The sequence below is a fragment of the Xyrauchen texanus genome, chromosome 38 (assembly GCF_025860055.1).
Source record: "Xyrauchen texanus isolate HMW12.3.18 chromosome 38, RBS_HiC_50CHRs, whole genome shotgun sequence".
NCBI lineage: Eukaryota > Metazoa > Chordata > Actinopteri > Cypriniformes > Catostomidae > Xyrauchen > Xyrauchen texanus.
The window spans coordinates 3257139-3401317 of NC_068313.1; the positions used below are offsets into that span (position 1 = coordinate 3257139).

The following is a 144179-nucleotide window of genomic DNA, read 5'->3' on the forward strand; positions in this document are numbered from 1 at the left end:
TGAACGCAGCATAAGGCCTGCAGAACAACTTCCGCCTGTGTTGGCCGCACCTATTCCGCCGCCGGCCAAGCTGCATCTGCTCTGCACTCTATGGCCATCCTACAGATCCTCCAAGCGGACCTTCTGCGGGAGTGGGATGAGGAAAGCAGGCATCCAGAGGCGGTTGCAGACATACGGAGTGCTACGGACCTCGCCCTCCGCGCTACCAAAGCTGCAGCCCAACCTATAGAGAAGTGCATGGCCGCGCTGACTGTGACCGAGAGACATCTGTGGCTAACGCTAGCCGACATGGGAGAAGCAGAGCGCTCTACGTTCCTCAACGCACCGCTCTCTCCATCCGGTCTCTTCGGCTCCGCGGTGAGTGGTATCATTGACCGGTTTTCAGAGGTCCAAAAAGCCACACAAGCCATGAATCTCTTTCTGCCTCGTCGCGCTAGCTCCTCTGCAGGCCGCACACGTGAGCCTAATGCACGAGCCTCTTCACAGCGCCCAGCTCAACAAAGCCAGACTTCTCAGCGTCGACAGGGCGGCCGCCCTCGATCGCGCTCAGACAGCCGCCGCAGACCGCCGCCCCCCCGCGAGGACTCGGACTAGAATTGCGCTGAAATCTGAACACCCGAAGTCCTCCTAGCTTTGTTGACAAAACGACGGAGTCCCACTGCGGCCGGACCACCGTCAAAGCTTCGCCCCCTGTCAGTCCCCTTCCTTCAGGCTACTACAGCGGTAGATTCAGCAGCCAACAAGCCGGTGTTAATGCCCGCTTGCCTGCGCTCAAACGCCGTTTTCACGGCGACCCAAATAAATCTGGTAAAGAGCAAGCATGCCATATGTGTAGAAAATGTGCCCACAACCCAGTGTTCACCTCTACACACAAGCATTACACATCCCGTGTCCATACCAGAGAGCAAACATGTCTTATGTGTAGAAAATGTGCCCACAATCCAGTGTTCACCCCTACACACAAGCATTACACATCCCATGGCCCTATCACGGCACACTCACATAAAGCGGTTACGAACCGCTCGAGTGTTAGGGTTAATAAACGCACCCACGAATACGTGCACGCGCCCATTCTCTGCCCGCTCTGTCACACGGCAGGCAAACACTTCTCTGTATGTAAGTCCCGTGCCCGTGACTATGCTTGCGCATCACTTAACAGACGTGACTCTTTCCCCATTCACCTCAATCGGGAAGTCACTCACAGAACAGCCTGTCCATGCTGTCTGCGAGCAGTCCAGCATAAGCACAGTAAGCGGCTCACACATTCTGTTCAGCTCGCTGTGTGCGGCAATCAGAGCGATTTGGCCATTCACCCTCTAACATTACGCTTCAAAGCGTGGGAAGATATTCCAGGGATATCCGAATGGGTGCTAAGCACAATAAAACAGGGCTGTTTGCTACAGTTCGATCGCCGTCCTCCTCGCTTCAGAGCTCGGCTCGAAACTACTGTGAACACGGAAGCAGCGTGCATGCTTCGTTCAGAAATAGCAAACCTTCTGTGCAAAAGGGCCATAGAGAGAGTGCCACCTTTTCTGAGCGAGTCGGGGTTTTACAGCCGTTATTTTCTTGTCCCCAAGAAAGACGGCGGCCTCAGACCAATATTAGATCTCAGGGTTTTGAACAAAGCGCTTGCAAAAAGACCGTTCAAAATGCTGACAACCAGCAAACTCCTCGCGCATGTGCGCCAGGGGGACTGGTTTATTTCTCTCGATCTGAAAGATGCATACTTTCAGATTCAGATAAATCCCCGTCACAGGCCATTCTTGAGATTCGCCTTCGACGGCCAGGTTTATCAATACACCGCCCTTCCGCTCGGCCTGTCCTTAGCACCCGTGACTTTCACGAGCGCATGGACGTGGCGCCGCACTCCCTGCGGAGTCAGGGTTTGCGAATTCTGAACTATTTGGACGATTGGCTGATTTTGGCACAATCACATACGGAGCTTCTGTCTCACAGGACAGTTCTCCTCAGTCATCTGAACAGTTTGGGCCTTGCAGTCAATTGGACCAAGAGCTCACTACAGCCCAGTCAGGCAATGACGTTCTATTTCCTTCCTTGGAATAGAACTAGACTCAGTGGCAATGACGGCTCGCTTATCTACACAGCGCGCTGGCCGTGTGCAGCGACTAGCCACGTCATTTCAGATGAACAGCCTCACACCTCTGAAGAAATTTCAGAGAGTGCTAGGCTACATGGCCTCAGCCGCAGCAGTACTTCAACTGGGTTTACTGCGCGATCGCTCGCTTCAGCATTGGCTAAACACCGCGCGTCTCGCCGGGCTTGGGCCACAGGCCGCCAGCCAATCAGAGTGACTCAGACCTGTATTTCAGCTCTGCAGCCCTGGACAGTGGCCGAGTGGTATCAGCGGGGAGTGATGATGGGAGCTGTATCTCGCCGAAAAGTCATCTCGACAGAGGCGTCCAACACGGGTTGGGGCGCGGTCTCGCGAGGGCTCTCCGGTTTTGGCCTATGGTCAGTTCAGGAAAAGCTCCTTCACATAAATTGTCTGGAAATGATAGCGGTCGAAGTACGCCGCGGCGCTTCCTCCCGATCATTCAGGGTCACCACGTCCTGGTCCGCTCGGACAGCAGATCTGTGGTATCCTATCTAAACCGTCAGGGCGGTGTCAGATCCAGGAACCTCTTCCATCTGACGAAACGCATACTGAGTTGGTCCCAGCCAACTCAGAAGAGAACTCTCACTGCCCAATATTTTTCTCGAAAAGCGAGGACGCGCTGGCCCAGGACTGGCCCAACCGCCCGCTTTACGCCTTCCCTCCCGTCTCGCTATTGCCACAGGTAATGCAGAGGATCAGGGAAACGCGCCACTCGGTGCTCCTCATAGCCCTGCTCTGGGAGAATCAAACATGGTTCCCGGAGCTTACGCAGCTGTCACTGACAGCGCCGTGGCCCATCCCAGTGAGAGCAGATCTCCTCTCGCAAGCTCGTGGAACGATCTGGCATCCCCACCCAGAGCGCTGGGCGCTACACGCTGGGTGATCAACGACTACCCGTCGCTTTGCCAGAAGGAGTAATAAACACCATCATACACGCTAGAGCCCCCTCCACGAGAAGACTCTATGCGTCAAAATGGTCTGTGTTTTCAAAATGGTGCACCGACAGAGACCTGGACCCACGGATATGTGGGGTGTCGCCGCTGCTCGTGTTTTTACAAGAGCTGCTGGATAAGGGCAGATCCCCATCCACGCTCAAAGTGTACGTGGCGGCCGTCGCGGCGTTCGCTGAACCCCTGCACGGCCAGTCACAGGGTAAAAACGAGCTGGTCATCCGCTTCCTCAGGGGAGCTAGAAGGATGCACCCTCCGCACCCCCCATCGGTTCCTATCTGGGACCTTTCTATAGTTCTCGAAGCTATGAAAGCCCCCCCTTTCGAACCGCTTCAATCCGTGGATGTGAAACACCTCTCACTTAAAACCGTTTTTCTAACTGCCCTATCATCAGTTAAACGGGTGGGAGACCTTCACGCGCTATCTGTCAGCGCTGCGTGTCTTGAGTTTGGACCAAGTGACTCCAAGGTCATTTCAAAGCCTAGACATGGCTACGTCCCCAAGGTGGTCGGTACTCCTTTCAGAGCACAGATCATTTCCTTGTCGGCGCTACCAGCATCTGATAGCAAACGCGACGCCAATCTCCTTTGCCCAGTCAGAGCACTGAGATTGTATACTGCGCGCTCCGCATCTTTCAGAAGCTCCGAGCAGCTTTTCGTTTCGCTCGAGGGCGCACCAAAGGTCTCGCCGCCTCGAAACAGACACTATCCAGATGGATAGGGGACGCTATTGCTGCCGCGTACGCGTCAAAAGACCTACCATGCCCGCTAGGCATTAAGGCTCACTCCACTAGAGGCATGGCCTCCTCGTGGGCATGGTCCAGCGGGATTTCCATTCACGACATATGTGTGGCAGCGGGCTGGGCTTCCCCCTCCACCTTTGTCATATTTTACAATCTGGAAGTACCCGCTCTGCAGGCTAAACTGCTAGCGGTTTAATATGCTACAGCTCCCCTGGTGAGCTGCATTAATGGGACACAGTCCACACAGACCGGCACTGCCGCTCTGTCTATGTGCTTATGTACTACACACACACTGGCCCGCACTCTTGCCGGCCAAATATTAATTCCCCACTCACAAGGGCTCCCCCGGGTCCCCCTTAATTCCCTGGGGCTCATGCAGTGGCTGCTTGGCGCGCATGGCGTTGACAAAGGGTTCTCTAGATGAGGGAACGAGTATTGCGTAACCGGCCGTGCTCGCGCCACGAGCGATTTTTCGCTTCATTCAATGAAAACCAGGGTTCCAGCCTACGAACTACGCTTATATGCACCCTAGTCACGCCCTTTTTGGCGGGCTTTGATGCAGTGAGCGCGGACGCTCTCTCATTGGATGCGAGTTCAGCCCAAGCTCGCTCTATAGGCTGCAGCAGTTGCCGCAGAGCAACCAATGAGCTCGCTAGCTAGCCCACTCAAGGTCTGCAGCTGCCGCACTGCGTTGACAATGGATACAAAATTAAGGATAATTTTTTGGCTTCAATATCTCAGAAAAGATGAATCTTTCCCGTAGCGTAAGCTAGCTTACGCAATACTCGTTCCCTCATCTAGAGAGAACCGAGGTTACGTTAGTAACCGATTCGTTTTATTTTATTTTGATTTGATTTTTATATGTAAAATGATGTGCCTTGACAATAATGTTAGATAGAGTGATTCGAAGGAGTTCAAACAGCTCTCTTCATCAATGATTAAAGATTTTATATATTTAGAGGGCAATCTATATTTAAAGGTTTATACTGAAGACAACAGATTAAGTTGAAAATTCATCTGAAAGAATAAATGTAGGTTCAAAAACTATCTAGAGACTATTATTGAATTAAGGTGATGTTTTTAAATTAAGCTTTCTAGAAGCCTGAGAGGCTCTGATCTGATGTTAGGCCCCACCATGATACATAGTTTTGTGTAACATTTGCTAAAGTAGCAGAAATAAAACCTGAATGGAAATTAATTATCTATAAATGAGTTCAATTTTAGCATATTTTACTTTTACTTTGGACAATTTTAATAGATTGATGAATTTTTAATAATGCTTTTTTGGATTTAACCATGTTTTGAATTGTCTCCATATTTAAGCATTTGTAGATGTTCCATTGGCTGTGTCGGTTCTCTGGTGATACTCCCTGAAAAAGATAATATCTGTTTACTGATGCCAAATTATTAAGGATTGAGGACTGAGCAGTATCAAGACCAGGGGCAAGAGGTGACGACCCAATGACGGGTAAGACTTGACAATGGCGTCACCGCCCAAGAAGGTTTGAAAGGGTTTTAAGGAAGTGGATAAATGCTGCATTTTAATAACCGCTTTACTAAAATAACTTATCACAGTGTTAAATACCAAGCATTCTGTCACTGTGTTGTCAGGGGATCATACCCTGTGTAGAGGATTATTTATAGATTGTTTTGGTGGTAAAGTTTTGAGAACCGTTGCAGACAAAGGAGTGCTTGACATTTTATAGAAGTATTAAACAAACATGGGGAATGTTTGTATGATAATGAATTTAGACTGGAAGTTGATTTATTACTTTTACTTATGCTTTAATTGAACTCATGTACATTGTAAAAGTAATGAAGAATGGAAAAGATACATGGTGGTGACTAAAGATTAAGATTGCTTATCTTGTTTGTTTGTAACAATATAAATGGAATTAATTAAGAAATAGGGTGCAGGGTTGGCTACAATTGGTATAATAATTGAAACAACAATTCTCGAGAGGGGAATAATATTATATTGTGTGTTACCATTGATTAAATAATTATGTAAAAAACCAGATGAAGTACTGATCAATGTAAATGGCCCAATGCAACAGAAAGACCAAACTGGGAGGAAATTGATTCCTCCAATGATATGTTATATATTTGATCATTCTTTTATTGATTTAATACTCTGAATTACTCTGATATAGTCTGAAACTATGAAAAACAGCTTAGCTTGCAGGGAAAGTTAATTCATATATTAATCAAATGAATGTAGAAAGTAATGCTTGTTAGTTAATATAAAACATGTAAACATATGAGGTGATTACAGTGTTCTTTATGAATATAAAATGAAATAGTCATGCTGTTGCCATCATTGAAGCAAGTTAGGACAGGATGACCCGCTGAAGGAGAGAAGGTGGAATACAATTGCGGCCTACAATACCAATGAATAAGAAAGACATATTAATATGGATGTTATTACTGACATACTTGGGACAAGTGTTGCCCCCAATACAGGGCCTACCAGAAAAACGTCCCAAGAAGGACCAGGATCACCAGATGATCAATTATAAAAAAAAGCACACTGCAGAGTGGGTTCCCTACAATCAGCCTTGGGGATCTTGGATGGCCTTTCCAATGAAACTGACCTAAAACTAAATACTCCAGAAAGTGAATTCAGAAAGTACAGAGCACTTGACGGACTATATTGAAGAAACTATGAATATGGACTTCCCAACGATGAATACAAGGCAAGATTCAGACTAAGAAGAGCTGCAAGCACAAAACCAAGAACCTGAGGAAGAAGAAGATCAGCAGGAACCGGCTACAGAATCTGAGGAAAGAGAAGAGGAAGTAGAAGAAGGACAAAAGCAAGTAGGGGAAGAGCACGCTGTGGCAGAAAGAGGGATTGAAGTAAGTGCCGCAGTAGAGCAGGAAAGCATAGAAAGTGAGATGGAAGTACATGTCACAGAAGAACAGGACCAAGAAGGTGAAGAAGGAGAAAGACAAGAAGAAAGTGATCATCCTGCTGAAACAGATTCAGAAGCAACTGAAGGAAATGAAACAGGCCAACAAGCGCAGTCGTTCGAGGAAGAGTTGTGGCACATGAAGAAAGAATGGAAGCTCAAGGAGGTATTAGTGTTGATGATGCTGTTACTAACATATTTGGGACAGGTATTGCCTCCTATACAGGGCCTACCGGACAGGCGATCCAGGAAGGCCCAGACTCCCCAGGCGAGGGACCATCACAACGACCATGGTATGATGAATTTCCTACAATTGACATCTCAGACCTACAGTACTATTTCCCCGAATGAGCAGAGACTAGATAACATAGCACGAGAAACTCCGAGAGTTTTCTTACAACTTAGAGAGATTCATGATGATTTTCCACGACAATGCTCAAAATGTCATAAAAATAGGTACAGTGCATTGACACAAGCAGCACTGTATGTCCAATAACATTTGATTTTATTGACTTAAACACTTATATTATTCAGGGGTATTATCTAGGCAGGAAAAATTTTTACACCTCTGCCTGGATTCTACCTCCTTTGTTATTCTGCATGGGTGATCAAAAAGGAATAAAAATATGTATGTTGCATTGACACAAGAAGCACTCTATGTCTCATAACTAATTTGATTCTATTGACTTAAACACTTATATTATTCAGGGGGTATTATCTAGGCAGGGCCATTTTTACACCTCTACATGGATTCTGCCTCCCTCATTCTGCATGGATGCCCAAAAAGTTATAAAAAGAGGTATGTTGCATTGTCATAAGGAGCATTCTATGTCTCATAACTAATTTGATTTGTTTGACATAGTATTATTGTTCTGGGGTACAAACAGGAAAAAAATATATTTATAAACTTTTTTGAATATGTATACAGCTTTTTGGAACAATAAAATATATACAGTTCAATTCAATTTCCACCTTATCTGGATTCTAACTCTCTGTTCAGGTAGGGCAATTACTCTGATCTCATCATAATCAGTGCCATCACCCACCACCTCAACATCATCAGTGCCATCATCCAACACTACATCATCATCAGTGCCATCACCCACCACCACATCATCATCAGTGCCATCAACCACCACCACAGCATTATCAGTGCCATCAACCACCACCACAGCATTATCAGTGCCATCAACCACCACCACAGCATAATCAGTGCCATCACCCACCACCACATCATCATCAGTGCCATCAACCACCACCACAGCATTATCAGTGCCATCAACCACCACCACATCATAATCAGTGCCATCACCCACCACCTCAACATCATCAGTGCCATCATCCAACACCACATCATCATCAGTGCCATCACCCACCACCACATCATCATCAGTGCCATCAACCACCACCACAGCATAATCAGTGCCATCACCTCAACATCATCAGTGCCATCATCCAACACCACATCATCATCAGTGCCATCACCCACCACCACATCATCATCAGTGCCATCAACCACCACCACAGCATTATCAGTGCCATCACCCACCACCTCTGACATGGCTGCAATATCTTTCACCACAGCTGCATCTGTGTGTATCCTCTACCACCTCTGCAGCATCTGCAACACCTGTAACTTCAGTTGCAACCATGCCATCACCCACCATCTCTGCAAAAGAACGATCACCTATAACCTGAACAAAATCTGTGGCTTCTCCCGTCAGCTTAACAGCAGATGTGGTATCAACCACCACAGCAAAAGCAGTACAGCACAACCTCTACAGCAGTACCTCAGCAACAGGATTAACAGTTGTAAACCAATGGCTGGTGTTTTTATGGACATTTTCAACCTGTCCCTCTCCCTGTCTGTAGTCCCCACATGCTTTAAAACATCAACCATTGTGCCTGTACCTAAGCAAGCCAAAATCACTTGCTTAAATGACTGGCGTCCTGTTGCTCTGACCCCCATCATTAGCAAATGCTTTGAGAGGTTAATCAGAGATTACATCTGCTCTGTTCTGCCCACCTCTTTGGAACCATTGCAGTTTGCCTACCGCAACAACCACTCCTCTGATGATGCCATTGTATCTACAATACACACTGCTCTCTCCCATCTGGAAAAAAGGGACACATATTGTGGCGTGCTGTTTGTAGACTACAGCTCAGCATTCAACACCATAGTCCCCTCCAAGCTTGATGAGAAACTCCGGAATCTGGGCTTAAACAGCTCGCTGTGCAGCTGGATCCTGAACTTCCTGTCAGGTGGGTAGAATGGGCAGCAACATCTCCTCATCACTGACCCTCAACACTGGAGCCCCGCAGGGCTGTGTTCTCAGCCCACTCCTGTATTTCCTATACACACATGACTGTGTGGCAACACATGGCTCCAATGCCATCATTAAGTTTGCTGACGATATGACGGTGGTAGGTCTGATCACTGACAATGATGAAAGAGCCTACAGAGAGGAGGTGCACACTCTGACACGCTGGTGTCAGGAGCACAACCTCTCCCTCAACGTCAGTAAAACCAAGGAGCTTGTAGTGGACTTCAGGAAGAAAGATGGAGAACACAGCCCCATCACCGTTAATGGAGCACCGGTAGAGAGAGTCAGCAGTTTCAAGTTCCTCGGTGTCCACATTACTGAGGAACTCACATGGTCCGTGAAGAAGGCTCACCAGCGCCTCTTCTTCCTGAGACGGCTGAGGAAGTTTGGAATGAACCAACACATTCTCACACGGTTCTACACCAGCACTGTAGAGAGCATCCTGACTGGCTGCATCACCGCCTGGTACGGCAATAGCACCGCCCACATACGCAAAGTCCTGCAAAGGGTGGTATGAACTGCCAGAAATATCTTCGAAGGTGAGCTTCCCTCCCTCCAGGACATATATACCAGGCGGTGTGTGAAAAAAGCTCGGAGGATCATCAGAGACTCTGGACACCCGAGTCATGGTCTGTTCTTTGATTTGATTTGAAGTGATTTGATGTAGGTTAGAAATCTTATTTGGCCACATATGTGAACTGATAGTGCTTTGAAAAGTTTACTTATAACATCCATCATTACATATATCCAAGTGGCTTGGTCAGGAAATGTGTTGCTGTCCAGAAGTGGACCATACAAAACCTTCTTTGCAGACATTAATAAAACTGCTCCAAATAATGAGCTTGAAAGTGAGGTAAATGTTTAAAAAAATGTCAGTGGTTTAAATCATAGACAAGGATCATGTATCAAATGTTGACTTTAACTGTAAATCCCTCATTGTCTTGCTTAAGGTCATAAATGCATACATGTCTCTTCTTGCAAAGAGATTCAATGCACATTCAAAAGAACAAGCAGTCCAATCTGACTCATTCCAAATGGCAAACATCTGTAATGGAAAAAGATCCAAACTAAAGGTTGGTTTATTCAGGTTCATTTATGTTACAATTTTGAAATGTAGTACAGAAATGTTATAATACTCTTTCTGAATTTCAGGTTGATCCCACAATGTACAAATATCTCATTGGCATTGTGAATGACCATCACCACTGGACAGTTGTGGTAAAACAACACATTTGACTTTACATGTAAATAAGACACTTGCACGATTTCGTAGTACAATACAGATATTTAATTATTAATACGACTGTGTAACCTTTTATAGTGATTTTTCTAAAACCTTGTGATGTACATTGGATTTACTTCATGAATAGAAATTGTTGAGTGGTGGTGTAGTGGTCTAAGCACATAACTGGTAATCTGGTAATCAGAAGGATGATGGTTCAAGCCCCACAGCCATCACCATTGTGTCCTTGAGCAAGGCACTTAACTCCAGGTTGCTCTGGGGGGGATTGTCCCTGTAATAAGGGCTCTGTAAGTCGCTTTGGATAAAAGCATCTGCCAAATGCATAAAATTAAAAAATGTTGATTTAACGTAATATAAATCGTAAAGTATCCTTATCTCCTGCATTTTTTATTTTCTACACTTAAAAACTTAAAAAATTATTCTGCCATCCCAAAGGAGGGCTTTGTTCCTTGATCCCATGGGAGAAATTTCTACAAATCTGAAAAGGTGTCAGGATGAAACAAGGTACCAGAAGTCGTTCAACTACAAAATGTGCTTTTTAATGTTCTAATATTTAGTAAAATCACTGCAAAAGTAAAATCAGTTGTTTCTGTGTCAAAATAATGATGAATTTATTTGTTAAAGGCTTTTGCGACACAAGGGATGCAATGTGTCAAGGTGGTCTCGCAGAACGCTGCCTCACCCAAAGCAAAAAGACGGCACATCATGTGGCGTCTTTGCTTTGGAAGTAAGTGATGTAAAATAGCTTTTTTATCCTATCCTCCTAAACTGACAATGTCCTCAATTACAATCTTGGAAAACACAATGAAGACAAATTATGGCATAAATGGTCAGTTGATGTGTAACATATGTTTGATTTCTCTATATTATAAAATTGCTTGATTGCTGCTTTTATTACTTTGCTCTTTTTCAGTTTGCAGAATGTGTACTCAGAGAGGAGCCAGTTGTTTCTCTTAATACGGCAGAGGGAGTGGAAGAATTGAGGAAAGCAATAGCTGTCACTCTTCTACAAACAGCGGTATGTTTAATGTCATTTATTTGCATAATATGTGATATAACGCTTTGATTTTCCAGTCTGCATATGTTTTTTTAGAAAGTATAACATGCTAATTTTAATTTTAAAAGGAAGCAAAATTAATTTGAAAATGCATTGTGTACATTGATTGAATTAGATCAATTGTGTTACCGTTCTCACAGCTGTGCCATGCCTGTGGAGAAGAAAGTGGAGATTAAAACTGGGTAAGTAGTTACAAACTGTTCAGTGTTTATCATTAGGGCTCAATCACTGAAGGTGTGGTGGGCCCTTATTTTTGCTGGATTATAATTTATCATTAACAGTATTATTGTGATTATTTAGGGTTTATTATTATTATTATTATTCTTTTCACAGTTTTGTGTTCTTTTAAAGCATTTAGCATACTTACAAAATTTTTATATCTTCAATGATATTATCAAATCGACAAGTGAAATAATAATATTCTTTTTTGGACTGCTCAAGGGTTTTTCAACAAATGTTCAGCACTTGCCACATATACCAAAGTTGTTAACCATAATATCAGTTACAGTCCTTATTATCGCTGAAAGTTAATAAGTTCTTGTTTAGTTTTAGATTGCCTGTGACTCCTGCAACCGTTGGTATGCGTCCAGGGGAAATCAAATGTGTATTTTCTGTGTGCTGCCTGTTAAAATTGTGCTGACATGAAGAACACATACAAAGAGGCTTGTGTGAATGACTTGATGGTGGTTTCTTGTTCATTTCATACCCTTGTTTTGTTTCTGTAAAATAAACATATCTATTTATTTATTAAGTTACATTGTACATTGTTCAAACACTGGATGCTATTTGTAAATTAGGATATTTGTACATATTTTGTTTCTTCTTATGTTTATTTAATTGGAATGCTTGGGCAGAAAAACATACCTATTTTTATGACTTTTTGAGCATCCATGCAGAAAAATTAGGTAGAATCCATGTAGAGGTGTAAAAATGGTTCTGCCTAGATAATACCCCCTGAATAATATAAGAGTTTAAGTCAGTAGAACCAAAAGTGTTATGGGACATAGAGTGCTTCTTGTGACAATGCAACAATCCTATATTATGACTTTTTGGCCAACCATGCAGAATGAGGGAGGTAGAATCCAGGCAGAGATGTAAAAAATGGTTCTGCCTAGATAAAACCCCCTGAATAATAAGTGTTTGAGTCAATAAAATCCCATTTGTTATGGGACATAGAGTGCTTCTTGTGTCAATGCACTGTACCTATTTTTATGACTTTTTGATCACCCATGCAAAATAATATGGGAGGTAGAATCTAGGTAGAGGTGTAAAAATTGCCCTGCCTAGATAATACCCCCTGAATAATATAAGTGTTTAAGTCAATAAAATCAAATGTTATGGGACATACAGTGCTGCTTGTGTCAATGCACTGTACCTTATGTTATGACATTTTGAGCATACATGCAGAATAATGAGGGAGGTAGAATCCAGTCAGAGGTGTAAAAATGGTTCTGCCTAGATAATACCCCCCTGAATAATATAGGTATTTAAGTCAATAGAACCAAAAGTGTTATGAGACATAGAGTGCTTCTTGTGACAATGCAACAATCCTATTTTTATGACTTTTTGGCCAACCATGTAGAATGAGGGAGGTAGAATCCATGCAGAGATGTAAAAAATGGTCCTGCCTAGATAATACCCCCCTGAATAATATAGGTATTTAAGTCAATAGCATCCGTGCAGAAAAGTGTTATGAGACATACAGTGCTTCTTGTGTCAACGCACTGTACCTATGTTTATGATGTTTTGAGTATACATGCAGAATAATGAGGGAGGTAGAATCCAGGCAGAGGTGTACAAATGGTCCTGCCTAGATAATACCCCCCTGAATAATATAGGCATCTGAGTCAATAGAATCAAAAGTGTTATGAGACATAGAGTGCTTCTTGTGTCAATGCACTGTACCTATTTTTATGACCTTTTGATCACCCATGCAGAATAATATGGGAGGTAGAATCTAGGTAGAGGTGTAAAAATTGTCCTGCCTAGATAATACCCCCCTGAATAATATAAGTGTTTAAGTCAGTAGAACCAAAAGTGTTATGAGACATAGAGTATTTCTTGTGACAATGCAACAATCCTATTTTTATGACTTTTTGACCAACCATGCAGAATGAGGGAGGTAGAATCCAGGCAGAGATGTAAAAAATGGTCCTGCCTAGATAATACCCCCTGAATAATAAGTGTTTCAGTCAATAAAATCAAATGTGTTATGGGACATACAGTGCTGCTTGTGTCAATAGACCATACCTATTTTTATGACTTTTGAGCATCCATGCAGAATAATGGGGAGGCAGGATCCAGGCGGGGCTTAATATTTATTTATTCTATGTCTTGCCTGCTCAAATAAAGAAATGCCATTATTATGTGGGTTGGCATGGGATGTGTGTGTGCACTTACTGTATGCTAATACATTTTCAAAACAACCAAGAAGAAAAACTGTTTAAGTAAATAGAATATGTTATGGGACAGTGTTGCTTGTGTCAGTACACAGTATATATTTGATATGCATGTGTGTTTGTTGTTTTTGTTTTAATACCGGTAACATTATTAATTATCAAGCAAATTAAATAACTTGGGTTGAGTGTGTCAGATTGACAAAAAAAAATATTTTGTAAAGCATGTGACACCTTAGTGTAAAATCTACTGGTAGGCTAGTGATTGGAGTGATGGTGTACTGGTAATCTGGTAATTAGAAGGACGCTGGTTCGAGCCCCACAGCCACCACCATTGTGTCCTTGAGCAAGGCACTTAACTCCAGGTTGCTCCAGGGGGATTGTCCCTGTAATAAGGGCTCTGTAAGTTGCTTTGGATAAAAGCGTCTGCCAAATGCATAAATGTGATTTAATGTTCAAATAGCAGACAAAAGAGACTTGACTCGACTTGTTACACAAGCTGTGTAGAAACACAGATAACCGTTTCCATAAGGACCTTGGGCAATGACATTTGAAATACTATGAATTACATTTCAGAGTCTGTGCTGCCATTTACTGGAAAATGTATAACATATCATCCTAACTGAAATTTCGGATGGCTTGAGAGAAGACGAAATTCCCCAATTTTTCTGCCATCTAGTGGAAGCACGGCGGTACTGTGCGCGTGCACGCTAGGGGGGGTAGGCTTCAGCTGGGCAGTCGGAATTGCTGGTGTTGTGCCGAAATTGGAATCCCTTCCAGAATCTGAGTGCCCCTCGCGTGCACGCGCATTACGTCAGTTGACGAGACAGCGGTGCAGCGAGTTTAAAACTCCTCCGTCTAAAAAGCGTTTATAATCAATATTTTTCACACAATTAACCAAAAGGCAACGTAGTAATTTATTATTTAAATGCATGAAAGTGTGAATTAAAAAACATTATGTAAATTAATTTTGATATAGTAACAACGAAAGCTGAAACTAAGCAGAGGCTTCGACAGTGCAAGCATTACACCATATGTTGCTAGCTTTGCAGTTGTGAATAATATGTTTGTGTAATGTGCGTTGATGTATGTTTTTTATGTCAAATGTGCACATTATGTAAAAAAGTGTAATATTTATATGATGTGTAAGAGGACTGCACAAGGGAACAAGCATTCAAGGAATTTCACTCCTTTCACAGATAAAACAACATAGAATTGAACTGCATTGACATGCTATTCATGTAGGATATGGTGTTATTGTAGTCATTTTATATGTAATATTGACTATATGAACTCATATCAGTGGACCTAAATATTAACATCATACAAATTTATATTAATTAATCTGTATCATTATGGTTTACACCATAATAAACATACTAAAGTACATTAATTAAATGTGTGTACAACAAGACCGTAAATAAGAGAATAAGTAATATATTGTTAAATAGTAAGGCACACAGAAAAATCTGACAATTGAAGTGAATATATGAGGGTGAGTTAAATAAGTGAGCCATTATGTTTGTGGATAGCATACTCACAATTTCACCAAAGGGGGAAGGTAGATCCCAAAATTGCATAAAGATTTAAAGATTTTACTTTGCAATATACTTAAACGTTTATTCCCACAGTGCAAGTATTAATTTGCTCATGTACTGCAACAAGCTAATTTCTGCTTATTTTTTGAATAAAGATGAATCTTATCTGTAATAATATCCTTTGGCTATTGCATATCAATTGTAATATCCGTTATCCATAACAACATGGGTTTACCTGTGGGGATTATCATTTTGGCAATACTATAATAACTCCTGCAAAAATTGGAGTGCCCTCCCAGTCTCAGGATTAAAAATACTCAGAAACATCACATTTACACTGGGGACATATCTCCCTATGGAGGCTTTGTCCTCAAAACATTTGACTGTAGCTTTAATAAAATGGGTTTACCTGGGGGGGAATGTCATTTTGTCAATCTTATTATTACACCTGCCGAAATTGGAGTGCCCTCTTAATCTCAGGATTACAATGTCACAAAGACATCACATTTTTACTGGTAACATATCTCCATATGGAGGCTTTGTCCTCAATACCATTTGACTGTAGTTTTAATTAAATAGGTTTACCAGGAGGGGTTATCATTTTGGCAATGCTATTATTACACCTGCCAAAATTGGAGTGCCCTACCAATCTCAGGATTAAAAATTCACAGAAACATCACATTTACACTGGGGACATATCTTCCTATGGAGGCTGTGTCCTCAAAACCATTTGACTGTAGCTTTAATAAAATGGGTTTAACAGGGGGGATTATCATTTTGGTAATCTTATCATTACACCTGCCGAAATTGGAGTGCCCTCCCAATCTCAGCATTAAAAGTTCACAGAGACATCACATTTACATCGGGGACATATCTTCCTATGGAGGCTGTGTCCTCAAAACCATTTGACTGTAATTTAAATATAATAGGTTTAACAGGGGGGATTATCATTTTGGCAATGCTATCATAAAACCTGCCAAAATTGGAGTGCCCCCTCAATCTCAGAATTAAAAGTTCACAGAGACATCACATTTACACTGTGGACATATCTTCCTATGAAGGCTGTGTCCTCAAAACCATTTGACTGTAGCTTTAATAAAATAGGTTTACCAGGGGGATTATCATTTTGTCAATGCTATTATTACACCTGCCAAAATTGGAATGCCCCCTCAATCTCAGGATTAAAAGTTCACAGAGACATCACATTTACACTGGGGACATATCTTCCTATGGAGGCTGTGTCCTCAAAACCATTTGACTGTAGCTTTAATAAAATGGGTTTAACAGGGGGGATTATCATTTTGGTAATCTTATCATTACACCTGCCGAAATTGGAGTGCCCTCCTAATCTAAGGATTACAATGTCACAGAGACATCACATTTTTACTGGTAACATATCTCCCTATGGAGGCTTTGTCCTCAAAACCATTTGACTGTAGGTTTAATAAAATGGCTTTACCAGGGGGGATTGTCATTTTGGTAATGTTATTATTACACCTGCCAAAATTGGAGTGCCCTCCCAATCTCAGGATTAAAAGTTCACAGAGACATCACATTTACACTGGGGACATATCTTCCTATGGGGGCTGTGTCCTCAAAACCATTTGACTGTAAGTTTAATAAAAAAGTTTTAACAGGGGGGATTATCATTTTGTCAATGCTATTATTACACCTGCAAAAATTGGAGTGCCCTACTAATCTCAGGATTAAAAGGTCACAGAGACATCACATTTACACCTGGGACATATCTTCCTATGGAGGCTGTGTCCTCAAAACCATTTGACTGTAGCATTAATAAAATGGGTTTAGCAGGGGGTGATTATCATTTTGGCAATGTTATTATTACACCTGCCAAAATTGGAGTGCCCTCCCAATCTCAGGATTAAAATGTCACAGAGACATCACATTTACACTGGGGACATATCTTCCTATGGAGGCTGTGTCCACAAAACCATTTGACTGTAATTTAAGTATTATAGGTTTAACAGGGGGGATTGTCATTTTAGTAATGTTATTATTACACCTGCCAAAATAGGAGTGCCTTCCCAATCTCAGGATTAAAAGGTCACAGAGAAATCACATTTAGGTTGGGGACATGTCTTCCTATGGAGGTTGTGTCCTTGTAAAGGTTGACAATGATAAGGAGGACACCAAAGGTGAGTTGCTCCTCTCAGGTAAGAATTTTTAATGGACATACCTCAATGCTCACAGCTTCCCAATAATAATTTTCCAGCTTCACAAAACAAAGTCTTCAGCTTCATAATATGAACTCTATAGCTTCACATTAATAATTGTTCAGGCCCCAGACTCTCTCTCTCGACTGCTGGTGGCGTGGGTGGTTTAATCTGCTCTCCCCGTGCCCCCTCCCCCTCCCCCAGCTTCTAGAGAGGAAGTCGGTGGCAGCCATCTGCACCCACGGTTTGTGGACCACCTTGAATTTAAAGGGCTGTGGTGAAGCCATTGGAGTGGGGCGTGAAGGTCCACCCCAGCAGGTAGTACCGGAGGGTGAGGACCGCCCACTTGATGGCCAGACACTCCTTCTCCACGGTGCTGTATTTCGATTTCCTCAATTGCACACTTCTTGGGGTTTGCTGTGAGCCCCACCCGCGGCAGCAATCTCAGGACAGCCCTCAGATGCTCCATTTGCCGCTGCCAATCATTGCTATAAATGACAATATCATATAAATTGGCCGCGGCGTAAGCTGTATGTGGTCTGAGGATTCAGTCTATGAGACACTGAAACGTAGCAAAACAAACCATACAGATGTGTCACAAATTGGTGCAATAGAAATGGCATGAAGAAGGCTGTTTTTTTTTGCGGTAAATTGGTGTCATGGGGATCTGCCAATAACCCTTTGTCAAATCCAATGTTGAATAAAATCGAGCAGTACCTAACCGATCGAGCAACTCATCAACACAGGGCATCGGGTAGGCATCAAATTTAGACACCGCGTTGACTTTTCCATAATCCACACAGAACCGTACAGACCCGTCGCTGTAACTAGAAACTAGAACAACAGGACTGGACCAATCACTGTGGGATTCCTATATTACCCCATATCAAGCATCGCATCCAATTCTTCCCGAATCATTTTCTTTTTGTGTTCGGGTAAGCGATAGGGACGGCTATGTACCACCACTCCCGGCTCAGTCTCGATGTGGTGCTGGATGAGGTTTGCATGACCTGGTAGATGGAAGAACACGTCTGCAAACTCTTGTTGCAACTTGGCCACTCCTGCGAGCTGATACGGTGAGAGGTGGTCTCCACAAGTGACTGGGGTGATATGAGTAGGTTTTGTGTTTACCTCCGGGCCAAGCTCCGCCCTCTCCGGAACTACCATAGTCAACGTCACAGGGACCGCCTCCCTCCATAATTTCAGGAGGTTGAGGTGATATATTTGACGTGCGCCCCCTCTATCAGTTCGCTTTACCTCATAATCGAGTTCCCCCACTCGTTGTGTGTACTCAAAGGGTCCTTGCCACTTGGCGAGTAAGTTAGAGCTCGATGTGGGGAGTAATACGAGTACCTTATCTCCCGGTGAAAATTCACATTGTCAAGTTCCCCTGTTATACAGTCAGGAAGTCCAGGATCCAGTTGCAGAGGGAGGTGTCCAGGCCCAGCAGGTTCAGATTTCCAATCAGGTGCTAAGGAATGATTGTGTTGAATTCTGAGCTGAAGTCTATGAACAGCATTCGAACATATGAGTCCTTTTTATCTAGGTGGGTGAGGGCAAGATGGAGGGTGGTGGCGATGGTGTCGTCTGTTTAATGGTTGGGACAATATGCAAACTGCAGTGGGTCTAGTGAGGGGGGCAGCAGAGGTCTTAATATGCCTCATGACGAGCCTCTCGAAGCACTTCATGATGATGGGTGTGAGTGCGATGGGACGGTAGTCGTTCAGGCAGGACACTGAAGACTTCTTTGGCATGGGGATGATGGTGGTGGCCTTGAAGCATGTAGGAACGACGGCGCTGCTCAGAGAGATGTTGAAGATGTCGGTAAGAACATCTGCCAGCTGCTCTGCACATCTTCTGAGCACCCTGTCAGGAATGTTCTCTGGTCCAGCAGCCTTTCGTGGGTTGACTCTACGTATAGTTTTCCTCACATCAGCCGTATTAAGACAGAGCACCTGGTCATTGGGAGGAGGGGTGGTCTTCCTTGCCACCACGTCGTTCTGGTGCTTCAAACCTAGCGTAGAAGTCGTTCAGCGCATCTGGAAGGGAGGCAGGTGGGTTTAACAGCAGATATTCACGACACGCCGCACACCACCTGCGGACGTCACCGCCAATGCCCGGCCAATAGAAACGGCTATTAGACGGAGAAGTGTTTTCCGTTCCCCTAGGTGACCGGCCATAGGATTATAGTGAGCCGCCTGGAAAACCATTTCTCGGCGGCTCCGTGGGATCAATAATTGTGTCACGTCTTCCTTTGTTTGAGCGTCCTGCGTCACTCTATATAACCGATCTGTAATCATGGCATGTCTTTTGGGGATGTGTTAAGATCCAAGATCTTTGGTTAAAGGTTCAGAATTGTTTGTGATTTTAACGTTCAGTGGAAAGGAGGATGCAAGAACCGGCTTGACAACATAAATAATATTTTAATGATTAACTTAAACCAAAGACAAACACACACACATGACGGACATGTCCGTAAACGATCTCTCTCTCCCGCACCATCTTCCACAGTTGGCCTTTATCCCTCTCGGAGGCTTGATTAGCCTGATAATGGACCGAGTGTGTAGAATCACGACCCGGACCCACCATCCGCCCTGCCACAGTGATGTTTTGGGCACTCATATTTTACTTTACTTCTATTTTAGGTAATGGGGCACTTATACATTTGGGGGACTAATATATAAAAAATTGGGTCCTGACTAGCATGATGATTGGCAGACAAATCATTTTAAGGGCTTGGAAGTCAGATGGAGTGCCACCTGTTACGGATCTATCTGGCACTTCTAGCACTAATATTCTACCATCCCTACCCGGAGGGAAGACAAATGGAAGGCAGCCTTTGTGACACCTATGGGCCACTACGAGTACAGAGTGGTGCCTTATGGCCTGGTCAACGCTTTCTGGGTTTCGCCAACTTCTACCACCAGTTTATCAAGCACTACAGCTCCCTAAATGTTCCGCTAACCTCACTTCTCAAATCTAATGCTAAATCTCTGTCCTTTATCCCCGCGGCCTCCTACGCTTTTCAACACCTAATGTATGGCTTCACTACTGCACCATTTTTCATCCATCCTGATCCTAACAGACCTTTTGTTGTCGAGGCTCAATCTCTGTTCAAAGCCATCTACGAGTCTGGGTGTCTGTTACATCACAATTTCCGGAGTAGTGTGTGGAGATGGGGAGGGTGGCGGCTTTTGAGGAGATGACAGATAGAAAGCTGGGGTTGGGGGACTTGTTTTTCAGCATGTGGGGTAGGTATTTGGTGGTGTTTGGGGACTCTCGGTGAAGGGATGAGGAGAGAGAAGTTTAGTTTAATTATGTATGTTTAATGTATATTTTATTAGATTTTATTTGTATCTCTTTTTTTGGTGTATTATTTTATGTGACCACAGGGGTGCTCTTTGGGGTTGCGTGGGGTTGGTGTTTGGGGAGGGATATTAGTGAGGGTTAAAAGTTAGATGTTGATTCGGTGTGTATGTGTTGTGTTTTTCTCTGTTGTGTTATTTTCTTTGAATCAATAAAAATGTTTAATTGCAATAAAAAAACAAAAGAAATAAGATTATAAAGACCACTATGCAACATTAGTGCAGCCCTCAAAACCTGAACATCCCTCAGAACCAAAAAAACTGAAAAAAGACCTGTGCATAAACGCAGTGCACAGATTCCCCAAACAGTCAAGCGAATGTTCAGTGAGGTGGTCTACTTGGCTACAACGTGAGTACAACAAGATGACTTACTACATTGACTTTATGAAGGACATCGCTTGCTGTGGGCATGTGAATGTTTTATGGCCATCCTTAGAATCTATTCTCAATTTAGCCGGGAATATCAGTGCAAAAGCGACCTTCAATTGATGTAAAAGTTTCTTGCATTCCTTGCACATCTGATCCTTGCATGGCATCGCATGACTTCCTAGTCAGGACATTACTGATGTAAAAACAGCACCATCACTATTTGAAAAAATATTTTTTTATCAAACCTAGACAGGCCCTATTTACAGCGGCTATCAGTCCATCAGCTTATCCTTGAGTAATCATGATAAATTGCTAATTTGGTGCTAGAAAATCACTTTTTCAAACCATTATATCAAACACAGTTGAAAGATTTAAAAAAAACAAAATTACAAATTATTTACATTTCTTGTTGCACTTAAATCTGTTTTGTATACTATTCTGATGATAGTGAAACTTTGTAATATGGCACTTTTTGTTCCACTGTCTCCCTAAGATGATTCACTGATGTTCTTCCTCTTTTGTAAGTTGCTTTGGATAAAAGCGTCTGCCAAATGAATAAATGTAATGTAAATGTAAGCGTTAAATGAAGCTTAACATTGTCGTTGTGTTTGTTTTTGAGTTGCCACAGTATGCAATAGACTTGCATGTCTTAAGGTAAAAAATGGCAAAAAATAAACACCTTTCTCTAGAAACTCGTCAGTCAATCATTGTTTTGAGGAATAAAGACTATACAATGCTTGAAATTGTTGAAAAACTGAAGATTTCATACAAAGATGTACACTACAATCTTCAAAGACAAAGAACAACAAGGACAGAAAGAGATGTGGAAGACCAGATGTACAACTAAACAAGAGGATAAGTACATCAGAGTCTCTAGTTTGAGAAATAGACGCCTCACATGTCCTCCGCTGACGGCTTCATTGAATTCTACCCACTCAACACCAGTTTCATGAACATCCGTAAAGAGAAGACCCAGGGGTGCAGGCCTTATGGGAAGAATTGCAAAGAAAAAGACACTTTTAAAACAGAAAAACAAAAAGAAAAGGTTAGATTGGGCAAAGAAACAGATATTGGACAACAGATAATTGGAAATTGGATATTAACCCCATTGAGCTTTTGTGGGATCATTTAGACTGTAAGCTGCGTGAGAAGTGCCCGACAAGACAGACACATCTATAGCTAGTGCTACAGGAAGTGTGGGGTGCATGGCTGGACTGGTAATCTGGCATATCAGGCATTTTCCCGGTGGGCCAACGCACTTTGGGGCCGATCAGGGGCGGACTGGTCATCGGGAGAACCGAGCTGGCTGGTGGGTCGGCCGCGAAACGGGCTGTGATAAGCTAAAATGAGGTGTTGCCTTATGCAGAACGGACCGTGCCCCCCGCTCAACTTTTGAGGCCAGTTGCTATGTACAATCCTGGGCCGATTTCACTTCTCTGTCCAGCACTGGTGGGGTGAAATGTCACCTGAGTATCTGGACAAACTGACAGCTGGAATGTGAAGGATTTGCAAAGCTGTCATTGCTGCACTTGGGAGGATTTTTTTGATGAGAACTCTTTGAAGTAGTTCTTTTCAAATTGAAATAGTAATTTTTCATGTTATTAATGTCCTGACTATATATTGTGATCAGTTGAATTAAAGTACCAATTTCTTTCCATAAGAGCAAAATCTGTTTCAAATTCCAAACTTTTGGCAGCCAGTGTTTATTACATTTATCTCCAAAACAGCTCCACATGAGGCATTATAAGGCATAAAGATCCCAGTTTAAAAATAAATAATAATAACTAAAACATACCCAACACTACAACGCTGCCTACTCCTGGTTGCTATTGCTAGGATAATTTAGGATTTTGTCGTTGTTCAAAAATACAGTTTAATTACAAAACAAAATAAATAAAAAAATAAATAAGCTCTATACAGCAATTTATTTACATATGAAAATTTGTCATCTTGCATAATAAATGACATCACATGATTTAGCTACTTTGTTACATTTCAGCAAGTTCCCGCAAGAAATAGTTTGCAACACTGCATCAAAGTGTGTGTGTGCATGTTTCATGTTTTCACATTTAAAGGAATATTCCAGGTTCAAAACAAGTTAAGCTCAATCAACAGCATTTATGACGTAATGTTGATTACCACAAAAATAAATTGACTTGTCCCTCCCTCCTTTTCTTTAAAAAAGAAAAAATCTGGGTTACAGTGAGGCACTTGTAATGGAAGTCAATGAGGGCCAATCTGTAAACATTAAACTACTAATTTCTCCCATTAAACCCTCCAAACTATGTCCCCGTTGACACTGTAAGTGACTTGCTGTATTTAAATTTTTAAAGAAAATTAGGAAGTCCAAATGCTGTCGATCGAGCTTAACTTGTATTGAACCTGGAATATTTATCTTATAATGTTACTGCTTTCGTACACGTTAATATATTAACAGTTGTGCAATTGCATTGTCTTTTTGTATGACATTGGGTTTATTGAGTGTATTCTTTCATTATTTACAGCATCAATCAAAGTTTTGGAAACACTTGACTGATTTCTTTTTATCAAATTTTTATAGGCAAATATACATTTTAAATATATATTAAAATCCCACCCGCGACCCTGTACACAGGATAAGCGGTTGACGATGGATGGATGGATGGATTAAAATCCCAACACTGTTTAAAAAGCATCCCAGGATGCACATAATGAAGTTTAATTTAGCATTTTGGTTCACAACATAATTCCAATACATCCATTTGTGCAGTTCATAATTTCATAACTGTTCTTATGCAGTTAACCCCCTTCTCAAATGGGCTAAAGAAAACAAGAACAGTCAAAAGACATGGATGATGTTACAATATAATTTTATTAATTAAAAAGACATGCCAAGTAGTAGTAATGTGTAGGAAACAATAGTTGCATATAAAACCGGATGTCAAAAAAAGCATCTCCAAGTATATATATAATTGAATCATCCTAAAAAATTGTGAAATTCTCAGCAGCAATGCTGATCTTCAAGTTTCACTATGAATGAAAACTACACTTTAAATAAGGCACTAGACCAGCATTCGTCCCATTGTCAGTGTATCAGCCTTATTTACACAAGACCAGCACAGATTTAATAGTCAACTCCATAACTCGTACAGTAGTTACCAGAGAAAAGAATAGGTTAGGCATTTCTGAGCACCCCAAAGAAGAATAAAATGGGGCATCCAGTTTGAAATGGGGTTACATTCATATTCAGCCAACTTTCAAAAAGAAAAAGTGAAAATCTCGATACTCAAGGTAGAACTAGAAGCAAAATTGTGATCCACCTTCAAAGAGCAAATGCACATTTGCACGGTTTAAGAAATCGATATTAAGCATATTAAGAACAACTAGTCATATGTGCATAATAACGTGCGAGTCTCTCCACCTAAAGAAGGCAGCGATCTTTGCCAAAGCGGTTTTAGTTTTATAACAGCTAAAGTCACATCATCTAGAGAGTCATCAACCCATTCCAATGCACTTGGCAATGACTAAAAATGACCACGTTTGATTATAAAGTTCTATGCATAATACAGAAGGCTATAGTTAATATCCCTCTCTCTAATTAAACAGATTAACATACCATAATTAAGATGTTCCGAAGGAGATTCCACAGTCAATATTCTACAAAATGCCTTTGTTTTATATATACAGTATATTTAAATTTAGTTTTCATTTTTTCGCATATACCCTACCATAAGCCATTTGTGTTGAATTCAGCATGGTTTCTTTTCAGAATGAGGTGTTATGTGCCAATGTTTCCTTTCTTTGACAAACATGTCAGAGTGATAATAGCAAACACATTTAAACCAATCCCTAAAAAAATCCCCAAATCAGGAATGTTTGACTGCTGACAGGCCATTTAACTCCAGACGTCCAGCGAGTAGCGTCCCTTTGTCATCAGTTTCTTGATGTAATCTACAGCTTGAGTGCGGCTCATTCCACCCAGCTCCTCGGCGATCTCGTAGAAGGAGTTCTGCACGTCCCGTGCCATGTTTCGTGCATCTCTGAGGGAAGAAATCGTGTAACATTAGAACAGTTTTACAGACGGTTCTGTCAAAAAACAAACAAACAAAACTTATATCTGTTGGAGCGGTGTTGGAGAGTAACTAACAAACGTAGACTAACACTGACCCGCAGATGTAGATGTGTGCGTTGTCTGTGTGAACCAGCCTCCAAACGGTCTCCTTGTTGTTCTTTAGGAGATGCTGCACATAGACCTGGGTGTAAATAAACGACAAAACGAGTCATGCTGTGTATATAAAATGTACACGGTTTATAAAATGCATGCTAATGGATGCTGATTGATCAAAGTGTTCAAGCCATTCTAAAATACACAAAAAGTGAAACACCTCTTCATCTAGTGTCAGGAACTATATCTTCAAGTGAAAAGACATTTCATGTCTTATATTACCTGTATTTACATTCGTAATATACACACATCCTCTCCGACCTCTCTGCTTAATTAAGGGATTGTGCCTCAAACCCTGGCAACATATATACCTTGAGGTCTCTCCTTCAGGTGAAACCGGTTTTGTTTTGCAAGTATCATGTAAATACTCCATTATGCCACACGAGACGTTTTACCAGTGCCCAGTTTCTTTGGAGGGCTCTTAAAAAGTGAAGCAAACTTGGATTTCCTATCTGCTGCCATTGATGTCCCAGTCACTATTGAAGGGCTTTTGTGTTCTTGTTGTGCTATCGAACAATCACAGGTGTCAGGATTTTTCACACAGATAGATTTTGTACTTTAGAGTGTCGTGGGAATGCTGATGGATAGCTCTATACACACATTATATAATGGTGATAATAATACAGCTATAGAGGTATCTTAGCATGTGTGGTACCTTCTGTGCCTGGTCTCTGGAGAAAGCCACATTGAGTTCCGTCAGAACGCCAGTCTTTTCAAACTCTTCAAGTTCCTCCTGGTACAGGAAGTCCTCGTTATTGTGACGGCATCCAAAGTACAATACTGTATTTCCAACTTCCTTGCCTAAACACAAAACAGAGGAAATTGAAATATTAAAAAGGCACAAGGGAAAAATTAGCCTTACAAATAGTCTTTTAATTAGGGGGCCTTGGTAGCTCAGTGGTAAAGACGCTGACTATCGCCCCTGGAGTTCGCTAGTTTGAATCCCAAGGTGTGCTGAGTGACTCCAGTCAGGTCTCCTAAGCAACCAAATTGGCCCGGTTGCTAGGGAGGTTAGAGTCACATGGGGTAACCACCTCGTGGACACTATAATGTGGTTCGCTCTCGATGGAGCGTGTGGGCAGTTGAGCGTTGATGCAGCGGTGGGTGGCGTGAAGCTCCCACACGTTTTATGTCTCCATTGCAACGCACTCAACGAGCCACGTGATAGGATGCGTGAGTTGGCGGTCTCAGAGGCGGAGGCAGCTGGGATTCGTCCTCCGCCAGCCGGATTGAGTCGAGTCACTACACCACCACGAGGACTTAAAAGTGCATTGGGAATTGGTCATTCCAAATACGGAGAAAAATAATACTCATTTAAAAAAATAAAAAAAAGTATTTTAATTAAATCCATCATACATAGTTTATAAAACTCCAACTGTTTAAAGTTCAAACCCTTTTCTTGCTATAAAGTGGTCAAACTACCACCATCCCTCTTTTAAAAAAAACTACCGGGGCAGTCTGTGTTAAATCAGACAAATTCAAACAAGTGTTGTTGCACTTCTGTATGTGTGGTATGTGCTCTTATGGTATGTACAATATTTATTTAGATTTTAACATTCTTATGTTTTTAAACCACCTGAAATATTAATTTCCATACACATTTATTGTTGAGGAAGCAATGTTTAGGGTATGATATCTGTATGAAGAATTATGATTGGTGCCGTCAAATAAATGCAGAAGAAACAACGATTTGTGTTGAAATTGTCATTTGAGAAGAAAGAGTTCTGTTGGTGTTTATTTTGGGAAAATGATCATTTGACTCCTTATTTTTCAGCCTATAACAAGACTACTTGCCAATTAAACAAATAAATGGACATGAAACATTGATTTGAGTTGAAACTATTTGATTCGCTTTTTTATAGAGATCACACAGTGATCCGAGAAGCAGGAAAGATGACTTAGAACACCAAGATGAGGGGTCTGTTACGTGGATGTGCGGTTGTTACTCTTGTATATAAGACCGCTAGATGGCGCCATTGACCAATCAGAATCAAGTATTCGAGTGAGCCGTGTGGTAATAAATAAATATTATCTAGAAATATTTCACTAGTTCTCCAATTTAAGGGGACAATTATGATAATACTAGTACCCTAAGGAGACTAGGAAACGTTTGGACTTGAAGGGAACAAGTTTGTCGATATCTACTGGGGCTGTCAATCAATTAAACATTTTTATCAAATTAATTACGTGACATGCAGATTAATTAATCAAAAGAATCACAATTATTCTGATATTTAAATATGATTTGAGAAAGCCTACCAAATAAATATAATTCAATATATAATATAGACAATTTTATATATATATATTATAAATATAATTTGAATGATTAAAATGTATTACATTGTGGCAGACAAGTAAAGCATTGATTAGACAACACAAAGTGGCTTTAGAAGGCAATATATAGTTTATTTCCTAGTTATTGAACATGAGCCTAGCATAGGCCTGCAGTCCACGTCAATTGTTATTGCAAATTAATTTGTCAATCTGTTGGAGATAGATTTATTAAAAGGGCTTTTCTAAGGACGTGTCAATGTACACCTATGTCAGATGGATGCTTTTGGACTGTCTCACTTTGGTTGTGTCGCATCATAAACTCACAATTTTTAGGTCGCTGTGTCAAGTAAAATACAGTTTGAAACTTAGAAAAACACATCTAAAGATCCCTAAATTAGGAAATGCGCTCCGTCCATCTGTGAAAGCAAGAGCACTGTACATTTCCTATACAGCTGCAGTTTCACTTACTGGCCTCTGCTGAAAACATGTGGTACTTCAAGCTATAATTGCACAGATGGAAGGAATATTCTTTATTACGGTCCAGGGACATGATTAATTGCGTTCATTTTTGTAATGTGTTCTTTTTTATATAATTAATAGCACTGAATTACCCTAGTATCTACCAATTTCTATGAGGCCAACAATCATAATTCCTGAGATTTCATACCCTTGAGATGGCATCCCAGATAAGACTTGTTTTGGCCTGGAAGTAACTTCCTACTTCAGAGGTCTTCAAAAAACAAGAATATGTTTTTGAAAACATCAAATTAAGCTCAGCGAGTATTGACGCTGAATATCACCCCTGGAGTCATGTGTTCGAGTCCAGACAGGTCTCCGAAGCAACCAAATTGGCCCGGTTGCTAGGGAGGGTAGAGTCACATGGGGTAACCTCCTCGTGGTCGTGATTAGTGGTTCTCGCTCTCAATGGGGCATGTGGTAAGTTGTGTGTGGATCACGGAGAGTAGCATAAGCCATGCTGCGAGTCTCTGCAGTGTCATGCACAACGAGTCACGTGATAAATTGCATGGATTGACAGTCTCAGAAGCGGAGACAACTGAGACTTGTCCTCCGCCACCCAGATTGAGGTGAGTAACCACCACCATAAGGACCTACTAAGTAGTGGGAATTGGGCATTCAAATTGGGAGAAAAAGGGGATACAAATAAAATAAGCAAGCTATGAACATCTGATCTGACACAGATGGACCCTACTGTTTAACCACCCATATGGTTCTTATCCACCAACATCATAATCCCACTCTCTACTGAATAAAGTATAATAAATTACAAAGCATAATCCCAGACTGCTTCTCTAAATTTTGTAGAATGCCCCTTTCTGAATATTGACATTACCCACATGGTAACTCACGCACACCATTTGGAGTTCAAATGTCATTTACGTGTAATGCTGCAAATGACTGAACTGAGGAAGCACAAAACACCTGCACTTCATCACCTGCATTACTCCTACCTTGTTCTTTGAGCCATCCTCTCTCCTGAATGAAGCCCATGAAGGGTGCGATGCCGGTGCCAGGCCCAATCATAATCACTGGGTTGGTGGACTTGAAGGGCAGGCGGAACTGAGATTTGCGGATGTACATGGGCACTGTGGCCTTGTGTCCGTTATCGGTTGGTAATTTGTTCTTCAACCAGTTAGTGGCAACCCCTTTGTTGACACGTCCTGTCTTGGTCTCATACTCCACCACTACAGCACAGATATGGATGCTGTTGGGATGGACCTGCCACATGATAGCAACATACAATGAAAATTGTACATTCATTAAAATTCGATGGTAAAATGTGTCAAATCAAATAGTTTGTTAGCGCCACAGAGCCACACAATCTTCAGGAAGACAACCTATGACTGGTTTAGTTGAAGTTGAACATTAAACTAGAGTAGGAGACTGACCTTGGAAGAGGATGAGATGGAATAGTAGCGCGCCTGCAGTCGTGGAAGAAGCTCACACAGGTGATCGATAGGTGGGTGCAAAGAAGGCAAATCCTCAAGAATAGCCAAAATATTCCTGCATGAGTCCAGGACCCAGCTCTGATACAGCGCCTGAAAGATTATGAAGACAATGTCATAACAAATACTGTTAGCCATCTGACAATGACTTAAAAAAAATAGCCCATACCGGTGCATATTTGCCACAAACAAGACTTTTAATTGAAACAATACATTTAATTGGACCTATTCACACTGAGACAATCTGTCTGATAACAGACAAGGACAGAAAAGAATTTGGGCAGAATTAGCTGGTACAGAATGCCCGCTCCAGGTTGCCCTGCAAATAAACATTATCCCACACACAGATGGGTATGAGCTGTAAAATATTCGTTGTGGTTATGTTTATCCATCATTAGTTGCTTTTGCGTTATTTCTGCATTGAAAAGTACCTGTTCTCACAGTAAAGAAGCTCATGTGCTCTCTCCCTCTCATGCCTACACACACACACAGAGAGAGTGAAGCCATATTTATTTGTCAAAAAGTTGCTGGCGCCATCTTTCCTGTGTCTGTTCTGCCACTATCCAATGTCCAATTAAGACATTAAGCCAGACATCCACAAAATCACATTGGAGGAAATTATACCAAGGAAATCCACTTACGTCTCTCAATACTCACTTGAATAACAATATATTTGATGTTATATTATATATTTTCATTATGCCAATATTCCACTTAAATTACACCTTGATGGGCAAAATTCTTAATGTCTCAATTTACATTCTCTGGTGAATGATGCAGTTTTTTTTTTTTCTTTTTTAAATGACCAAACAGAACTTGAGGGTTAAAAGAGTAGCTTGCTTGTAGTTTCATTACTTTACATTGAGTAGCTTGTGGCTTGAGATGATATCATTTGAAAGTGTTACTATCATTACTACAAGTACTGCCCTCAAAGGCAAAATGCAGTAACTACACAACAGTTATGACATATCTAGTTATATCTATCAATAAACTGAATTAGAAAAAAAGATTTGTGGATGAGATTGATTCAATTTTGCTAAAAAAAATTAGAGAAATCTTGTCTGGTGAGTTGAAGGCTGTTTTGCTTTTAAGCAATTCAATTCTGTATTTTCAGCTGGGATATGTATTTGTTGCGTGAATGGCCTGAGTGTTTTTTCCTTACGCTCTTGGTGTGAATAGGCCTTTGGTGACAGTGATGCTTACTTTGCCCTCAGGTGAGGAGGAGGCCATCTTACGCATGTTCTCCTGTTCTTTGGGGTCGGAGGCGTATTGAGCCAGTTCATACAGCACATTTGTGCGTGGAGAGTTTGTGATGTCCAAATAGTGTGTCAGGGCGATGCGGTACGAGGTGGGGCAGGGGAACGGATGCTTCTTATTGGATTCCTCTGAAAGAAAATATACTCCCATATTTCAGTTACACAGCTGTAGTACTGTTGACAACTAGATAGTCTAAAATGAGTGATTCCAGCTAATCTAGGTTTAATGACGTACCGTCAAGGTTATTGAGGGAGATAACAGTATCAAGGTCCACTCCAAGGATCTCACCAATCCGGTTCACTATAGCCGTGTCATTGATGGGATACACAGCAACATGGTCTCCTGATTCATACCTACATGAACAAAATTACCATCAGATGGCTGTTAAAAAGTAAATAAACTAATTTTGTATTTAGAACAGAAAAAGGCTCCATTAAAACACAAAAGAACACAAGATCCAGTCAGTTATTCTAATATAAACAGGTTATTAGGTGAATGGACATCCTGTACTATCTTATCAATAAGCAATGCAATAAATTACACCATAAGTTTGCCTTTTGTCCATTTAAACATGGACAAACATTTGCTTACAGTGCACATCATTTATTAATCTCCCTCTATAAACACAGTCAATGAAGTCAGAATATGGCAGACTCAAAAGTGGTGGGAAAACCCAGAGATTTCTTGAATGAGAACCAAAATGAACGATCGGCGTTTCATCGAGTCCAGATGAATGTGCATTGATTTATTTTCTCTTGAATATGGAGCTGAGGCTGTGATTGACACCTTGTGTGAACACATGGTGAAAATATGCAGCACTGAATAATTAATGATCATATTCACAAACAGTATGAACATAGTGCGGTTCATAGAAGCACATATGGAAGCCCACAGATGTTGTATTATCATGTTTGTCTTTTTTGTTTTGTTTTTTGTGATCAGCAAAAGTTGTTTCAATAAAAGTTGTTTTCCCCCCCCAAGAAAACAAAATGATTCATGGTAACAAATACATTTTAATTTACCAATATTATGAAATTATTATTATAATATGAATGTATTTATTAATATTGACTTACCTATGTATATTATACACATCTTATTTTATACACACAGAAATATACAGTATATATGTATATATAGTTTCTGCAACAGATGGATTCAACAGAAGCAAATATCATTAACAACCTCAGAGCTCACGGTATGTCTGTATTAAAAGTTTTATTTGTTATTGTTAAAAATCAATTCGACTATGCGTTTTTTACTTCCGGAAATCAACTGTGGCACTCTATTGTCATTAAACAAATATGATCAGTAACAGTACAGTGAACGATCTGTATAAATGTAATCTGGTATTTTTGTTACCTTTTTTCTAAGCCATGATCTTGACATTAATGTATACATTGTTTACCCTATATTGTACCCATTTATACATTTTTCACAATACAAATGCCATTTGCAGTACTACATTTCTAAAAAGAAGTTAAGCTGTCATCCAGGGCACAAACCTCATGTTGTCTGAAAACCAGTGTGCAAGATCACACGTGTGTTACCTGATCTTAGATCCTGTGATGTCCAGCTCCAGGTGCATCAGGTGTCGGTCTCCACCCTTATTAAGTTTACGGTTCACAGTCACAGGTGCCAGGAAAGGGTTCTTTGCATCGAAAGGCCTGTTAGAACACACACTGAATGACTGCACAGATCAAGTGCGGATCCTGGAAGTCTTAAGCATTCTTATTCACAGGGCGATGACATCACAGTTTTTCTTTTCACTCATTTTTTGGTATTATTGTTGTGTCTTATGTTTCTTTTTACTCTTTTATATATTACACTACCAGTCAAATGTTTTTTTTTACTTATTCTTTATTACTGCTATATTCTATGTTTAACAATAATAGTAAATTCATCAAAACACAACCCAGACAGCACACGTACATCTCTGAGATGTCTGTTTAAGAGCGTTTCATCTGGAAAGCATCACATTCTAATTAACATCTGCTAAACATCTTAAAAAGATACATCTTCCAGACGTGTTTATACACACATCAAACAGAGATACAATACAATTTTGCAGTGAAGTTTAATTATGTTTTTTTTTTTTTTTTTTACAAATTCAAACTTTCATTTTAGCTTTGTGTAATTGGCCAAATGAATTACATTAATTCGAAGGCACAATTTATATTGGTCGAAAAAACGAATTTCAATAATTTAACCATAAAACTTTAGATCAAAATAATTTCCAGAATGAGAAACAAATTCTGTTCCGTGTCCAAAATGATGACTGCCAGATATGTCCATATCACTGACGGACTTAGCAGAAATTAGTACATTATTATGTTGGCGTATCCAATATACGGTCATAATAAAAACTTAGTTCATCCAAAAAGATCAACATTTCAAACATTTACTCGTCCTTGAGATTTTAAGTTATATCCACCAAACTTTGCACAGACATTCAGGGCTGCATTTTCCAAAAGCATTGTTAGCCAAGTAGATCGTAGAAACTTAGAAAATCGTAGAAAATAGTCTCTATGTTCAACTTAAGCTTGCAATGCTTTTGGGAAACGCAGCCCAGACTGTTCTGATTTGGTGCACTAAATCTATTCTAACTGCTGGGACTTACAGTTTTTGCACAGCAGATGATCAAAAATTGGGAAAATCCCATAGACTTGGGGGGCATTCACGGAATGCTGAAACAGGCCAACGGAATGCTGGTTAATTCAAACTCCAACTTGTAAATAAAGAAATCCAAATGTAAACAAACCCCAAAAAAGGCCTTTAATCTACTTTATATTGATTGATTGCTCTCTCTCTGACTATCTAGTTATCTAAAAAAATAAGGCCTTAAAATATTTGTCTCGTGAATTGTCCCCACCTAGATGCTACTTTGAAGAAATGTTTTAATAAATATAAAACTCCTTCACATAGCACTTAAACAGATAAGTCATTTGTCAAATGAAAGCTTTCATTCTCAGGAAGGTGACTGTAAAAGGTATGTACAGTATTTTGTTGCCATAATACCACAGTTTGAATTATTTTCAAAAACATCACAGGGAAATTTTATTTCGGTAATGCATAAAACGCAAACGTCTCTTTTTTTGAGCAGACCACTGATCTGTAAGCCCCAAATAGCCTCACACTTTATTTCAAATCTTACCTTGGGTTGTGATTAAAAATGAGTTAAAAAATGACTTTTACATGTTTGTTAGCTTGCTTGGCTGTATAATCCAATGTTGTGTCAAAGCCATTTAGAACAAAATATAAAGTCTGGTAGAAAAAGCACGAGAATCAAATCATCAGCAAAATAGTTTCCCATCTATAGAAGATGAAATGTTACACAACTTTGTAAATCTGGGATTCTCTGCTTTCCAATGACACAGATTGGGCGTCTAGACAACTCAAACCAAGATATTCAACAAAACAATGTGGAAGCTCTAAGCACTTAAAAGAAAAAAAGACTTGTCTATGGGTGAGGGATAAAATGCATTATAGAGCACCACCGAAATTTCAGATCAGTATAAAGTGATGGAAGGTGATAGAGGAAATTACTTTTTTCTAGTAACTGCTGCCATACAGTGGAATAAAACAGACTATTTGCTTGAACACAGAGGACATAGAACCGAAATGGCATGCTTTTAAACTTTAGAGGAAGAATGTGTTTTACTCACGGCTTCTGGGTCTCAAAGCTTTTGAGGCGTCCCAGTTCTCCAGTGTAGATCTTATTCATGTTCAGATCAGTGTGTACCTTCAACTCATATTGGCGGATGCTGAAAGACACAGAGAGAGTGTGTGAGAGTCTCTATGTGTGCTCCTAAACAATCTTATTCTTCAGTTTGTCTTTGGAACATTGAGTTCTAGTCTAAAAAATCTGTTAAGTGCTCTTAATAAGCTGAGAAGAGTTTCTCAATGAGCTCAGGTCACTGTGACCCTCTAACAAAGACTGAAAGAGGAACAGAATGTCCTGAAGAGATGGGAAATATCGTTGAAGATTCTGACCTGGATTCTTCACCAGTTGCTTCAACTCCAAAGTGTTCACAAACAGCCGGCCAGAACTGCTCTCTCCATGACACAAAGTCCTCCTCAAGACTGAGAGACACACAATAAAATCTATTATATTTAGTCTAATTAAGTATTTTCATTTACATCACAAATAAACATCACATTAGTGATTCTCAATTGGTTTTGCTTCAGGACTGAGAGTTTTCATTGGACATCAAATGGTGACCCGACACAGTACCAAAAATGTTTATTGCGCAAACGTGAACAGAAATGTCCTCGGCATCAAATGCATCACTATATTTAAATCAGACAGCGTTTTGGCTGCACCAACACAGACTTTGTTCATAGCTTGTTATTTGTTGTCTAACAAAAAATAACAAGGGGGGTTTAGGGTACGATATCTCAAGAATAATGGTTGCTGACCTCAAACAAAAACATACAAACCAAGATTCTCCTAGTGGGCCAAAATTGTCAAATGAGTACCTAAAAATTGGCTAAATATTGTATACATGACAAAAATGGTAATATCTCACACTTTGATCATCATAGAGACTTTCAAAACATATTTATAAGCATCCATGGTCTTTTAATGAGTATAATTAAGGTACAAAACCATCCACACCCCTAGATTTGTATTTTTTCCTCCTAATTCTTTTGGCCACTTATTAAGACTTGAAGAGTATTAGTTTGTCTATGCTTCTACTAGAGGCCAACCGATATATCTGTTTTACCGATTAATTGGTGCGATAGTTGCTTCTTGGAATTATCGCTTTGACAATAATCAATGATGATAGTGATTTTTATTCCTCCATGTTCCTCTGTGGCCAAAACCCTTCCTCTGGTGAATATATGATTAATAATGCAAAAAGTTATACACATGAACCAAGGGCATTATTGACTGTTTATTTATTTGACCTTTGTTTATTGTTGATTTTGCACTGATTCATGATACATATAAAAGTCATCTTTATTTAAAAATAATAATAATAATAAAAATACTGGAAAAAGGAAAATAAATGTGTATAATCAGGGCATTTATTACTTGTATTTGAATTTTTTTTGTCAGGTCACAATTAAACTGTCAAAGATAGTGTTTAAAAAATTCATAAATATGAATATCAAATGAAAGTAGGGCTCTGTAAGATATCAAACAATACATAAAGTCAACTTTAAATGACATTTTCCAAAAAATAAAAATAAATAAAATAAACTGTCTATCAAAGTTGTGTCCTCCGTCAGATTATTTTATAATCCTGAATAAATCAGACAATGTCATGGTCAGCTATAACACTGAGTACCCCTTTCTCATGAATCATGCAACAGTAAGACATGTGGTCTGGTAAGTTTGATCTTTTTTACAATGTTCAAGTCTCTGAGGTCTCAACATGTCAACTCGGTCATTCCGATTCTGATAGTTTCTGTTAGAATTGTGGGATACATTCTGGCATTTGAGTAAGATTATAGAGGCAGCTTTAACGGAGGAGAAGAAATAAATGTTTCCTGTGTAGAACACTTGGTTAAGATTGAAAAATATAACATTTTGTCAACTCTTTCAGAATTTTCAGAATAGTGTGAAAACAGAAAACAAATATAGAATGTAATTTATCATTTAACTCTTTTACTGAACACTATTATTATATAATTAAAGACTTGACACTCTTGTTAGATGGATTAAATGAAATTAGCATGCTTTCAGTGTGTCTGATGGAGTTGAGACAAATAACTGTTAGATATAAGTTATTAAATGAATAAATATAAAAACATTTTTTAATACATTGTAGATGATTGTAAGAGTGTATGTTATGTTTCCCTTGTGTGTTTGTGTTTTGACATTTCAAAATAAGTGTCCCTGGTGTATTTTGGTATCTTTGTGCGACCCCACATCTACATGTGTGGACATTGTATTTTGGCTTCGCTTTATGCAACACATAATTTTAATTCTAAATACTCTTCACAACTCTAGACTGTCATTTAAGGGTTAAACCTCTGGCGCACTGCGTCACGTGACACCATAGCGTGACATTCATGAAGCGCTTCTCCGGGCGCAGCAAAAGTGCCTCTGGAATGAAACCTCCAAGTTTTTTGTTTGAAACAATTGGTTGTAAAGGGTAGCATCTATAGTTTTGTTTGATATGCCGCTTTAAAAAATTCCTTAATTTTTTATTCGTCAACACGCTGATAAACATGAAGTCCACATATGTGGATTTTGGGACCTTATTCCCTCAAAAGTTGAAGAAATTTGTTAGTTATTTTTTATAAATTTCAGCATTAACATGATTTGCTTCATTTTAACTCTTTCCCCGCCAGCGTTTTTAAAAAAAGTTGCCAGCCACCGCCAGGGTTTTTGACGATTTTCGCTAAACTTTAATGGCCCGCAGAATATTTTCTTCCATGAATATATGAAGATGCTATATATCAAAATAAAGATCTGAGCCTCTGCTTTTAGGCAAAAAAAAAACGATTTTATTTTATCTTCATTTGTTCTTTTTTTATTGCCACTTGAACAGAGGTAGGTTTTGTCAAAAACAACATTTCGGACAAAAAGCTGAGAAAAAGGCATTTTTATCAAACAAGTGCTTTAGTATTAGTATGGTGCTCCACTTCACGTTTGAGACGATCGCAGTCTGTTTCTTTGATCAAAGAGTTGCGTACTCTTTCAAAACATGCGCGCGGGTCTTCCTTACCGTATACCACCTAAAACACGGATACCCGGAAAATTCCGTGTTTGGCGGGGAAGCGTTTTTTCATAAAACCCGGAAAATTCTGTGTTTGGCGGGGAAAGAGTTAATATACATTTTGTTATATTTTATTTTGTTATTACTGTACAATATGGTTCTATTTATTACCATTAGTAAATGCATTCCTATATTAACTGTGCACTTCCACATTGAGAATTCATGTATTCATGCAAAAGCTTAAAAATGCTTTCAGAGGCCTTATATAGTTATATATGAGACCAGTGCAGACAGATAGCACACTGGAGGTTAAGTCATTCACTAAATAGGGATCAAGGGAGCATCCTATAGTTCTCTATGCAGCTAAGTGCATTCACTCCTAAAATCCGACCAAATGTTCCACTCAACATGTTCTCACTGGCTTGTGAGATTTTGAGTGACAGATTTTTGACCTGGAAGTAGAGTTAACCTGGAAGGGGCTCTGGTTCAGATTTTGCAATGTGCGAGAATCTGTTAGCGGCTTCAGAATGAATTAGTGTTTAGTGATATATTTAAGTGCTTGTTTTTGTACTTTATCTGTATTTTTCCCCCACAACTATTTTGTCATGATCATTTTTGAGGAGCAACATGGACGAATGCCTCAATCGTCATTAGCAAGACACTCGAGGCAGCCAGTTTTAGGCTGCAGATGATGTTTGGATCACTCAACATGTTTGGCATACACAGAACAATGATAATCAGTACTAAGGTTCAGAATTTATAATGCTACATTTTATTTGAACATGGTTGGCAGTGTTTGGATAATGCTGGCCATTACTTTAAACAAGAATGATTTATTCAGCTTTACAGAAAATCAGCTGTAATGTCTGTAACGCCTCAAAAACATGAATAACCAACACTCCTGGAGACAAATTATTTGATTAAAAAAATAAATAAATAAATAAATATATATCTATCTCGGACTTAATTTGAACTTTTACAAAAAGATCTAGAAATGCTCTAGAAAACACATTGTTTTTGCTTGTTTATTAGGTGCTAGTTACAAATCAAAAAGGGAAAATGTACACCGCAGTCATGCTCAGGTCTCAGGTGGATAAAGTAAAAAGTTCTATGTTATGCTCCAAATCTTTTTTTTTTTTCTTCTTCTGTTTATTACTGGGATTTTGGCTGCAAAATAAACTGCATCAGGGATTTCATACATTTTGGACTCTTGTCACCTATGTTTGTGTCCATCACAGTAAGGAAAAACAAAAAGAATGTACCATTTAACTAATACATTTTAAAAACTAATCAGACAAATAATCCGTTAGCAGCCTTTTCAATCACCTTAGTTATCAGAATCTGCAAAATCCCCTATTGGCTGATTATTAGGCTATCCCCTAAAGGTCAGCCATTAGCATCTACTAATTTGAAAAAAGGCTAGCAATTATAATTCTTGAGATATCATACACTAAACATGGCTTGTTAGGCGTTTTACGGCCTGGAACTAAAATTAACACCTCAGGGGGCTGAAAAAATATGAAAATATTAGAATATACAGGACTTCAGATTCATGCCCATAACAACGCTGATCTGAAAGTCTGACCCTCAACTTGTTTTTACAGTTTGAGTGTTTGATTTGTAAACGTCTCTTTGAAAGCCAATAATTCAATGCACAACACACGAAGCCTGGGAGGTATTTTCTTGGGTAGTTTTGTTCATGGTTAAGAGGGTGGGGGCATGTCACGTTCTCAACAAGTCACATGATCAGATGCGCGGATTGCAACTTTAAAGTGCATTGGGAATTGGGCTTTCCTAATTGGGGAGAAAAGGAGAGTAAAAAAAATAAATGTGTGACTCACTTTGCATCATCGTCTCCCATTCCTAGATCAAAGATCCTCTGCGCTCCCAGCTCGGCCAGTCTCTTGTCCACATATTTTCCCATGGCATTGTAGTGCTCATATGTCTTATTGCCCAGAGCAAACACCTTTAAAATGAGTTTAGAAAATTACGGGATTACTTTTGTGCCAATTGTTTTGAATGTAATTTTTCAAGAAATAAATACAAATATAAACTGAGAATGAATAAAATCAATCTGAAAATGAAAAAGGCTAAATTTACAAATAAAACTGCATACTTTAATGAAATTCTCTTGCATTTGCTGATCAGGACTTATGAATACACTGCTCGCGTTTTCAGTCATGATTCCAAAGTTTCCTTATGACTCCGTCCACAGGACATTGCGTAGCAACGCATATGGGGTACTCTACAATAACGCCAATATTCTAATATTGGTTATGGTGTCTGAGCCTGGCCTGTTTTGGCACGTATCTGTCTGCTATAAAAACAGGTGCACAAACAACATTTCCTCAGAGTTTCATCCTTCAAGACAGTAATCATCTCTTGTCTAGAAGCCCTCTACCTTTGCCGTTGATATACACGAGTCAGCGGGTGGAATCATCGCGGGAAGACATTCCGCTCCCCTGCAGTGCTCCGGCGAACATCACACCGCCTCGCATCAAACACTGCTTCGATCCAGAGACATTCAAAGAGCTCCGCACTGCTACAAACTTAGCGCTGCATACCACGAAAGTCACTGTGCAGGCCATTGGCAAGTCCATGGGCAATCTGGCAGTTCTGGATCGACACATATGGCTGACCATCACAGAAATGAGTGACAAGGCAAAAGCCACTCTTTTGGATGCTCCAGTGTCTCAAGCCGGCCTCTTTGGTGGCTCTGTGTATAACTTTGCTGAGCAAATTTAAATTGCGACTCAAAGGCTACGAAACACTTTATGCCCAAACTGAGTATATCACAGCTGGTTCGCCCTTACTCTTTTTCGAGCCAACACCCCACTAAAAGCCCCATACCTACCCTGACAGGTACAAACCTTTGAAGTGGAAAGCAGAGCCCGTGGTTCCCTCTGGGTCTGCTCCAAAAAAGGATAAATTAGAGACACAAAACACTACTGGTTGTCGGGAAAAGAATACGGTTCACATTACTGTTAAAAATTTTATTTCTGTGTCTCGCACACAAATAAATGCAAATAGAATACAGCACTCATTGCAAATACATGAGAATTTTTTTTTTCTAATGGTTATACGGTCCAATTTGCATGCCGGCCACCCCGTTTCAGCGGCGTTCTGTCTTCCATGGTTTCACCAGAAGACGCGCTAGTGTTATGAGGCAAATTACACAATCTCATCATGAAAAACGCAATGAAGATTAGGCCAAATTGTCAAGCACAAAAAGGGGTTTACAGCCATTATTTTCTTGTTACAAGAAAGACGGCGGTCTTCAGAAATTTAAATCGGGCACTCAAAGCGAACATTACAATTTTTTACTGGATCTTATCGCATATGTACGCACAGACAATTGGTTTTTTGTCGACAGATCTGAAGGATGCGTACTTTCATATCCAAATTGTATGACATCACAGGATGTTTTTGAGATTTGCGTGAGGGAACAGCATATCAATTCAAAGTCCTGCCCTTTGGACTGTCTTTGGCTCCTTCACAAAGTGCATCGATGCTGTTCTCTCCCCTCTGAGACGGAGCGGTGTACGTATCTTGAACTACCTCGATGCAAATATGCGTTTCCCCCGGTATGCCTGATTCACTCCGTCACATGCAAAGTCCAAGAGGACAAGGAAATGGCTCTATTAGTTGCCCCAAAATGGCCCAACCAGCCACGAAATGGAGATGCTGTACAGGTCGCCATGGGAAATACTGCTGAGGGGGGATCTCCTCTCTCAAGCGCAAGGCACAATCTGGCATGCACAGCCCCAGCTGTGGAACCTGCATGTGTGGCCCCTGAACGGGGCACACTAGAAGTGCCAGAACTGACACTATCAGTTATGAACACCATTTTATGGTAAAATGGAAGGCATTCACTTATTGGGGTCTCTTACATAGGAAAGACCCAGTAAACTACCCCATATATACAATTCTAATATTTCTTCAAAAGTGATTAGACGCAGGACTCACCCAGTCAATGCTCAGTGTATGTGACAACTATTTCTGCGCATCACACCCATGAAGCCGGCGCCTCTATAGGCAAGCATGATTAATTCAAAGTTCCTAGATAGAGGGAAGCAAGACAATTAAACCCACCTCTGCTGGCTACAGTGCGACTTGGGACTTAACTGTAGTCCTGCAGGGCTCCCCTTCAAGCCAATGGATTTGTGCATGCTCTCAGTTAAGACAGCACTACTGCTGGCTCTGGCCTCAGTAAAATGGGTAGGTGACCTGCATGCACTATCAGTCAACAATTCATGTCTAAAGTTTGGCCCCAGTCTTTCAAGAGCCACTGTCAAACCCAGCAAAGGCTATGTGCCTAAGATCTGAACCACGCCCTTCAAAGCGCAGGAGGTTCAACTTCAGGCCTTATTCCCTCCTCAACTGAATTCGGATGAGGAACATCTTGGTTACATACGTAACCTCGGTTCCCTGAGATGAAGGGAACGAGACATTGTGAATGCTAGCTACATTACAACTCAGAATTCTTGAGGTACGAGTGAGGCACTCCTTGTTCTCAGTCAGAAATTCTGAGGAAATGGTGTTTGAGCCCTGCCGGTTTTGGCGCAAAACTGTCTATAAAAACAGGTGCACAAACGCCATTTCCTTAGAATAGCCAATATTAGAATATTGCCGTTATTTAGAGGTTTCAACTAGGTCGTATAAGAAGGTATTCCACATGCGTTGATACGCAATGTCTCGCTCCCTTCGTCTCAGGGAACCGAGGTTACGTACGTAACAGATGTTTTCATTTACGCTCTGAATTTTCTTTGCCAAACTCGTATGTGGGCGAGGCTAACAAAGAGGAGTTCTCATTGGCTTGTGAGATTTTGAGCGACAGCTCTTTGACCTGGAAATAGAGTTAACTTGGAAGGGGCTCTGGATCAGAGTTTGCATGTAAATGTGCAAGAATCTGTTAGCGGCTTCAGAATTAATTAGTGTTTAGTGATATATTTAGGCGCTTGTTTTTGTACTTTCTGTATTTTCTCCCACTACTATTTTGTTGTGATAAGTTTTGATGAGCAACACGGATGAATGCCTTAATCGTCATCAGTAGGACACCAGGAGGCAGCCAGTTTCAGTTTGCTTTTATTCATTCTCATTTATTTTTATTTGTTTCTTTAAAAGTCACGTTCAAACAATTGGCACAAAAGTAATCCCATAGAAAATTAAATCGCAAACAAATAAACATAAAATATGTGTATATATATTAGGGCTGTCTATTTAACGCGTTAATACAGTGCGATTAATTTGACAAGAAATAACGCGTTAAAATAATTAATGCAATTAATCACATGCCCCCGGATAATAATAGGGAAGATTCCTGAGAAATGCAAGCTTGCAGTACTACCTGTTTACGCCAGTGAAATTTCAGCTGTATGAGCAACGCGCAGTTTATACAGTGAAGAAAACACTTCATTAGGCAGAACAACACAAACATGCATTACATTCTTGCGTTCAAAACACTTGAAGGAGAGCAAATGCGATCTAAGGGATCTCAAGATGTGTTTAAAGATTGAGTATTAAACTATATTTAACTTGACACAGTGACCTAAACATTTTATGTTTATGACATAACACACCCAAGACGCTACACAAGCATGTCTGACGCAGGTGTAAATTGACGGGCTCTTAAACAAGCCCTCATAATAAATCTCTGATTGACAAATTCACTTGTGTAATGGATTGCTGTGAACTGTGTGTCAATGATTGACATATAATCAATAATATGGTAGTAAACAATACATTGTATTCTAAAGACGCTTTTTATATTGTCTTATCAATGATTAACTCTTCTGCTACAGGAATGTAATGCATTTTATTTATCTGAATATTTATTATTATTATTATTATTATTATTATTATTATTATATATATAAAAAAACATTATATTTAAAGATAATTATGTATAATTCTATATTGATATTAATATGTATAATCTTTATATATTGAATTATTGTTATATGAGGGGCTTTCTCAGCAAATATTTGTATATGCCAATTAATTAATTGAATGATCGCAATTTATTCTATTATACCAATATTTGCTGAGAAAGGCCCCTAAATAAAAATATGTAATGATGAAATAATTATGAACAATTATATTAAAATAATTATAAATATAATAATTCAGATAATTAAAATGCATTACATTATTTTGGTTGAAGAGTAAAGCATTGATAAATAAGACAATACAAAGAAATATTTTGTTTATTTTCACATCATTGAACACAAGTCTATCATTGGCCTGCAGTGCACAGCAAACCATTTAGCAAATGAATTCATCTATCTGTCTGAGGTAGACTAATTACAAGGGCATATCTAAGGATGCGTCACATGTATCAGAAGAAGGCTTTTGCATCTCACTTAGTGTTTCGTCATAAACACAGCATTTTTTGGATGCTGTGTTAAGTTAAATGTTGTTTGAAAGACGCTGTGTAAACAAAATGACACAGGTTATTTTTTTATATAATTAAAATCGCACTGGATTAACATGTTAAATCAACAGACCTAATTATTATTATATATTTTGCCCTTTTTACACATTTACCGTGACACAGATCTACTGATATACAGTAACATCTGTAAAAAAAAGTAACATCCAACTTAAAAAAGGGTTCAATTTAAATATTCTCCTGAACAAATGTAATTTATCAGTGCTCATGGATGATTAGCCCCATAATTATTATAAAAAATATACTCAAACTAGCATAAAACTTGAATGAAACAATGAACTAATCCAATCCAACTAATAATGCAATTCTACTCTGCTCGATATGACAAACACCAACAACCACCACCTAGTCAGTATTATTACTGGAGCTTGATAGATGTGGTCATTATTAACGGTCATTGTGTGGAAAAGTGTAACATGAAGACTCTCCACAGAAATAAACAATAGCACAACAGAACAACACTCAATTTGTGGTTAACTACTCTTTTCAATGTACTAATCCAACATTCACAAACCAAGAAGCAAGTGGTGCTAAACTTACAGGCACACACATATCTTTGCTTTGTGTTCCATAAACCACAGATCATGCTGAGTCACTGAACATTGCCTACACTCTGTGAAGTATGCATGAAGAGCTGTTTTCAGTGAGCATGTCTGAGACTTCAGTCCGTAGCAGCATGACATGATGTTAAAAAATTAGCAACATTTGGAACAACACGCAACATGAGGGTGAGTAAATTAAATGGCAGAATTTTCATTTAATTCATTTCAGTTTTCTTGAAAGGATGAAGGTGTTTTTCCTTCATATTCCACAGTGCCGAGGAACTTACTGTGTATTTAACCCCTTTGAGGTCAGCATCGCCCTCTTGTAACCAGTCATAGAAGTCCTGAGCATTATCAGTGGGGTCGCCCTCTCCATATGTGGCCATGCAGAAGATCGCTAAAGAGTTTTCAATCTCAGTCAAACGAGAGAGCTCGCTCTGAAAAACAAATGTAAACAAATGCTAAATCCCATATTTATGAGGTCTATTGAACTGCTTATCAGTGGAAAGGTCTGTTTTTAAGTGTTCTGTAATATACTACAAAAACACATTCATTTGCATCTCTATTTGAACTTTTGTTTTAATGATTTCCCTCGGGTGCGTGCACATTTTTAAACTGTTTAAAGTGAATGAACATTTAATGGAGGCAAACACTGAGGCATCATATGATTGGCTGTCTGTTGCTAAACAACTTGCTGTAACATTGTAGCACTGTATCATATTGTAAGAATAAAAAAAGTGTATTCTTTAGGCACCGAAATTCTGGGTGAAGACTGCAAAAAAGGTGCTCACTCCCTTTCAAAATTACAAATGTGAAATGTAGGGTAGGCATGTCGTGATCATGATTGGACCAAATAACAGCGATAATTTGAGATAATCACAAATAGTGCGCACTTTCCAATTTCCAAATCACATTTTAATGCCCAAATAAGAGAATTTCAACAAATATATAAACGCCATGAACTCTGCATTTGTGTGTCATTCAGTTGAACTCCGAGCGACACTAAGCCACACCACTGACGTCAACCAGATCAGCTTCTTTCCGGAAGATCACGTGAAATGCTTCTCAGGCACTCTGATGCACGCACATTCAGCAGAAGCTTGCGCTAAACTCCCGTGGAAATATAAATGAACAAATATAGACTTTGATTGTGATCGCAAAGCACTCCGGTTTCACTTTAACGATCGTGTAATGGCAAATGGTTTCAGACACTCAGTGTTAATGACACACAGTGACACAGAGGAGCTGTACTTCTGTGGGGTGATAAAATGATGAAACAAAATGTCAAAGGTTTTGCTTCATGAGAAATAAGGGCTTGGGGGTTTTATCAAAGAGCATTAAAATAACGAAATTTGACAGAAATTTGTACAGAAATATTTTACTATTGCATAATATTATTTTATATTACCATTATATAATATACATATAATACATATTTAAAATATCAAAAAAATTATATTATAAAATATGAAACAACAGTGTAAATTTAAAATTTACCAAAACTAAACTTTAAAAAAAGAGACATATTTTAAGTATTTAGAATATTTTGATATTTAAAAAATATTTTTTCATGTCATTCATAGGTTTTTAAAGCCTTAAAAGGAAGCCATATATCCCTATTTTAATAATTGATTTATATATTTGAAGTTAAATATGTAAACAATAACTTAAGGTGTGTGAAGGCAGCATACATAAAAATATGAAAATTAATCACGAAAGCCCTAAAACAGACAATTAATCATCATAATCACAATTATTTGTTTGACAATTAATCGTCAGCCAAATTTCATAAGCGTGACAGCCCTAACCCAGGCTTAAGTGCAGTATAAAAAGCCCTAAAGAGAAGTTTAATTTATTACCATATCATATTCCTCTGGGTCTGCTACCATCCCCTTCATGCCGTAGCGATGAGCATCTTTAGAGAGTCGATTGGCAAACTCCTCACCTGTGCCCGTTTGCGAGCCATAAAACACAATGATGTTCTTGCCCTGGCAGGTTACAAGAAAAAAAGGCATTACTTCCAGAAGATACAGCACCTGGGCACACTTCAAATGACTTTGCCAAATGATTCAGCAAATTAGTTTGGAGTTTAACAACAATGCTAACAATGTGAACATTTCTGTTACATCATTTGTACTTCACATTTGCACTTGTGTTTACGCTCTGACGACCAGACTGCAGGCTCTAGACAAAAACATGAAATATGAAAAGACTAAACAAACGGACCGTCCCCTAAGGGGAAGACTTGGTGGAAAGCTAATATGTGATATATCTCTAGACTAAGCCAAGTAAAATGCCTTATGAAACAGATTATACATTTCTGAAAAACAGCAAGTTTTGTAGCTAGCAAAAAGCTAGCATAACATTTTGTCTTTAGTGAGGCAAAAATAGTCCTCAATGTTTATCTTCACTTTACAAATGAACAGGAAGAAATGCATTATCGATGATGGCCTAACTGCTTTCCATCTGGAGACTATCAAGGACAGAGATCTGTCATAAACCTAATCACATTCAAACTAAGAGGTTGACTGATAGTGGATATTGCAAATACTGATAACTGAAGTGATGGGAAAGGTTGATAAGTGATTTATTGACCGATAGTTGAAAAATCAATTTATAGAATGTCAACAAATGTACCATGACGGACACAAGACTAAGAAACAAATGAATAAAATCTCAGATGCTGTTTATTGTTCATACAAAATTACAATTTGGTGCATAAAGCGGGACTTTTAAATATAAACAAGCCTGATATACACTGAGGACTCTTATTTTGACATTACAAATTATGAAAAGAACTATATGCATAGATTTTTGCGAATAACGATAGTTCCAGAAAGCTATCGGCACCGATTAATCAATAAAACTGATATATCGGTCTACCTCTAATTCAAACATGGCAGTTTGCAGCCATGCAATTATGTTATGCAAATGTTTTCTGTACATAAGTGTGGGTGACTATTTTAGTATGTCAGTGGAGTACAAGATGATATTTTGTGTGCCAGTTGTGACTGATCATTTTAACCTCTACTGGTAAAGAGTAAAAATACCTTACCGTTTTCTTCATTTTTTCAATAAAACTGGTTTCCCTAGTTGTTGGAGCCCTACAAAACACAGACAGGTCAGATATCAGAATGATTACATTATAAACCTTTGCTCATACTAATATGGACAAAATGTTTTCTTTATGCACAAACAATGGCAAGTTCTGGCCTGCAAACGTGGATCATTGGTCTGCTTTCAACGCAGAACTGGACCTTAAAGTCCTCAAATTGTTCTTGATCTTTTGAGATAAAATATCCATCTATTAAAGACCTTCTACAGAAACACCTTGTTCGGTACTTCTGCAACATAATGTCATAAGATAAATTAATGCATTAACACGTGACTGTCCATATTTACAAATAACATATTTATCTACAATTTTATTAGGTGTTCAGCACTTTGTCCCAACCTGTCATAATGTGATACAGGCTTTGCAAAGGGGCTGTTATTGATAGATGGGGCACGACACAATTTTGGTCCTGACAGCAAACTTGCAACCAAAAATAAATGCTGTAAATTATTTCACATGCAAAGAGGACACAAGACTTAAAAGAAAGAAATAGGCCATTCAATTCTAAGAGTCAGAAACAGTGTGGAAAATGGTCAGGAAACAGTAAATTACTACATGAATTAAGGCTAAATGATTTGGACAAATAAATCAAATTATTTATAAAAAAAAATGTTTATTGATTTGAACTGCGATATATAGTATATAACATGAGATGAGTGATTTATTTAGACCGAAAATCATGGGTAAGCGTGCTAACTGCCATTAGACATACAGCTCAAGGAATGGTGCACAATTTAGTGCCCTTAAAAGGAACCAGAATAAAAAAAAATAAGAATACAGTGAAACGTAAAATAAAAAGTTTTACGTCACATTCACACTGTATTTGTTTATCCACTTTGTGACAGGGCCTCACCTTAGAAATTATAAAGAAAATATATATTTTTTGCATGGTTCTCAGCAATACTCTATTCTGATTGGCCAATGACACCATCTAGTGTTCTGATATTGCTTTGAAATAACCGCACATCCATGTATCAGGCCGCTCGTCCGGGTTCTGTGCGCCGTCTCTCCTGCTTCTCGATCTCTACAAGTAGGCTCATAAAATAATTTCCTCTCAAATCAATATTCATGTCCATTTACTTATATGGCAAGTAGTCTAGTAATAAGCTAAGTAATGAGTCAGATGGTCATTTTTATAAAATAAACACCAACAGAACTCACCAACTCAGAACAGCAAACCAGAGGTGGATTTCAGATGTTCAGCGATATCTTTCCTCTCACATTACATCATTTCAACGTAAATCAATATTTAATGTCCATGTTTTTATTTGGGTAGTAGCAGTGTAATAAGTGGGATAATGTACAGTCAGCCGGTTGTTAAAGCTAAATAAACCCCTTCAGGGTGATACAAGAGTCCTCCGCTTCTCGTCGGGGTCATGATCCATTTCAGGGTTTATTGTGCAATAACAACCGGTAGACTGTACATTATCCCTTACATAATAATAATGATAATAATGATATTAGTAATCATCATCATCATCTCTGTTAGTATTATTATGGTAACACTTTACAATAAGGTTCATTTGTTAATATTAGTTACAGTAGTTAAAGAAATAGTTCACCCAAAAATGAAAATTCTCTCATCATTTACTCACCCTCATGCCATCCCAGATGTGTATGATTTTCTTCTGCAGAAAACGAAGATTTTTAGAAGAATATTTCAGCTCTTGGTCTATAAAATGCAAGTGAATGATGGCCAAAACTCAGAAGGTCCAAAAAGGACATCAAGGCATCATAAAAGTAATCCATATGACTCCAGTGGTTTAATCCATGTTTTCAGAAGTTATATGATAGGTGTGGGTGAAAAACAGATTTTTATATCAATATTAAAGTCCTTTTTTGCTATAAATCTCCACCTTTGACCATCCCCTATCAGTATGTAGCGATATGCATGAAGAATGTCAATCACCCCAAAAAACTAAAGAACAAGAATGTGGAAGTGATCGTGAATGTGGAGATATGGGTGTTTTTCCAATGCTAAGAAAGTGTTCTCGTTCTTATGAAAATCAGTCTTGCCTAACTACCTTAAAAGAGTGAAACTCGCAATATGTGAGGATGTAAGTTTTGAGATGATGCAATGTGTAGATTCAACAACCTCTGAACTATTTTCAATTTCAGGAGGTGGGTGATGATGTCAAACAAGTCCTCAAAAACATAATAATGCAAAAAGAACGGACATAGAGAAATGTGCTTAAATATTGATCTTTTTCTCACCCACACCTATCACATTGTTTCAGGAGACTTGGATTAAATCACTGGTCGTATGGATTACTTTTATGTTTCCTTTATGTAATTCTTTTTTGATTCAGTGAAATGTATGGCACCCATTCAATTGTATTGTATGGACCTACACAGCTGATTATATTAATATTCTTAAAAAAAAAAATCTTAATTTGTATTCTTCAGAAGAAAGAAAGTCAGTAAATGATGAGCATTTTTATTTCTGGGTGAACTATTACTTTCATTTCAACATATATTAATATATTTCTAAAATCAAAAGTTGTATATGTTAACATTAATTAATGCACTATGAACTAACATGAGTAATTGTATTTTTTAGGGCTGTCGATTTAACGCGTTAATTCAGTGCGATAAATTTGACTAAAAATAACACGTTAAAAAAATAACACAATTAAAATCGCAATGCCCGCAATGATATGGAAGATTCCTGAGAAATGCAAGCTTGTAGTACCACCTGTTTACTCCAGAGGGCAGTAAGTGAAATTTCAGCTGTGTGGCAACGCACAGTTTATACAGTGAAGAAAAACACCCTTTTTATTTTTTATATATATATATATATATATATTTAAAGATAACTATGTATCATTATTTCATCATTATATATTGAATTATATTTATACGAGGGGCTTTCTCAGCAAATATTTGTATATGCGATTAATTAATCGGGACACCATGTAATTAATTCGATTAAATTTTTTTATTGATTGACAGCCCTAGTATTTTTTATTAACATTTATTAACATTAACAAATGCTATAAAATCGATTGTTAAATTATTAGATCATGTTACTAAATGCATCGACTAATGTTAATAAAATTTGAACATTATTGTAGTGCTACCATTATTATTGAAAATATTATTCAATATTACCATATTTTAAAATATTTTCTTAACTTGACTGTACATGCTATTCACATTATATAAATATTACAGTATATCCTATAAATATATTTGTGATATGACCCCTTTAATTCTCATCAATGCTCTCAATTCGCTCTCCTTTCGAACCCTCCTTCGCTCTCTCTCTCTCTCAGTGGACTCTCAAAGTTCTTTACATGCCTCCATCTTTACATCAACTCCACTCCAACACACACGTTAAAAGTCCACAAATGTTCAATGAATGAGTGCAGTGAATGGAGGGAAAGCGTGAGAGACTTTTCACTGTATAAATGCTCCAGGAAGACTATTGCACAAGGATTTGAACAATGTGATTTAATGAGAGAAAGCTGCTGCTGAACTCGGTTTAAGGGAACATGAAAGGAAAATCCAATGACTTAAAGCTACCATCATCCATTCAGGCTTTCAAAAAGTATGTTTGGCCATCAAACTTGATATGCAAGTGCTAAATGTATATCTATTATTATATGAAGCAATGGTCTTATTTTATGGGTTATTCTCACGAAACCAGTCAAGAAAACGTCCCGGTGACATTTCACTCCAAAAGCAAAAGAAACAAATAAGAAATTATATTTTGCATAAAGGAAAAGAGGCATATTTTAAGGCCATTAAGACTTTTATTTACATTATTTTCATGACAGTTACACATTTCTCCAATTCTCACTACCGTCCAAATATTCACATTTGAATGCAAGGGACACTCACCTGTCCACCATGACTAGTCGGTCTTCTGGTAAGGAGAACACACAGCCCATGTTGACAAGATCCACTTTTAAGAAAAGCGAAACTATGACCACTACGTAGTCAAACGACAAACAGCTGACGCGAAACCAGCATTAATTACAGCATACATACATACTGGCTTCTTGCTCGCACAGACATTGAGACAACCATGTTGTGGCAAGCAGAATCAAAGGAGACACTGGCCATGAAATGTCACAAGACAGGAAAACAGAATAGAATGACCTGACGGAGAGCTTCACTGTGATGATTTAATAAGAAGCTGATTCCAGAGGAGAGAAGCAATCCTGATGGGAGTCAGAGTTTGTGCGGGACTTTGCCACCATCCCTCCTCCATCAAGATGAGTAGTAATGCTGCGTCTGCACATGGAGCCAGAATCTCTACAGGGTTCAGTGGTCATATACTGCATCAGAGATGGGCTGCGTTCTCAAACACATACTGCGTTCACACTTCAGAGGCACCAGCAACATCTCGTCACCACAAAGCAGAAAGGCAGGACTCTTTGATGAAGTCTCCCATAAATGAGCAGCACAGCCAGACATTGGAGTCACAAAACTCTAGTAAGAGCCATGGATTTCTTGTTCTTCTTCATCTCATCATCGCAGAGATCGAGACTCACACATATACCAGCACAATCCTGTAGCCTTAGCAACGGTTTTCAGAATGACAGCATTGCAGCGTTTGAAGAGAACTAATGGCTGGGGTCTGCCCCTCCCACCGGAGCACAAGATCACCATGACAACCTCATTGATCATAAAAGGACTCTCTTGTGACGGGCCAGGCACTTGGAGCAGCGAGACAAATTTGAAATGGTTTCCACAAAAATGGGGAGAGAAAAAAATAAGCGGAACATAATGGAGCGTTTGTGTTGTGCCTCAACTTTCCACCTTTGGCTGAGCTCAGAGAAAGGCTTGGCTGGCCTCTCCAAACACAACACTCCATTGACTTGGAAAAGATAAATGTACTTTCATACGTGATAAAAGCATCCACGTAACATTAAAGAGAAAGAGGTACTATGGCAATATTGTATGCAAAACAATTATGCCATTAGTGTACTTTGAGATTTAAATTTGAAATTGAGAAAGAAAAAAAAAAGAAATAATGGAAAATACTTGGCATTCTTAAAGCCCAACTCTTGAAGATCCCAAGAGTATTTTTTGAATCTTTACTGAAATGAAGAATGTTTCAAGTTTAAATACCTTAAAAAAAACACTTATTTGCTGAATTCCTGATGAAGAACTACACTACTTGTGAATCATGAGAATCATGACCAACAAAGTGCAGCAAAAGAGCTCTGCAGCTACCACCTACACCTATGATGATGCACCGTGAACAACGCAATCGATCTACACTCTCAAACTACTTGTATATTTGCAAATATCTGAATATTTTGAACTGAAATTAAAATATATAGTTTCTATACTTTTACTCAACAACTTTAAACTTTATATTTTTCCATTCGATTAGATCATGCTTATGGGATTGTAATTCATACACACAGGGAAGACGTTAAGTATAGGGATGGTCAGTTTCGAGTAATTCTGTAGTAGAGCACCCAGTTACTTGTAAATTAAAATGCACATTAAAAATAACACGTGTTACACGTAAGGGAATCTTAGATTTGTTTTATTCACAAACGTTACCAAGAACGGCTTCAAAATTGGATACGTTTAACAAACTATGCTTTACTTTTCGGAACAAATTAAATGAATAATATACATTAATAAGCATGAAGAAAACTGAATACAAACGGAGCAGAATTCAATAAGAATCAAAACATTACAAGTATTTCCTCACTTGCCTTTGTTTGAAAACACAGACACCATTACATCATCTTCTCTCACTTTACATCTCAACGACACACATCCATAGCACCCCCCTGTGGATTCAATTGTAACTGCAAGAATTGGTGAGAGATTCACAGGGAAAGTACAGTGTAAGTCAGCGCTGCTTATAGCAGGCAAATGTGGAAAGGAAAATGTGCAATGTTTTTAATTGTTTTTAATACTCGAGTAGCTGGTGCAGAATGAGTAATCTCTTACTCGATTACTCGTGCACATCCCTAGTTAAGTACATACAGTAATTTAGCTTTTGAAACATTTTCAAATGAAGTGTATTCCTTCAATAAATGTCTTATAATATTGCATATATATTTTTGGTTATATTTGTTGTTTACATGCATATTTTGTACTATACTTACAAAGATTTACAGTGATATATAAAACAAGTGCTTCATCGGTACTGCCTCTTTAAGACCTCTGGCATCAGCGCATATTAAAAAGAGAGGATGTTTCTTTAGTGCATCCAAGCTATGTGCATGGTTCTAGATTGGTTTCAGATCAAAATTGCAAAGGGACTTTCTGAAAATATGGGAGTGCTCTGTATAAAGAAAAGTCCTTGAATGTGATTGGACGAGAGACCTTCCATGAGTACTGATGTCTCAGAATATCAGCGCTCGGACACTTCACTGTTTGTACCACTTGTGTTCATAGCATTCTGTACTAAAGTGTAAGAGAGCAGTGCAGATGTGTAAAAGAGCTAGATGTGTATCTTTAAATTTTTTTCATGTGTCAATAAAAGTTTTAGCCAGGAGGTGGCAACAACACAATTTTGATGTGTTATGAGCCAGTTAAGTTTGAAGTGAATTGAATCAGTGGACGTCAGTCAGGAACAGTTTCTTTGAAATCATCGGCATTGTCTCTCACTCCACGATCGCTCGGATTACTACTACACTTCTACTGCTGGGAAATAAATATTGGATCACGGAGTGTCCACGTTGGGAAATGTAAAAATTCATCATGGCGGAGGATAGAATGCATTGTTTACCACAAAATTCTCAGGGGGGAACCCACTGCTCAGATGGCTATTTTTACACAGAGAAAATAGGATGTATTTGACCAAAATTTCATTATCTTCAGCAAGCCAACACTACAGCTGTGGGCAAGTTAAACAGCTTTAGCTTTACTGTTCATCACTGATTGGGAGTCACGACATATATAGGTTATCGCTCCCACACACACACACACACACACACACACACACACACACACACACACACACACACACACACACACACACACTCTCTCTCTCTCTCTCTCTCTCTCTCTCAAACACATCCTTGTTTCTCGAATGACTTTCGAAAACAGCCCAAGCCATCGGTTCTATTCCTGAAGTGGCGTTTTTGCAGTTACGTAGGCTTGTGCGCATCCTTTGAACTAGCAACGGCAGATCCTGATCAGTGGCTTAAGAAAGAAGTTCCACGCACAAATGTGTTTTTTTTGTGTCAGTCCTTTTGTTTTTCCTCTTTTTTTTTTTTTTTATTGACTTGTTCATTGAACAAAATGTATGTATAAATGCGATATCACACTCGCAATCATGCTGTATGGCCCTAAATCAGCACTGATGTGATTACCTGCGACCGTGCTGATGTACTGTAGGGCCATACGGCACTCTGCATCATGTTTAGTGCTAACAAAACACAAGACAAACTTAATATTTAATCCACAATAAATTACACTGCCTCATTTTAAGAACATTTTATTTTTAAAATGAACAATCAAATATAACAATGTTTTCTCCACAACCTCTGATTTAGAGCCAGTTTTGGTGTTTCACTAATAATTCATGTTTGGAATTGGCTTTGGGAAACTGATCCTAGACCAACAGTAATTGTTAGCTTAATCCCGGAGCAAAAATCTGAAACAACAGGCAATAGAAAGAGTGAAACAATTGTGCTAGAAATTCTCTCTGTGTACATTTGAGACATGAAAGCAGAATGCTGCGGCTGCAGAGAAGGACACACTAATTTGCGAGATCATACACTGGCGGTCAAAAGTTTGGAATAATGTACAGATTTTGCTCTTATGGAAAGAAATTTGTACTTTTATTCACCAAAGTGGCATTCAACTGATCACAATGTATAGTCAGGACATTAATAATGTGAAAAATTACTACTATAATTTGAAGAAAACGTCTTAAAATACTTCAATGAGTTCTCGTCAAAAAATCCTCCACGTGCAGCAATGACAGCTTTGCAGATCTTTGACATTCCAGCTGTCATTTTGTCCAGATACTCAGGTGACATTTCACCCCACACTTCCTGTAGCACTTGCTATAGATGTGACTGTCTTGTCGGGCACTTCTCAAGCACCTTACAGTTTAGCTGATCCCACAATGCTCAGCAGGGTTAAGATCCGTAACACTCTTTTCCAATTATCTGTTGTCCAATGTCTGTGTTTCTTTGCACACACTAACCTTTTCTTTTTGTTTTTCTATTTCAAAAGTGGATTTTTCTTTGCAATTCTCCCCATAAGGCCTCCTGAGTCTTCTCTTTACTGTTGCACATGAAACTGGTGTTTAGCGGGTAGAATTCAATGAAGCTGTCAGCTGAGGACATGTGAGGCGTCTCAAACTAGAGACTCTGATGTACTTATCCTCTTGTTTAGTTGTACATCTGGTCTTCCACATCTCTTTCTGTCCTTGTTAGAGCCAGTTGTCCTTTGTCTTTGAAGACTGTAGTGTACACATTTGTATGAAACCTTCAGTTTTTTGGCAATTTCAAGCATTGTATAGCCTTCATTCCTCAAATCAATGATTGACTGATGAGTTTCTAGAGAAAGCGGTTTATTTTTTGCCATTTTTGACCTTAAGACATGCCAGTCTATTGCATGCTGTGGTAACTCAAAAACAAACACAACGACACATTTAAGCTTCATTTAATGAACCAAATAGTTTTCAACTGTGTTTGATATAATGGAAAGTGATTTTCTAGTACCAAATTAGTAATTTAGCATGATAACTCAAGGATAAGGTGTTGGAGTGATGGCTGCTGGAAATGGTGCCGGTCTAGATTTGATCATAAATATTAAATCAAATAGTGATGGTGCTGTTTTTTTACATCAGTAATGTCCTGTCTATACTTTTTGATCAGTTGAATGCAACTTTGGTGAATTAAAGTGCAAATTTCCTTTCGAAACTGCAAAATATGCTCATTATTCCAAACTTTTGGCCACCAGTGTACATGCTTATTAGTTTTGATGTAGGGATTTTGTGTGCATATGTACACCGGGAAGGAAATCTGCTTTACAGATAATTAGGGTTACATATAATTGAGACTGGTCAAATGTTCCTTTGAGGGTGATATGCATGTTAAGTTAGTAAGTGTGATCGGTGGAGACACATTTGAAATGCAAGTGTAAATGCACTGCAGCTAAAGAATATCCAGATATTATCTGGATACGAAACGCATGTTAATGCCAAGTTCTCCTATGAGTGGTCTGTTTCCGCCTTGTACTGCCGTTTTTTGTATTTTTGCTTTTTTTTAAAGAGTGCAACATGCCATGTCTGGTCTTGTACAGCCACTAAACATTAAGTGTGAAATGTTTGCATTTGTGAGTTAAGCACTCAAGTTTTTTTATTGGTGAGACAAGTAGAAATTTAGACGCGTTTTGTCCTCTGAGAGCATTGAAAAATACAAAAATACTTGAAATACAATGCTTTGAATCAGATTAATTAAATTAGATATGTCTGCTCCATCCATTCCTTCATTCATTTTTCAAACACTACATGGGTAAAAGTGTGTGGACACTCTTCTAATAAACAAGTGGAAAATAATCCTGACTTGAGGAGCTGGATATTTCTTTATAAGAGTTATAAAATTAGTACTAAACTCATCCTTCAGCCACGAGGAAGTGCTAAAGATCCTTTTCTCACGTCTAAAGACTCAGCAGTGGCAATAATGTCTGGCATTGAGACCAATGACACAATTCAAGGCTAAAACATTCCATCAGCCAACAATAAACATTCCATGATTAACTCCAGTGTCAGCGGTATGACACAAACTGTTGCCAGCAGAGCTGCACTCTTTCAACAGGACGAACACAATGATGAGCCTCCAGCTATTACTTTTTCTTCTCCCACAATTGTTTTTTTAATAATCTACAATTGTGGAACAAAAAGGTAACAGGCAGGTGGGTGAATCTCATGAAGAATTGTCCCAATCCTAAGTCAGAAGAAAAAGTAGAAACTGTTTTTCCATAAAGAAAATGTTGCCTATTTTTGGAGCCATGAAGAGTTTTTGCATTGTGACAATTAAGCACACTTCTCAAATTCTCCTTACTATAATGCCGAAAAATATCTAATTCTCATTAACATTGCACAGTAATAAAAAAAAATCATCCTATCCAGAACATTTTTAATAAAAAATGTGTATCAATTGAATTCAGTGCTATCATGAACTACTCTAGATATTATGATACAACATTGATATTAAGATGTTAAGCAAACAGAGAGGGGAGTGTCTTTCCATATACTGTACATACAGTATATACTTCACACTCAACCTGAAAATTAAAATAGTAGCACTTAAATGTTAAAATTATATGTACTATGTTGTACAAGCCTATTATTCTTCAATGTTTATAGTTTGTTAAAGTTAAATATTTAATGATGATGCACTGTATGAATATATTATATATTTACACATTTTTACAAATATTGTTACATGTTTGTTGTTAATGAACAATTTGTACTATTTACAAGGATTTACATTGAGATTACATTGATATGTATAACAAATGCTAAAATGGTACTGTCTCTTTAAGAATAGCGTCAGTTCAGTGAGCGTCTCACAGAAGTGTTTTCAGTTGAGCGTATAATCTTCTTCTTCGAGTCCGTTGCAATCCCAGATGTCGTTCTGCCTATATCTGGCGCAGATCACAGCTGATGTAGTTGGTTCAGCCAGATCCTGGGCACTGCACTGAGGGGCGTTTTCACACTCCAGTAGATGGGACATTGTCTGTACTGCTCCGCAGCTACATGTGTCGTCTGTCTGGTGGTTCCATGTTTTCATAAGTGCTTTGCACCTGCCCTGTTCCACTCGTAATCTGTTGAGGGTCTTCCAGGTTAGCCATGGGAGGTCGTGCCCGCTGGCGAGACATTCAGTCAGGGTGATTCCTCTCTCCATCCAGTCCAGGGCTCGTGTGTTTAGCTGGTTCCATTCATCTTTCCAAATGTTGGCCCTTGCTATTTCTTTGGTTGTCTGGAGAGGTGGGACTGTCAGTAGGAAACTGGCTCTCGATTACAGACGGGGTGGGGGTGCTATGTGTCCGTGCAGGGGGTGTCTGGTGTCAAACTCCTGTGCTCTCCGCTCGTCTTGAGCGACGATGGATCGTCTGATGTGGGGGGGGGGGGGGGCAATGCCAGCTATGGCGTAGAGGCACGGGACTGGCGTTGTCTTTATACACCCCGTGATAATGCGGCAGGTGTCGTTGAGGGCTGTGTCAATCAGTTTGGTATGGTGGGAGCGGCTCCAGCTTGAGCACGCGTATTCGGCTGTGGAGAAGCACAGGGCTAGGGCAGTTGCCTGGATGGTTGGTGGATCGGCGCCCCATTTTGAGTTTACCAGTTTGCGCAGGATGTTATTTCGAGTGTTGATCTTGGCTTTGGTGTTCTGAAGGTGAGTTTTAAAAGAGAGTGTCCTGTCGAGTGTGACTCCCAGGTACACAGGGTGAGGGTGGTTGGAGAGTTTGTATCCATCCCATGAGATGCTTTTTCGCATCTCGATTTTTAAGATGGAAGCTGCATAGTTGGGTTTTTGATGGGTTGGGTTTCAGGTGGTTGTTATTGTAGTAAGTTGTCATCTCTTGTAGGGCACTTTCCAAGATAGGCTCAATCTTCTGGAAGTTCTCCTGTTGGGTAGTGATGCAGAGATCATCCGCATAGATAAACCGGCGGCATTGTGAGTGAAGTGGTTGGTCATTGGTGTATATGTTGAAGAGAAGGGGGGCCAGTACGCTGCCTTGTGGTAGGCCATTCTTTTGGGCTTTCCATTTGCTCTTCTTGTCATTTAGTTGTACAAAGAAGTGCCTGTTGTTAAGGAGGCTTTTGATGATTTGACATAGGTCGAGGTCACCAGTCATGTCAAAAAGTTTCCTAATCATGGTGCGGTGCTGGACGGTATCGTAGGCAGCAGTGAGGTCTATGAAAGCTGCTCCGGTGATGAGTTTGCACTCAAAACCGTCCTCAATGTGTTGGGTGAGGTTCAGTAGCTGTCCAGTACAGGAGCGGCCAGGACGGAAACCAGCTTGATCTTTAGTAAGCTTAGAGTCTATTAGTGGCATAAGGCGTTGGAGTAATAGCCTCTCGTAGAGCTTGTAGGTGATGCAGAAGAGGGAGATTGGTCTGTAGCTCTTTGGGGATGATGGATCCTTTCCAGGTTTGAGAATTGCGACAGTCTTGGCCTTTCTCCATACCGGAGGGATTATTTTCTCTGCCATGCATGAGTTCAGCATTTCTAGGAGCCAAGTCTTTGCTTTAGGTCCCAGGTGCTGTATCATTTCCGGCAGTACATCATCGATTCCTGCTGCTTTCCCAGGTTTCAGCATGCTCATTGCAGCTTCAAGTTCTTGTGGGTCGAAAGGCTTGGTGAGTGCTCTGGCTGGTTGTGGGTGGTCCGGTACCGCTGTCCGGCGGTATTCTCCTGTGGGTCTACGCCGGTTTTGGCTGCGACCGTTTGCCACCAGCTGTGCTGCAACTGCATTTGCTGTGACTGTTGTGAGCATAGACGGTGTGGTATGGTCTGCGCCAAGGCGGCGGATTGTGGCCCATGCCTTCCTGCTGTTGTAGGTCATATTGGTGTTTTCTACCAGCTCCTTCCAGGTTTTCCTTCGATCTTCCCCGACTTTGTTCAGCAGTATCTCTCCAAGTTCCATGGTGGTGGGGGAGAAGGGGTCCTCATGGTATGCCCCGTGGTAGGCTTTCAATAGGTCACTAGATGTTTCCGACAGCCCGGAGATGTACTCGGTCTGGCATCCTCTTGGTATATGTTGCCTGGCTGACCTTTTCAGCAAGTCTATAAACATGCTGTAGTTATTGGGGTGTGATGGAATGCAGGGGATGGAGTTTTCAATCTCCTGTTGGAATGGCAGCCAGTCTGCCTTACGCAGATTGAACCTTCTGCGGAAGGGGACGGTTGTTGCTTGGAGAACGGATCGGATGGTTATGGGGATTGGCCGGTGTTGCGTGTGGGGGATAGGTTCCAGGACCTCTTTCAAAACTCTCGGTGTTAGTTCACTGCTCACACACACGAGATCTGGGTTATATCCTCGTTTCCATCTGGCGCTGTGAAAAGATTTTGGCAGTTTCGCGTCGTGGATCAGAGTCAGGTGTTTCGACCTGAGCCAGGTTTCGACTTTGTCTCCGTCTTGATTGTTTGCTTCATAACCCCACCATGTGCTATGGGCATTGAAGTCTCAGATACTGATATGGTATTTCCTCTTGCATCTGTCTGGCAGTTCAGAGTGGAGGAACGGACTTTGGGGGGGTTTATACACTGATGTGATAGAGACGTTCGGGAGCGTATAATAACAAGAATGGAGTCACAGGGTTTCTTTACCACATCCGTGCTAACGTATGGGTGATTAGATGCCGTAAACCACATGTCTCGCACCCGCAATATTTATAATCTAACAGCCAGGACATGTGCAGTGGCTGGTACTTTCACACATTTACCCGCCATGGTCAACAAGAAACACATCCGATTATATTGTGAAGAACGGACGAAAGGAATGCCGGTGATACGCGTGTCTGATTGACTTTTTTCATCTGGGAGCCGTTTGTAAGAATAGTGTTGTCTATGAGAACGCTGCATAGGATCTCAGACTACCTCAGGACGCATATGCAAATAACATGCAATGACATTGGAACTACAGATGAATTGTCATGCGTGTCATAATTCAGTACAGCCACAGAAAAGGTTCTTGAACAAGTTTACCATTTGTATGGAGCAAAATTGTTATGATAATAGTAATAGCCTATGGTAATATATGTTATATTTTATATTCTAAAAAGGGCTGACAAACAATTAAAATATTTAATCGCAATTAATCGCAATATACACGATATATGCAAAATATATAAAATAAACACGAGTGGACAAAAATATGCGTCATCCAGATGTATTTTTCAGTCATCTACAAAAAATCCTACTTCAAGTTGAACAACAAAAACACAAAAAACTCAATTCAAATTAAGAACAAAATATAGCAGTTGTAAGTGTTTTATAACAGGATTTATTGGCTTCTTTTTATGGAGTTTTGATAAACATAATCTTTCCAGGAGCACAGTGGAATTTAATAGCTCTGGTCATGTGACTATTTGCACCACTCATGCAGAAATGTCTGCACTGTCATTTACAATTGACAACTCTGTGAAAAATACATCACCCCTTTAATCCCACTGGTTACAATTGTGACCGGGTGATGATTGTTCATGAGATGCATGACAGTGTAGATTACCTGAAGGGTTCAGCAATGTCTCCAACTTCTGCATTGGCTAGTGCAGTATCAAACAGAGACACTGTGACAGATCCTTGGAGACAGCAGCAGGGTTTCCATTAGCCGGTAATCAGTACCGCCACTCCCTATACGCATATTACTCAGCCTGCGTAAGGTACCAACTCCCTAGGGGGCACCAGACACTCCAACGGCTGCCTTTACTGGCACGTTATACATTATTTAAGGACCCGGTAGCAGTCGCAAAATACCCTACATCACAATTTTCATACCGCGCATCGCTATGCATAGCATATATGTCTGTCACGTGACAAAAGAACGAACAACTCGGGCCAGGTGACTCGAGAGGTAAACTAATCATTTCTGTTTCCTGTGTGAGCAATGCATAACGCATACGGCAGTCACGTGACAAAAAAATTAACGACTCCGACCAAAAGACTTGAAAAGGTCATTTCTACTGTTCTTCTAGTTTCCTGTACAGCGCTTATGCGGATTTCACATAAACAAACGGAGGTTGTGCAATGCGCATGAGTGGCCAACACAAAATGAACAAATCACTCGTTCTTCTGAGTCACATAAAAGATTTGTTCAAAATTAAATAATCGTTCATGAACAACCCATCACTACAGTGCAAGGCAGGTGTTCAAATGGCAGCTGTCTTAACCGCTGCAATCATGTTACAAAGTTCCAAGCTCTATCTGTGCTTTGAAGGCATGTTCTACTGCTGTGCAACTTAAAATGCTTGGCACAGGTATCAGCATAATGTCTCCCACCATCTGTTTCCCGACAGTCAATGCATGTGACATTAGCGCCGTTTGCGCGAATTGACTCGGTTCTCGTAAACTACGGGTTATTTGCGTTAAAAACATTTTTGGCCGTTAAACGAATTTTGTGTTAAGGCGTTCTTTGAATTGCAAATTCTAAAATTAGTTTGTAAGTTAAATTGATATCTTGTAATATTTATTCGTTGAATACAAACGGATATAATGCAGCATTATGAATGGGTTCCTTATAGTCACCTAGCTCAGACAACACTATGATTGGTAGTTTTAAATATCCCTACTTTTTACCAGCAGGTTATATATTACAGAGTGAAAACAACTCATTTCAGACACAACTGTTCATCAATAGACAGTTCTTTCTGAGAAAAAAATAGTTTTTCTTTTTAAGAAGTTTTTATACCAAAATGTCAAATCGCAATGTATATATATTGAATCGGCTGCAAAACATCCTTGTAATATCAAATTGGGAGGTATGTGGCAGTTCCCCACCCTAAAAGCGATTTTGCCTATGATGACAGAAACCTTTTACGATCCCAGAAATTTGTCTGAGATGGCAAAATTCTGTTGCTCATGCCACAGAACATGCAGCGAAAGGATCTCAGTGCTCAACTTCTTTGCCACCGTATAACTCAATCACTGGCGAGTGTAATTTGAACATTTACTAGCCAGTTGCTATTATATAATGTCCTCAACTACTCGTATGGACATATGGATAAATGCCTTGATAACATGTTATGTACTCACGTGGGCTCCAGTTTTTTAAACTCAGGGATGGGCTCGGCTTTCTTTCTGAATATAAACCAGTAGATGACCAGACCAATGATGAGTGAGAAGAGGAAGAGGTCCAGGTTACTGAAGAGTGGATCGTTCTCGTCCATGTGCTCCGTCTGAGTGGAGGGCTCGGGCTGGGTGTCGGCCATAGTTATGAGGAGCACTGTCCGACAGAGAGAACACTTCTGATTAGCACTTGATTCATATAGGAATACTAATACAGTTTTCTAAAAAAATATTCTAGTTGTCCATGCATCAAATTCTTTTTGGAGTACTGTGTAATTTCCCAATCCTTTAAGCACGCATGGGTAATTTGATATCAAGTATATAAAAGTGAAAAACAAAACATTTCTGAGGTAGTCACAAACACACGGTCTCTCATGTTTCAAGTGTTCTGACTTGCTCACATTACACTATAATCACTAGAGATCTATTCAGCCCAAACAGCACTCTCTGCTGACCAAGTCTTGTGACTCTGCATTTACTTAATTGTTCATATATGTTAAAACAATCCAAACATCCATATCTACACAATTTAATTAGAAGAGAATCCCACTGCAATACTTGATGAAACACTGACTGAGATACTTATAACAAGTAGTGAGTGGGGAAAATAGTGCCAGTTATCTGCTGCTTAAAGAACATCCAACTATAGCGCATTCAGAAAATATTCAGAAAATGTTTTTTTTCTTCACATTTTATGTTGCAGCCTTATGCTAAAATGCTTTCAATTATTAATTTTTTTCACATCAATCTATACTCTATACCACATAATGACAAAGCAAAAAACAGATTTTTGTTAACTTTGCAAATTTATTAAAAAGAAACAAAATGTAATATCACATTGATATAAGTATTCAGACCCTTAACTAAATACTTAGTTGAAACACCTTTGGCAGCGCTTACAGCAGGGGTGCCCAATACGTCGATCGCGATCTACCAGTTGATCGCAAAGGCAATGCTGGTAGATCGCACAAAATTTAAATGTATTTCGTTAAATTTTAATACAAATAAATGTTTTTCCATATTTTAGTTTCTGTCTGACTTGCACTTGACGAGTATATTTTGACCAGGTGAAATTTTTGTTTATTCAGTTGCCATGACAACTAGGTTTGCGCCTTCCATGGGCTTCTGAGAACAGAGCGCGAAATTGCGATGCTAGCAGTTTTTGAGGCTAGATACCAGCAGCTAATACCCGGATTATACAAAACTGTCTGATTCAATTCAGTGCAAGTCATCAGAATAAGGTAAATGCCCTGGATATTTTTTTTATATTGTGCTGTAGGTGTTTTGGGTTTAGAGTTAAACTTGAATGATATCAACATTGAACATTATTAATTAATTAAAAGATGAATTCCATGTAGCGATAAATGCAGTAGTCCCAACAAGCATTTTTTTTAAAAACAAAACAATTTTTTTAGTTGGTAGATCGTATTGAGTTGGTCATTTAAAAGTAGATCACGTAAAAAAGTGTGTGCACCTCTGGCTTACAGCATCAAGTCTTTTCGGGTATGATCGGGTACATCTGGATTAGGGGATTTGCTGCCATTCTTCTCTGCAGATCCTCTCAAGCTCTGTCAGGTTGCACATTTTCAGGTCTCTCCAGAGATGTTCGATTGGGTTCAAGTCTGGGCTCTGGCTGAGCCACTCAAGGACAATCACAGAGTTGTCCCAAAGCCACTCTTGCATTGTCTTTCCTTCAATCCTGACCAGTCCCAATCACTAAAAACACCCCCACAGCATGATGCTACCACCATCATGCTTCACTGTTGGGATGGTATTGCGCAGGTGATAACGGTGACTGGTTTTCTCCAGACATGACTCTTGGAATTGCAGCCAAATAGTTAACATTTATTTTCATCAGACCAGATAATCTTGTTTCACACAGTCTGAGAGTCCTTTAGGTGCTTTTTTTATGTCTTGCACCAAGAAGAGGCTTCCGTCTGGCCACTCTGCCATAAAGCCCAGATCAGTGGAGTGTTGCAGTGATGGTTGTCCTTCTGCAAGTTTCTCTCATCTCCACACATGATCTCTGGAGCTCAACCAGAGTGACCATCAGGTTCTTTGTCACCTCTCTTACCAAGGCCCTTCTCCCCCGATTGGCCAGACGGCCAGCTATAGGAAGAGTTCTGGTCGTTCCAAACTTCTTCCATTTAAGAATTATGGAGGCAACTATTCTCTTGGGAACCTTCAATGCTGCCAAAATGTTTTGTAGCCTTCCCCTGATCTGTGCCTCGACACAATCCTGTCTCTGAGCTCTGCAGGCAGTTGCTTTGACCTCATGGCTTGGTTTTTACTGTGATATACATTTTCAGCTGTGTGATCTTATATAGACAGGTGTGTGTCTTTCCAAATCATGTCCAATCAATTGAATTTGCCACAGGTGGACTCAAATCAAAGTGTAGAAACATTTCAAAGATGATCCAGAGAAATGGGATGCACCTGAGCAAATTTCAAGTGTCATAACAAAGGGTCTAAAAATATATTTTTAATACATTTGCAGTTATCAAAAATCTGTTTTTGCTTTGTCATTATGGGGTATGGAGTGTAGATTGATGTGAGGAAAAAACAATATTTAAAGCATTTTAGTATAGGCTGCAACATAACAAAATGTGGAAAAATTAAATAAAATAAGGGATCTGAAAACCTTATGAATGCACTGTATACATGTGATGAAAAGGATTTCGTTTAAACAAGTCAGCCAACCCAAACAAAACCTAAGAACAACTCAATTAGTAAAAAAAATATTTAGCGGTCTCTAAATGAACACGTTATTAAAATATGATAGATAATGTGCTTGTTACTTGTTAGGTTGATATTAACTTCAAAAATATATATTTTAAACAATGAAAGTTTGAGAAAAGTTCTTACCTGCTCACTTGAACACTGACAAGCGATTCACGAGATGCGGAAACCTGACGTCACGGCCTCGTCATACACGTTCGACTAGTCCATTCTGGTGAGGGGGGGTCGTGAAATATTTGTGAATTTCTGTGTCTTTTCATGGGTGAATGAAGTCATATGTATATTTAGCTGTTTGTAATACTCTTGTATATGTATATAACGTGTCTTTATTCTGATTTTGTGATAACACAATGTAAAATAAACTTTTATACAAATATAAATGTACCTGGTCATGCAGTGGACGAATCTACATATGGTTTTGTAATGATTTTGCACATGCAACGTGAAATAATCAATCTCAAAGTGCAACGGGTTAAGGGTGATGGTTATGCAATCATGAGGATAGGACAACATGTATTTTCGTCCCTGAATCTGCAGTAACCTTTCTTCTGTTAAACGACAAGTCTAGGTTACAAAAATATAACAAGGCGAAACAGTACCAGTTCATCAAACTCATCACAAACCGATGGGGCAGGTTATTAAAACTATTTTAAATTCAAATTAACACATTTGGAAAACAGGAACAAAAATTCTGGCTGACATATGTAGACAGGCTTAATAACTATAGGAAATACTCGGAACAGAAAAAAATGAATACAAACAATTATTATGTTAGAAATCAGTTATGCAGGGGCGGATTATGACTAGCAAGGGCACCGGGGCCAAATCTTCTTTTAGGGCAAACATGCAGTTAATAATAAACGTTTTTGTTCGACAGCCCTTTTATACAAAAAATAAAGCTTAACCATATAAAGCCTAACATATGAAATAATAGTCAGAAAATTATATTTTTTAAAACTTGTTTTCTATAAAGTAATGAATTTTTTAGCACATGTTGCTTGAATTCAATAAATACTCATGAAATATCAGTAACAATAAAAAACATAAATTTTACTTTATCAAAGTCAGCAAAGATTTCACGTCAAACCATGAAGGTAGCTATTTTGGAAATTATATTACAAGGATTTCTACTTCCAGAAGAGCATGGAAACTTTCTCCAGGAGACAGTAGACATCTCATATACATCATAGTGATGTAGAGGCTTTAGAAAGTCAGGCCTTAGTTCATGAAAATATTTTTTTTTTTGCATAATTTTGAAGAAAAAGAGCAAAGATTTTCAAAATGGTCTAAATTATAACAAATCAATTCTTAATTTTGTTAAGTACTATTTATTTATTTATTTATTATTCATAAATGTGTATTAATCAATACATTTTTGTTAAAATAGATATATTATTATTGTTTATTTTTAAAATGGTCACTGTTTATTTTTTACTGCTGCTTTTTTGTGTGTCCATCTCTGTTTTCTTTCTCTGGAGCTTGCAAAATAATTCTAGAGCCAGATATTATTATTTGACATTTAAAGGAATATTTCAGTTTCAATACAAGTTAAATTCAATTGACAGCATTTGTGGCATAATGATGATTACTGCCGTCCCTCCTTTTCTTACAGATTACAGGTTACAATGAAAGTGAATGGAGCCAATTTTTGGAGGGTTTATAGGCAGACATTTTATAAAAGCTCTTTCATTGTAAAGTTGTTTAAATTGTCATTTTTACAGTCATTTTAGGATTTGTTGACATTACATCATCATGGCAATGAAGTTGTAAAATTTGCTATAACTTTACACATAAAAGGTTAGAAAATGATTTAATCACACTAAAATCATGTTTACATGCATATTGTTTATGTTTTGTGGCTATACTTTTGAAACAGTGAGTATATTCTTTACTTCCATTAACAGTGTATCCTTCTCCGCATCACTTCAATCATCTTTCCTTACAGATGTCATGCAACTTTCCTGTCCAACTGACATCCTCACTAGCTACAACAAGACCATCTCAAGTGCCTTTGATTTTCATGCTCCTCTTATAAGAAGATGTGTACCCTCCACTCACTCGTCTCCCTGGTACACACATGAATTACAAGCTCTCAAAGCTACAGGATGCCGCCTTGAGCGTCGTTAATGTATATCTGTTCACTTAACCACCTATAATGACCATATACAGGCATACAAATCAGCATTAAATGATGCACACTCATCTTACTTTTCGTCCATTATCAATAACGCTTCTTCTAGACCCAAAACACATTTTTCTACTGTCAATAATCTCATTAACCCGCCTGCGCCCCTCATTTCAGCCTCCAATGAACTCTGTCAGTTATTTCTTCACTCTTTTCAGAATAAAATCAACTCTATTTACAAACATTTCCCTTTTACTGGTCCTCCTGATCCACTTCAGGATTTTCTCACAAACCACCAGATTGGCACTTTTACTGATTTTGCCACCACCGCCCCATCTACAGTATCTGATTTAATTAGCTAATCAAATTCTACTTCCTGCCAGCTTGATCCTGCACCCACTGCCTTGCTTAAACAATGTCTGCCTGTTATCTCAGTGCCTATTTCTCACCTTATCAACAGAATATTTAGTACTGGCTTTGTCCCTCCAGAACTGAAAACTGCGTCTGTCACACTGTTTTAAATAGGTCTAATGGTAAGGAGAAAGTGGTGGCATCTCAGCTTCTCTCCTATTTGGCCACAAACAATCTCTTTGAGTGTTTTCAATCTGGTTTTCATCCTCTACACAGCACTCATCAGAGTTGTTAACAATCTACTGATGGCCTTGAACTCTGGAGCATCACATTCCCGGTCCTTTTAAACATCAGTTCTATTTTTTACACTATCTCTCATAGCATACTCATTGCTAGGCTCTCTGCAATTGGCATCTCAGACACTGCTCTGTCCTGGTTCATTTCTTACCTCTCTGGCCGCCAACACTACATTTCTATTCATCCGTTTAAATCAACTTCTGTTCCTGTTTCTCAAGGTGTCCCCCAGGGTTCTGTACTTGTACAAGCTTTTAGGATATGTTGTGTGGCTTTTAGTACATCTCCTGTAAATGCCCTGTTAGTGGAGATGGGTGAAATTCCACTGACAGTAAGGCATCAACAACTATAAATGGCTTATTGGGTATCATTAAAAGGACATAATGATGTGCATCCCACACAATCTGTGTTTGATGAGTGCTGGGAACAGACACATGGCAGCATCAAGAGCTTAGGATGGACAGGAAATAGAACTGCCCAATCAATGGGTCTTAATCAAATAACATATAGTCACAGTGTGCCATCATCTGTAGATCCAACATGGTTATTTCCTATGACCTGAATTGCAAATCTACAAGACCAAATCAAAGAAAATAAGGACTTAATCAATATATTAAACAAAAATATTATAATATGGTAGACATCTTCACAGATGGATCAAAAACCCAGCCTCTGGAAAAGGAGGAGCAGCTGTGCATATAACAAAATATCAGGTAGCTATTAAAAAGAAAGCACTAGACAATTTAATGGTGTTTACGGTTGAGTTGGTGGCAATTTATTTGACTCTCCAGTGGGTGGAAGAAGTAAGACTTGACAAAGTAGGCATTTGCACAGACTCACTAGCAGCCCTGAAAAGTCTGCAATTTGCACATTCTGACTGTAAACAAGACATATGAAATTTTACAACTCTTGTACATGGAAACATCATTAGTTTTCTATGGGTTCCTGCACATATAGGAGTAGAAGGAAATGAGATTGTGGACAAACTAGCAAAAAACTCATTAAAATGTAATAATGTCAAACTCATAATTCACACGAGCAAATTGGAAGCCAAGACACTTCTTCATAAAGCTGCAAATAATATATGGCAGAGATTTCGGGATGGAGAAATAAAGGGGAGACAATTATATAAGATACAGAAAAATGTGGGTACAGGAGGAGGAACCACATCTTTATTAAGAAGAATAATAATATCAAGAATACGCATAGGTCACATTGGATTAAATGGAAATTTGTACAAAATAAATAAGCACCATAATGGGTTATGCAGTCATTGTGATGAAGTAGAGACAGTTGAACATATTATTCTACATTGCACAGCCTGCAGCAATGAAAGATATTTAAGTTAGATATTGTATATATCAGATTATGTAAACTGATATTGTGTGTGTGTGTGTGTGTGTGTGTATGCGTGTGTTTGTATGTATATATATATATATAAGTAAAAGCTGTCCTTCCGCATCACTGTTCCACACTCCAGTTCAGTTAGTGGCGGTAATTAACCAAAAGCTGGTTTGCCCACCGCTAAAAAAAACAAGAGAGAAGAAGAACACGTCCGTATTTCTTCCAGTCAACTAGGGGGCGCTCAGGCGGTGAGTCGGTCTTATTCCCTCAATATACTGACAGATTTAGCTCTCGATGAAGAGATACAGGAAGAAACAGAGCAGATAAATATCACGTTGACCGAAAGACAATATTGAAAAATGTCAATATTCACACCAACTAACCAAATCAGATTAACAAATGTCGCCGTCGTGAGGATGAAGAAAGGAGGGAAAAGATTTGAAATAGCGTGTTATAAAAACAAAGTGATGAGTTGGAGATCCGGGGCGTGAGTGTTATGAAATGCTACTTACAGGACTTCTAAGTTTTGATGTTCATGTGGTATTTTTATTCTGTTCATTTACCGTTAAAGATAAAGATATACTGTGATTGTTTGAAAGATTGTAATTTAATTGTGTGGCTTTGATTGTTATTGTAGATGGTCAGTCAGTGTGACATTATGGTATTTCATATAATACTACAGTGCTGTGAATAGTAAAGTACAGTTAAGTATTTGCCCCCATCCTGATTTCTTCTGTTTTTGTGTATACCTCATACTAAATTATTTCAAACATTAAACAAAGGCAATCTGAGTAAACACTAAATACAGGTGTTAAATTATAATGTTATTTATTGTAGCAAAATAGTTATCCAATAGCATCCGGGCCTGTGTGAAAATGTATTTGCCCCCTTAGTTACTAAATCTCCAAATCTATGAAACTGCATTCATAATGGGGTTCAGCTGGACTAGACACACACAGGCCTGATTACTGCCAGTCTGGTAAAATCAAATTTACACCTAAATGGAACTTTTTCACCAGCATGACGTTACCTAAAATGTCTCACCCAGAAGCACACTATGCCAAGGCCAATAGAAATTCCAGAAATTATTGAAATACATCAGTCTGGGAAGGGTTAAAAAAGTGATTTCAAAGGCTCTGGGACTGCAAAGAACCACAGTGAGAGCCATTATCTCCAAACAGAGAAAACTTGACACAGTAGTGAACCTTCCCAGAAGTGGCCGACCTTCCAAAATGCCTTCTAGCGCACAGCAATGACTCATCCATTAAGTCACAAAAAAGACAAGGACAACATCCAAGGAACTGTAGGCCTCTCTCGCATCAATATAGGTCACTGTTCATGACTTCAGTATCAGAAAGACGCAGGCCAAAAATGCCATCCATAGAAGAGTGGTGGGGCGAAAGCCACTGCTAACCCAGAAGAACAATAAGGCTCCTCTCAATTTTGCCGAAACACATCTTGATGATCCTCAAATCTTTTGGGAGGATGTTCTGTGGACTAATGAGTCAAAAGTGGAACTGTTTGGAAGACAGGGGTCCCATTACATCTGGCGTAATTCAAACACAGAATTTCACAAAATGAACATCATATCTACTGTCAAGCATGGTGGTGGTAGTGTGTTGTGTCGGGATGCTTTGCTGCTTCAGGGCGACTTGCAATAATTGAAGGAAACATGAATTCTGATCTCAACAGAAAATCCTAAAGGAGAACGTCCGGTCATCAGTCCGTGAGTTGAAGATCAAGAGCAACTGGATTATGCAGCAAGACAATGATCTAAATCATAGGAGTAAGTCCACCTCTGGCTCCAAAGAAGCAAAATGAAAGTTTTGGAGTGGCTACAATTAAATTAAAAAAATAAATAAATGAAAAACTGTATTTTGTGTTTACTTAGGTTGCCATTGTTTCGTTATTTCTCATTTGAAGATCTAAAATAATTTAGTATGAAAAAAATGGAAGAAATCAGGATCAAAGATATCCTTTCCCTTCACTATCCGATCTAACACATCCATTTAATAATAATAAAACGTAAATTTTGTGAAGAATTCAATAGTATTGAATATAGCGAAAAATGTCTATGAAATTTGCGATACAATATTATAAGTGCAATGGAGGGAACTGTGATAATTTCATAATAATCATAATCATATTATCGAAATGGCATTACCACTTATTAAACATCAAAATATAATGATAATTTAGTGGGAGATTAAATCATTACTTTAGTGAAATTAATGAAATGTGAATAAAACCGTTTATTCCTATAGTCTGTTGTCTTACTAAGTTTATAAAGTTTCACAGTTTTATTACTGCAATTTATATTTCTATGTATTTTAAACCAGATGTACTTAATACTTCTTTCTCTTTAAAAAAAATAAAAAATAGTGAGAAAGATCTTGACGAAGTCCTGCAGACGAACACCGTGTTTGTAAATGTGTCTAAGGGGCAAGTGGCAAAGAAAGAGGACCTGAAAGCTTTTGGCACAGAAGACCTGACAGAAATATGCAAACAGGTGAGTTTGCTGTTGTTTACAGGTTTTGTTTGATCCGAATAATCTGAATGAAATGTCCTGACTGTGTGGTGCTTATGAAAAACACCATGAAATGGCATGACAAGTGAAATTTTCATTCCTGTGTTGATGTATTTCCTCCTGAAACAAGTTACTGGGGTGCGACACATTACACGATTAATCATTCCTTTTTTTGTTGTTGAATACAAATCTCTCGATGAACAGGTTGCTTTCGTTCATTTACAGATTTTAGCTAAAGGAGAACTACAGGTATCAGACAAGGAGCGTCAGAGTCAGTTGGAACAGATGTTTCGGGATATCGCAACTATTGTGGCTGAAAAATGTGTCAATCCTGAGACTAAACGGCCCTACACAGTGAACCTCATAGAGAGAGCCATGAAGGATATTCACTACTCCGTTAAAGCACACAAAAGCACTAAACAGCAGGTTTGTAGAATGCTTGATCATCTAAGAATGAAATCTGTGTTTTAATTGTGTGAAAATGTTGCTCTACACATTTGCTTAAAGGGACAGTTCACCCAAAAATGAAAATAATCTCATCATTTACTCACCCTCATGCCATTTCAGATGTATGACTTTTTTTCTTCAGCAGAACACAAATGAAGATTTTTAGAGGAATATTTCAGCTCTGAAGGCCCATACAATGCAAGTGAATGGTGACCAGAACTCAGAAGGTCCAAAAAACACATAAAGGCAGCATAAAAGTAATCCACACGACTCCAGTGTTTAAATCTGTATCTTCAGAAGAGATATTATAGTTGTTGGTGAGAAAAAGATCAATATTTAAGTATTTGACTCTAAATCTCCACCTTTGACCAGTTCCGACCAGTAGGTGGTGATATGCACGAAGAATGCAAATCACCAAAAGATAAGAAGGAAGTGAAAGTGGAGATTTATTGTAAAAAAGGACTTAAATATGAATACGTTTCTCACCCACACCTAACATATCACTTCAGAAGATATGGATTACTTTTATGCTGCATTTATGTGCTTATTGGAGCTTCAAAGTTGGAACTCACTTGCATTGTAAGGACCAACAGAACTGATTTATTTTTCTAAAAGTAATAATTTGTGTTCTGCAAAATAAAGAAAGTCGGGTTGAGTAAATGATGAGAGAATTGTCATTTTTGGGTGAACTATCCCTTTAAGGTCACGCAACAGAAATAAATAATTTATGGTAAAACATAATTAGGTTGTATACAGAAACATTAGTTAACGCAATAGTAGTTAACACAAACTGACAATGAACAATAGGGCATTTATAAGTGAACCGACTCTACAAGATGATTGTGCATTGTTAGTTCAGGAAATCTAATGCATTAACTAATGTTAACGTACAGAACCTTACTGTACAATAGTTCCAACATATTTCACAATGGGGTTGTTCTTGTAGCAGACACTCTAATGAAGGTCAGTGTCGCCCCCTGCAGGCACTTGAGGTCATCAAACAGCTGAAAGAATCCATTCAGATCCAGAGAGCTCATATGCGTGTACGCTTCGTCTTGCCAGCCAAGGATGGGAAAAGACTGAAAGAGAAGCTCAAACCCCTGATAAAGGTGGTGGAGAGTGAAGACTTTGATGATGAGCTTGAGATGGTAAGAGTCTTCAGGATCAATCTATTAATTGATAGATCTTTTAATAACCTTTCTGTTCTTTACAGTCAGTTGTTGATGGAAGACAACAAAAAGGAATATTTTTTCACCCAAAAATCTAAATTCTCATGATTTACTCACCCTCATGCCATCCCAGATGTGTATGACTTTCTTCTTCTGCAGAACACAAATGAAGATTTTTAGAAGAAAATTTCAGCTCCGTTGGTCCATACAATGCAAGTGAATGGTGATCACAACTTTGTTGCTCCAAAATCTACATAAAGGGAGCATAAAAGTAATCTATAAGACTCCAGTGGTTAAATCCATGTGTTCAGAAGTGATATTAGATTAGATTAGATTCAACTTATTCATAGATTCATATGATGGGTGTGGGTGAGAAACATTTCAATACTGTAATTTATCATCATAAATTCTCTCCCTGCCCAGTAGGGGGTGATATGCATTAAGAATATGAATCACCAAAAACATGAAGAAAGTGAAAGAGAAGGAAAGAGGACTTAAATATTGATCTGCTTCTCATGCACACCTATCATATCGCTTCAGAAGATACCGATTTAACCACCAGAGTTGTCTGGAATATTTTTATTTTGCTCTTATGTGGAATTTGGAGCTTCAAACTTTTGGCACCCATTCATTAACATTGTATGGACCTACTGAGCTGAAATATTCTTCCAAAAATCTTCATTTGTGTTCTTCAGAAGAAATTCTCACACATCTGTGATGGGATGAGGGTGAGGAAATGATGAGAGAATTTAAATTTTTGGGTGAACTGTCCCTTTAAATACTTGTGCATGTTTTGAGTTAAAGGCGCCATTTGTGATTTTAGCCGTTCTACATCCACAAGACTGAGCTGTTGAATTAGCCACACCCTCCCTTTCAAGCCCCACACTCCAAAGATACCAAATGAGCTTTATTGAGAACAGAACGGTTGTTTAAAAACATCAGCAGAAAAATAGCGCATTCAACTGACAACTGTTATGAACAATATGGTATAAATATGGCATTACACCTCAATAATTCGCTGCAACTACAACACTATGAGAACGCACAAAATGATTGACAGGCAAATACCGCGGCCCGCGGACACATTTTTGTTTGCCGTTTACAGAGTCTAGAGCGGTCACAGAGGCCGGTGAGATATCTCAGGACACTCACTTCATAATATCTTTAAAGGAGTAGGAACATTTTTTGCATAACTTTCCATGAAAAATCACTTACAGCACCTTTAAGGTAATGTTATTCCCTCTCCTTTTAGGTGTGTCTGATTGATCCGGGCTGCTTCCGTGAGATTGATGAGCTCATCCGCTGTGAGACTAAAGGAAAGGGAGCACTGGAGGTGCTCAGTCTCAAAGATGTGGAAGAAGGAGACGAGAGACTAGAGTAACCTCCTCATCCTCTTCTGTAACTAACACATATTAAACTGTTGCTGATTCATTTAACACGAAGAGCCTTTTATTTTTTAAGTTATATATTATTATGGCCTGTCAACATGTGCAAAAAACTATTGGAGAACCACAGATTATTATTAATAACCGCAATTGCATTAGTATTTCCACAGCTGTTACAGGCTTTAGGGGGAAAAATCCTGACAGATTACATCAAATACAAAGTTCTCGAGGTTTTTATTTTTTGTGAAAATGGAAGTGATGTGGATATATAATAAAAGTGATAATACAAATGTAGTTCTGTAAAAACACATGATTTGTTTGTTTAATCACTGCCTTTAAAAAATATATGGACAGACAAAACTTTAAAAGTTATCTTAAATAATGTGCCAATTAAACAATCAACTACTCAAATACAATTCTCTTTTCGGTTGTGCTCATTCTTAATAAGGATCTGAGTCTCTATTATTAACCACAGAGCTATGCGAAATGTCAAAATGGGCATGGCCATGAAGTTTTATTTATTATTGCAGGGCTTGTGGGTTCGGTGAAATCATGCGTGCAAAGTGCATGCAATATAAGTGGAGACAGCCCATTGATAAAAATTAGCAATACATTAGAAGACAATAGAATTCTAGATGTGTCTTACATTATTTTAACACAGTAGCTTGAATGTCAAGTGTACCTCTATGACACCCTCTTTATAAAGGCATGGAAATGGTTGTGCTTGTCAGGACTAATTGAGGCTCCATTTAATTATAATGTAATTAATCATATTGATCTACTTACAAGCTATCACGGCTAGTATTAACTGTAAATGTCAAGGATATAATTTGATCTTTTATTGTAATTCCAGAGTTTGGACATGCACTTTAATTGTGCCTGCTGGTGGAATCGTTTTTAGCCTTAGTGCTGAGAATAATAGATGTGGTTCTAAGACGTATCAAGCACAATTAAATGAAAAATTAGGCCCACACCCTTAATTTACATAAATTCCCACCCACACCCAGTTGTGTGTTGCACGTGGAATTAATGCTCTCACGATAGTTGGATAAGATGTAATGCACAGAACTGTGCCTAAAGCCACGGTCCCACTACACTTTGAACTCCATTCACTTCCATTTAAACATCTGAACGTGGGAGACTGGAAAAGCAAGCTCATGTGAATACATTTCACATTTTGCTCTGCTGTATCCCAAAAGTCATGTTTGGCTAACTCTGACCTGCGAATTCAGATGGCAAGATGGCATGTGACCAATAGAACAAACATTGCACACCAACCTCTTGGTTCAATACAAAGAATGCATATTTTGAAAACTGCATGTTTTTATTGTTGCAGGAAAGTGAGTGGATAGTACATTTAAACATTTTAAATATATTTTGTGATCATTTTTATTTAAACCAGAAGCCTTCATGTTTAAAAAAGGGCCTTACTGGTAAGCCTTTGATAGTCATTTTAGGCTTTTATTTATACTTAAAAACTTGTATTATAAATCAATAGTTTTTATCCATCAAGACATTTTTTATGTTTCAAAGACATACATTCTTCACAGAGGTAGCACTGAATGTATAAAAAATGCTGTCAAAACCAGTATCGTTGGAAATGAATACTGTTTGAAATATATGTAATATATATAAACACTGGCGGCCAAAAGTTTGGAATAACGTACAGATTTTGCTCTTGTGGAAAGAAATTGGTACTTTAATTCACCAAAGTGTCATTCAACTGATCACAATGTATAGTCAGGACATTAATAATGTGAAAAATTACTACTATAATTAAAAAAAAAAAAAAAAAAAAAAAAAAGAGTTCTCATCAAAAAATCCTCCACGTGCAGCAATGACAGCTTTGTAGATCTTTGACATTCCAGCTGTCAGTTTGTCCAGATACTCAGGTGACCTTTCACCCCACACTTCCTGTAGCACTTGCTATAGATGTGACTGTCTTGTCGGGCACTTCTCAAGCACCTTACAGTCTAGCTGATCCCACAATGCTCAGCAGGGTTAAGATCCGTAACACTCTTTTCCAATTATCTGTTGTCCAATGTCTGTGTTTCTTTGCCCACTCGAACCTTTTCTTTTTGTGTTTCAAAAGTGGATTTTTCTTTGCAATTCTTCCCATAAGGCCTCCTGAGTCTTCTCTTTACTGTAACTGGTGTTGAGCGGGTAGAATTCAATGAAGCTGTCAGCTGAGGACATGTGAGGTGTCTATTTCTCAAACTAGAGACTGTGGAAGATGTACAACTAAACAAGAGGATAAGTACATCTCATTCTGTTCTTGTTAGAGCCAGTTGTTCTTTGTCTTTGAAGACTGTAGTGTACACATTTGTATGAAATCTTCAGGTTTTTTTGGGCAATATCAAGCATTGTATAGCCTTTATTCCTCAAATCAATGATTGACTGATGAGTTTCTTTTTTGCCATTTTTGACCTAATCTTGACCTTAAGACATGCCAGTCTATTGCATAATGTAGCAACTCTAAAACAAACACAAAGACAATGTTAAGCTTCATTTAACAAACCAAATATCTTTCAGCTGTGTTTGATATAATGGCAAGTGATTTTCTAGCACCAAATGATCAATTTAGCATGATAACTCAAGGATAAGGTGTTGGAGTGATGCTGCTGTCTAGATTTGATCTAAAATGACATTTTTCAAATAATGATGGTGCTGTTAACATCAGTAATGTCTTGACTATACTTTGTGATCAGTTGAATGCCACTTTGGTGAATTAAAGTACTAATTTCCTTCCGAAACAGTAAAATCTGTACATTATTCCAAACCTTTGGCTGCCAGTAAATATATATTTTATTTCACCATGAAGAAATGTAAAACTGCAAATACCGAATCGGAGACCTTCTATACAAAGACTTCTTTATTATGTACAGCATGACACAACATTTGGTACTATATCTCAGATACTGTCATGGGTGATTACAGTCTCTTCTCAAGTGAGGTGAGAAGTGTTTCATCAGTTTAATGTGTGTGACGGTTTAGGAAGAGCTCAGCGCTTTGGTCTGTTCAAAGGTCTGCACAGCTAGCTCAATGAATCCAGCTCTATTTGACTCATACTGGGCATACATCTAAGAAAAAAAGAGATTAAAAAGAAAGATAACAAGTGTGAGAAATGTAATAAGACTAAATGCACAATAAAATCCTGAAATGTATTACAAACGGTTTTGCATGCAGATATCCATGTGCATGTATAAACTCCACAATCATCCAAATAAAATATCCAAGTGGTACATTTCCAGGTATTTTCTTTGAAGATCTATTTATATACTGCATTTTAGTATACCATTAAATCTGTATTTCTTGGTCTATATTTCCAAGCGCATTAAAAAGTACCTAGGTATTACAATGTTTTTCTGGCCATGTGCCATGGTAATATGTGAGATATGAGAAGACACTAGAGTTCAAAGCTGAAAACAATTTAAAATAAGCCCCAAAGAAAAGCATTACACTAACTGTAATTTAAATCTACTGTGAACTTCATGTCTGCTGCCTTAAAGTTGACCCTGCAGCATCAACCTACTCAACTTCCGGATTCATGGGTTAAATGTTCATTGGGAGATGACAGGAGCTGGTGGAGTGTGCGCCAAGCAGGAACCTTGACTAAACGGAGGCCCCTCACTAAGGCTAGAATGTTTTCGTATTTCCTTTCATACAATTTCACTGACACACACACACACACACACACACACACACACACACACGTGTCACATCTCTACCAGATTGCTGATGGCAGCTCACAACTTGACAAGAATTCTCTTCGCCCCTCTTTATCCCATTCTCTCTGAGTGACGTCTTTGCAGTGGTCAAAGGTCAAACCACAAGCTAATGGGAAGTGATGTATCCTTGGACTGACCCCTTATTCCCCCGTCTCCAGAGTTGTCAAAGGAACATAAAACAAAGTCCCCACTAGAGCTGCAGATAATTTAGTGTGATGAATTATATTTAAAAATGACATGTTAAAAAAAATTACGCAATAAATTAATCATGCACCCTGACCCGTACATACATTTTTCTACCATCAAAAGCTTGAATTACACGTTTTCACAAGCCACATCAGCAGGGGGCAGTCAGCACACCTCAACAAACCTCACAAGCAGTGCCACCACAAAATGAGAGCCACTCACACAGGACGCATTCTTGACAGCTGGATGAAACATACCGATTTTGTGTTCGGCAGAAAGAAAGAAAACATACAAAGATATTTAGAAGAATATCTCAGCTCTGTAGATCCATACAATGCAAGTGAATGGTGACCAGAACACTAAAAAGGTACAAAATACTGATTAAGGCAGTATAAAAGTAATCCGTAAAGCCTCCAGTGGACTTCAGAAGTGAGATGATGGGTGTGGGTAAGAAACAGTTAAAATTGTAAGTAATTTTTTATGTAAACCTAAACTTTCATTTTCATAATCAGCCACCTACTGGTTGGGGCAAGTCAAGGGTGGAGACTTAAATAGTGATCCGTTTCACACCCATACCCATCATATCACTTCTGAAGACATGGATTAAACCACTGGAGTCGTGTGGATTACTTTTATGCTGACTGCGCATTTCGGACCTTCAGAGTTCTGGTCACCATTCACTTGCATTGCGAGTACCAACAGAGCTGAGATATTCTTCTAAAAATCTTTTGTGTTCAGCAGAAGTCAGTCAGTCATACATCTGGGATGACATGAGGGTGAGTAAATGATGAGGGTATTCATTTTTGGGTGAACTATCCATTTAACTATGTTGTCCGATGCCCAGAACAAAATATACGGAAAAGCATGCCAAACAAACCATTAGGAAAATATGTTGATTATTGTTGATAGAAATATAATTCCAGCTTTCTAATGACATCTAAATTGAGCTTCTAGTCCAAGATATCTGATGAAACAATGGGGGTAGGTGCATGAACGGAGCACATCTGTGAGGGCTGAGATGTGTTAGAGTGCCACCTACGTTTCAGATCTGCATAATGCAATGGAAAGTGATAAAGAGGAAAAACTTTTCCTAGTACTTGCTCTCATCTAATGCAATGAAATTACTTTTTGAAGGGTGATAGAGAGAGAACAGAATCAGAATAATAAAAAAAATGTTTTACATTCTAATCATCATAAGATTGAAAACATACTGTACAACATTATTTATGAATAATTCATTTTTTTTTTATTGTGTTTTTTTCTGAAAAATTAGACTTTTTTTGTTGTTGCAATTAGTCAACAGTATGTGTGAATGGTTATTTTTTCAATTTGTGTGAAAACTGCAGGCGGTAGCCCAAAAATGCATCAGAGTTGAAGTGAAAAAATATGAATATCTAAATACATTTATTATAATATTAATTTCTATAATATTTTCATATTAAATTATCTTTATTTGAGGGCATCTCTGCACATAATGATATGCGATTAATCGTGATTAATGCAATTAATATGAGTGTCATGAAATTGATTCAATTGAAAATTTTAATCGATTGATAGACATCCCTAGTTCAGCCCTAAAGAATGTCTCCTTGTGTAAGGGCACCGAGTGTGTTTTTAAACAGATACTTAATGCTCCAGATCTCTGCCGACCATCTTGATCCCTTTTGCAGGTTTCTAATATGAACTGATGAGCTTTCTGCACACACATGAATACACTGAAACCATAGTTAACCTTGCAGAGAGGGGTTCATGTGGTCATGCCTTGTGCCCCTAACAAAGATTTTAAGAGGAATTTTATGAATAACCACTTTATAACTCATATCAACAATTAATTTACAACAGGTCTATAATTTCAGATTGTGTGTTAACAACAAAAAAATATATAAGATTAATCATTATGATAATGATTATTATGATAAATCATGTGATTTTTATCATTGGTAAAACAAAGGAATGGCTCTAACTACAGTCTGTGCTCCTGAAAAGGTAACAAATACCAAGATGAACACCAGCACAGAGTGATGTCAGTGCAAATACGGATATCCAATATGACACTGAAATCCTAAAATAACTAAACATATTGGAACAATATTACATTCAAATTGTGAAACACTAGTTTGTGGCACGTGTGTGTGTGTGTATTCACCTTGAGAAGATCCAGATCAGTAGCCTGTTGTGTTTGGGCGTGCTGTGCAGACTCGCTCTGAGGATGAAGTAGATTAAACAGCCGCACCAACCTCACCGCATCCTGCATCCTGTAACCATGACAACACACATCATCATACAAGACAGCAGCTGTTAAAGGAATATTCGGGTTCAATATAAGCAAAGCTCAATCGACAGCATTTGTGCTATAATGCTGATTACCACAAAAAATATTTTGACTCCTCCTTTTCTTTAAAAAATGTCAACAAAGTTGTAAAATTGTCTAACTTTACACAGAAAAGGTTAGTAAGTGATTTAATAATGTGAGTGGTGGTGGTGGCGTAGTGGCTAAAGCACAGGGCTGTTAATCAGAAGCTCACTGGTTCGAACCCCACGGCCACCACCGTTGTGTCCTTGAGCAAGGCACTTAACTCCAGATTGCTCCGGGGGGAATGTCCCTGTAATAAGTGCTCTGTAAGTCACTTTGGATAAAAGTATCTGCCAAATGTATAAATGTCTGCTAAAATGCATAAATGTAATCACACTAAAATCATGTATTCATGAATATTGTTTATGTATTGTGGCTATACTTTTGAAAGAATGAGTATTTTAACACTTCCATTGTAAGTGCATTACTGTAAATGCATTTTTTTTTAATTCGTTTTTACAAACTAAAGAACAGGTCAAAATTGCACTCTGTGGTAATTGTTGCATGACCTAAAGTTGCATTTAGCATGGAAAATTCAGTCATACACGTTTGCTGATTTTCGAAACACACACTCACAGGTCTCTCCCCAGAATGTCAATCAGAAGGCCGTCAATCCGCCGGCCGGTGACCAGATGCCAGACCAAACCACCAAAGAACCGCGTGGATCTAAGCAGATCATATTTCCCATGTTTTTCAATGTCCTCGTAGGTCAGCTCGTGCACCTTAAATCACACAAGACATAAAACACTCATTTCATTCTTATTCACACAGATTTGATGTGTAACGTCACATTGCGTTTAATTGAAATCATACATGTAACGCAAATAATAAATTAAGAACAAGAACATTAAGAACTGTAATGGGACAATATCAAAGTCTGTTTTATCATCATTTCATTTAGTGCTTGAAATTATTCTGTTGCATTGAAATTGTGAACAAATGGTTGCTTTATCTTTAATATTTCTTTCTTTGAAACTATGTAATTAATCATGTAACATTTATTTCTTTGGCAAAAAATGTACAGATGGTTCTCATTTGGAATGGCCTTTTTACTACCATGATTGCCTTTGCAATTATGCATCTATATGTGATGATTTCATTTGAATAATTAGCAGAAGTATTTTCTTTTTTAATTGTTGGGGAAAGAGAAAAATTCAAGGCTCTAAAGCCTTTATTCAACTGGGCAACAACATAAAATATATTTTTGACCAATGCATTTCCGCTACAAAAGCCTTCAGAGTACCTTTTTTCAATTGATTGACAGCCCATGTTTTAATCTGAATTTATCCTGACAACATTACTTGAATCCTCTGATCTCAAGGGCAACACACACACACTCACCCTCTTAAATTCTGCAGAGTCCGGCTCAAATTGGACAACACAATAGTTTAGCACATCCTCATGTCTGTCCTTTGCAAAGACCACCTGTATAAAGAGAGAGAAATTCAACTGGCATTCAAACATTTGTCCAAAAAAAAAAAAAAAACTTTCAGCTTCTGTAATTTTCTGATGTACCTGGAGGTTTTCCTCTTTAAAGATGGGTGGTGCTGCAAGTTTGCGACCCTCTTTGGGGAAATAAACTTGTATAATCCGATCTCTTTCTTCCCATGATGCTTTTCTCAGCGTTCCATTGGGCTCTCTTACAACAATGAATCTTTCCTTTGGAGCAAGAATAAGATAGATATACAGGACACCTGTTAGACACTGAAATATCTCCCATGCTACTATGTTGACATGGAAAAATGGTATTAAAATCTCAGAGTCAATCAAAATGAGAGTTTTGTGGCTTTTAGAACATGCATGTCAGCTACTCCTAAACACTGACAAAATTCACTTTTAGCAGATATAGCACAATGTTCTTAGCGTTTAATTCTTTTCCTGGGAAAACAGACCAAAATGATGATTCAGCTTGCACCAAGATTGTCTTATTAATCGAATGATCCTTAAGATAAGAATGTCCCTCCCCAAAACACCATCTGCAACCAAAAAAAAGACGAGCAATTCCTAAACTCAGCAAAAAAAACAGAAACGTCCTCTAAATTTCAACAGCTTTTATTTTCAGCACACTTAACATGTGTAAATATTTCTATGAACATAGTAAGATCCAACAACTAAGACATAAACTGAACAAGTTTCACAGACCTGTGACTAACAGAAATGGAATAATGTGTCCCTGAACAAAAGGGGGTCAAAATCAAAAGTAACAGTCGGTATCTGGTTGAGTTCTGCAGTGCATCTCCTCCTCATGGACTGCACCAGATCTAACAGTTCTTGCTGTGAGATGTTACCCCACTCTTCCACCAAAGCACTTGCAAGTTCCCAGACATTTCTGGATGGAATGGCCCTAGCCCGCACCCTCTGATCCAACAGGTCCCAGATGTGCTCAATGGGATTGAGATCCAGGCTTTTCACTGGCCATGGCAGAACACTGTTATTTTTACAAAATTATCTTTAAATACAGTGTCCTGAAAAAGGGATGCATCTTTTTTTGCTGAGTTTATGTCCTGCGCCAACTGACAGAAAATACGGTTATACCTAAAAGAAAACTGCACATCATGTAAATTCACTAGAACCTTTACATCCTGCACACTGAACTTGAAAAATGTTGTGTTTAATACATTAAAGGAAAAGTAACGGAAAACACATTGAAAGATCAGAAAACTACAGAAAATAAATTGGATTCTTAAAACAGACTTAGTTCCTAGTAGGACTGGGTAAAAAATAAAAAGATTTTCCTGATGCATCAAGACCTTAATTTGAACCATTTCGACATCGATTCATAAATCCCAAGATCGATATTTGATTATGCACAATCCTATGTCTACTACAATGAGAGAAAATCACTCGCATACAAAACCAAATTTTTGCGTTATGTGACAAGAAGTGTCTGTGATTAGCAGCTGACTGGTAAATATTCAGATTCGGTGCCGATAGTTGCTTTTTGGGACTGTCGGTTATCACCAAATTCTATGCTGATAGATTTTTAAAATTCCTTTTTATTCCTCATCAATAAACCTAATATACTGTGTGTATAATTAGAATATATATTAAGATTCAACTTTATTGTCATTGTGCAGAGTACAGATACAGAGCCAATGAAATGCAGTTGTTTTCGCATATCTCAACTAAGATGGGGTCAGATCGCAGGATCAGCCATGAAACAGCGCCCCTGGGGCAGATAGGGTCAAGGGCCTTGCTGGTATCTTGGTGGTGCTGGGGCTTGAACCCCCAACATTTCGGTCAGTAACCAAGAGCCTTAACCGCTGAGCCATCAGCACTCGGACGCTTCACTGTGTGTGTATGTCCACGTTCATGCCGTTCTAAACTAAAGTGTATCTGTTAGGAGTTACTGGCTTTATTTTTTAAATGACATATGTTAGCCAGCAGATAGTGGCAAAAGATACTTTTTGTGTGTAATATGTTGGTGACGTAAAGTGAATCCGTTAGTCATTGTTTACATAGAACTGCGCTCAGTAGTTCGTATTACTAATACATTACCAAAGTTAGGAAATAGCTTTAAACGGACAACTTCAGGATTAATGCTCATGCTGAGAGACATTATTACAGAACTCAAGGTGCTTACCTTTTATCGGAGTTTCCACATTGGATACATACTGTTTAAAATGGCGGAGGACATCGCTGTTTCTATAGTGAATGACTCTTGCGCACTGGCTACCGCGAAATAGAGGAATTCCCCCTCTTGGACGTCTATTTTCCACTGTTAAAGCTGACAGCATCTCTGATTGGGTGTGGCAACAAGTGACTGCACGTGCTCCATCTCTCTCTCTCTCACACACACACACACACACACACACACACACACACACACACACACACACACACACACACACACACACACACACACACACACACACACACACACACACACACACACACACACACACACACACACACACACACACACACACCTTGTTAGAAACGGCACAAGCCGTGATACTATTTCTGAAGTGAACTTTTTGAATAACTAATGAAGGCTTGGACGCATCATTTGTTTTGAACCAGCAACTGCAGATTGTGATCTGTTGTGTAAGAAAATAGTTCAGTGCACAAATACATTTTTATGACCGTACTCAGTTTTTCCCAATTTTTTTTAAAATGTACTTGTTCATTGAACTGTTGCATATAAGCATTATCACACGAGCAAGAGTGCTATATGGCCCTACATCAGCACTGCTGTACGGCACTCGGCCTGTGGCCGAATCACAGCAGTGCTGATGTGGGGCCATATCGCACTCTTGCTCATGTGATATTTCTTATATATGTCGATTTAAAACGTTAATTCAGTGCGATCAATTTTATTAAAAATAACACGTAAAAAAAATCCACGCAATTAATCGCAAAGCCGGACCGAAATAAGGAAGAGTCCTGAGAAATGCAAGCTTGTAGTACCACCCGTTTACTCCAGAGTAAGTGAAACTTTATGGCAACGTGCAGTTTATGTGAACAAAACAACCCTTCAGCAGGCAGCACAACACAGACATGCGTTACGCTCTTGCATTCAAAACACTTGATGGAGCACAAATTCGAACTAAGGGATCTCAAGATGTGTTTTAAGTATTAAACTATATTTAACTTAACACAGTGACCCAAATATTTTATGTTTATGACGCAACGCAAATTCAAATCGAAAGTTTGTGAATTGGAAACTAATCGAACCGGGAAATTTCTATCAATACCCAGCCCTATTTTCTAGATCAAAAAAATAAGAACATTGAACGTTTGCATTAAAGACCATTTTCTTACTCGATGTGGGATGTTAAAGTTGATGTCGGTGAAAACATATTTAGCAGTGTCCATGCCCTCCAGTATCTGATCTTCAGAGAGCACATCATGAATGGGTTTCCTCTCAGGCAGGACTGGAGGCATCTTCATCAGCTGCTCAGCCTGTTCCTCTGCCTTACACACTGCCTACACAACAACCAGAGACAAGACTGCCGTTTCAAGCACAACAACTGCAAGATCTAAGTCCCATCATGAATCCTGCCTAGATATGGGAGATATAGCTAAAAAGACTTTTGATTACATTCAATAGATATCAACACACCATCCAATCATGAAAAATCACATCTCACCTCCTCTAATTCTGCGTCTGTCATCAGTTTGTATTTGGGTGGCGTTAGCTGCTCTTTTAAGGGTCGGAACACTTTCTGCAGGTCCAGACCTGTAATTTTGGTTAAAATATCTTGAACCTCTTTATCTGTGAACTGAGCTTTAGGGACATCCACTGAACCTAGACATGAAAAAACAAAAGCATGATCAACTGAAGTCATTAATCATGGTTAAATACAAGTTAAGCTCATCCTACAGCATTTGCGGCAAAATATTGATTACCACAATTTTATTTGACTTGTCCATCCTTTTCTTCAAAAAAAGCAAAAAACTGGGTTACAGTGAGACACTTACAATGGAAGTCAATGGGGTCAATCCATAAACATTAAAATACTCACTTTCAAGTTATAGCCACAAGACGTAAACTATATGCATGTTTACATGATTTCAGTGTGATAAAATCTTGCATACCTTTTCTGTGTGAAATTATATCCAAATTTATAACTTTATTGCCATGACAACACAATGCCGGAAACCCATTAATACTGGCACAAAACCATTTAAAAAAAACTTTACAACTCAAATAATACATGAATTTAACAATAGAATGAATGTAAGTGTTTTTATACAAATATAAACTTCTCATTTCTGCTTTTAAATCCTCCTAAATTGCCCCCATTGACTTCCATTGTAAGTGACTCACTGTAACTTCAATTTTTCCTTTTATAAAGAAAAAGGAGGGACGAATCAAACTACATTTTTGTGGTAATCAACATTATGCCACAAATGCTGTCGATTGAGCTGAACTTGTAAGTTAACCCAGAATATTCATTTAAATTATCTATTAGACTGCCAAATTCTTAAATCACGATTAATATTGAAACAAAAATACAAACACTTTTTTACGATTGGCAATGGTGTTTGAGCCCCAACCCTTCAGGTACAAACCTATACAAGCGGGTGCTCAATCACCATTACTTCAGATTTGTCTTCCTTCACGACAGGACTATTCGACTTCGTTTAGAAAACCCTTCTTTGCTTCGTCGTCGAAGGTACACGTTCAGCGGACTACTCTTCTCTGTGGGACATTGTCAGGATGACTTGTCACCTGTGCTTTAACGCCTGTAGTGTGGAAATTCTTGATCTCCTGTGTGATCCGGGGATGTTTCCTCACCTTGCTGTTGAGGACGCTTTGGTAACGGGTTACTACGCTTCAGAGGCTTGCCGTCGAACATCACGGCACTTCAGCGTGACACCTACCTGCTTCCCAGTGCTCCGGAAGGAGTTTACTGTATCCTTTGTTGCTATATTATATAGAATACCTCATAAAAGAGCCACTTGCATGTTCGTGTCTTTTTCAAGATGTCGTTCCACAAGTGTTCCCTGTGCTGTGGAGGGCTTTTCGGAGTGATTCTTAGCTGCTCAGAAGCAGTCTCTGACTACGAGACATTTTTTGCCAAAAGCAGCAGCAACACCTCTCACCTGACCCACTCTCGCTCTACCTTCACTCAAAGACTAGATAAGAATCCCTCTTTTACTGCTCAAGCACCACCAAAAGCCGCTGCAGAGCAGGCAGTAAAGCCACGGCCCAAAGAAGGACCCACCGTTCCAACGCGAGCCTCGCGGCAAGTCAATATCTCTTTAGAAACAAAGGCCCTTGCACTGGATTGTAGATGCTTTTGTCCTTGCATATGAGTCACAAGGAATAAATTGCCCAATTGGGGTCTAAGTGCATTCAACTAGAAGCATGGCATCATCATGGGCATGGACAAATGCTGTGTCCCTACAGGACATATGTTTGGCAGAAGGGTGGTCATCACATAACACGTTGGATAGGTTTTACAACCTGGATGTGACTTCCATTTCCTCTCTGTTTGGAGTGCTTTTTTATCCCAGAAACCCTCTGTTACTGGTAGGCTATAATTTGTATGTAGAGCTTTGGTTTTAATACCCACTCTAGAAAGTCACAAGCACTCCTTACAAGCATAAAACCTACTTTTCCCCAACTATGATTGTGAAACGCTTAATATTAAACTATATGTATCCTATAAAATCCCCAGATTATATTAATTCCTATCTGGTACTTCCACGTGGGATATAAATATTAGGGATGTCCCGATCCGATACCTAGATCGGTATCGGCTTCGATACTGACGTTTTCAGACGGATCGGGTATCGGTCTGACGAGCCCGACCCAAATCCGATACTCTGTGTTAGTCATGTTCGTTACTGTCAAGCTTAAAAAATGACATAAAAGAACTGTTAAAACACCATTAAAGTGGTTCATATGACTCGTGCATTTTATTCAAAGCCACTTGAAGACACGCGATAGCTCTGTGAATTGCAATAGGCTGTGTTTAATAAGTAAACATATAAATGCACGCGCAGCTTCAGCCCGTTAGTGAATGGTGCTTCGGTTTACACACACACAGGCGCGGCTATTTATAGCCTTCACACGTGCACAATATTTGACCGCTACAAACGAACATCTCAGATGTAGATGCTCAGCAGTTCGGTTCACTTATAATATGGACTTAGAACTGCACTGGAGGTGCATTTAACCAGAATTTAATTAAGCGAATTAAACTGTGAATAAAAAGTGTGAGGGTTTAAAAGATAAAGCTTTCATGGAGAGACTCACAGCAGAGATATGAACTCAGTAGCAGGGTTTATTGAGCAGAGGATTGAAACGGTGATGTAAACATTGTGAGTAAATCCAGTTAAGCAGAGTGGCAAACAGCAGGTAAGTAATATCCAGACAGTGTATAGACACGATGAAAGAGATAACTTACAACAATTTTATGATACTTGCAGGCAATAATGAAGACACATGTTTGACATAATATTTCTGAGACTCCAGAACTTTCTACTATCAATGAGAACAGGCACAGAGTGTGAAAGTGAAAGTGAGAGAGAGAGAGTGCGTGCGCGCGCGGGTGAGAAAGCGGGGTATATATGCAGTCATTGATTAGCCACTAATGATATGCAGGTGCGTATAATCAGAACTCGGGGAGTGCCAGTATCCAGTAGGCTATGCTAGTTAATAATAAAGTGTTTCTTAATAAGCTATACATTTATATTGAAATAATGTGAAGTTAAAGGTTTGTGTTTCTTTACATATTAAAGAGTACACCCAATTATTTCCACACAATAATGTAAAGATATTATAAACTGATTATGCAAAGAAACAACACTGGTATCGGATCGGGATCGATATCGGCCAATACTGAGATTTCCGTTATCGGAATCGGAAGTGGAAAAAGTGGTATCGGGACATCCCTAATATACATATACACATATATACATATATACACACACACACACACATACACCCTGCGGGCCCATGACTCTTTATGCAGATCTATGATTAAGTGTTTTTTTCTCGGGGAGTATAACGTCACTTAGTGCTGTGGGATGGGATTCTGTTCCCATAGCAATGTCGAAGTAATCGAAAAGGAATGTCTCCGGTTACGTAGTAATCACGGTTTTCCATCACCGTGTCCTAACCAGACGCGATTATCGACACTCGATAAAAGGTATCTTTTCCATGTTAATCTGAGGTTTTGTCCTAACCAGCCAGGACACACGAGTTTCAGGGCTTTCTATTTGCGAAATGGTTTCCATTTTTGCGACGTCGTGCCGGCATCACATCAACTAGTTCACTGGCCGAGGTGTCAAACACCTACCGAATGTTGTGCCTGAGGTCTCGGTTTAGACAGAGCTGTCTCACACACACGGTTTCAGAATGGCAGAGGTGAAATGTACTTGCTCATTTAGACTTTCTCTATGCTTCCCTGTTACGTGGAGATAGGCGAAATATCAACAGGAGCATCACATGAACATAAACAATCTGCGATTTATAAAGTTTCATTTTTCCTGTGTATGTGTGTGATTGTGTATTTATCCCCTCAGGGCTTGCTTCTCTGCCTAAGCAACCGCCTTTGTCGCCTATGCCACGGGCCGCCCCTGGTTCAGTCTGCGATTTTTTTTTTTTTACATTTTATTGTCAATTATCCTTATTTTAGTGTATGAATATCTCAGTGTCACTTCACACCTGGTGTGAACAGATTGCTGGTTGATGGAATCTTATCGTGTCTGGTTAGGACAAGGTGTGAGATGAAGGGAACGAGACTACTTCAGACAAATTAAGTAGTTCCTCAGTAGTCCCGTCCCTCAGTCTGAAAAATCTGAAGTAATGGTGATTGAGCGCCCGCTTATATAGGCTAAGTTCGCGCCTGAAGGGGCGGGGCTCAAACACCATTGCCAATCAGAAGATTGGCATTATTGTGCAGGGGTTTCAATCAGGTCAGTGACTCATTCGGAAGGATGCATCCTCTGGAGGTCGCATTCACTGGGCCGCATACGTCATCGAGGCTGTCTCGTTTCAGAAAAGCGAGTAGGACACTCCGAATGCAACCTTCTTTCAGGGGAATTCGGAGGATGTTTTGTCTAAAAAAAAAATGGCACCAATTTGCCCCATAAATATGTTCAAACACAAGGAATGTAAATTTCCAAGTTGAAGTACCTCAGTAGAAAGGTGCAGATAATATAATATGCATAATTATATTAATTAAAATGAAATATTAGACAAAAAGCACATCTGTAAAATTCATTTTCTTTTCTCTTTATATAATAACTCTCCTAAATTTGACCTCCTACATTCCCTTCCAGAGGGACTATGTTCCCTTCTCACTCAAAGCGCTCGCGCTTGTTAAAGGGTAACTAAACCCTAAACCAACTTTTTTTAGTTAATGATCTGTAAGAATGGGGCTTTATTAGTACTGGTCATTGATTCAAGTAATTTTTTTGACATTTGTGTATAAAGTGTTTTAATTCTACAATATATGTTGTAAAAACGTCTGAGTGCTGCCCTCTTCAGGTTGAACGGTGGCTACTGCAGTTGAATTTTCCTATTGGCTGTTTGCGGTACTTTGTGACGTAAGCGGTGACAGCTGACGTAAGCAGGTTCCAACTCACCACGCTCTTGGTACGAGCTACCACGCCCATGGCAGTATAAAAAGCATCTCGTTTCGTCAAAACCACTGTAGCGAGTCAGGAGTTGGAATTGCGAGTATAGAAAACGATCAGGATAGAGTATTTTAGCATCTATTTAGCATAGCATTTATATAGTTATTTAGATTATTTCGTGTAGCCTAGGTAGTTAATTAGCATATTTGTTAGTGTAGTATTGTTAGAAGCATAGTTAGTTAGTAGCATAGTATTGCATCAGTTAGGATAGCTTCAAGTTAGCGTAGATTATCTGTATTTAGTACAGTGGTCAGGATGGTACCTAGGTGTAGTGTTTCTGGTTGCAACAGCACTGCTGGACTGTATTGCTTTCCATATAGACTTGGAAATTAGGCACCAGGGGTTGCACGTCCTTGTTCTGGAAGACCGCGAGTTCCCGCCTAGAGCTGGAGGAGTGTGCAAACTGCATTTTACGCAGGATTGCTTCTCCAACGCAATGGAGGTGGAAATGGGCTTCTCCAAACAGCTCGCGCTGAAAAGCGACGCAGTGCCAAACGCTGCTCCTCCTGCATGGACTCCACCACCTCAGCGGCGTCTTGAGGTGAGTGATCATATATATTTGAATCACAATTTATGGTTAGGCTAAAGTTAATCCTCTGGGGTCGACAAACGCGTTAGCGATGCGCGGAGTGTTAAACGTATTGCACCCTTATACATTGTATTACGGTATTGACTGTATAGTTTTATTTGGAGGTATACGGTTTTGTACATGATGACGTTACGCTTTACGTCACATTCTTCTAAGTTGAGAGAACAGCTAACTGATGTTATGTTCAAGTGAAGCTTGCTAAATAAAAATCCTGCTAAAAGTATAAACATCACTGAACAGCGTTTCGTTTGTTTTTCCTGCACGCGAGTGAAGGTGAATGCGCACTCGGATGCTCAACAGGGAGTTAAAACCGCAGTTTGAGCCAGCGGCTTGAATTGATATGGCTCCGGCCCTGTGTCCACAGACAATTCACTCTCCTCCACTTCAGGTGAAGGTGGGGGAGAAAGGTCCTCGACTTCAAAAGACCGCTCTGTGGCAAAGCTACTTGCGTCACTCCAGTCACTCTCCATTTTAGAGTCTGACAGCAGCTGTCAATTAATCTGTCACTACGGGTCTCAGGTGCACCCCCCGCACAGCCCCGCCCCGCCCTCGGTTCGTCCCCTCTATCCCCGCTGGGGTCTGCCCACTTTTCGAGCATTTTTCAAATATTGCTAGTGGGTGGAGTCAGACTCTGAGCAGGGGTTTAGTTACCCTTTAAAGAGTGGCGTGCTGTCATAGCAACCATGTTACGTTCCGTTTGTCCTAGGAAGACTCTCTCGTTTATTTATAAACAAGGCTTGTTTAAAGGAGGACACTCGGTATACTGCAGCCTTCAAAGGACGCGTCCTACCTAGCACATCCTTCGAAACAAGACACAACTAGTGTTGCCACCTGTCCCGGTTTTACCGGGATTGTCCTTCTTTTTAATAACCTGTCCCGGGAAATTTATCCACTCTCCCGGGACACTAAATGTCCCGGTTTTCGAAAGGCTACGTGAATATGTATATTCAACTATCTATTTTCTCTCCACTTGAAATAGCCTATGCGTTGTGCACACAGTGGTCCGTGTCTCTTGTGTGTAGAATCCGCTATCATTGGCTCTGGGACGTGTGACGTGACGTAGGCTACGTCATCTAGCGCGTCTGTCTTCTTGGCAGCTAGCCAGTTACTACAGGCGGCAATTTGAGAAGCAGTGTGAAGAAGATTGTACGTCAACGTCGTTCGTTAGCGTTAACATGGGTGGCGAGACGGAAGACGAAGATGACAGTGTGTTCACAAAGACGGACAGGCCAGTAAAAAGAAAATGAAACGTTCGACATATTTTAATAATGACTGGTTGAAAAATTACAATTACTCCACATGGCTAAAGCCAACACCAGGCGACCCACTTTATGCTACCTGCTCCGTATGCTCAGTTAAAATTCTGGTTAAACATGAAGGCAAAACTGCTTTGGATGACCATGCTAAAACAAATAATTTTTTTAGCAAGGCAACTGAATCCACTGAGCTGTTGAAAGTAGTTGCTTTTGTTTTTCCATACCAGTCAGTAATGCCTATGCAGAAAGAGTGTTCAGTCATATGGAGGATGTTTGGTCCGATAAAAGAAACAGACTGTTAGTTGCAATGGTGAAGTCTGAGCTTCAGGTCAGATTGAATTTCAAATTGTCATGCACTGAATTCAAGACATTCATTGAAGAACAGAAACCACTGATAGCTGCAGCAAAGGGAAACGCCAAGTATAGATGGAAGACTAGGTAAGCTAAGGCCCATTTATGTATGATTTTGTTATTCCAATGTCTGATTGAGACATACTAAATAAAAGTGGCTATAGATGTGGCTAAGGTATGGTAAATGCAAATCTAATGTCATCCCTCTACTTATTTCTTTAGCAAAGCAAAAGCAAGCACAAGCACCAGTATCTAAGCAACCAGGTAAGCTATAAGTTAAGATAAGTGAGAATACTTGAGATGTTTAAAATATTCACGACTATGCACAGTTTTACTGCACAACGACCAATTGTGTCTTCTGAGTCTAATGTCTAATGGACATTTTCACTTGTGAGCAAAGCGGTGGCCGGGTCATTGATTTGTCCAGGTTTTTTATCAGACATAGGTGGCAACCCTAGACACAACCTCTGTCTCGTATCCTTCATCTCAAGGAAACGAGGTTACATACGTAACCGGAGACGTTTTATTCGCCGCAAAATACGTCAGATATCAAACAGAAGTAGATTTATGCATCATTATATTAATTATCGAGACTCAGAGGGAAATTCACTGTGCTCAAGATGCAAATCTGCAAAAATTAAGAAAAATGTTAACTAATTTAATTATTAAATTCCACCATATAAAACCGCAAATTACATCAGTTAGTTGTTCCATCGGAGTTTAAAATTAGCCTATCCGTTAAATAGCACATTGATAAACGGAGCACGGAGAATGTTTACTGAACAGAAGCCGGTACTTTTCTCACTGGTTTCTATAAAGTTTTCAATCATTTTCAATCGTCTCAGAACAGGTTTATAGTGTTTAATTTATTAAACAGTGTCTTACATGCGATACAAGGTCAACTCTACAGCATTAACATGCATTTCACATATTTAATGACTCTTGATATTTACTTACTGCTTTCTGGGGCTGAAACACAGAGCAGTCGTCTAGAAGTCCGCAAAAGCGTTTGCGCATTTTGATTCGCATTTCTAACAGAAAAGCAAGACCTTACTAAACACCGTGTGACACCGACCGCTGCCATGCTGAAAGTGACTTCTTCTTGTTTAATGGCCATTCACTCCTTAGGAGTATTACCGCCACCTACTGTACAATATACGTCTTGCATGGGTGATGCATGTGTTTTGCAATAGTTTTGTTAGGATATGGAATGATTTTCCGGACATTATTCAAAAGGAATTGCAAATTGTATTTGCAATTGCGTTTTCAATTTGTGGACGCATAAAATGTGACATAATCCAAACGCAATTACAAATCGCGCATTACCGTTTGCATTTTCGTTTAAGCGAACGCACAGTGACTGCCAGATTTCAAATGGAAAAGCAAAGTCCGTTTGCAACTGTGTTTCCCATATCTTACGAGTTTTGGCCCTGTCATATTTAAATAGCAATTTCAATTACCACGTCTGCTTTTTCACTTTCTCAGCGTCGCGTATGTAGCCAGCCAAAACTCAAATGGAATACTAATTCCCTTAGTATTTCCATTGATGCCTTACACGGAAACCTGTCAATCAGGGTCAAGGGTGGGATTATGGTATGGGGCGTGTTTGTCTTGGGAAGTGACGTCACTCACAGTCGACGGTCAAGATCAAATAAACCGGTGTCTGTTCAGGGCATCACCTCTTTATTTATTTTGTATTTATTTTAATGTTTATTTGACAGGGACAAATGCATAGAACATTGCTTTATAAAGAATAGGCCTACAAAGTAGATGCCACGCATACATGTTTCTAGCCATGACTAATTTGCAACCCCTGTCCCTGGTTAGGCTTATAAATTTAAAACAAAAATTACAGAGTATTGATTTTAAGATTTATAATTAATAAAATACATACAACAAATACATCCCATATATGAAATAAGATATGGGCTTAAGTAGATGTGGAAGTCACTATAAATCAAAGTCTAGACACATTTAACAATACAAGAACACAAAAGGGTGCATATGTCTGTGCGTGCTCACATATGCAACATTATGTTTGTATGCATTGTGTTATGTCCTACGGAAGCGTATTGCATTCACTTGAGAGAAAAAAATCTACTCTGTTTTTCTGAATTAATGACTTAATTATCTCAGAATTACGAGATCATTTTTCATGGAAAAAAAAGTTTTTGCTCTGTTTTTCTGAATTAACGACTTAATTATCTCAGAATTACTGAGATAATTTTTCATTAAAAAAATATTGAGATCCCTCAAAATCCTGCCAGGAGCTCTATTTTAGCTGGATTGCAAGTAAACATGTCCCGCCTTTCAAGTTTAATCCGGTTTTATTTTACTTTGGGTCTGAGACAATTTATAGAGATATATTTTAAACTTGGCCTTCAATACAAAGACATTACTGTCTATGACATTTGTAATACTGTCATGGCTGAGACACGCTTTGATCTTCCAAAGGACACTAATTACACGAGAACTACCGGAATTCTAGAACTACTAGAATGGCCATACCGTCACAATAATGGCATTGTAAAGTCCAAAAGTCAACATGTTTTGAAAAAGGATAGATGTAATAATTTCCAAAATTCACAACATGTTTTTATCTAACGAAATATTCCGCCTCAATCCATGTTTGTTGGCGTTTAGACTTTCGAAACCATTTTCACTGTGGTGGAAAAAACTTGCTGTACACAAAGCGAGGCACGCACCTTCCGGGGCAGTCTAGCAGCTAATATATAATATATATAGGCCTATGTATTTATATAGTCTAGCACTATTATATATTACAAAAAAAGATCGTATTATGTAGGACTATCTGCGTTCGCTTGGTGTTATGTTTACCCTGTCTTGTTTCACTGTTGCCCTCTTGTTTTCCATCTTGTCACTTTTGCACTTCTTAGTTTTCACTTTAGTCCCTTATGTAACTCCATAGTCCTCTGTTAGCGTTCGTGTTCCCTGTCATTGTTTTCACCTGCCCTCATTAGTTTGCCGTTTGCTTCTGTTAATCACCTTATTATCTTGTTTGAGCTCTGTTCTTTCATTGGCCCCTTTTCCCATGTTTGTGTATTTATACCCCGTGTCTTTGTTCAGTGTTCGTCGATCGTCGTTTGATGTCAACCTGGTGTGTGTTTCCTCCTCGAGTCCCCTGTTGCTTACCTCGTGTTAAATTCGCTATTTTATGTTTCATTTCCCCATCGTGGGTTGTTCCTTTGTGTTTTCCTGTTTGGTTCACGTAATAAAGTTCAAACTGCGTTTGGATCCGCATCTCCTCGTCTGCCTCGTTACTCAAGCATAACAGAACGATCGACCCACCCATGGATCCAGCAGTCCAACGTGCGAACTACCATCTGCTCTGCTTAAAGCAAGAGGACCACCCCATTGAAGACCACATCCACAATTTCCTGAACCTGGCGAGTGTCTCAGACTTCCCGGACTCAGCCTTGGTGGCCTTCTTTAGGGGCAATCTGAACGCGGCGCTGAGGGAGCGGTTGCCACAGGCAATGCACGGCTGGACACTCTGTGACTTCCTGGAGGCGACCCTACTAGTTTGCGGCTCACAGCTCACCGTGGGCGTCGTGGAGGAGGACCCTACCCCTCCACCCACTGTGGAGACCCTTCAGCTGTCCGGGGCCCCCCCTGTCACACCTACCCCAGTCTGCAAGCCAGAGCCCACGCCTGCCCCGGTCTGCGAGCCAGAACCCACACCTGCCCCGGTCTGCAAACCAGGGCCCACGCCTGTCACAGTGAGCGAGCCAGCGGCCACGCATGTCACAGTGAGCGAGCCAGCGGCCACGTATGTCACAGTGAGCGAACCAGCGCCTACGGCCTCTACCATCAGCAAGCCTGAGTCGTCGTCAACCACGGCCAGCGAGCCTGAACCCACGCTGACCAGGAACAGCATCCCAGCCTCGCCAGTCGCATCAGCCCGGAGGAAGAGGAGAAAGGGAGTGGTCTCTGTGCTCCAGCCTCCGCCTGCCGCAGCCCCATGCCCTAAACCCCCCTTGACTCTGCCCTCAGCGCCCGGCGAACCTAAGCCGGCACATACCACGGTAACCCAGCCAGAGCCAGTAGCCTCAGACGTCAGTGAGCCAGTGCCGTTAGCCTCAGACGTCAGTGAGCCAGCGCCGCTAGCCTCGACCGTCCCAGAGCCAGCACCTGTAGCCTCGACCGTCCCAGAGCCAGCGCCTGTAGCCGTGACCGTCCAAGAGCCAGAGCCAGTAGCCGTGACCGTCCAAGAGCCAGTGCCTAAAGCCATGACCGTCCAAGAGCCAGTGCCAGTAGCCATGACCGTCCACGAGCCAGTGCCAGTAGCCATGACCGTCCAAGAGCCAGTGCCAGTAGCCATGACCGTCCAAGAGCCAGCACCAGAAGCCTCGATCGTCCAAGAGCCAGCACCTCTCGAGTCTCCCAGGGCTCCTCCTCCTGAGCTTTCCAGAGCTCCGCCATCCGAGTTTCCCGAGCTTTCCAGAGCTTCGCCATCCGAGTTTCCCGAGCTTTCCAGAGCTCCACCATCCGAGTTTCCCGAGCTTTCCAGAGCTCCGCCATCCGAGTTTCCCGAGCCTTCCAGAGCTCCGCCGTCCGAATTTCCCGAGCTTTCCAGAGCTCCGCCCTCCGAGCTTCCCAGAGCTCCACCTCTCGAGCCTTCTAGGGCTCCGCCTCCCAAGCCTCTCGAGCCTACCAGGGCTCCGCCCCTCAAGCCCCTCGAGCCTTCCAGGGCTCCGCCTCTCAAGTCTCTCGAGTCTTCCAGGGCTCCGTCTCTCAAGCCTCCCAAGCTTTCCAGAGCTCCGCCCTCTGAGCTTCCCAGAGCTCCGCCTCTCAAGCCTCTCGAGCCTGCCAGGGCTCCGCCTCTCGAGCCTGCCAGGGCTCCGCCCCTCAAGCCTCTCGAGCCTGCCAGGGCTCCGCCCCTCAAGCCTCTCGAGCCTCCCAGGGCTCCGCCTCTTGAGCCTGCCAGGGCTCCGCCCCTCAAGTCTCTCGAGTCTTCCAGGGCTCCGTCTCTCAAGCCTCTCGAGCCTCCCAGGGCTCCGCCTCTCGAACCTCTCGAGCCTTCCAGGGCTCCGCCTTCCAGGCCTCTCGAGCCACCCAGGGCTCCGCCTCTCGAGCCTTCCAGGGCTCCGTCCCCAGAGCCTCTTGAGTCTCCTACGGCTCCGCCCCAGAGCCTCCTACGGCTCCGCCTCCCGATCCACTCAAGCCTTCGACGGCTCTGCCCCCAGAGCCTCTCGAGCCTCCTGCAGCTCCGCCCCCGGGGCCTCCTGAAGCTCCGCCCCCGGGGCCTCCTGCGGCTCCGCCTCCAGAGCCTCCTATGGCTCTGCCTCTCGATCCACTCAAGCCTTCGACGGCTCCGCCCTCAGAGCCTCCCGAGCCTCCTACGGCTCCGCCGCTCGAGCCACTCAAGCCTTCGATGGCTCCGCCCTCAGAGCCTCCCGAGCCTCCTATGGCTCCGCCTCCCGAGCCTCCTCCGGCTCCGCCTCTCGAGCCACTCAAGCCTTCGACGGCTTCACCCTCAGAGCCTCCTACGTCTCTGCCCCCAGAGCCTCCAGAGTCTTCCTGGTCTCCGCTCCTAAAGCCTCCCACGGTGCCGCCTACCTCGGCTCCGCCTCCTGGGCCTCTTTCAGCTCCACCTCCTGAGCCTCCCTCAGCTCCGCCTTCTGGGCCTTCTGAGCCATCACCTCCCTCGGCTCCGCCTCAGAGGTCCTCCTTGGCTCCGCCTCACGCAGCGCCGCCGGCCTCCCCTGTGGCCACTCCATCTCCTAGGCCACCAAAACCGGCCTCTGTTCCGTGGTCACCTCCCAGGTCCCCTGAACCGGCCCTTGGCCCACGACCACCTCCCAGGCCACCAAAGCCGGCCTCTATCCTGTGGCCTCCTCCCAGGCCTCCTGACCCGGTCCCTGTCCTGTGGCCTCCTCCCGGACCCCCTGACCCAGTCCCGTGGCCTCTTCCCAGGCCCCCTGACCCTGTCCGGTGGCCTCCACCCAGGCCTCCTGACCCTGTTCCCGTCCTGAGACCTCCCCCCCCGGCCTCCTGACCCAGTCCCCGTCCAGTGGCCTCCTCCCAGGTTCCCCAAACCTGTCATCGCCCTGTGGCCAGCTCCCAGGCCTCCTGCACCTACCCTTGCCCGGTGGCCAGCTCCCAGACCATCGAAACCTGTCCCTGCCCAGTCGATGCCTCCCTGGCCCCCTAACCCTCGTCTCCACTTGTGCCCCTGTGGACTGTCTCACCTCCATTTGTGCCCTCGTGGACTGTCTCATTTCCCCCCCGGACTTCCTGCCTGCCCAGTGTGCCCCCCTGGTCTGCCTGTCTGCCCATGTGCCCACTTGGACTGTCTGTTTGCCCCTGGTGCCCTCATGTTGTTCTTGTGGGTTTTTGTCTTTTGTTATTTGTTGTTAAGGATCGTCTGGAAGCCGATCCTTTAGGGGGGGGGGGCTCTGTTATGGTTACCCTGTCTTGTTTCACTGTTGCCCTCTTGTTTTCCATCTTGTCACTTTTGCACTTCTTAGTTTTCACTTTAGTCCCTTATGTAACTCCATAGTCCTCTGTTAGCGTTCGTGTTCCCTGTCATTGTTTTCACCTGCCCTCATTAGTTTGCCGTTTGCTTCTGTTAATCACCTTATTATCTTGTTTGAGCTCTGTTCTTTCATTGGCCCCTTTTCCCATGTTTGTGTATTTATACCCCGTGTCTTTGTTCAGTGTTCGTCGATCGTCGTTTGATGTCAACCTGGTGTGTGTTTCCTCCTCGAGTCCCCTGTTGCTTACCTCGTGTTAAATTCGCTATTTTATGTTCTCTTACGAGAGGTTCTCTCATATTGCGTAAGCTAGCTTACGCTACGGGAAAGATTCATCTTTTCTGAGATATTGAAGCCAAAAAATCATCCTTAATTTTTGTATCCATTGTCAACGCAGTGCGGCAGCTGCAGACCTTGAGCGGGCTAGCTAGCGAGCTCATAGGTTGCTCTGCGGCAACTGCTGCAGCCTATAGACGAGCTTGGGCGAACTCGCATCCAATGAGAGGCGTCCGGCGCTCACTGCAACAAAGCCCGCCAAAATGAGCGTGACTAGAGTGCATATAAGCGTAGTTCATAGGCTGGAACCCTGATTTTCATCTCTTCAGCGAAGCTCTTCGCATCTCTGAACTGGAAGCCGCGTCGCCGTTCGAGAGGCATCAAGCAAGCGTGGACAGCGCTCGAAGAAGCCGGCCGTCTTCGCCACCTTCAGCTGTCCTGCGAGCTCGCCATCCGGCGACGTATCCTTTTAAAGCAAGCTAGTTCTTATGAACTTCACAAAAAGTACTGAGCGTCTTTTTAAAGATGCCTCGCTCCACTTGCGCCTCATGCGCGCCCCTCTCAGCACCGGAGACCGCCACGTCATCTGCGCTCTCTGCCTGGGACTGGGGCATGCAGAGCTCGCCCTCGCTGAAGGCGGATCGCGATCTCTGCGAGGAGCTTCGATGTCGACCCTGCGGGCTCGACTTCAGCGCTCAGGACCAGCCGCCGCGCGCCTTCCATTCAGCAGCGCAGTAAAAGCGCCGCTCTCAAAGGCTGCGGAACCAGTGGTAGAAGCGATTGTCTGCGCCGGAGCCCCTCCCTCGAGCATCGCCTTCACCCTCCCCACCCACTCGGGGCAGCGCAGTTGCCGCCCGGCGGCTGCTCTGCTGCCATCTCGGACGAAGAAGCAGAGGATAAGGGCTGTTCCATCATGGCTTCGGACAGCGAGGTGGTCAGGCTCACGCGCCTCCTCCTCGGCCCAGGAATCCAGCAGGACCCATGCCGGAGTCGAAGGGGAACTAACGCGCCTCCTCACACAGGCCGTCGACCGCCTCGGGCTCGAGTGGTCACCGCCCCTGAACAGGCTCCCAACAGACTCCACGCCGCACCTTTGCCCGCCCTCCGCGAGATGGCGGTCTAAGCTGGTGCTCCCGTCTAAGGCCTGCAGAACTACTTCCGCCTGTGTTGGCGGCGCCTATACCGCCGCCAGCCAAGCCGCATCTGCTCTGCATTCCATGGCCGTCTTACAGACAGAGGCTGTTTCAGATCTGACTAGCCGACTTGGGAGAAGCTGAGCGCACTACTGCGCGCTCTCTCTGTCCGGTCTCTTCGGTTCCGCGGTGAGTGGCATTGTTGACCGTTTCTCGAAGCCCAAGCCATGAATCTCTTTCTGCCTCGTCGCGCTAGCTCCTCTGCAGGCCACCCACGTGACCAGCCTCCTGCACGAGCCTCTTCACAGCGCCCAGCTCAACAAGCCAGACTTCTTAGCGTCGACAGGGCGGCCGCCCTCGATCGCGCTCAGACAGCCGCCCCCCTGCGGGCCTCGGCCTAAGATTGTACTGAAACCTGAGCAACCGAAGTCCTCCTAGCGTCGTTGAGAAAACGACGGCTCAGTCCGCCACGGCCAGACCACCGTCAAAGCTTAGCCCCTGTCAGTCCCCTTCTCTCAGGCTACTGCAGTGGTGGATTCAGCAGCCAACAAGCCGGTGATACTACCCGTTTGCCTGCACTCAAGCGCCGTTTTCACGGCGACCCAAAGAAATCTTGTAAAGAGTAAACATGCCTTATGTGTAGAAAATGTGCCCACAATCCAGTGCTCACCCCTACACACAAGCATTACACATCCCGTGTCCCTATCAGAGCACACTCACATAGCGGTTCACGACCGGCTCGAGTGTTAGAGTTAATAAGCGCCCACGAGCCCGTCGCGCGTCCCTCCTCTGCCCGCTCTGTCACAAGGCCAGCTGTATGTAAGTCCCGTGCGCCCCTGTCAGTCCCCTTCTCTCAGGCTACTGCAGTGGTGGATTCAGCAGCCAACAAGCCGGTGATATTACCCGCTTGCCTGCACTCAAGCGCCGTTTCCAAGCGGCCCAAAATAAAGCCTTATGTGTAGAAAATGTGCCCACGATTCAGTGTTCACCCCTACACACAAGCATTACACGTCCGTGTCCCTATCAGAACACACTCACATAAAGCGGTTACGACCGGCTCGAGTGTTAGGGTTAATAAGCGCATCCACGAATCCGTCGCGCGCCCATTCTCTGGCCGCTCTGTCACACGACCAGCCTTATGTGTAGAAATTGTGCCCACGATCTAGTGTTCACCTCTACACACAAGCATTACCGTTCCGTGTCCCCATCAGAACACACTCAAAAGCGGTTCACGAACCACTTTCGAGTGTTAGAGTCAATAAATGCGCTCCACGAATACGTCGCGGCGCCCATTCTCTGCCGGCTCTGTCACACGGCCAGCAAACACTTCTCTGTATGTAAGTCCCGTGCCCGTGGCTATGCTTGCGCATCACTTAACAGGCGTGACTCTTTCCCCATTCACCTCAATCGGAAGTCACTCACAGAACAGCCTGTCCATGCTGTCTGCGAGCAGTCCAGCATAAGCACAGTAAGCGGCTCACACATTCTGTTCAGCGGCTGTGTCGCGGCAATCAGAGCGATTTGGCCATTCACCCTCTAACATTACGCTTCAAAGCGTGGGAAGATATTCAGGGATATCCGAATGGGTGTTAAGCACAATAAAACAGGGCTATTTGCTACAGTTCGATCGCCGTCCTCCTTGCTTCAGAGCACGGCTCGAAACTACTTTGAACACGGAAGCAGCGTGCATGCTTCGTTCAGAAATAACAAACCTTCTGTGTAAAAGGGCCATAGAGAGTGCCGCCTCCCTGGCTGAGTCGGGGTTTTACAGCCGTTATTTTCTTGTCCCCAAGAAAGACGGCGGCCTCAGACCAATATTAGATCTCAGGGTTTTGAACAAAGCGCTTGCAAAAGACCGTTCAAAATGCTTACAACCAGCAAACTCCTCGCGCATATGCGCCAGGGGACTGGTTTATTTCTCTCGATCTGAAAAATGCATACTTTCAGATTCAGATAAATCCCGTCACAGGCCATTCTTGAGATTAGCCGCCGGCGGCCAGGTTTATCAATACACCGTCCTTCCGTTCGGCCTGTCCTTAGCACCCGTACTTTCACGAAGTGCATGGACGTGGCGCTCGCACCCCTCGCGAGTCAGGGTTTCGCGAATTCTGAACTATTTGGACGATTGGCTGATTTTGGCACAATCACATACGGAGCTTCTGTCTCACAGGACAGTTCTCCTCAGTCATCTGAACAGTTTGGGCCTTGCAGTCAATTGGACCAAGAGCTCACTACAGCCCAGTCAGGCAATTTCCTTCCTTGGAATAGAACTAGACTCAGTGGCAATGGCGGCTGCGCTTATCTACACAGCGCACGCGCCGTGTGCAGCGACTAGCAGCGTCATTTCAGATGAACAGCCTCACACCTCTGAAGAAATTTCAGAGAGTGCTAGGCTACATGGCCTCAGCCGCAGCAGTACTTCAACTGGGTTTACTGCACATGCGCCGCTTCAGCATTGGCTAAACACCCGGCGTCTCGCCGGGCTTGGGCCACAGGCGCCAGCCCATCAAGGTGACTCAGACCTGTATTTCAGCTCTGCAGCCCTGGACAGTGGCGAATGGTATCAGCGGGGAGTGACAATGGGAGCTGTATCTGCGCCGAAAAGTCATCTCGACAGGCAGCGTCCAACATGGGTTGGGAGCGGTCTCGCGAGGGCTCTCGGTTTTAGGCCTATGGTCAGTTCAGGAAAAGCTCCTTCACATAAATTGTCTGGAAATGATAGCGGTCGAGTGCGCGCTGCGTCGCTTTCTCCCGATCATTCAGGGTCACCGCGTCCTGGTCCATTCGGACAACAGATCTGTGGTATCCTACCTAAACCGTCAGGGCGGTTGTCAGATCCAGGAACCTCTTCCATCTGGCCGAAATGCATACTGAGTTGGTCCCAGTGCCATCTGCGCTCGCTGAGGGCGACGCGCGTGCCAGGCCACCTGAGCGGCGGCCCGGACAGACTGTCCAGAGACAATATTCCCCCAGGGGAATGGTCCTGCACGCTCAAACAGTCCAGGCGTTATGGCACCTATTCGGCAGAGCGGAGATAGACCTCTTTAGCGTCCAAAGAGAACTCTCACTGCCCAATATTTTTCTCAGCGAGGGCCAGCTGGCCCAGGACTGGCCCAGGCGCCCGCTTTACGCCTTCCCTCCCGTCTGCGCTATTGCCACAGGTAATGCAGAGGATCAGGAAGCAGCGTCACTCGGTGCTCCTCATAGCCCAGCGTTGGGAGAATCAGACATGGTTCCCGGAGCTTACGCAGCTGTCACTGACAGCGCCGTGGCCCATCCCAGTGAGAGCAGATTTCCTCTCTCAAGCTCGCGGCACAATTTGGCATCCCCACCCAGAGCTGGGGCTGCATGCGTGGGTGATCAGCGACTACCCGTCGCTCTGCCAGAAGGAGTAATAAACACCATCATACATGCTAGAGCCCCTTCCACGAGAAGACTCTATGCGTCAAAATGGTCTGTGTTCTCAAAATGGTGCACCGACCGAGACCTGGACCCGCGGACATGTGGGGTGTGCGTCAGCTGCTCGTATTTCTACAAGAGCTGCTGGATAAGGGCAGATCCCCATCCACGCTCAAAGTGTATGTGGCGGCCGTTGCGGCGTTCGCTGAACCCTGCACGGCCAGTCATGAGGTAAAAGCGAGCTGGTCATCCGGCTTCCTCAGGGAGCTAGAAGGATGAACCCCCGCACCCCCATCGGTTCCTACCTGGGATCTTTCTATAGTTCTCGAAACTATGAAAGCCCCCTTTCGAACCACTTCAATCCGTGGATTTGAAATACCTTTCACTCAAAACCGTTTTTCTGACTGCCCTGTCATCAGTCAAGCGTGTGGGAGACCTTCACGCGCTGTCTGTCAGCGCTGCGTGTCTTGAGTTTGGACCAAGTGACTCCAAGGTCATTTTAAAGCCTAGACACGGCTATGTTCCCAAGGTGATCGGTACTCCTTTCAGAGCACAGGTCATTTCCCTATCGGCGCTGCCAGCTTTCCGTTAGCGAGCGGCGCCAATCTCCTTTGCCCGGTCAGAGCACTGAGATTGTATACTGCGCGCTCCGCCGCTTTCAGGCGTTCTGAGCAGCTTTTCGTTTCATTCGGGGCGCACCAAAGGTCTCGCCGCCTCGAAACAGACACTATCTAGATGGATAGTGGGCGCTATTGCTGCTACATACGGCGTCAAAAGACCTGCCATGACCGTTGGGCATTAGGGCTCACTCCACTAGAGGCATGTCATCCTCGTGGGCATGGTCCAGCGGGATTTCCATTCACGACATATGTGTGGCAGCGGGATGGACTTCCCCTCCACCTTTGTCAGATTTTACAATATGGAAGTGCCCGCTCTGCAGGCAAAACTACTAGCGGTTTAATACGCTACAGCTCCCCTGGTGAGCTGCACTGATGGGACACATTCCACACAGACCGGCACCGCCGCTCTGTCGTTCCCTTCCCACTATGTGCTTATGTATTACACAATCAATGACCCGCATTCTTGCCGGCCAAATATTATTTCCCCACTCATAAGGGCTCCCACGGGTCCCCCTTAATTCCCTGGGGCTCATACAGTGGATGCTTGGCGCGCGGCGTTGACAATGGGTTCCCGTAGCGTAAGCTAGCTTACATAATCTGAGAGAACCTCTCGTAAGAGAATGTATCGGTTACCTAACGTAACCTCGGTTCTCTCTAGATGAGGGAGCAGTATTGCGTAGCCGGCCGTGCTTTCGCGCCACGGCGACTTTTACGCTTCAGTCAATGAAAACCAGGGTTCCAGCCTACGAACTACGCTTATATGCACTCTAGTCACGCCCATTTTGGCGGGCTTTGTTGCAGTGAGCGCGCGGACGCCTCTCATTGGATGCGAGTTCGCCCAAGCTCGTCTATAGGCTGCAGCAGTTGCCGCAGAGCAACCTATGAGCTCGCTAGCTAGCCCGCTCAAGGTCTGCAGCTGCCGCACTGCGTCAATATCTCAGAAAAGATGAATCTTTCCCGTAGCGTAAGCTAGCTTACGCAATACTCGTTCCCTCATCTAGAGAGAACCGAGGTTACGTTAGGTAACCGATACGTTTCATTTCCCCATCGTGGGTTGTTCCTTTGTGTTTTCCTGTTTGGTTCACGTAATAAAGTTCAAACTGCGTTTGGATCCGCATCTCCTCGTCTGCCTCGTTACTCAAGCATAACACTTGGCACTCCATTTGATCCATATTATTCTATTTTATTCAATACATTTTTAGGGTGATGACGCCATAAAATATGACGACAGACATTAGAAGCTTCATTCTAAAACCTCAGTAGAAGTTTCGAATGTAAATATGACATTTGGTACAGACTAGTATGAACGGTCAGAATGACCGCTATGGCCATTCTAGTAGTTCTAGAATTCCGGTAGTTCTCGTGTAATTAGTGTCCTTTGGAAGATCAAAGCGTGTCTCAGCCATGACAGTATTACAAATGTCATAGACAGTAATGTCTTTGTATTGAAGGCCAAGTTTAAAATATATCTCTATAAATTGTCTCAGACCCAAATTAAAATAAAACCGGATTAAACTTGAAAGGCGGGACATGTTTACTTCCATGCAATCCAGCTAAAATAGAGCTCCTGGCAGGATTTTGAGGGATCTCAATATTTTTTTTAATGAAAAATGATCTCGTAATTCTGAGATAATTAAGTCGTTAATTCAGAAAAACAGAGCAAAAACTTTTTTCTCCATGAAAAATGATCTCGTAATTCTGAGATAATTAAGTCATTAATTCAGAAAAACAGAGTAGATTTTTTTTCTCTCAAGTGAATGCAATACGCTTCCGTAGGACATAACACAATGCATACAAACATAATGTTGCATATGTGAGCACGCACAGACATATGCACCCTTTTGTGTTCTTGTATTGTTAAATGTGTCTAGACTTTGATTTATAGTGACTTCCACATCTACTTAAGCCCATATCTTATTTCATATATGGGATGTATTTGTTGTATGTATTTTATTAATTATAAATCTTAAAATCAATACTCTGTAATTTTTGTTTTAAATTTATAAGCCTAACCAGGGACAGGGGTTGCAAATTAGTCATGGCTAGAAACATGTATGCGTGGCATCTACTTTGTAGGCCTATTCTTTATAAAGCAATGTTCTATGCATTTGTCCCTGTCAAATAAACATTAAAATAAATACAAAATAAATAAAGAGGTGATGCCCTGAACAGACACCGGTTTATTTGATCTTGACCGTCGACTGTGAGTGACGTCACTTCCCAAGACAAACACGCCCCATACCATAATCCCACCCTTGACCCTGATTGACAGGTTTCGTAAGGCATCAATGGAAATACTAAGGGAATTAGTATTCCATTTGAGTTTTGGCTGGCTACATACGCGACGCTGAGAAAGTGAAAAAGCAGACGTGGTAATTGAAATTGCTATTTAAATATGACAGGGCCAAAACTCGTAAGATATGGGAAACACAGTTGCAAACGGACTTTGCTTTTCCATTTGAAATCTGGCAGTCACTGTGCGTTCGCTTAAACGAAAATGCAAACGGTAATGCGCGATTTGTAATTGCGTTTGGATTATGTCACATTTTATGCGTCCACAAATTGAAAACGCAATTGCAAATACAATTTGCAATTCCTTTTGAATAATGTCCGGAAAATCATTCCATAGTATGGATGCGATTCTCCGCCCTGTTCTCGGAAAATCAGAGCCCAGGCGTGATCAGCTCCTCCTTTCACACTGGGCTCCTCAAACACAGCATACACATTATATTCTACGCCCTAATCCTGTGTTCTGTAAAAATGAAAAAAGTGCCCAATATACCCATGTATCCCTCACACCTGTGTTCCTAAAATATCCAAAGTGTTTACGGGTCTTCTTTTTTTAATACTAAACAGAGTACTTCGATATACCTTATATTTAATGCATACACAAACAATACATATTCTATAGTTTCCGGAACACCACATTCACCACACAACCCAGTGTCGTCCATTATTGCCAGAGTAGAGTTCAATCCTGTATGCCCCAATCTTAATCAATATTACATCTTCACTTCTGTTCCCTCCAATACATTGTGCCTTCCCCACTGACTGTACAATACTATAAAACCAGCTACATGTACTAATGCTTTCCCACCTTCCCTGCCATGCATTTATTCATTATTTCATTACAGATTTTGCCTCACTCCTCCCCATGGGTAGCTACTTTAACATCCACCAGATTTTTATCTAATGCTAGTTTATCAGCAACTTAATTCCCTATTACACCAAGGTGTGCCAGCACCCAAGAGAAATACACAATTAAAACTTCTGTTTCACACATGACAATTAAAGACTGAGCACAAGCTGGCCCTGAATAAATTTAATCAATTAAAATAATGACAACTGTGCATGTGTGCAATTATATTTTTTACTCTTTGCTTGTGCATTGTTGGTTTTAAATGTATCAAAGTGGCTTGAGTGTTTGACTACATTCACCAAAATTCGTTCAGATCATTTAATGATTCAGTGACTGTTTCTGGTGATGCCAGAAGGTGGAGACAAATGAGTGTCTTGTGTGAAATTAGTTTGTCATGGAGTCAAAAAACATATCAAAAGAAAATGTTAATCCTTTAATATTTGTGTCTACAGACCTACAAAGATACTTCAGTAGAGGTTTCAAGGATTATGAGAACAAAGCAAATCTTTTATTTCCCTACAGCTGTCATGACTTTTATCAAAAGTCAACAATTATGGTATATAATAATTATAATGAGCTTCAATAACGTCCGTATGTTTTCATGAATAAAAAAAGTGTCTACATATCTATGGACGTCAGTAAAATGCATAAGTCTTCTAAGAACACATCAGATCTATCTTTATTTCCTGCAGTTTGTCGACTGCACAACAACACGGAGGTAAACACAGGCACTGATATTAAAAATTGCTTTTCATATTTAACCCATCTAGTAATCTGCTTAAATTGACAAAAAAGAACCGATGAAACTTTTACCTCACACACATAATGTAAAAACGTAATGAAGACTCGTGCGCTCATATAGACTTCACTTATATTGTGTGCTTAAAAGAAGGATTGTTCTTTGTTTATTTTCTGCTGTGCATTTCACATAATGCTGCCAATCAAGAACGATATGCCGATAAATAACTTGTTTGTGTGTTCCTCATTTCTGGATTATTAATTTAGATCAACATCAATGCTGATAAAAAACATGGATAAATGAGCATTGTTGAGAGCAACTATGTAGAAATGAAAGTGTTTGATTTGACTGTCTGACTGACGGTCTATAACGTAAGGGATGTTTCGGCTCATGAAACTCGTGATTGGCTGGATGGTCGAACAATCAGCCCAAAGTAACAAATGCAAAGAATACTGTAAACAAATACACCATTTAGACTTGATATGGGTTTAGCTTGGAAAAGTGTGGGGGACAAAAATCACCTTCTTAAATAGTGCGGGGGACATCCCCCACGTCCCCTGCGGCTGCTACGCTCTTGATACAGACAGTTTATTAGGTCATTTCAGACGTATCCATATTTTAAATTTAGGGACAAACATGCCAATTCCAACCTTTTAACTGATAGGTACTTTAGAACCATCTGTGAACACCTGTAAGACTTCTCTGAGAATTTCTCTCTCAGAAAAGCACTTCATCTCCAGTATTATATCCTTCTTCCGACTTTTTCTGGGCCTCTAATAAACTCAGATCAACAACAGGTTCTGGAATCTTCCATAGTGGAGTACCAGGCAAAGACCAATTAGGACAAAGGATTACATTTTCAAGGCCACATTCCTTGACCCACTGTTCATTCTTGCACCCAAAACTTGTACCTCCATTACTTTTATATCCCCAACAATCCTAAATAACTATGCAAGTATGGTGACTGTTCACCGCTCCTTGAAGATTTACACAGTATGTTACAGCTAACCTTTTACTTCTCAAGTCTTGTGGCATCTCTCCCATTTCTCCACTGATTGTGTCTATAGGGGATGATCTTATTGCTCCACAGCATATTCTTAATGCTCTAGGCTGTATGTGATGCAGTTTCTTCAAAACTGACTAGCTGCTGCCCCAAATACAATGCACACATAGTCTATACTAGAATGTACTGTATAATAGCTTGGTATACATGTAGCAATTAACTATTGCTAGCCCCCCAGTCATACCTGGCTATATACATGCAATTAATAACTTTTTACAATTGTATTATTGTGCCATTGTCAGTTTCTCATCAAAGCACAGACCAATATATTTGAATTCTGTCACTCTTTCTGGTGGTTGACCATATAACTTCAGGGATATTTGATCCATACTCTTTTTCCTTTTAAAGATCATATATTGAGTCTTTGGTACTGAAAACTTTAACCCCAAATCCAAAGACCATTCCACAGCCTCTCTTATTGCCTCCTGTTCCCTTTCAATTACATATTTTAGATTCTTTTCCATATTGCTCCATCATCCACATTAGAGCCATTCCCATATCTGGTTTAACTTGGTCAAACACATAATTAATCATTCAGTTAAACAGAATTGGGCTAAGTACAGTGCCCTGAGGAGCCCCATTCAAAATATCATAAGGTGCTGATAGTTCCTCTCCAATTCTAACCCGAAATGTACATTCAAATACAAAAATCTAATACCCAATTATACATTTTTCCCCCATTCCAATTGTATTCAATTTAAACCAAAAGAGCCTCCCTCCATAAAGTATCATATGCCCTTTCAATCTAAAAAAAGAATTAGAGACAGGTGTTAGAAATAATTTAGCTCAGGTGCAAGCGCCCTTACCGTTTCCTCTCTCCGGATGGGCGCTTGACCATGCCCCCGCTGCCACATACCCCCACCGCCCAACTCAGGCCAGGGAGCCATCCAACCTGCCTACCACTCACCCCCACCCCCATTTTTGGAAAGGAAGTCAGCGACAGCCATCTGCGCCCCTGGTCTGTGGACCACCTTGAACTTAAAATGCTGGAGAGCCAGATACCACCGGGTGATCCGGGCATTAGAATCCTTCATGCGGTGGAGCCATTGGAGTGGGGTGTGATCTGAGCAGAGGGTGAAGGTCTGCCCCAGCAGATAGTATCGGTGAGTGAGGACCACTCAATTGATGGCCAGACACTCCTTTTCCACGGTGATGTACTTGGTTTCCCTCAAGTAGAGCTTATGTCTGATGTACAGCACCGGGCACTCCTCCCCCTCCAACACCTGCAAGAGTACGGCCCCCAGCCCTCTGTCTGAAGTGTCCGTCTGTAATAGGAAAGGGAGATAGAAATTAGGTGCATGTAAAAGCGGCCCCCACAAAGTGTGGCTTTAACCTGTGTAAACGCCTGTTGGTACTGCTCCGACCACTGGACCGGGTCTGGAGCCCCCTTTTTAGTGAGGTCAGTCAGCGGGCTGGTGAAGTCATTCATTAGGCACAAACCTCATATAATAGCCAGCCAGCCCCAGGAACTGCCTCACCCCCTTTTTGGTCTTGGGTCTCGGGCAGATCGCAATCGCCACAGTCTTGTCAATTTGGGGACGCACCTGGCCTTGGCCCAAGTAGAACCCCAGATACCGTACCTCCACATGCCCAATCGCACACTTCTTGGGGGTTGCTGTGTGCCCCGCCCGTCGCAGCGATCTCAGAACCGCCCTCAGATGCTGCATATGCCACTGCCAATCATTACGATATATGATAATATCATCTAAATAGGTAGCGGTGTAAACCGAATGTGGACGGAGGATACGGTCCATGAGACGTTGAAATGTAGCCGGGGCCCCAAACAAACCGAACGGAAGCGTCACAAATTGGTGCAATCCAAACTGTGTGGAGAAGGCTGTTTTTTCATGGGAAATTGGCATCAAGGGGATCTGCCAACAACCTATTGTCAAATCCAATGTCGAATAAAATCGAGCAGTACCTTACCGATCGAGCAGCTCATCAATGCAGGGCATTGGGTACGCATCAAATTTAGACACCGCGTTGAATTTTCTATAATCCACACAGAACCGTACAGACCCGTTGCAACAGCCGGGCTGGACCAATCACTGTGGGATTCCTATATTACCTCTATATCGAACATCATAATTCTTCCCGAACTATTTATTTTTTGTGTTCAGGCAAGTGATAGGGATGGCTACGTACCACCACTCCCGGGTTTCAGCACCAGTATAGAGAGAAGGAGAAAGGAGGGCCCACAACACAGGTTTTCTCCTTGTTCAGGTCAGTCTTTTTATTGTACACAGAACGTTCACTTTAAGCACAGCGAAGACAGCCTTCTCTTTTACAGAAGGCAAAAGCCTGCACGCACGCCTCTTGCGGTGGCGTGGCCGTTTATATGCCGCTCTCCCCGTGCTCACTGGAATTAGAGACAGGTGTTAGACTGTAGACATGATTTAGCTCAGGTGTAAGCACCCTTAACGCTTTCTTTCTCGGGATGGGCACTTGACCACGCCCCCGCTACCACAGACAGCTTTGGATTTATGAGTAAAAAAACGCCCCCTCTGACATGATGAGGGAGATTTATGAAGTATCCATTTCTGCGACACAAGCATCACCAATTACAAAAATAGATACACATTGCTTTAAACTGAATTCTGTGTACACCCTCTGTCTGCCATTGGTTGAACAAACAGATAGCCTCGCCTCAAACAAACCCACCCTTAGTTGAGCTTAGTCGGGCTGGCCAGTCCTGAGCTCCTGAGTTTAAACACATCAATGTTTGTTTGCTAAAGAGTAAAGCACCACAGAGGCACAGAGTTTACACGTTTTGGGGGGAAATCAAGCTAGTTATGGCTCACTTATAATTATCTCTGCATAATTAGGCTGGGAAAGAAGAATGTTAACCATTGAAAAATTACACATCAGCTTAATGTTTGATAAAATATTATATCATGTAAATTTGAAATGAAAGAATTCTAAAGTAATATCTACATTTATTAACAGATGCTCTAATGATGTTTACAAATAAAACAATTAACACATAGTTCTAAAACAAATTCTCACATAAATAAATAAATAACAGCATCCATTTAAAACAGCGGTTTATTTGTACATAAAAAAAAAAATATATAAAATAATAATTTCATTACAAAATTCCACCAAATTGAATTGAGTAATCTTTAATAATAATAGTCTCACTTATAGTAAAACATTTCACAATTCAATTTGATGGAACTTTGTTATGAAATTGGAATGCAAAAATCTTTGAGTGAGTGAGTTGTTGTAAGACTGCAGCCCTTTCTCCATGTACACACTTCAAAATCAAAATCAGCTGATCCTGTGAATCAGCCAAACATTTCTGATGAAAAAAAAAAAACCTTCAAATCAGCTCTGTGCACTACTGGAAGTCAAAACAATGTCAGTCGATGATCAACCCTTCATTTTTGCACATGTCAACATTCTTGCTGTAAAATGTTGTTCTATGTTGACATTTTTCATACTGTTTTGTGAAAGAAAAGGAAAATCAACAAAAACACAGATAGCAGTTCTGCATTCTACTAATGTAATTTATATTTTAAAACAAAGTTGTTGTTTTTTTCTGTCATTTTGACAAATAATATCTTTCTTTAATTTTTGATTTTTTTTAAATTATTTTTAAAATGTTTTGTATGTGTGGCAGGGCGGAGGGCGGGGTCGGGTCATGATTATACACACCCGGCCTCTTATCAGGCTAATCAAGCCTCCGAGAGGGATAAAGGCCAACTGCGGAGGATTGTGCGGGAGAGAGAGATCGTTTACGGACATGTCCGTCATGTGTGTGTGTTTGTCTTTTGTTTAAGTTTATCATTAAAATATTATTTATATTGCCAAGCCGGTTCTCACCTCCTCCTTTCCAATGAACTGCCTTACAGTAAAATATTTTACTTTTCATTTTATGAACATTATATGAACAGCAGCAACATTTAGAATTTTGGAAATGTTGCTGTTGTATAAATAATGTCAACATGTACTAAGTAGATTGCCCTAGTTAATAATAATAATAATAATTCATAATTGGGTGTGTTTGTGTGTTAGTGATGGTGGTGATGGGTAATAATCATAATGAAGGTCTTTTCAGCTGGTGTAAACTCAGCTGACATATGCCTCTCTGTCTCTCTCTCTCTCTCTCTCCATCTCCTACACACACACACACACACACACACACACACACACACACACACACACACGCACATACATCAAAAACTCATATCATGCATGATAATCTTTTTTCACTGTCATAAAAACAGAATTAAACAATGTGTGAGGTGTGAGTGTGTGTGTGTGTGTGTGTGTGTGTGTGTGTGTGTGTGGACATGTTAATGACACAATGCCCTCATCAATACTAAAATCATTGGTGTGTGAGTTTAAAGCATGCACACACTTACTAACCAAACACACACTCATACTGTATATTTACAGTATCTAAGTTCATTTGCAGCATTATGATGTGCTTCTGGAATGTAGGATATTATTTGAGTCTGTGTGTGTGTGTGTGTGTGTGTGTGTGTGTGTGTAGTGTCCAGGAAGGTGAGAGCTTGACCCAGGATTGCCTGACTGCATGGGGAGTGTGTGTGAGTGTTTGATTATGCGTTTATGCACACTTGTTGTATATGAAGACTAATTCAGTGTATGTTTATTTTGGTTTCTACTCAACAGTCAGAAAATGAAGGGTTCAGGGAAGGGTAAAACGGAAAGGTGCTTTGTGTGCTCTCAACTATAAGGCTTCAAGGACTGGATCTTTGGTATTCCTCAGATCCGTGGGAGGGAAGCGAGGGAGAGATTGGAAAAGGGCACAATGACACTCAGTCTCTGTCTGCACTTTTGTTCACACTCCTACTGAGTACAGTCTTTACGCCCTCTGTGTGTCTAAGGATCTTCCATTGATATGCTTAAAGGAATATTCCATGTTAAAGAATCATGAAACACTAAAACATGTTTTTCTACAGATTTGTAGGAGTTGCCGATGATGTAATCCAAAGAAAGCAAGCATTCATTTAAATTTCAAGGTGAACGTGGTTAAGTTAGGGATTTTTGTGGCTTATTTTCTTGTTGCTGGCTTGAAATCAACGTTGAGAAAATGTTGCGTAGATGTGAGATTTAAGCCGGGGGTCAGGAAATAGACTGATCTCACTGTGAATTCAGAAACAGTAGGCTGACTTTTCTAGAGTTAAACTCGGTCTGTGCTTCCCAAAATCTGAACCACTGCCCCCAGTGGCCAAAGCGGGAACTGTTTTTGTATGCTTCTGGGTGAAGATGGGCACTAAAAGCGAATTGTGAAGCGAGCTATTTATAGATGTAAAGGGTGTAATTCAGTGAAGAGAAATGCAGATAAATCCCAATTCTAAACCTAACAGTCAGTGAAGTAACAATTTTATCTTAGAGGGAAAATAGAACCTCTAAATCGTGCTTTCACCTTATTATACAGACCTGATCACTTTCTGGTGTCAGCGTGATACGAGAATCCTGTTTTCCCGCGCACCTGACACAACACATTATCAGTGGTGTTGCAGGAAGAGGTAAACACACTTGAACAGATTAAAAAATGTCTGATGGGAGATGCCACTTGTCAGTAACTCAACATAATGTGGCCGATGTCAGGATACTGGAACATTCAGAAACATTATGCTGACTTCCCGTGTGATCATGCTGCTGGATCGGGACTGGTTGCAGAATTAAGCAATAGCATCCTATATTTTTATCTTTAAATATATTTTCTTCTTTAAAAATCTTCAATATTGTTAGTTGCTTTTTGTTAGTAGCTTGTAGTATAGTGGACAACATTTTTTAAAAAGTAATTTGACTGTAGTTTAACTACTTTAAAGCTGCACTAAGGGAGTTTTTTTTGGTTTAAAATGAACTTAATGCCATTATTAATTGAGAACATAAAAAACAGTGTTTAAAACAATGTCCTTACATTACCATGATTCTCCACGGTGAGCCTACAAAAATGATTTGCATTTTAAGCTGTCTATTAAACTACTATTGTTGTATTATGGTTTACTTGCATTATTGACTGAGGCTGTACAATATAATATAAAATAATACAGTCTTCCATTGAACTCATATCAGCCTTATCACGAGTTTCACCTCTTAAGTTGATAAGTGTGTATGTGGCAGCAGGGGCGTGGTCGACGCGGTCTCCTGGCTGAGGAGGCTCCGGATGGCGTGCTGGTCCTCTGCCTGAGCCTGCATGATTTAAAAAAACCGGCGATCTTGGTCCTGCCAGAGCTCAAGCAGGGACTGCTGGTGGCTTTGGTGTAGCGTCGCGAGGGACTGGAGGACCTCCGCCAGCTGGGAGGACTCTATGGGGTGACCTTTCTCCATGCTTGGAATGTTTTTAAAAAAAAAAACATTTTATCCCGGGTTTCGGCACCAGTGTAGAACCCTCACGGGAAGCAGGACAGGAAACGAGGCTTCAACAAAAGGTAAGGCTTTAATTGCTGTCTGTCTCACAACAGTTCACAGAAAATACAACACAAAACAATACAAGTGCACTGGGTTGGCTTGTCTGGTCTCCTCTCCTGGAGGCTCTGTGTCTGTTTTTATGCCGCTCTCCTCGTGCTCACTGGAATTAGAGACAGGTGTTAGGCATAATTTAGCTCAGGTGTAAGCGCTCTTACCGCTTTCCTCTCCCAGACGGGCGTTTGACCACACCCCCGCTGCCACAGTGTATTACAATTCAAACATTAATAGGTTAATTATACAGTATATATACAATACAAACATTAATAGATTAGATAAAACACTTGAATAATCATATTAAAATATACTGGTAACTGGTGATGATTATGGAGAATCCCCTGTTCTCAATGTAATAACGCTTTGACTGTAGTGAATGAAAAGTGTCAAATTCATTCTTTCAAAATATGTAAATATGAGATTTAAAAAAAAGATTAAAGCAAGTGATATTTCATTTTTAATGTTTAATAAAATAACATAATATCAACATGAAAATCGAACATAATGATTCCGGCTCTGAATATCACCCAGTCATGATCACACACAGGCGATGTTCAGGTAACCTCAAATCATGAGATACATCCTCCAGAGGAGCAGTGCTGAAACAACTCATGTAAAATGTTCTTCCACAATTCGCTTGCAATTTTAAGTTTCAACCACAGATGTCGCTAAAGAGCACAAAGTTACATAATGCAAAATGATTTTCTGTTAATTGACAGCATGCATCTACTTAGAGACTCAAATATATAAATAAATAATTTACTTCTCAATATTCCAAGTCTGAATCCATACAATCACTTTTTGTGATGAACCAAATTAAATTTAAGTTATTCACTGTCAACCTAAATTAAATGATAAAAAATCAAAATATGACTGTTGTGCTGAAATTAAACATGAATTAAAACTTCGATAATATTAAACCTCATTGGACTCGTGATCAAACGTCACGACGTCAGTGAGGTTTGATGTTAGAATACAGTGTGTGTGTGTGTGTGTGTGTGTGTGTGCTGCATGTTGTCTGAGTCAGAAGAATAGAAAACTACAGTCATTCTAAATCATATACTAAGAGCAAAAATACACACAAATCCTCTCTCTCACACTGACACTCAGAGATTAAATTAGGAAGACTGTAATCAGTAGGAACACAACACAGGAAGGTACATGCTAATATAAACACACACAGAGCAAATTTGGCTGATGAATAAAGCAGACTAGCCCTGATTTTAACACGTCATTCTCACAAACCAATCAGACATCAGGAAAAGCCAATCATTTATCTCTGTCATGCCCTTAATATTCTGGAAATGATCTAACATGGCATAACACAATGTAAAAGGAGAGGGGGTATACTTCTGCAGCTGCTGTTGTTGTCCGTGATATTGATGAAACAGTGGAACTTAAATTAAGTGGATATTAAAGCTTTATGTGTAGTAAATTAGTGCAATTCTGTGAAGAGTGTTTCTGAACACAGTTTTGGAAAAGATACTTTTACTCACACACGCACACACACACACACACACACACACACACACACACACACACACACACACACACACACACACACACACACACACACACACACACACACACACAGACAGAGCTGGATCTCAGCAGTGCACAGTGACCCTGAAGATAAGCTCATACTGTATTCCAACCACACACATACACATATCAATGCACTCTCGCACTCTCTCTCTCTCTCTCTCTCTCTACACACACACACACACACACACACACACACACACACACACACACACACACACACAGAGATAACAAGACATCTGTGTGGAGACCTTCATCTGTCCCTCCCCAGTTTTTTCATTCTCTCTCACTCCACACACATTTCTCTCTCTCACTCTAATCATGCTTTCTGAAGCTCAAAGTTACTGACTGATTTACTTTACAAAGATGTTTGCTCATTTTGAATGGCTAAACAAAATGTGCTGTCTCACACCAATCAAGTGTTTTAATTTTTCATACACTTGTGGAGGACAAAATGATAAATTATATTGTTTCTGATGATATGAGTTTTAAATTATATTGATTTTGTACATTTGCATCATTGGTTAACTATATTTTAATCATTGGGGAACTGTATTGATTGGTTAACAAATACAGAGTGACTATTTGTACCTAGGTTTAATTAACACCAGTAATACAGTTTGGCTATTTGCACCCCAATACTCCTATGAAAATATAGAAATTTATGAAAGACTGCATTAAAATCATTGCTGCAGTGGGGTGGGGGGTAAAGCTGGTAACTATGTGCCTTTTCATGCAGCCAACCCGGGTTCAAATCCATCTTTACCATGTTCTTTTTCCCATTATTTCCTGTCTCCTTTTTTAAATACTACATATAATAATTAATATAAAGGTACTTTTATAGGAATATTGTAGTAATTATGTTTTTTGGTGGACAATGGGTTTACTACAGTAATATGGTGTTGTTACTGACAATTTGCTAAATAAAGAATACAACTACCACAATTATATGAATGTACAATATGTAAAATGGGACCAACCAATGAAGGGATGGAGAAACCAGGGGGATGGCACCCTTAAAGCTGGAGACCACTGGGGAGGTCGACAACAGACTAGGTGACCAAAGTGGACTGGGAGGCCATGAAAGTCCAGGACGAACCTGGAGACCAGGGCAGAGCTAATAGAAGATCTGAGGAACAGGATGGACCAAAAGTCCAGGGCGGAGCAGGTGGAGGATCCAAAGACAAGGGAACCAGGGCGGAGCAGGTGACCAGGGTGGGGTTATAGGAGCACCAGGTAACTAGGGCAAGGTCCGAGCAACTGGGGTCTGCATAGGATAATATACGGCCGCTAGACAGATGAGGTCTGACTGTTTGGCGACCACTGGGCAGAGGTCCGACGGGTCAGGGCTGCCTCTGGGCAGATGTCTGACGGGTCAGTGGCAGCTGCTGTGCAGAGGGTGAGGCCAGTTGCGGCAACAGGGCAGAGGGTAAAGTCAGTGGCAGCCATTAAAGGAATTGACACGATGGCAGCAGGGAGCTGGACAGGATGGAAATGGCGACTGCTGGGCGGAAGTCTGATGGGTCAGACTGGGAGTTGGCCGCTGGACAGGGGTCAGTCTGGCCAGTGGCTGCAGTGGGCTGAGCGGCATGGGAGGGGTCAGACTGGGCGGTGACCACTGAGATGGTAGGTCAGTGGCAGCCATTAAAAGAATTGACCCGATGGCAGCAGGGAGCTGGATGGGGATGAAATGGCGACCACTGGGCAGAAGTCCACTGGTCAGGCTTGGCAGTGGCCACAGGGGTCTGGGCTGGAGGCGAAGTATCAGACTGGGTGGTGGCCACTGAGTTGGTAGGTGGGACGTTGGCATCCTCAAGGGAAACTGCAGCGGGCTCAGACCCCTCCTGGTGAGCTGCGGCAGACTCAGACTAAGGACCCGTCTCCTCCTCCTCATAAACTTACAGACAGTGGGAAGAGTTACTGTGGACTCAGCCGCAACATTGCAGTCAGTAGCGGGCTCGCCCGCCTCCTGGCAGGCAGCTACGGGCTCGCCCGCCTACTGGCAGGCAGCTGCGGGATTGTGCGATGGAGTCAGTCTCTTACTTTTTCTCTAAGTGGTGGAGGAATGGCCGAGGGAAGCTTTCCCCGCAGGAAGCTGAAAATTTTGGGAAGATATGAGGTGGACAGAATTTCTTTAGTGCTGGCTCAAGTAAGAGCAGAGAAGTCAGTACACTGATAAGTAAGCATCTACAATTCAAATGTCTCAAACAGATTAAAGATAAATTAGGAAGATTCATGATTGTTTTAGCTGAAATTCAGGGGCAAAGTGAAATTTTGGCAAATATTTATGCACCTAATATTGATGATCAAGTCTTTTTATAGATCTTGAAGGAAAGTTGCAAGACGCTAGCACCCCTCAAGATATAATACTGGGAGGAGACTTTAATCTTTTGATGGACTCAGTCCTTGATCATAGTGAAGCAAAAGTGTGCAAGCCCCCTAGAGGAATATTTATGCTTCACAGGATGTGTCAAAATCTTCATCAGATATTTGGAGACTTTTGAACTCATCTGGGAGGGACTATACATTTTTTTCATCAGTCCATAAGATTTAATCTGGAATACATATATATCCCTCATTTCATCTGTTGTTGATTGCTCAATTGGAAACATTTTAGTCACAGATCTTACCCTGGTGTGTTTAGAGGTGTTGCCACATACGGAGAAAAAGAAATCATATAGTTGGCGCTTTAATGTATCCCTTTTGCAAAGTCCTGAATTCCAACCATTGCTAAAGGCTGAAATCAATATAAACATATGGAGACCAACTGGTCCTCAGTATCCTCGGTGGGCGTGGCTTGGGAGACACTTAAGGTAGTTCTTAGGGGCCAGATCATCAGTATGCCTCATTCACCAAAAAATCCAAAGCACAACAACTTGTGGAATTGGAATGGAATATTAAAAGTGCCAAAGAAGATCTGAAGTGCTGAATGTCATCTAATGGCCTCAGAGAGTTGAACATCTAGCTGCATCAGGGAAATTGGATGGTAACTCTTACACTCACTTGCATCTTTGTTCTTTTGTAAGAATGAGACTGAACATGGTTGGCAGAAGCTTTCCATTCTTGTTGTGATCAATATTTTTATTGATTTTTCAAAGCAAAGAAAAACAAAACATATATACAATGAATCAACATTAACTCCCACTACTACCCCTCCCCAATCAAGAACCCCAAACGAACATCCCAGTGGTCTTACATAAGTACACACATATACAGGGAATAAAAATAAATAAATAATAATAATAATAAAAAAAAAAATAATATATATATATATATATATATATATATATATATATATATATATATATATATATATATATATATATACACAGTATATACAGTCAGGTCCATAAATATTGGGACATCGACACAATTCTAATCTTTTGGCTCTATACACCACCACAATGGATTTGAAATGAAACGAACAAGATGTGCTTTAACTGCAGACTTTCAGCTTTAATTTGAGGGTATTTACATCCAAATCAGGTGAACAGTGTAGGAATTACAACAGTTTGTATATGTGCCTCCCACTTTTTAAGGGACCAAAAGTAATGGGACAGATTAACAATCATAAATCAAACTTTCACTTTTTAATACTTGGTTGCAAATCCTTTGCAGTCAATTACAGCCTGAAGTCTGGAACGCATAGACATCACCAGACGCTGGGTTTCATCCCTGGTGATGCTCTGCCAGGCCTCTACTCCAACTGTCTTCAGTTCCTGCTTGTTCTTGGGGCATTTTCCCTTCAGTTTTGTCTTCAGCAAGTGAAATGCATGCTCAATCGGATTCAGGTCAGGTGATTGACTTGGCCATTGCATAACATTCCACTTCTTTCACTTAAAAAACTCTTTGGTTGCTTTCGCAGTATGCTTCGGGTCATTGACCATCTGTACTGTGAAGCGCCGTCCAATGAGTTCTGAAGCATTTGGCTGAATATGAGCAGACAATTTTGCCCGAAACACTTCAGAATTCATCCTGCTGCTTTTGTCAGCAGTTACATCATCAATAAATACAAGAGAACCAGTTCCATTGGCAGCCATACATGCCCACACCATGACACTACCACCACCATGCTTCACTGATGAGGTGGTATGCTTTGGATCATGAGCAGTTCCTTTCCTTCTCCATACTCTTCTCTTCCCATCACTCTGGTACAAGTTGATCTTTGTCTCATCTGTCCATAGGATGTTGTTCCAGAACTGTGAAGGCTTTTTTAGATGTTGTTTGGCAAACTCTAATCAGGCCTTCCTGTTTTTGAGGCTCACCAATGGTTTACATCTTGTGGTGAACCCTCTGTATTCACTCTGGTGAAGTCTTCTCTTGATTGTTGACTTTGACACACATACACCTACCTCCTGGAGAGTGTTCTTGATCTGGCCAACTGTTGTGAAGGGTGTTTTCTTCACCAGGGAAAGAATTCTGCGGTCGTCCACTACAGTTGTTTTCCGGGTCTTTTGGTGTTGCTGAGCTCACCGGTGCGTTCTTTCTTTTTAAGAATGTTCCAAACAGTTGATTTGGCCACACCTAATATTTTTGCTATCTCTCTGAGTTTGTTTTGATTTTTCCACCTAATGATGGCTTGCTTCACTGATAGTGACAGCTCTTTGGATCTCATATGGAGAATTGACAGCAACCGATTCCAAATGCAAATAGCACACTTGAAATGAACTCTGGACATTTTATCTGCTCCTTGTAAATGGGATAATGAGGGAATAACACACACCTGGCCATGGAACAGCTGAGCAGCCAATTGTCCCATTACTTTTGGTCCCTTAAAAAGTGGGAGACACATTCACAAACTATTGTAATTCCTACACCGGTCACCTGAGTTGGATGTAAATACCCTCAAATTAAAGCTGAAAGTCTGCAGTTAAAGCACATCTTGTTCGTTTCATTTCAAATCCATTGTGGTGGTGTATAGAGCCAAAACGATTAGAATTGTGTCGATGTCCCAATATTTATGGACCTGACTGTATATATGTTACGTTCCTGTTCGTCTGCCCTGTGTTCTCTGTCACACTATCACGTTTATGTCACGTTTCCTTGTCTGTTCCGTGTTTTCCGTTTCACCCGTCACCATTCACGCTCCATGTCGTGTTTTCCTTGTTGTTCGCCCCGCGTTTCACTGTCTTTGTCCAAACTACATTTCCCACAATTCCCGGCCTCCGTCACTGCCTACACTCATCAGTGTTTTCATCAGTGTTTTCACCTGTGTCTTGTTCAGTCTCCACTTTGTCTGTGTATTTAAACCCCAGTTCTTTGTTCAGTCCCTGTCGATCGTTGTTTGTATGTTTATGACGTTTCATGTCGGTGCCTGTTTCTACTCGTGTTATTCGTGTTATTCGTGTTATTCGTGTTATTCGTGTTATTCGTGTTCCCTCGTGGTTACCCTGTTCCCTGTCGGTACCATCCGAGGTTACCCTGCTGTTCGCGGATGTTCATTTCTTTAATGTTGTCAGCCTGGTCCGTGTTCCCTACCCGAGTTCTTAGTTATGTTTGAGTTTTGTTTCATCGTGTTTAATCTGTTTCGTGCTGTTTAGTTTCCCGTTTTCCCATCGTGGATTTTCCTTTGTGTTTACCTTTTGTTTCTTCTGTGTCAACCTTAATAAAACCGCGTTTGGATCCGCACCTCTCGTCTGTCTTGTCCTGTTTCCACACCAGTTATAACAATATATATATATAAAATAAATCACACACCCACACACACACATGTAGTGTTTCCATGTTTTATGGGGACTTTCCATAGACATAATAGTTTTTATACTGTACAAACTTTATATTCTATCCCCTAAACCTAACCCTAAACCTAAACCTCACAGAAAACTTTCTGCATTTTTACATTTTCAAAAAACATAATTTAGTATGATTTATAAGCTGTTTTCCTCATGGGGACCGACAAAATGTCCCCACAAGGTCAAAAATTTCGGGTTTTACTATCCTTATGGGGACATTTGGTCCCCACAAAGTGATAAATACACACTCACACACACACACATACATACATACATACAGTACACATCTAATAAACATACAAGTCTAAACTATACCTCTCTCTCCACAGACCCACTCCGAGAGCCCCCCCAAAAACATCAAATATCTACCCCATTTCCCATTAAAAAAATCCCATATCCCCAGCCTTCTACACATTACCTCTTCGAAGGCTTCCACCATTCCCATCTCCTTGCACCACACCTGAACTGAGGGTGCTCCCACTGACTTCCAACCCCTTAAAACAATCTGCCTGCCTATCATCGCACTGATGAAGACCCAATCTTTAATGTTTTTGTCACCTACGTTGATGACAGCCCCATCAACCAAGACACAGAGTCTGGGGCAAAATGAAATCCAAATGCCCAACATATCACAAACAAAACCCTGAATCTTAGCGCAACACCAAAAAACATGGGCCATGTCTCCATCCTCTGATTGGCAATGCCAGCAGGTGGGTGTGTCTTTAAGACCAAGCCTATACAGTCTAGAGGGGGTCCATAGAATCTATGTGGAATCTTGAATTTTTTTTTTTTTTAAGATAATTTTTTTATATAGTTTTACAATAACAAAACCATGGTACAGGTGCCTCATGGCAGTATATACAATCATCCAACATATAATCTTTCATCAACTGGTAGTTCAAGGGTCAAGTGAAGGGTAATACCAGAATAAACAAGAGTCAAGAAACAAAGACATTCAACATACATTCTCAAGAAAATTCCAAAGAGGGGACCAAATACGGCAGAAATCATTAGACCTCTGGCGTAAATCACAAGTTAGTTTTTCTAAATGTAGGAAAATAGCAATTTGATTCAACCACATATTAACAAAAGGGACATGAGGAGTGGACCACAACAAAAGTATAAATTCTAGATCATGTTCGAGGTGTAATTCAGCTTTACAGTTCAAGAGACTAAGGGATAGAGCAAAAGATTTACCAATGATCCTCAGAACATTTTTATGTATCTCTTTACAGTAAGTCTTGATCATATCACAGTCCCGAAAATACGTGCATTATAGTGCCAATATTAGACTTACTCTTGAAACACAATTGGGAAGCTTTAGGAAAAATCTTACGAAGACGAACCGGTGTTAAATAAGTTCTGTAAATGAACTTGAAGTTTTGCTTGTGACTCTATATTGAAGCGTCTCTATAGAAGACACCGGAGCAGACCGATAGCCACTCCTCATCTCTGAGATTAGTTGCTAGTCCGTTTCAGAGGGTCAAAGGAGGAGGGGCCGACATTAGATAACATAGTATAAAAAAACTGAAATCTTACTTTTGAGAGAAAATCAGAATCAGAATCAGCTTTATTGCAAAGTATGCTTACACATACAAGGAATTTATCTTGGTGACAGCAGCTTTCACTGCACAACAACACAAAAACACCAGCAAGACATAGATAATTAAAAAAAGAATAATAAAAATAAATTATTATACATATACTTACATACACAGACACACACCTACATACATACCCACATACACACACATAGTGCAAATCTAATACAAACCGACTTATAATTAACAACTTAATTATTGCTCAATGGGGCAGTTTTAACTGTTCATGAGATGGATCGCCTGAGGGAAAAAAACTGTTCCTGTGCCTGACAGTTCTGGTGTTCAGAGCTCTGAAGTGTCGGCCAGAAGGCAACAGTTCAAAAAGGTAGTCGGCTGGGTGAGTGGGATCCAGAGTGATTTTTACAGCCTTTTTCCTCACTCTGGAAGTGTATAGTTCTTGAAGGGGGGGCAGGGGGCAACCAATAATCCTCTCAGCAGACCGAACTGTCCTTTGTATTCTTCTGATGTCTGATTTCGTAGCTGCACCAAACCAGACAGTTATTGAAGTGCAGAGGACAGACTCAATGACTGCTGAGTAGAACTGTTTCAGCAGCACTGGTGGCAGGTTGAACTTCCTCAGCTGGCGAAGGAAGTACAACCTCTGCTGGGCCTTTTTCACAATGGAGTCAATGTGTATCTCCCACTTCAGGTCCTGTGAGATGGTAGTGCCCAGGAACCTGAATGACTCCACTGCTGCCACAGTGCTGTTCAGAATGCTGAGGGGGGACAATGTTGGGGTGTTCCTCCTAAAATCCACTATCATCTCCACCGTTTTGAGCGTGTTCAGCTCCAGGTTGTTTTGATTGCACCAGTGAGCCAGCCGTTCAACCTCCTTTCTGTTTGTGGACTCATCATCATCTCAGATGAGGCCGATGACAGTGGTGTCATCTGCAAACTTCAGGAGCTTGACAGAGGGTCCTTGGTGGTGCAGTCATTGGTGTAGAGGGAGAAGAGTAGTGGGGAGTGCACACATCCATGGGGGGCATCAGTGCTGATGGTACAAGTGCTGGAAGTTAATTTTCCCTGTCTCACAAGCTGCTGCCTGTCCATCAGAAAGCTGGTAATCCACTGACAAGTAGAGGTGGGAACAGGGAGTTGGTTTAACTTAGTCCGGAGTATAGCTGGGAGAATAGCTGGGACGATGGTGTTGAAAGCCGAAAATAAATGTCAGAAAGATCAAAGCGTATTTTATCGTCCTTTAGAAGTGATTCCAGATTGGAGAAATCATTATTGGGTAAATTAAATTCCTGTTTTAACAACTGAAATGATTTCAGACTGCCCTTGTCAAATAACTGGTCCAGCTCCAAAACTCCCCTCAATCACCATGATCGAAGACCAATGTTCTGAATAGCAGGGGGTAGGTCAGGGTTGAATGAAATAGGAGATTGTAAAGATAAGATATATGGAATATTCAAATACTTCAAAAAATATTTCCATGCCAGGAGAGTGTTTGATACCATAAAAATATTAGACATTGTTTCAATTTTATGTACACTGTAAATAATTGTTAAGATACACAACAAATTTGGAAAACATCTCAAAGACTCAATCCCCACCCACCATGAATCCATTATAATAAGAAACCAATTTATAATGTTCTTAATCTGGGCAGACCAAAAATATAACTGGAAGTTAGAGAGTGAGACCCCTCTTAGTTCCCTGGGTTTCAGTAAAATATAATATTTTTCATTATAACTTTTTAAAGAAAGCAGCAGTCAAATAACAGGGCAAACTTTGAAATAAAAAATTCAACCTGGGAAGGATGTTCATCCTTATTACGTTAATCTTGTCCAGAAATAAAATGGGGAGATTTGACCAGTCAGACAAGTCCTGACAAATTTTGGTAATTAACTTTGAATAAATCACACAAATTGGGTGTAATGTTTATTCCTAAATATTGAAAACCAGAGGGAGCTGAAGAAATGGAGAGCCCAAAGCAGCATCGGCGAAGCATACAAGTACAAGGACTGGGATTTATTTAGATTAATCTTATACACTGAAAATGTGCTATATTCTCCAATAATAGATAGAATTGCATCAACAGAAGTCTTAGGGTATTCAAAATATAATAACACATCGTCGGCATAAAAGTGAAATACGATGCTCATCTGAGCACACTCTGATACCCAGTATACTTATATTGGCCCTCACTGCCGAAACCAAAGGCTCAATGACCAAAGAAAATAAGACAGGTGGGAGCGGACAACCTTGGCGGCAGCCTCTACCAACAGGAAATCTACTAAATATTAGCCGGTTCGTATTAACTGCCGCCATAGGCTGGGAATATAAGAGTTTTCTGTTGAGTTTTTTGCTAGCGAGAAAATTGTGCCCTAGATTTATCTTCTCTAATATGGTGAAAAGAAAAGACCACTCCACCCTATCGAATGCCTTTTCAGCATCAAGTGAGACAATTAAAGTGGGCTCTTTGGTCATGTGTACGTAATCTAGGATATTCAGTATTCTACGGATGTTGTCAGAGCCATAACTTTATTTTACAAATCCGGTCTGGTCCAGCGAAACAATAGAATGCAGGACGGATTGAAGGCGCTGTGCCATTGCTTTAGCCAAAATTTAGCAATCCACATTTAATAAACTAATCTGGTGGTAAGAGCAGCAATGCAAAAGGTCTTTGTCCTTTTTCAAAATAAGGCTGATAATGGCAGAGGACCAAGAATCAGGCATTGAATTTAGCTCTAAGAGATTATTAATTGCAGGCATTAAGATTGGGCTGATATCCTGCCAGAGTTGCTTGTAAAATTTGAACCCATCTGGGCCCGGAGCTTTGCCTGAGGGCATGGATTGGATAGCTTGCAAATTTCCTCCTTAGTGAAGAGGGCATTTAAAAGAGTTACAACAGCAGGAAGAAAAATGTACGCAAATAATCTGATAAATTCCTTCAAACCACAACCCTCAGCTTTATATAAAGTCCTGTAAAAATCGGAAAAAGTATCATTCATTATCTGGGGATTAGAAGATACATTGTCCTCTGGGGTCCTGATTGTCTTTATAACTCCTTCTTGTTGTGGATTTTTTAGTTGATATGCAAGCAAATTACTAGGTTTATTTCCGAATTAGTAATATTTTTGCTTACTAAAAAAACTGTCATTTTTTAATATGCTCCGTATGATCTACATTTAATTTAGCTCTGGCTCTGTTCAGCTGAATCCAGTTGGTCTAATTTGGTATTTGTTTGTGTTGGTTTTCTAAATGAATTACTTCAACCTCTTATTCTCTCCTTTTATTGGTCTTGAATTTACTCACTAAAGAAGCATAGGAGATAGTGTGGCCCCATAGCACCGCTTTAGCAGCATCCCGCTTTGTCGCTGAAGAAACAGGAAAGTTCTGGATGTCCTGCCAGTAATGAGCTATTTTCTGCTTTAGGAACAATCAAAAAAGTCATCATTATTCAAATGTGAACCATTAAACTTCCAATAATTGGATTTAGGAATGGACAAATTAACATCTAAGGGTAACATCTAGGTTTAAGTAAACAGGACTATGGTTGGACAAAAAAATAGGGCCAATGCAGCAAGATTTCACTTGGTGAATACATTCAGATGGTGCGAAGAAATAATCCAACCTGGAATAGGAATTAAGAGGGTGAGAATTGAATGTATAATTTCTGTCTTTTGGGTGCAGCTCCCTACAAATATCTTCTAGGCCTAAATCTTTACAAACATTCCGTAAAGTATGGGAGGATTAGTGTCCTGTCAGGGTCTGTGGGGTGGAAGTTATTCTCAATTATACAATTAAAATCACCGCCCAAGAACCCCAGGTTTCCACAAAATCGGTTAAACTGCAAAACTGTCCGAGATCTAAAACTGGGGCAGTCAGTATTTGGGGAATATACATTTCCAATAGTGAGATGCACTCCAAAAATATACCCCGAGATTAATACAAATCTCCCTTCAGAGTCAGACTCTACATAATCCAGACTGAATAGGAGAGCAGTGGATATACATTATTTTTAAAAAATGTAAAAATGTTCTTCCTCTTTATAACATGGCCGATACCCTTCACATTCCAAGTTACTATCTTGACAATACCATGCATGAAAAAAAAACAAAAACAAAATGTCAAGAAGCTAATGAGCTGACAAACGTAAATCTTGCACATAGAACACACCAAATTTGAACAGAACAGTACCACAAATTGAACACAGGCGAATTACCCCGGAGAAAGTTTTCGCCTCGCATTGCTCACGCAAGTTTGACCGCTGGATTATAAATGTGTAATATAACTTGCGTTCACGTGAGTAACGCGAGTATTCCTCCTTCTCTTCTGGAAAAGGACAGGAGGAGGGGCTTCTATGACTTGGTTCATAGTAAAGTACAACCAATAGCTGGAATCAAGTAGATGCGCATATTTTCAGAACTTACCAGGTAGTCCAACATCCTCGCTCACTTTCCTCAAAGCCATGTCTTTTTTCGTCCAGTCTCTGTACATGTAGGATAATTCCAGGTGCCCACATACCACTACAACAATTTTTTCATAAATTTTCAGGGAAAAGGCCAACGCGGAGCGGCAGTGAGAGAGAGAGAGAGGAGTGAGAGATTAAAAAAAAACACTTACTCTCCAGTTCTCCGATACGCCGTAGCTTGTTCCTCAGCCACTCCTCCACCCTCGGGCGGATCGGAGGCAGTCATCCAGCCCCTGGCAGACGGAACACCCTGCCTCGTTCTTGGGGAACGGAAGGGATCTCCCTCGCCCCTGGCAGCGGTTCTCCCGCTCCAGGCGGTCGGCAGCGAGCCCCTCACCGCTTGTGGTCGGCGTTTCAGCGGCTGGTAGGTGACTCCTCCGCCCCTGGCAGCGGCCCTGACTGCTCCAGGCGGTCGGTTTGGCGCCCCTTCTCCCCTCGCGGTCGGCAGCCGTCATCTTCCAGGCGGCCGGGCTCCTCGTCCCCCGGCAGATGGCCGCGGCTGCTCCATTGGGGTGAACGGTAGTGGCGAGAACTCTACTACGGCGTATCCCTCCTCTTTCCCGGATTTCGGCACCAGTGTAAAATTGTCAATGGAAAGGAGGAGGCGAGTACAAATAATAGTTTTAATGATAAACTTTAAAGACACAAACACACATATGACGGACATGAAATGTCGGCCCTATGAAAAGTATAATCATGCATATGTACTCAGTACTTGGTTTGGGCCCCTTTTTCATTAATTACTGCCTCAATGCGGCGTGGCATGGATGCTATCAGCCTGTGGCACTGCTGAGGTGTTATGGAAGACCAAGATGCTTCAATAGCGGCCTTCAGCTCTTCTGCATTGTTTGGTCTCATGTCTCTCATCTTTCTCTTGGCAATGCCCCATAGATTCTCTATGGGGTTCAGGTCAGGCGAGTTTGCTGGCCAATCAAGCACCGTAATACCATGGTCATTGAACCAGGTTTTGGTACTTTTGGCAGTGTGGGCAGGTGCCAAGTCCTGCTGGAAAATGAAGTCAGCATCTCCATAAAGCTTGTCTGCTGAAGGAAGCATGAAGTGCTCTAAAATGTCCCGGTAGACGGCTGCGTTGACTCTGGACTTAATAAAGCACAGTGGACCAACACCAGCCGATGACATGGCTCCCCAAACCAACACAGACTGTGGAAACTTCACACTGGACTTCAAGCATCTTGGATTGTGTGCCTCTCCATTCTTCCTCCAGACTCTGGGACCTTGGTTTCCAAATGAGATGCAAAATTTGCTCTCATCAGAAAAGAGGACTTTGGACCACTGAGCAACAGACCAGTTCTTTTTCTTTAGCCCAGGTAAGACGCTTCTGATGTTGTTTGTTGTTCAGGAGCGGCTTGACAAGAGGAATACGACATTTGAAGCCCATGTCCAGGACCCGTCTGTGTGTGGTGGCTCTTGATGCAGTAACTCCAGCCTCAGTCCACTCCTTGTGAAGCTCCCCCACACATTTGAATGGCCTTTTCCTGACAATCCTCTCCAGGCTACGGTCATCCCTGCTGCTTGTGCACCTTTTTCTTCCACACTTTTCCCTTCCACTTAACTTTCTATTAATGTGATTTGATACAGCACTTTGAGAACATCCAACTTCTTTTGCAATTACCCTTTGAGGCTTTTCCTCCTTGTGGAGGGTGTCAATGATGGTTTTCTGCACAACTGTCAGGTCAGCAGTCTTCCCCATGATTGTGAATTCAACTGAACCAGACTGAGAGACCATTTAAAGGCTCAGGAACCCTTTGCAGATGTTTAGCTGATTAGAGTGTGACACTTTGAGCCTACAATACTGAACCTTTTCACAATATTCTAATTTTCTGAGATTCTAAATTTGGGGTTTTCATAAGCTGTAAGACATAATCATCAAAATTATATCAAATAAAGGCTTGAAATATCTTACTTTGCTTGTAATGAGTCTATATAATATATTAGTTTCACCTTTTAAGTTGAATTACTGAAATTAATGAACTTATGCACGATATTCTAATTTTTCGAGTTTCACCCGTATATTATAATTATATTATATTTCTGTGCTTTAGCGCCACCTGTTGTGCTGGTGCTGGGAACTGCAGCAGCTCCTGATATGTGATCCAATGCTCATATTTTATTGGTCAGGGCATTTCATCCCCGGAAAAAAGCAAAAAATGGACACACACCGTAAAAAAAACTTCACTTTGTTGCCCGATTGAATGTTTGCTCCAAATAAGAATCACTTATTAGCAATCTATTGTTTCGATTCAAAATGTTAATCATGGCAAGAAATCGTGTTTGGTGTGAAAAGGCCTTAAATCCCAGATAGAACTTATAAAACTGAGGTCACGAGTGGTCACTGGTAGCTTGTGCTTTATCACAATTGTAATCAGACTGAGAGGAGAGATTGTGTGTATGTGTGTGTGTGTGTGTGTGAGAGAGAGAGAGAGAGAGAGAGAGAGAGAATATGAGTAGTGTCATTAGTAAATGTGGTTAGTCATTAACAAGGCTGAAAAAGACAAGGCATGACAGATGTTTTTAAACATCTTTCACCTCCATTACTAACTAAGAGAAACAGAGGAAGAAGTAGAATATCTGTCCTTCCTTTGGTGGGATTTAGCTGTGTTTCTTGAGTAATAATGCTCTCAGATATCATTTTCATTGAGCTAAGAGACACTACACAGCCTTGTTCTCTTAGAAATGTTTGACATTCATGATCATGTCATAGATTACCCATATTAAGAGCTCTACCAAATGCATTAACAAAACAAATCTCTTCTGTAGCTTTTAAAATACAGTTAACCTTAAAACATTTTTAAGTATGATGCAACATCAGCTCTTTGTGTCAGTGTTGATGATTAATGTGACTATGATTAATGTGGTGTTCATATATTGTATGAGAATAATCAAGCCAGTGATTTAAACATACTCTCAACATTGATTCAGATTGTGTTCTTCATATAGTATATTAGAAGAATTATGTGAATGTCCTGTAATATTATGTGAATGCTGTTTATTCTGGTGTGATTCAGATCTTCCCTTCAATACAAATGTGAATGTTTGGGTGGAACAATGGACTGTTGAATACAGATAAGTTAATGGATTAGCATCGGCAATTGGCCAGCTCGTGGGTATGTGTGCTAATGGCTTCATGGGAGACTGATTTTCACATTCGCATACATGTGGATTTTTGTGTGCTGTATTGCTGTGTAACCTTTTCAAAGTGTCACAGGTTAGAAAAATAAACATGTTATCACAAAAACTTAAATAATCGTGTTGTCTCAACAAGATCAATCCAGGGCAGTTATTCTAACTCTACATTTTAAGTTTTGATAACAAAAAGGCAAAATTATGTTTTACAGTGTATATGCACACCACAAAAAACAAAAACAAAATAATCACAAAGCTTTAAAAAAAACATATATTTATATTATTTATATGTATCTTAATAGCTAAAAATATGTGCTAAGTCTCAGGAGGACAGTGAACTTTAGAGCCTGATGTATCATATATGATAAAAAAAATGTATTTTATTTTTGATTTTGTTTATAGGCTCAAAAGTTATTGTCATTTTCTGACTATTATTTCATATGTCAGGATTTTAAGGGTTAATCTGGGATCTCTGACAAACACTGTAAGAAGCTTTAAGAATCTTTCAGACATCTTGTTTAATTTATTCTATTTATGACAGTGGTTATAATGATTTATGATACCAGGCTACCACAGTTAGTAAAAATAACTGTAGTAACTGGTATTTGGGCGGAAATGATGGTTATCATTGTAATGTTTTGTAAGGGAAAGTGTACTCCCTTTGCTTTTGCTAGCTAAGTCAGGGAAAGTACACACCCTAGCGCAAATATGTAACTTCTCTCTCTCTCTCTCTCTCTCTCTCTCTCTCTCTCTCTCTCTCTCTCTCACACACACACACACACACACATGTATGTATAATCGTAACATATTATCTAACAGGTCAGTCATTCTGGCTGCAGACCACCATTTGATCGTTCTACATATTAGGGACAGGATGGAAATCTGATTATATTCCATGTTTACTCCGAAATCAGCCACTGAGCTGCGGTGTTAGATAAAATGAAGTATAATTAAATGCATCAGTTAGTGCTTCAACGGTGACGGTCACTGATTGCCATGCCTGATAACAGAGCACTTTCCTTTATGGACACTGGTCACAACATCCACAGAGATCAAGTAACTAAAACTGAAATTATTAACTTAAAACGTATTAACTTAAACATACGCATTTATTCATTAGTCTGTTAACATGGTTAATAGTGTTTAATAATATCAGGGCTGTCGATTTAATGCATTAATTCAGTGCGATTAATTATACAAAAAATAATTAAAGCAATTAATCATGCCCCGGGACTGTAATAAGGAATATTCCTACCATCAGAGCAATTCAAGCATGATGAAGTGATGAACACCTTTATGTTTTTATTAGTCCCATGATATGTTCAGAATATCCATAATTCCCTACTGTATAGTATGCCAAAAACAGAATGCCAATTGCGTTGTATGTCCGAATACTCAATATTCATAAAACAGAAAGCATGAAATACCCGGATGAACCACTACATCCGGCGAGATTCTGAAGAGCTCATCCAGTGGACACTATAATGCCCCAGGAGCTCAGGAGACGTCACGTTCAAACACTGGATTAAAAAAAATAAAAACAGAGAAGCACGAGTAGGATGGCTCTTTTCAATTGTAAGTGCTGCACATGACAAGAAAGTAGTTTCTTGAGCTTAAATAGTGCTTTTTAGCCAAAAACAGAGTTTTTGAACAGAGTCATTTTCACGGTTGTTGTTATTAAGTCTTAAATTCGGGTCACAATAGTCATGTTCCCATGATGGTATGTATGAAATATTCATACTACTCACATGCAAACCTAAAGAGCGCACCATACGCATTTGTTGACACAGCTTCAGTCAGCAGGGGCCAGTAAGCACATCTTTAGCTGTACAGGCATCCACAGCTACAGACAACAAACCATACTTAGCAGACTGAACTAGATTATCTGGGAGGAGCACAACTCAGAATGCAAGTGTCTCAAGATGTCCTTTTTATTGATATGCATTTAATTGCGATTCATTATTTGGCATATAATGTAATTAATTTGATTAAATGGTTTGACAGCCCCAATTATTAGTATTAATAGTGTAACAGTGCTTGTGTGTGTACATCAGTACTAAGTGTGTGCATTTGTGTGTGTGTGTGTGTGTGGCCGTGATCAGTAGGGTTTCAGTCAGGGGTGTCACTAGACCCTTTTTATTAGGGCACGTGCCCCAGTATAAATCTGCTGTGCACCCCGTAAAATCTCAAGTTTGAGTTTTAACAATTCATTTTATTTGTCATTGCATTCATTAAAATTGATACTCCCAGAAAAAGAGAAATGGATCTATCTAAATGCAACGCAGTATTCAACCCAATCAATGCTTGTAAAAGCAACGCAACTTAACCGAAAACACAAATCTAGTGCATGCGCGCAGAAATCCACGTCCATGCGGCGCACGCCTGTGCTATAACCAAAGCCACTGCAGTGCGCACAGCCACACAGGCAAGTCCAGTAGCCGCACCAGCTATACGTACGTTACAACTTAGCCTAGTTGTGGCGTAAATGGGCACTAAGCCACAAACCAAAAGGTGGTGCAACCAAATAAAGCACCGACTTTGTTAGAAACTAACTTACGTGAGAACAGGTGTCGGCACGCAAGTCAGAATTGAGGTAGGCTATGAAAACATGATGAAAATAAAGTACGTTTCTAAATAATACCGATGATCTGATTTTGACTCAAGCATTATTGGCTCCTGTAGATGGACATCAGAAAAATCTTTGGATGAAGCAGATGAGTTTGAGGGAGGTAAGACTTGATAAACAAACTACATCCTCAGCCGTCAGAGTCAGGTTTCAGACATCAGATGAAAAAGCATCAAGTCTCAGGAAAGCCTCTGTCAAGTCTCTGGAATTGCAGAGAAAGAAAACACATTTTTGTTTTCTGTACAGTAGTACTGTCCTTTGAACTTTGATTGTGTATGATAACAATGAGTTAGTCTTTTGGATATGAAATTAATCATTTAATTAGCTAGCGCTAGTTTAGGACACTACGCTGCTGTGTTCTAATTACCTAGCGACTATAAAGGACTATAGTTTGCCTTGTTTTGATTTGTTGATGCAAGTAAATTTAATGAGTTTCAAACGTCAGTTTAAACTTACACCAATTATGTTAGCTAGCTTGTTAATAATTTATAGAAACGCCACTTCTGCATTTATAAAGTTAGAGATAGCTCAGCTAGTTTTGCAAGCTAGCATCCAAACTCAGCCAGTTTAGCTACCAACTCTGCCTAGCGACCAACTCTCTGATCATTCTGAGACCTTTTTGTCTGAGGCCGTTTTGCCTGACGTTGGATAATGCAATTGCACAGACTTACTTGACAGAGGTTTTCCTGATGTGTAATGTGTAATATAGAAGAATGCAAATGTGCAAGAAAGTTTTCTCCGGTTATGTTATTTGCATATACAGTGTATGCATTTTATGCCGTAAAACATGTTGAATATGTTCGTGTACAGTATATTGAAGATATTTTCATAAAGATTTATATCTCTACATGTTTACCTTTCCCAGTACTTGTTGCAGTGTAGGAATAATGGGTTAAACAAGGTTTTGTATAGTGCATTGTGTTGCATATTTCTTGCATGCAGCTAGTGTTGCCACCTGTCCCGGTTTTACCGGGATTGTCCTTCTTTTTAATAACCTGTCCCGGGAAATTTATCCACTCTCCCGGGTCACTAAATGTCCCGGTTTTCGAAAGGCTACGTGAATATGTATAGTCAACTATCTATTTTCTCTCCACTTGAAATAGCCTATGCGTTGTGCACACAGTGGTCCGTGTCTCTTGTGTGTAGAATCCGCTATCATTGGCTCTGGGACGTGTGACGTGACGTAGGCTACGTCATCTAGCGCGTCTGTCTTCTTGGCAGCTAGCCAGTTACTACAGGCGGCAATTTGAGAAGCAGTGTGAAGAAGATTGTACGTCAACGTCGTTCGTTAGCGTTAACATGGGTGGCGAGACGGAAGACGAAGATGACAGTGTGTTCACAAAGACGGACAGGCCAGTAAAAAAGAAAGTGAAATGTTCCACATATTTTAATAATGACTGGTTGAAAAATTACAATTACTCCACATGGCTAAAGCCAACACCAGGCGACCCACTTTATGCTACCTGCTCCGTATGCTCAGTTAAAATTCTGGTTAAACATGAAGGCAAAACTGCTTTGGATGACCATGCTAAAACAAATAATTTTTTTAGCAAGGCAACTGAATCCACTGAGCTGTTGAAAGTAGTTGCTTTTGTTTTTTTCCATACCAGTCAGTAATGCCTATGCAGAAAGAGTGTTCAGTCATATGGAGGATGTTTGGTCCGATAAAAGAAACAGACTGTTAGTTGCAATGGTGAAGTCTGAGCTTCAGGTCAGATTGAATTTCAAATTGTCATGCACTGAATTCAAGACATTCATTGAAGAACAGAAACCACTGATAGCTGCAGCAAAGGGAAACGCCAAGTATAGATGGAAGACTAGGTAAGCTAAGGCCCATTTATGTATGATTTTGTTATTCCAATGTCTGATTGAGACATACTAAATAAAAGTGGCTATAGATGTGGCTAAGGTATGGTAAATGCAAATCTAATGTCATCCCTCTACTTATTTCTTTAGCAAAGCAAAAGCAAGCACAAGCACCAGTATCTAAGCAACCAGGTAAGCTATAAGTTAAGATAAGTGAGAATACTTGAGATGTTTAAAATATTCACGACTATGCACAATCTTACTGCACAACGACCAATTGTGTCTTCTGAGTCTAATGTCTAATGGACATTTTCACATGTGAGCAAAGCGGTGGCCGGGTCATTGATTTGTCCAGGTTTTTTATCAGACATAGGTGGCAACCCTACATGCAGCAGGCTTTCAAGAAAGAAAAAAAGCGATATGAGTAATGGGGTCCTGTGCCCCAGTAGAGCTTTATGTCTAGCAACGCCCCTGGTTTCAGTAGTCTAGATGTAGAACAAAAATAAACATGTCATTGCCAGTTAAAACTGCACATTCACTTTCACTTATTAAGAGTTTGTCTGTGTGTGCATGCTATCATATCTCTCTTCGCTCTTTCTTATTATTTGATTTTAGTTCATTACAACTTTAAAAACTTTCCTTGGACCCAAGCAGGCTTGAAATGACTAATTAATGATGTAAAAATATTTAAAACTCTGAACAAATACTGTCAACCTAATCTATACAGACCATGTGAACTCTCTCTATGTTCTCTCATTGGAGCAACTGGAGTTACAATTCTATGCATCAGATCCAGTGCTTGTGTTTAATGATGTACCAGGTCATAAAGTGGTCAACATTACACAAGTACCTGTAAGGTATGGCGGAGGATCAGTGGCCTTAACAGATTCACGAACAAACAAGAACGTACTGTTAAAAACTCCCCTAATTACTGAAATAGCGCCAACCAGCCTCCACAAGCACAATAAATGTATTGACAAAGAGACAATGAACTATTGACAGAGAACTGCATGTGACATCCGCATGCTCACCACGTGCTTATCATGTGGACAGGAAGGGGAAACTTTGAACGTAAAAATGTGGGTGTGTGTGTGTGTTTTTCAGTTAAACACAGAACTGCATATTGCTAATGAAATACGTGTAATCCCTGTATGTTGTGTATTTCTGAGGTATATCAAACTCGTTAGAACTGTTTCGTTGTGTGTTTTAAACTCTGAGGCCTCATATTTTAATAGCCTCAGTGTATATTCCCTTTCTAAGTGTACCAAATATACTTTTCTTGGTATCAAATTAAACCTTACAATTTGGCCTAGCTAAATTCGAATATAAGATCTTCGTAGAATGATATTACGTTATGTTTTGCCATCTTTTGAGTCATTCAGCCCAAAATCTCTTACCGTCATAAACCCAGCGAGAAACATGCAAATGAGCCGTGACGGAACAAAGGAATCATTCTCCTGCCCAGAGTAATGGAGGCCTTTACGACCTCCAAAGGAATGTTCAGAGAAGTGCTGACCCTCCCTTCATTCTCTTACTGAGAAAGAGAAATGAACCCTGTTAATCCTATATATATATTCTATATATCCATGTGATAAATATTGACATGTATCTAATGTGCCATCTCACATTTTCCCTTAAATGTGCTTGATCTATGTTTTCTTGCAAACTAATGGGTTAATGTTTCAGACTTTGCATACTATGGTTAACCAAAATCATATGTGTGGCATATTTGGTCTCTATAACTTGGTATTTTGAAGATTGAAATGACTGTGTACATGATATGTCGATAACAACAGCATATTAGTATTACCAGTATGTTTCCTATTTTCTTTCTTGCACATGCAATGGGCAATTTTACAACAAAGAGCAATAAACCAAATTCCCGCCTGGAACCCAAACCCTTCTCATTGGTCGAGCCAATGAGAGGTGGGACCTGTTTCCCGAGGGTATAAAATTGCTGCGCCCACTTCCTCTTATCTCTCTTATCTTACCAACTCTTATCCTCTTCGCTGCTCTTAGCCTCTCTTGCTCTCTGAGCCTTGTGCTCTCTCACTCTCTCGCTGAATGATGCCACACTAGAAGGCCCCAAGGACTCCCAAGCATGTGCCAGGCTACGGCCTCGACTGCCCATTCACCAAGATCCTCTGACTCTCACTGGTTCTCTCTCATCAAGACAACATCATCAAAGATCAACTGGAGCCTCAACAAATTGCATCAGGACAGTTTAATTCAAATGGGACATGCAAGTATCAAACTTAGTCTCATTATTTGATACATTAAGTATCCTTAACCCCTTTCTAAAAAGGGCGTGTCAGAACTAATATGATGGTTTGCTCAGGCTGTTGATCTGCTGAACTTCAAACAATGCTATAACTTCTTGCCTTCCTGTATTCTGCTTCAGCCCTCTTTCCCTTGGTAAACTGTATGAATGTATGTATATGTATGTTAGAGTAGTTTAAATGTTTAGTCTAGTTAATAAAGTCTTGTTCATGTCACATGTAAAGTTGTCTGTGTCTCAAGCTCATATCTAAAGTCACTAATCATAGATTTTGACTACTTGCTCTTAATACTTAGTAAGAAAGACATTTCCCATGCCCCGAAATGTACCTTTCTATTAATTAATTAATTAATTACCAATATTGAGTGTTCACGGGATGAACCGAGTATTTGGTTGTAATGTTAATGTAGCTACATCAAGTTAACCCGATTAACTGATCCAAATATTCATAATTGATTATAACAAGTTATGATTGATTATTAATATTTCATAGAGCTGATTCGCTACCTAATGGTGGAAGAATATAGAGCTGATTCGCTACATAATGGTGGAGAATGTGCGGGCATGATTAAACAAAGGTTATGAGCTTTAACCACTGTCAACTTAAAAGTGTGCATTGAATAATTCCGGTCAGAATAGGACATGACATGCTGAAACGGCATTTGCTTCACTAGTTGCTGGCTTGTTTGGATGCGGATAAGGTGATGGCTTGAATTGACATCTCTACTGTAATTGAAAGAGTCTTAACACATTTAAGCATATTTTCAAAAGGTATCAGTGTACGAGTAATATGATTTTAGCGAAGAAACCCTAATTTCAGTATTAAAGTGTAAGTCTGTTTTGATGAAGGAATCTCAGCTCAGCGGCATGTAAACTGTACCAGAATTGATTGCTTAACCTGTTTCTGATGAAGAAATCTCAGTACAGTGTTATATAAATGTAGATTTGGGCGATGCTCCCTTTTCACAGTATAAAGGCCTTACAAATTATAGTTAGATTGATGTCCTTCATCTAAACCTTATGTGTGCGTCTAAAAGCTTAGCTTCCTGGTGATCAGAACTGTGTTTCACTCACTGAAACTCTGAAGTGCATTGGTTCCCATGACAACGACTTGTCACAGGAAGTGCTCACTCCAGATAGCACGTGTTTCCTTCCGACGCCATTTTGTAAACAAACCAGCCTAGGTGGCTAAGCTAACCCAACTTAGCAGCCCCTTAGCTTAGGCTAAGCTAACTAATAGCTTCAACGTTAGCTGCTAGCATAATTTGCATGAAGCCTTTATCTACAGCTTGTGTGCATGCAGAGTGAAGTGATCTAAACCATTTTCCTTTAACCCCATTTCTGGTTTCTGAATTCTCACTTTCTCTTTCCTTAACTTTAATTCTTCTCATCTAACTTCACCTGCACCTTTCAGGTGCATCCCTTACTGAACGCTGTTCAGCTAAATTTGCAGTTACTTTGTTAATTAAATCTAAAGACTTAATTACATGTAAACTGTTTTAGATAGAGAATAATTTTTATAGTTATTGGAAACTTTCAATGGCACGTTGACTAAACTTTATAGAGGGACAAACACATTGTGTGGTCTTGAACACGCAACAGCTGTGACCAACTATAGAATGATGCCCAAAGCAAATCTAATTGTTAATCATAAGTGCTATTGATTATTCCCAATACAAGGTTATTCTGCTATTTTAATCACTTCTTCAAGTCTTTTTATTATTTTTACTAATAATAGAAGTCAGCTATTAATTTTCCCATTTAACCCTCTTGGTCTAGTGTGGTTTTATTTCCCCATAAAACTGCAAAAGTAACTAGACATACTTTTCTTCTCGATTTTGTGTTTATTTGCAACAAGTTGCTTAAATTTTATGAGCCAGCTACACTAGTAATCTAGACGATTTCTATGGCATAATTTTGAGCACCACTAATAGACACAATCTAATAGGAAAGCTCTTTTCTTCCTCTTTCTTTCTCCTCTTCATGTGTTCAAAGATCAAGCCTGTTGTATGCTATCAGTAAGTGCTGATAAATAATTTGACCCAAAGAAACATCTTAAGTCATTTATTAAATCTAGGCTTACGCTCTTTTAGCAAAGCCACTCAGATCCACACAAATCTGAGCATCCTGCTATTTGCAGCTAAGATAGTAATAATCAGGAACACATTTCAATTGTTAACCACACCTAGCAAAACCTAGCTGTACATTATACACCTTGCTGTCTCACTTTGCCTTTAGCTCCAAATTCTGTTTGATCTTGCATTAGTCTCTTGCCCTTACTCTCACCAGAAGTGTGCCAAAATGTTGCAGATGCTCAGCCTAACTGCCCAGATGGCAGGCCAAAAGGACTGGCTAGGTGTTTTGAGGAACACCCTTTTATCCATGGCTGCTGACGACCTTCAGCAACAGAACAAAAAGCAACTGGAAAACGAGGGAAAAGAACTAATGACAGACGACTCAAACCAGAGGTATGAGCACAAATATCTGACTGAGGTTATCTTCCTGGCCCACAACCTCACAGGTTTGAAACAGGAGGTAAACAACCTCCAACGCCAGATCACTGAGTCCCAAACGGAGCTGACACATGCTAAAAACCGCATAGACCAGCTAGAGATGGAGGCTCAGGACAGACACAAGGACCCTGGCAGAAGGGAGTCACAGGAGGTAATCCACAGACTTCAAACGGCTCTGACAGCTGCTAAACAACAAGAGCAGTTGGAAAAGACAGCTAGAGAGCACCTGGAAAAGGTACTCTTTCACAAAGATTCACTGTTAAAAAACAGCAAATTCTGAACTCTTGGACAAAGATGCCAGAATCATGGCCAGTGAAGGTCAACTGAATGTGTCCAGAGCTGAAGTTAAAGTGCTGACTCAGCAGCTGGACAACACTAAAGATGAACTTGACATGGTCCAACGAGAACTGAGACACTCTTACCTGCTGCAAAAGAAACCACAGCAGGAGAGACATCTCACTCCCCCACTTGCAATCAGCAGAGAAACCTCCCCCAGCCAAGCACAGATTTACAAAGGGAGGAGACAAACCCCTATGCTTAACACGTCATCGGACAGTTTCCTTAAAGCTTCTGCAGCCGCGAAGGAAAAGGATTGATTCAGACGAATCTTGAAACGACACGTGTAGCGACACTCAAAGACCTCAACCGAATGGCCAGACATATCCCTGCATTTACACCAGAGCTTGCAGGAGACCACGACGTCCACGCTTACCTGCGAGACATTGACTTTCACCTGCAGTCTTTGATGAGTGTGAACCATCAAGATAGACTTCATCTGATCTGGATCACATCCAGCCCAGAGTTGCGACGCTTTCTGGCTCGACAGCCAGAAAACATCCAGTCTAACTACCAGCAGCTGAAACAAGCCAT

General features: G+C 40.6%; 4 protein-coding genes across 5 annotated transcripts; 2 read left to right on the top strand and 2 right to left on the bottom strand.

Annotated features, from left to right (window-relative positions):
* Window positions 1-10203: 10203 nt before the first annotated feature.
* LOC127631435 (sentrin-specific protease 2-like) lies at window positions 10204-11520 on the top strand. Its single transcript, XM_052109546.1, has 5 exons — window positions 10204-10262; window positions 10723-10791; window positions 10912-11014; window positions 11201-11305; window positions 11485-11520. Exons 1-5 carry the CDS (start codon window positions 10237-10239, stop codon window positions 11518-11520), a joined length of 339 nt encoding a protein of 112 aa, XP_051965506.1. The 5' UTR covers window positions 10204-10236.
* A 12479-nt stretch (window positions 11521-23999) lies between these two features.
* On the bottom strand, window positions 24000-66304 carry porb (P450 (cytochrome) oxidoreductase b). 2 transcript variants are annotated; one of them, XM_052109656.1, is made up of 16 exons: window positions 66264-66304; window positions 63366-63555; window positions 47608-47656; window positions 46412-46540; window positions 44840-44989; window positions 39401-39525; window positions 34882-34971; window positions 34554-34652; window positions 32439-32555; window positions 31123-31241; window positions 30835-31016; window positions 29575-29724; window positions 29137-29404; window positions 26046-26191; window positions 25333-25418; window positions 24000-25205 (listed from the first exon to the last, which is right to left on the bottom strand). In XM_052109656.1, the coding sequence occupies exons 2-16, from the start codon at window positions 63539-63541 to the stop codon at window positions 25061-25063; spliced, it is 2031 nt and encodes a 676-aa protein (XP_051965616.1). In that variant the 5' UTR covers window positions 63542-63555; window positions 66264-66304; the 3' UTR covers window positions 24000-25060. The 2 variants fall into 2 exon arrangements, with proteins under 2 accessions (XP_051965616.1, XP_051965617.1); XM_052109657.1 differs by lacking the exons at window positions 63366-63555; window positions 66264-66304 and adding an exon at window positions 51511-52207.
* Window positions 66305-70532: 4228 nt separating this feature from the next.
* On the top strand, window positions 70533-76162 carry sbds (SBDS ribosome maturation factor). Its single transcript, XM_052109678.1, has 5 exons — window positions 70533-70738; window positions 72634-72760; window positions 73004-73204; window positions 74209-74373; window positions 75647-76162. The coding sequence occupies exons 1-5, from the start codon at window positions 70611-70613 to the stop codon at window positions 75773-75775; spliced, it is 750 nt and encodes a 249-aa protein (XP_051965638.1). The 5' UTR covers window positions 70533-70610; the 3' UTR covers window positions 75776-76162.
* A 2372-nt stretch (window positions 76163-78534) lies between these two features.
* Window positions 78535-95430, bottom strand: mrps22 (mitochondrial ribosomal protein S22). Its single transcript, XM_052109675.1, has 8 exons — window positions 95298-95430; window positions 87140-87297; window positions 86811-86975; window positions 83562-83705; window positions 83388-83471; window positions 82623-82768; window positions 81840-81948; window positions 78535-78859 (listed from the first exon to the last, which is right to left on the bottom strand). Exons 1-8 carry the CDS (start codon window positions 95422-95424, stop codon window positions 78770-78772), a joined length of 1023 nt encoding a protein of 340 aa, XP_051965635.1. The 5' UTR covers window positions 95425-95430; the 3' UTR covers window positions 78535-78769.
* Window positions 95431-144179: the final 48749 nt, after the last annotated feature.

What these genes read in the sequence shown, in the direction of transcription:
- mrps22 (XM_052109675.1), bottom strand. Translation starts at nt 95,424, where the DNA reads ATGGCAGCGGTCGGTGTCACACGGTGTTTAGTAAGGTCTTGCTTTTCT. An exon ending in TGTTTCAGCCCCAGAAAGCA is followed by an intron (nt 87,298 to 95,297) that starts GTAAGTAAATAT and finishes TTTCATGTCTAG; the next exon opens with GTTCAGTGGATGTCCCTAAA. An exon ending in CAGACGCAGAATTAGAGGAG is followed by an intron (nt 86,976 to 87,139) that starts GTGAGATGTGAT and finishes GTTGTTGTGTAG; the next exon opens with GCAGTGTGTAAGGCAGAGGA.
- LOC127631435 (XM_052109546.1), top strand. Translation starts at nt 10,237, where the DNA reads ATGACCATCACCACTGGACAGTTGTG. An exon ending in ATCACCACTGGACAGTTGTG is followed by an intron (nt 10,263 to 10,722) that starts GTAAAACAACAC and finishes GCCATCCCAAAG; the next exon opens with GAGGGCTTTGTTCCTTGATC. An exon ending in GTGGCGTCTTTGCTTTGGAA is followed by an intron (nt 11,015 to 11,200) that starts GTAAGTGATGTA and finishes GCTCTTTTTCAG; the next exon opens with TTTGCAGAATGTGTACTCAG.
- sbds (XM_052109678.1), top strand. Translation starts at nt 70,611, where the DNA reads ATGTCAATATTCACACCAACTAACCAAATCAGATTAACAAATGTCGCC. An exon ending in ATGAGTTGGAGATCCGGGGC is followed by an intron (nt 70,739 to 72,633) that starts GTGAGTGTTATG and finishes AATAAAAAATAG; the next exon opens with TGAGAAAGATCTTGACGAAG. An exon ending in TTGATGATGAGCTTGAGATG is followed by an intron (nt 74,374 to 75,646) that starts GTAAGAGTCTTC and finishes CTCTCCTTTTAG; the next exon opens with GTGTGTCTGATTGATCCGGG.
- porb (XM_052109656.1), bottom strand. Translation starts at nt 63,541, where the DNA reads ATGGCCGACACCCAGCCCGAGCCCTCCACTCAGACGGAGCACATGGAC. An exon ending in TTTAAAAAACTGGAGCCCAC is followed by an intron (nt 47,657 to 63,365) that starts GTGAGTACATAA and finishes TGTGTTTTGTAG; the next exon opens with GGCTCCAACAACTAGGGAAA. An exon ending in GCACACATCTACATCTGCGG is followed by an intron (nt 25,206 to 25,332) that starts GTCAGTGTTAGT and finishes TTCTTCCCTCAG; the next exon opens with AGATGCACGAAACATGGCAC.